The 110,344-nt window shown below is 34.5% G+C and overlaps 12 protein-coding genes and 1 long non-coding RNA gene across 15 annotated transcripts in view; 5 read left to right on the top strand and 8 right to left on the bottom strand.

The window, feature by feature from the left end:
• Positions 1–14,979: 14,979 nt before the first annotated feature.
• On the bottom strand, positions 14,980–15,378 carry LOC148765392 (uncharacterized). The gene is made up of 2 exons (XR_016029853.1): positions 15,248–15,378; positions 14,980–15,161 (listed from the first exon to the last, which is right to left on the bottom strand). It is a non-coding gene; the product is annotated as an uncharacterized LOC148765392 (long non-coding RNA).
• A 532-nt stretch (positions 15,379–15,910) lies between these two features.
• LOC105954078 (cysteine protease XCP2) lies at positions 15,911–17,063 on the bottom strand. 2 transcript variants are annotated; one of them, XM_088814212.1, is made up of 4 exons: positions 16,927–17,063; positions 16,598–16,662; positions 16,202–16,517; positions 15,911–16,099 (listed from the first exon to the last, which is right to left on the bottom strand). In XM_088814212.1, exons 2-4 carry the CDS (start codon positions 16,628–16,630, stop codon positions 16,047–16,049), a joined length of 402 nt encoding a protein of 133 aa, XP_088670338.1. In that variant the 5' UTR covers positions 16,631–16,662; positions 16,927–17,063; the 3' UTR covers positions 15,911–16,046. The 2 variants fall into 2 exon arrangements, with proteins under 2 accessions (XP_088670338.1, XP_012833202.1); XM_012977748.2 differs by having other exon boundaries at positions 16,258–16,517.
• Positions 17,064–27,366: 10,303 nt separating this feature from the next.
• LOC148765391 (uncharacterized) lies at positions 27,367–29,947 on the top strand. Its single transcript, XM_088812784.1, has 5 exons — positions 27,367–27,469; positions 27,606–27,728; positions 27,853–28,294; positions 28,889–28,968; positions 29,777–29,947. Exons 1-5 carry the CDS (start codon positions 27,440–27,442, stop codon positions 29,945–29,947), a joined length of 846 nt encoding a protein of 281 aa, XP_088668910.1. The 5' UTR covers positions 27,367–27,439.
• A 5,480-nt stretch (positions 29,948–35,427) lies between these two features.
• Positions 35,428–36,577, top strand: LOC105954079 (hypothetical protein). The gene has a single exon (XM_012977749.2). The coding sequence runs from the start codon at positions 35,791–35,793 to the stop codon at positions 36,274–36,276; it is 486 nt and encodes a 161-aa protein (XP_012833203.2). The 5' UTR covers positions 35,428–35,790; the 3' UTR covers positions 36,277–36,577.
• Positions 36,578–40,872: 4,295 nt separating this feature from the next.
• Positions 40,873–42,084, top strand: LOC105954080 (late embryogenesis abundant protein D-34). Its single transcript, XM_012977750.2, has 3 exons — positions 40,873–41,252; positions 41,346–41,639; positions 41,741–42,084. The coding sequence occupies exons 1-3, from the start codon at positions 40,938–40,940 to the stop codon at positions 41,903–41,905; spliced, it is 774 nt and encodes a 257-aa protein (XP_012833204.2). The 5' UTR covers positions 40,873–40,937; the 3' UTR covers positions 41,906–42,084.
• Positions 42,085–43,172: 1,088 nt separating this feature from the next.
• On the bottom strand, positions 43,173–44,873 carry LOC105954111 (small ribosomal subunit protein uS13z/uS13y/uS13x). The gene is made up of 4 exons (XM_012977782.2): positions 44,762–44,873; positions 44,497–44,657; positions 43,592–43,780; positions 43,173–43,489 (listed from the first exon to the last, which is right to left on the bottom strand). The coding sequence occupies exons 1-4, from the start codon at positions 44,762–44,764 to the stop codon at positions 43,384–43,386; spliced, it is 459 nt and encodes a 152-aa protein (XP_012833236.1). The 5' UTR covers positions 44,765–44,873; the 3' UTR covers positions 43,173–43,383.
• A 4,758-nt stretch (positions 44,874–49,631) lies between these two features.
• Positions 49,632–51,696, bottom strand: LOC105954114 (small ribosomal subunit protein eS24z). Its single transcript, XM_012977786.2, has 6 exons — positions 51,499–51,696; positions 51,295–51,369; positions 51,153–51,194; positions 50,713–50,883; positions 50,079–50,165; positions 49,632–49,885 (listed from the first exon to the last, which is right to left on the bottom strand). Exons 2-6 carry the CDS (start codon positions 51,364–51,366, stop codon positions 49,844–49,846), a joined length of 414 nt encoding a protein of 137 aa, XP_012833240.1. The 5' UTR covers positions 51,367–51,369; positions 51,499–51,696; the 3' UTR covers positions 49,632–49,843.
• A 1,619-nt stretch (positions 51,697–53,315) lies between these two features.
• On the top strand, positions 53,316–54,953 carry LOC105954113 (spindle pole body-associated protein). Its single transcript, XM_012977784.2, has 3 exons — positions 53,316–53,671; positions 54,481–54,622; positions 54,818–54,953. The coding sequence occupies exons 1-3, from the start codon at positions 53,394–53,396 to the stop codon at positions 54,899–54,901; spliced, it is 504 nt and encodes a 167-aa protein (XP_012833238.2). The 5' UTR covers positions 53,316–53,393; the 3' UTR covers positions 54,902–54,953.
• Positions 54,954–55,122: 169 nt separating this feature from the next.
• LOC105954112 (splicing factor Prp18 family protein) lies at positions 55,123–57,951 on the bottom strand. The gene is made up of 2 exons (XM_012977783.2): positions 56,930–57,951; positions 55,123–55,760 (listed from the first exon to the last, which is right to left on the bottom strand). The coding sequence occupies exons 1-2, from the start codon at positions 57,767–57,769 to the stop codon at positions 55,344–55,346; spliced, it is 1,257 nt and encodes a 418-aa protein (XP_012833237.1). The 5' UTR covers positions 57,770–57,951; the 3' UTR covers positions 55,123–55,343.
• Positions 57,952–69,937: 11,986 nt separating this feature from the next.
• LOC105954115 (Acyl-CoA N-acyltransferases (NAT) superfamily protein) lies at positions 69,938–74,008 on the top strand. 2 transcript variants are annotated; one of them, XM_012977787.2, is made up of 7 exons: positions 69,938–70,133; positions 70,264–70,354; positions 71,579–71,711; positions 72,658–72,727; positions 72,829–72,889; positions 73,008–73,099; positions 73,750–74,008. In XM_012977787.2, exons 1-6 carry the CDS (start codon positions 70,056–70,058, stop codon positions 73,097–73,099), a joined length of 525 nt encoding a protein of 174 aa, XP_012833241.1. In that variant the 5' UTR covers positions 69,938–70,055; the 3' UTR covers positions 73,750–74,008. The 2 variants fall into 2 exon arrangements, with proteins under 2 accessions (XP_012833241.1, XP_088668742.1); XM_088812616.1 differs by having other exon boundaries at positions 69,964–70,133; positions 73,735–74,008.
• A 274-nt stretch (positions 74,009–74,282) lies between these two features.
• Positions 74,283–78,562, bottom strand: LOC105954081 (ent-copalyl diphosphate synthase 1). The gene is made up of 12 exons (XM_012977751.2): positions 78,276–78,562; positions 77,989–78,172; positions 77,171–77,385; positions 76,678–76,798; positions 76,447–76,559; positions 75,923–76,149; positions 75,719–75,834; positions 75,523–75,621; positions 75,149–75,388; positions 74,949–75,060; positions 74,660–74,857; positions 74,283–74,552 (listed from the first exon to the last, which is right to left on the bottom strand). Exons 1-12 carry the CDS (start codon positions 78,529–78,531, stop codon positions 74,316–74,318), a joined length of 2,118 nt encoding a protein of 705 aa, XP_012833205.2. The 5' UTR covers positions 78,532–78,562; the 3' UTR covers positions 74,283–74,315.
• A 16,010-nt stretch (positions 78,563–94,572) lies between these two features.
• On the bottom strand, positions 94,573–101,515 carry LOC105954116 (ent-copalyl diphosphate synthase 1). Its single transcript, XM_012977788.2, has 13 exons — positions 101,312–101,515; positions 100,812–101,171; positions 100,532–100,715; positions 97,481–97,695; positions 96,967–97,087; positions 96,742–96,854; positions 96,239–96,465; positions 96,038–96,153; positions 95,854–95,952; positions 95,490–95,729; positions 95,292–95,403; positions 94,994–95,188; positions 94,573–94,869 (listed from the first exon to the last, which is right to left on the bottom strand). The coding sequence occupies exons 1-13, from the start codon at positions 101,424–101,426 to the stop codon at positions 94,633–94,635; spliced, it is 2,334 nt and encodes a 777-aa protein (XP_012833242.2). The 5' UTR covers positions 101,427–101,515; the 3' UTR covers positions 94,573–94,632.
• Positions 101,516–110,080: 8,565 nt separating this feature from the next.
• LOC105954117 (ent-copalyl diphosphate synthase 1) overlaps positions 110,081–110,344 on the bottom strand; it is a 4,970-nt gene continuing 4,706 nt past the window's right edge. The window contains exon 15 of the mRNA XM_012977789.2: positions 110,081–110,344. This exon is cut by the window's right edge and continues 78 nt beyond it. Within this exon, the coding sequence (XP_012833243.2) occupies positions 110,186–110,344 (159 nt within the window). The 3' untranslated portion in view covers positions 110,081–110,185.

Below are 110,344 nucleotides of genomic sequence, written 5' to 3'. Positions count from 1 at the left end.
TTGATCAATGTCCGGATGAACCATGCAAGTACAAGAGGTGCAGCAGAAACATAGTGGTATTTTTAGTATTGTACGTGGATGACATACTCCTCATATGAAATGATGTGAGAGTATTATCGTCAATTAGGATTTGGCTATCGAGTCACATCAATATGAAAGACTTGGGTGAAACTGCATATATTCTTGGGATCAAGCTATTGCGAGATCGCAAGAATAAAATGCTAGGGCTTTCACAGACAAGTTATATCGACACAGTCCGTGCCCAATTTAGCATGCAAGAATCCAAGAAAGGTTAATTGCGTTTATCTAAGGATCAAAGTCCTAAGACATCCGATCAGATAGAAAGAATGAAGAAGATTCTTTACGCTTCGATAGTGGGAAGTCTCGTGTACGCTATGCTATGCACTAGACTGGATATCTCCTATGATGTGGGCATGGTGAGCCGTTATCAGTCTAACCCGGGAGAAGAGCATCGGACCGCGGTAAAGCATATTCTCAAGTATCTTCTGAGGACTAAAGATTATATGCTAGTTTACCAAAGCGAGAACATAATGCCGATAAAATACAGCGACTCGAATTTCCAAGTCGATAGGGATTCTAGGAAATCAACATCGGACTATGTGTTTACTTTGGGAGGATGAGCCATTAGTTGGAGAAGACTGAAACAGTCTTATATTCCTGATTCAACTATGGAAGTCGAGTATGTTGCAGCTTCAGAAGCAAGGAAGGAGGCACTATGGCTTAGGGGTTTTAATAGCTTTTTTTTCCCTCTATTTTCGGTTTGGTTCGAATAATGGAGCGGGTTTTTAGCAATGGTGCATGGGTTGCATTTGTGTCAATTGATGGGGATTCAAAATGTCTTGGTGGAGAGTGATTCCCTGATCGTTCTCAATTCAATTCGAAGTAATAAGGTGAACTGGGAATTTGAGTATCTTCATCGACTTTGTATGAGAGAGTTTGATCCTTCTTAATTTTTTGTTCAAGCATGTAGTTCGAAAGAAGAATAATGTGGTGGATCTCTGAGCAAGTTAGGCTTATGGGCATAAATCGTACCAAGAATACTTTATTGTTGAAGACTTATCTAATGAGGCTCCAGTAGCATAGTTGGTGTTGGGAATCGCGCACGTGTACGCATCGAAAAATAAAAATTTTATATGAAAAACAAGTTTGATCATATAAACACGTACTCGATTATAGCAATTAATTGCGTACCTTAATGCTTCCAGCGAAAATTAAAATACAACATGCATATTATTAATTCGATAATTAAATCAATTAGCATGCTCGCAGTAAATCATGAATCATACATCAACAATTACATATAGAAGTTCATGAAAAATCATACTGCGAATATCAGAGTTCAATTTAATCTAATTAAATTAAAACCTAATTAAAACGGAATCGAAACTTACCTCTCGAAGCGTGAGACGAACTTTCGGATTAAGGCAAACTGCCACGGAAACCAATCTGTGCAGTCGGGAGAAGAGGCGACGGCGGCGCGTGAGATTCACGTGCTGCCTTCGGGCCGCGCGTGAGGGCGCGTGCGACGGCGGTTCGGCGGCGGCGTTTCGGCAGATCGACTCATTTATCTTCCTCCTCTCGGATTTTACCTCGTATACCGAATTCAACTGATACGTGGCACTAGACACGCAAAAATCGGAATAAAATGGAAGAATAATTAAAAGAAAATACTACCGAAGAGCCAAATGGCGCGTGGGCGCCGAATTTCGCCAACGGCGGCGCGGCGAAGATGGGCAGCAGATGTGAGGTCAGCGGCTAGGGTTAGGGTTGTGCCTTGTGTGTTTGTGTAAGACCTATAAATCTTATATTTATAGTGTCTTGTATAAAAGCCCTAACTGGCTTAAGTTGGACCGGGCCCAACAGCTTAAGTTCGTTAGTCTTTCTTTGCTCGTTTCTCACAACTCAATGATTGGAAAATTATAACAATTATATTTTCGGAATCATTAGAACGTCCTCGTCATTACGAATGCCAATTCTCGATTTCCAATTTCTAAAACTGGAAACCCTAATTCAGTAGACCTTCTAAATTTGGAAACTTCCCAATTTAGAAAGTTCACTAAGATGTTCGCCTAGTTCTTTCCTTTTCTTATTCTCATTCATAATTCCAAATTACCAATGTTGTACTTAATCATATTGACTTCCAATTATGCAAAGATTAAACATTTTATCTTTGACCGTTTATTCAAAAAACTCGAGGCACGAACAGTGTGACCCTCGATGGTTCAGGTGTAAGTAGCCGTGGGTCCACAACTCTTTGTGGTTTAATCACCCAACGAATCAAGATTGGCGTCTAGCAACTATATATGTGTCATTATTCCCTAGATACAAATGAAGTACCTGCAAGAACCGTGTGATATAGTTAATCGATTAATATGTCCCGATTGAACTAGAGGCATTGGTTCATCGAGACCTCCTTTGTAGTTCAATAATTTTGCAATCGTTCTAAGTGTTGTAATCGGTACGTGCATGACTTAGAAAATCAAATTCTCTAATCATCACCGAGTCATCGGCCAGAGACTTAAAGATTACAAACTATGAGAAGTACACAGAGAACATCGAAGACTATTCTAGCGATCGAATCCCCGACTACAATGCACAGACCTCCCACTAGATTTTGGATTGCACGAACACTGGCCCTTGGGGCGATCCTCGGTGGAACTCAGGGACATGTTACGATACAGTTGCTCCTCTAGTAAAGTAACAGTGATGTTTAAGTCTTGAGGACTAGTGGTGTACAACTATATAATAGAGATCTCTACTCGATTATTGAGAACCACTTAGAGATTTCTAAGGTGAGGGAGTTCAGTGAACTCGTCAACTTACGAGCACCCACTTATGCATGTCAATATCACAATACCATTTACTGACGAGACGCAGTACGAATACACTAAGTGCTAGTCTCTTAATGGAAAGGTTGATATCCTCATTGATGGCGTAACCCTTCGACTAGGAACACAGTTTAACAATTATAATACTTAAGTAAATATCTCACGATCTTAAAAGATCAATTACAAGTAATTATAATAACTGTAAGGACTATATCTATGTTTGTACAAGGGACAAAGATATAGAATGCCAAGGTGTTTTATCATTAATACGGAAAAAAATTATGTAGTACAAGAATAAATTGAAAGACCACAACCACAAGTTGGCTTGTTGGTCACCTACTCTAACAATATCCCACTTGACCTAAAGCCAACTACCCATAAATCGTAATCCCATCGACTCTCGATGTTCCTCGTGAACCGACATTGGTAAAGGCTTCCTGAAGAGGTCTGCAACGTTCTTTTCCGAGGTGACTCGTTTTACTTTGACTTCACCTCTATCAATGATCTCTCGGATCACATGATACTTTCTCAGAATATGCTTGGACTTCTGAAGAGATCTCGGCTCCTTAGCTTGCGCCACGGCTCCGGTATTTTAGCAGTACAACGGTACTGGATCATTAGCATTAAGAATAACACCCAACTCTTGGATGAATTTCCTTATCCAAGGCCCTTCTTTTGCAGCTTCTTTTGGATGAATAGTTTATTCATTTTCTACCCCAATTTGGGACTTTTTGTAATAGACTAGTTAGGGTCGTTATTTATTTTTTATTGCCATTGTAAGGGTAGTTTTTTTCCTTCTGTAGGCCCACAATTTTTTAACGCGGCCCCAAGTCTTTCCTTCAAATAATGGAATAATTAAATCTTTTTGGAAAAACAAAAAAAAAACTCTTCAATCTTAATACCATCTAGTAGCTTATGTCTTACTAGCTCTTGAAGTCCTCTTTCAGTTATGAGCAACTCTCATATGCCATAATGATGTATTATCCACAACAGCCAAATCTGTTGTATCAACAACACTACAACCATTCAGAAAGTAAAACTCATTCCTTAACATACCTTTCATAACTACCGTAGACCCTCTCAAAATTTTCATGACTCCATTCTTGATCCAATTCCAAGTATCTTGCAAGTCTTGTTATCACTCAAAAGTACCATTCTCTTTTCAATTTCCTTGAGCTCTTGAAACCAATTCTTATTAGGTATCATATGAAAAGAACATCCTGAATCTAGAAACCACTCTCCACCTGAATCATGTTTAGAGGTGACTAAGGCATCAGTTGAATCACAATATGAAGCTGTCAGCACAATCTGCTGACTCATAACCATCAGAAGCTACAAAGGCATCTCATTTGTCACCATGGTTGGTTATGTTTTCTTCTGTGTTTTTTCAGCTAAAAACTTCCTTATGTGACCTTCCTATTTACACTTGTAGCATCTTCTAGTATCCTTGTTAGTCTATCTAGATTTAGATCTAGATTTTCCTCTTCCATTTCTTTGTTATTTCTTCTTCTCCTTAGTTCTTTGCAGTAAGTTCATCACCATTAGTATTTGAACTCATTCCTTGCTTGCTCTGAAGTTCCTTTGAGTACAATACATACTTGACTTCTGTCACGGTGAGTGTCTTTTTTCCCATATAGCATTGTATCCACTATACGCTCATATGTCTATGGTAATAAGCTGAGAAGAATGATGGTTTGATCCTCTTCCTCAATTTTAACCCCCACAACATGCAAGTCAAGTATAATTCTATTGTACTCATCCAAGTGCCTCCTAATTTTTGTCCCTTCCTCCATCCGAAGAGTATAGAGCTTCTTCAAGTACAACTTTTTAGCCATAGATTTATGTATATAGATTGACTCAAGCTTCTCTCAAATGGCAAGGATTAGAGCACTATGAGCTTTAGAGAGCAATTCTTGAATCATCTTCGTATCTTCAATTGCATGGGCTTTTGGTTCTAAGGCTATAGATGTGTCTTGATGAACCATGAGTGCATTCATCTCAATCCTCCAGAGTGTGAAATCATTATCCTCTTTGAGTTTTCAAATTCAAACTCAGAAGAAGTCATCTTCTTCATATCTGACTTTGCTATAACTTCTATGAAACTATAGATCTGAGTTTCCTTCACCAATTCAGATCTAATGTTCACCACCAATCGATCCACGTTCACCCCACCACTTGTTATGAATCAACTGTGGCAACACAAGACATAATTCAACTCAAATCAAACAGAAACACACACAACAAGCTTCACAGATACACACATAGAACACACACTAAAGCTGAAATAAAGAAGATGAAGAACAAGGCAAGTTTTACGAGGTTCGAACTCAAGGTGAGTCCTACATCCTCGGACCAGTGCACTCCAATCCACTAGATTTAGAGACAACTTTACAAATACATACACAATGCAGAGAAAGATCAAGAGTTTAGAAGATAGCTCATGAATCACAGAAAACCCCGACCCCTTTACAGTTGGTTTCTCTCCCTTTCTCTCTCGTGTTTCCCATTATTTGTACTCTATCTCTAATTTATCTCACGCTACTAAGCAGCTCAGGAGCTAGGTGACTATATATAGAAAACCGAGGCACATGATCCGATGTGCTTTCCATTTGTGCCAGCCAATCAGGAGCTCTTGCTTTTCTTCCAAGACATTAGCTCCACCGAACTTTTACATGTGCTGCTCACGTGCTCCCTTGCATGTGCAATCCACATGCACGTTAGCTCTAGTAAATTTAGGTGACAATAACAGCAGATCGAACCATAGCATAACACCTTTGATCTCTCTTCTCTCACCTTGAACCAATTTTAACAAAAATGATGTTAATATTGCCGAACGAAGATTGAGTATAAATTAGTCAATAATAATGATTTGAAAATATTTATTAAAAATCAATAATAACGGAAATTCACAATCTCGTTTGATTGTCAAAGGGCCAGTTAAGTATCACAATTTTTTCATATGACTAGGCCCACATATAGAAATCAGGGGTTTTTGTGCATAAGTCCCCAACCAATCATGTTTATTATTCTAGGTTTAGGTGCTATATCTCTTTCACTAATAAGCCCATCCATTTAATATCTTATATATAAAAGAAAGAAACACTAGGGAAACCCTAAGAAACCCTAATGACATTTTTTAATTATTTTTTTAATATTTTTTTAAACTATTTTTCTAACTATATTTTTCAACAATTATTAAAATTGACACTAAACAGTCAAGAATCCTTCCGGATTCAATCTCTTATTTTTCATGTATATATCTCAAATATTAAGAGATAAAGATAGAATTTTGATTTGTTTAATCTTAACTTATTTGTTTGGATTATAACTCTTACTACATAAAAAAAACTAAGGTTACATAAAATATGAATAGTACTACTTTCTTAAATTTTACTATATTAGTGTATTATATTTTTATTATTATGTATTAAATTAATTTTTTTTTTACTTTTAAAATACGATACCGTGCATCGCACGGGAAAAAAATGCTAGTTTATTATAAATAAAAGAAACACTCATGTATATCCCAATATTACCCTTAACCATTTATTATACCCAATTCTTAATTGTAACCCCAATTTAATCAATTTTGTCCACAAAAATCCAATTTTGACCACGAAAATTCAATTTTGACTTTTTTTGGAGCATACTTTAATATGCTCCAATTTCATCCATTAACTTAATTTAATCTCAATTTGACCCCAAATTTCACAAATTATTCAATTTTGACCAAAAACCTTTTTTTTCACAAACATTTTTTTTTTCAAAAAAAAAAAATTTGCCGCCGAATTCCGGCGTTGACTTTTCTATTTTTTTTTTCTTTCGGATTTTTTCGCCTGTTTCCGGCGTTGACATTTTTTTTTTCCTTTTTTCTTTTCTTTTCTTCCGGATTTTTTCGCCGGTTTCCGGTGGTATCCGGCGTTGACTTTTTGTAGTGTTTTTTTTTTTTTTTTTTTTTACGTCCGTCGTTAAACGTTGACCGTAATTGTGCTGTCACTGACAGTAAATTAACGTAATTATACTGTCAATGACAGTAAATTAATGTAATTGTACTGCCGTTGACAATACATTTATGTAATTGTGCTGCCGTTGACAGTAAATTAATGTCATATTATTATTTTTTGTTTTGTTTTTTTTTTATTTTGTTTGATTTGTTGACAAGTCAACGTAATTATATTACTGTCGTTGACAGTAAAATAACTGTAAACACAATAATATTACTGTCAACAACATCAATATTATTATTTTTTTGGATTTTTTGTTTTGTTTAAGTTATTCACGGAGTAACGTAATAATATTACTGTCTATTATTGTAATATTACTGTAAACACAATAATATTACTGTGGTTGACGGTAATATTACTATTGTTATAGTAATATTGCTGTCAACCACATCAATATTATTATTTTATTTGGATATTTTGTTTGTTTGTGTTATTCATGGAGTAGCGTAATGATATTACTGTCTATTATTGTAATATTACTGTGGTTGACGGTAATATTATGTTGTTATAGTAATATTACTGTCACTCACAGTAATATTAATTCTTTTGGTTTTTTATTATGTTTACATTTGTTGAACGGTCAACATAGTAATATTACTCTATTACACAATAATAATGAGTTTTGTTGTGTTAATATTACTGTGCTAGAGATTAATATAGCAATATTACTATGTTAAAATGTACTTTAGTTTAATTTTACTGTGTTTAACAGTAATATAGTTAATATTTTGTCAATCACAGCAATATCTTATATATAAAAGAAAGAAACGATGGGCAACCCTAGAAAAACCCTAATGGCATATTTGTAATTAATTAAATCTTCTAATTATTAAATCTCTTTTTCGTTTTTTGTAACTTTCGCTCCTAATTTTCAGCCCTAAAATCTCTAATGCACAACTAATTAAATCTTCTAAATATTAAAATCTCTTTTTTTTGTTTTTTTGTAATTTTTTTATTTTATTTCCAGCATATTTTTTGTATTATTTTATCTCCAGCATATATTTTTTTTTATTTGTTTTCGAATTTTATCACATTTTTAATATTATTTTATCTCCAACATATTTTTTGTATTTTTTTAATTTATTTTCTATCTCAATCTTTTTTGTTGGATTCCCAAAAACTTCCAACACTTTCAACTTCTCTCTCCCACTTCAACACGTTTACGTTTTCTCTTCATATTTATATCCGACCTCTCAACTTCTCAACCCATTCATATTTAGCTATTTTTCAAAAAGAAACCAGAAGATACGGTAAGGATTCTCCCTTTCAACTTTTTTTCACTCCCTCTGTACATTTTATTTGCATCTGTGTTTTTCTCATTTTCAGCACAGACTTTCCTTTTCATAATGCTTCAATCGGTGGATTCACAAATAATAAATGAAACAGGGTGAGAAGCATCGTAAAATTAAGAATTTTAAGCTGCATGATAGATAAAGATTGTGGCTATAATGCAATTTTCGGAAGTTTCTCAGTCAGGTAGGAGTTTTTTCTCAATGATTACAGATTGACCCCGTTGTGGCTATGATGCAATTTCCGGAAGTTTCGTAAACTGGCAGGAGTTTCTTCAATAATGAATATAAAAAACATATGAATAATGTATTGCTTTCTATTTACATTGGCAAATAATAGGAAATCAGTTGTTGACGACCCTATCATGGAAATCCACTGCTATTATCAAGCAAGGTATAATAGTTTTTAACTTTATTGTTGTTAATCTTCAGTTTCCTTGCAGTTAGATATAAAACTTGCTATCTTGGCTTTATCTGAGGTGAACATAATGGATGTGCTTTAGTATTTCAAATCATAAGTTTGGTAAGAACTATAATGTCTCTTGATTGTGGTTATTAAGTATCTAAGTGTATTACTATGTATATCATGTATGCAGTTGTATAAACACTCAATGCAATACATTGTGATGATAGTCAATTGGTGTAAGTGATGCAGTACTGACTTCAAAACTTTTTTGTGTTTCATAATAGTTTCTATCGTTGGACTTGCAATCATGGCATTTTTGTTCCTGCAATCATTGGTTTTATGTGCTTCTGTGAAACTCTTATCTTCTTAGTGTAGTCACATTTTCCACGTCTTATTTTACTATGTGTGAATCGTTTCAGTTCTAAGCGTCGATGCAATCGATATGTCGGGGAAGCATGAAGTTGATCTTGACACAAATATATGGAAGGTTAGGAGAATGGCTTAGTTACGATGCAAGATGCAGAGATAGCCTTTTCCGATGATATATTGTCGATAAAATTTGCTTATATTTTATTTTTTGTTTTGTGTAGTAAGTACTTAGTTTACTATGTTCCACTGATGAATTATTAATGAATGACTGTAATAAAAAAATTCATCATACGAATACATCAAATGTTTGTGCATATACTTACAACATCAAAACATGCAATTACTAGTTTGATAGAAAAAATAGGATTTGATAATAAAAATGGTAAAATGGTGGTACGGTGGTACGGGCGTTCGTACATGCCTTGAGCGCCCACCTTGGGCGTTCCAACATGTTTTTGCGAAATTGGTTCCGTAATCGACCTACCCAATGCATATTACACATAAAAGAGTCGAAATTACCTCAAAAAATCGAAGCCCAACCCTTCTTCAAGCTTGATTTCGAATTTTCGATTTTTTTTTTTTTTGCTATTTGCAGTTTGGGGGGGGGGGGGGGGGGGTGGAGGAGGGGGTTAGGTTTTTTTGGGAGGTTTTGGGGTTTTAAAGAAATAAAGTGATTTTTGTTATGAACCATAAATAGGAATTTTCAAACGGTAAAAAACATTTCATTTTTTCAAATGTGGGAACATTTATCAAATCTAATTGAACGAAGAAATGTTCTGAATCTATTTTATCCGACATCATGTTTACAAAACTACAACTTCATTCTTCTTATTAGTTATATATTTGTCTACAAAACTACAACTTATCATGTTTATTCATTTTTCAAGTTCCATATAATTTTTTTTTCTTTTTATCGGTTACTTTTTATTTTCATCTTCTTACAAGAATAGTTAAATACATTGACCCGAGTAGTTGAAAACATGAACATAAATCAATTATTGTTCATGCATGTTGCACTAATACAATTTGTTTTTCATGAATATGATTCCGATCGTTTTTTTTTTCCTTTTTCCCCCAAGATCTGTACACTTTGTTTTACGCCTGAACTTTTATTTGCAAATGTTTCTGATATGCCTAATTGGGCCAACCCAACGGGCCCACAATTTCTTTATCTATTGGGCTACGAGCCCAATATCGAAAACTAATATCACCGAGGCCCAAACACCTTCAAGTAAGGCTTGGGCCCAACAAAGCAAACCCAACCCAATAAACGACATATAAATAGAGGTTTTACTCATTTTATTAAGGTGCGTCCTATTAACTGAGTAATACTATCAACTGTATTCTCGGGACTATTTCCACTATCAGCACGTCTGACTTGGGCGTCGGAGGGGTTTCCGCCGGATCAACCCCCGGCGTAGTTCACGTGTGCTCATTTCGCAGGTACCTCAGGATCATCAAGTTGTCAAGCTACTGATCCGCTTTGCTCTCCCAGTTCATTTTCTACACCACCCTAGGTGAGCTATATTTTAGCATCATCATTTTGGCGCCGTCTGTGGGAACGATGCAAACCAGATCACGTAGCCAACAAGATCCTCCTGAGGCGTCTGCTCGGAGAGAAAATGACACAGCTAACGACCTCCCACCTTGTGGAGGCTCTGGCTTGCCACCTCCTCCACATCCCATGGATCCGCCTCGCGAGGTTCAGGTGATCCCCCCTCGGGACCCACCACTCGCCGATCCACCACTCCCTGCTCCTCGAATGGTTCAAATAACCGAGGATGCGCTTCAACGCATGATAGAAGAAGCTTCAACTCGCGCTGCCACAGAGGCTGTGACCCAATATATCGCCACGATGGGAGCAAATGCTCCCAACGCGATACCACCACGTGCTCCACATGTGGAGCCACCTATGGCACCACCGCCATCGACTCCCTGGGGGCTTACATCTGCCCCCAAAATATTTCGCTCGCCAAGGGTTATCAACTCCCTGGGGGTATACAGTGCCCCCAAAACATTTCGCTCGCCAAGGGTTATCGACTCCCTGGGGGTATACAGTGCACCCAAAACATTTCGCTCGCCAAGGGTTATCGACTCCCTGGGGGCTCACATCTGCCCCCAAAATATTTCGCTCGCCAAGGGTTATCGACTCCCTGGGGGCTTACATCGCCCCCAAAATATTTCGTTCGCCAAGGGTTATCGACTCCCTAGGGGCTTACATCTGCCCCTAAAATATTTCGTTCGCCAAGGGTTATCGACTCCCTGTGGGTTCACAGTGCTCCCAAAACATTTCATTCGCCATGGGTCATCGACTCTCTGGGGGTCTACTTCCGCCCCCCTCGAACGGTTCAAATAACCGAAGAGGACCTTCAACATATGATCGCCGAACCTTCAACAAGATCAACTTCTACTTGCTCATCTAACGGTTCAGATAACCGATAAGGACCTTCAGCGTATAATCGCGGAAGCTTCAACTTGTGCTACCACTGAAGTAGTGGCACCATACATCGTCATAGCAGGAGCCAACGCTCCTCCTCGTGAGGCCCCACTGGGTCCTCAACATGATCAATTTCTACTTACTTCTCGAACGGTTCAGATAACCGAAGAAGACCTTCAGCGTATGATCACGGAAGATTCAACTCGTGTTGCCACTGAATCAGTGGCACCATATATCGCCAAGGTTGGGCATCTCACCCCAGTGGTTCGTGATCGCTTCATCCTAAATGGGGGGCTATCCCATCCTAAAGTTGGGTATCTCATCTCAAGGGTGGTACATCCACTTACCTTTCAACCCCAAGGGGTTTCACATCCCATCAAGTGTTTCACGTCCCTACTTCAAAAAACAGAAAAAAAAGTCTGACGCGCACGCGCGAACCAATGGCACAACCGTGCACATCCACCTCAGACCATAGGTCTCGAGCGTCTCATCCTACAATGGGCAGTTATCCCCATCCTAAGGTTGGGCATCACCCTTACCTTTCAACCCCAAGTGGGTTCACACCACATCTCAAGAGACGAGTATAATCTCCCTACTCAAAAAATAGAACACCCCCAAGGGGGCGCACATCCCATCTCAAGGAACGAGGATAATCTCCTTACTCAAAAAATAGAACATCCCCAAGAGGTGCACATCCCATCTCAAGGAACGAGGATAATCTCCCTACTCAAAAAATAGAACATCCCCAAGGGGGTTCACATCGCATCGCAAGAGACGAGGATAATCTTCCTACTCAAAAAATAGAACATCCCCAATGGGGTGAATATCAACCACCAAAAAAAAAAAAAAAAAAAAAAAAGAAGATGAAAAAATAGAAGAAAAAAAAAGAAGATGAAAAAAGAGAAGAAGAAAAAAGAAGAAGATGAAAAAATAGAAGAAGAAAAAAAAAGAAGAAAAAAAGAAGAAAAAAGATAGAAGAAAAAACAAGAAGACGAAAAAAGAGAAGAAGAAAAAAGAGAATAAAAGAAGAAGAAACAAAAGAAGAAGGAAGAAGATGAAAAACAGAAGAAGAAAGAAAAAATAAGAAGAAAAAGGGGAGCTGCAGCCGAGCCGCGCGCGCGAGCCGAGCCAAGCCCCGCGCGCGCGGCTTTATTCAAAAAAAAAAAAAAACAGGAGGCGCGCGTGCACAGCACGCGCGCGTGGCGTACACGCGCCAGATGCGCGCGCGTGCACTGCACGCGCGCCGAAAAAAAAAAAAAAAAAAGACATGGAGGCGCGCGTGCACAGCACGCGCGCCAGCAGTAAAAAAAAAAAAAAAAAAAAAAAATCTCACACGCTCGCGCGCCTCCCCATGCACGCGCGCGCGCCTCCCAAGGCCACCTTGGAGCGCGCGCTCCCACCTAATTGGGCACAACTTTTGCTACTCTCCACCAAATTGCGCGTAGATTTCACCTCGCTTCACCAAATCGCGCGAGAATTTCAACGCGCTCCACCAAATCGCGCGAACTCTTCAACGCGCCTACCAAATCGCGCTCGCTATCAAACGGATAAATAAAAAAAAAAATTCTCCATGCCATGCCAACGATTAACGCAAGACTACAGCACAGATCTACTCTCAATACGATCCGGTACTCCTTTCTACTTGGCTCCCACATCGTCTCGAGAGTGGAGGGCTTGCGAGACAACTCCCACGAGGAGCAAACTCGTTCAGTACTACCACCCGCAACGAGACAACTCCCACGAGGAGCCAACTCCCTCGGGTCTACGAAACCATAGCGAGATAACTCCCACGAGGAGACCACTCGCTCTGACCTATAATCCGTTGCGAGGTAACTCCCACGAGGAGCCAACTCCCTCGGGTCTCAAAACCACAGCGAGATAACTCCCACGAGGAGACCACTCGCTCCGTCCTATAACCCGTTGCGAGGTAACTCCCACGAGGAGCCAACTCCCTCGGGTCTCAAAACCACAGCGAGATAACTCCCACGAGGAGACCACTCGCTCCGTCCTATAACCCGTTGCGAGGTAACTCCCACGAGGAGCCAACTCCCTCGGGTCTCAAAACCACAGCGAGATAACTCCCACGAGGAGACTATTCGCTACGTCCTATATCCCGTTGCGGGACAACTCCCACAAGGAGCTAACCCCCTATAGTCTCAAAACCACAGCGAGATAACTCCCACGTGCAACCACCTCACTCGATAAATATTACTCACCGCGAGACAACTCCCATGAGGAGACAACTCGCCCGAAATTCACTATATAATCACAAGCTCAAGTTAGCACGATTACAACCCTAGAAGCATTTAGAGACATTATGAGAATCTATATAGCCTGGCCAGCTTGATTACTCAAATTTATCTACTTGTTTTCGATGGGTCCTTCATTAAAACGTGGCCACGGTCCAAACATACTTAAGACCCACCAGGTCTATCAAGGGGCACGACCCCCATAAAAAAAAAAAAAAAAAAAAAAATCTTGAGAGTCTGATCCCCTCCTCAAGTACATCACGCACAAGGCTATATGTAAACACATATAAGCAACGCGTCAAAACATTGACAATGTCGAAAAATAACAACTCCCACGAGGAGAATACTAGCTCTGTGCTACTACATTATCGTGAGACAACATCCACGAAGACGTAACTCGATCAACTTGATTACCCCATAGACAACTCCCACGAGGAGATTACTTGATCCGTGCTACTACATTATCGCGAGACAACTCCCACGAGGAGATAACTCGATCAACACTATTACCCCGCGACAAGACAACTCCCACGAGGAGATAATTCGCTACTACATCGTCGCGGGACAAAACCGACGACTCAATTAACTTACATCGCGACAACCTTGTCGCGCTATGCACCAACGCGCATTCACGCCCCTCCGACATATGTTCCAACGCGTTTTCGCATACCATTAGGCCATACACCAACGATCGACTTCTACAACTTTTACTCTCGACACGATTTGAGATCCATTACAACATGGCCCCCACATCGACTCGAGAGTGGGGGGCTTAATGATATGCCTAATTGGGCCAACCCAACGGGCCTACAATTTCTTTACCTACTGGGCTACGAGCCCAATATCGAAGACTAATATCACCGAGGCCCAAACACCTTCAAGTAAGGCTTGGGCCCAACAAAGCAAACCCAACCCAATAAACGACATATAAATAGAGGTTTTACTCATTTTATTAAGGTACGTCCTATTAACTGAGTAATACTATCAACTGTATTCTCGGGACTATTTCCACTATCAGCACGTCTGACTTGAGCGTCGGAGGGGTTTCCGCCGGATCAACCCCCGGCGTAGTTCACGTGTGCTCATTTCGCAGGTACCTCAGGATCATCAAGTTGTCAAGCTACTGATCCGGTTTGCTCTCCCAGTTCATTTTCTACACCACCCTAGGTGAGCTATATTTTAGCATCATCAGTTTCCAAATTAAGTTATTCATATCTCTCTATATGCAAGGTCGAGAAACATTTTTAAATCATATATGATCTCTCTATATGCAAGGTCGAGAAACATTTTTAAATCATATATGATACAACATGTTAGGCTATGTGTTTGTGATAATATACATTACAACATGCAAAAAAAAGTATTATATTATTCTTTCAATTGAATGCATCCGGTTAGTCTTTCTGGAGGGAGATTTGTTTTCTTATTTGCGTTGTGTAGTACAAACAATGGAAGATTTTGGGATTTCCTGCTAGGAGTGAATAGAAGGTGGCTGCACTTGAGAGTTTATACGGCGAATGATCTCACTTAAACTCATCACCCCGACATCATAAATAACCTTGCAACAGTTAACGCAGGTGAATTACTGAACATAGATCTGATCAGCATTCGGCAAAAACCATAACTATTCAAATGATAACATACCTAATTCATCTGAATTCGACATCCTTAAATCCAAAACAAGGAAGCGTTTTAACTGGAGCAAGAGTAAAAGTGTAAAACCCAAAACATCCCTCAAGTCCAATCCCCTCCCTCATTACTTCCCAACTTCAACTATAATAACGATTATGCTCGATTTCAATTTAAGATACAAAAATATTAAATACTAATGGAGTTTACCTCGATTATTATTCTAACCCCAAAATGTGCCAAAAAGACGAGAGTAAAAAAATTCAGCAAAACTTTGCCTGAAACAATAGATATAAAAATGTTTTGATTGTAGCAACAATATGCGTTTAGTTTATTCCAAATTCTGCAATACATTCAGAGTTTCCGAGAGTAGATGAACAGAACATTCAATCATATTATTTGACAATGTTAAAAGATTTGGTGAGTAGAAAATCATATAACTTGGTGCCACAAATCAGCTATCTTTTGAAAAGAACGCATTGACTTGTTGTATAACCAATAAGGTAGTCTTGACAAACTCGAAGGAGGGAAAGAAGTGGGAGAATTGAGAAAGATGCTGCAAGCAAAATAAAGACAGAAAATATGACTTGAATACCATTGAAGAAACGCGCTGCAAAATCAATGCACCTCTAATGTGTTCTCATAAAGCAGTACATTCCAGTAGATAAGCCCACGAGATAAACGAAAAGGAATTCGAATTAAAGCTCATGCAATAAACGATTTTGAAGTCATAACTTGGTCAATAAGGTGACAAACATGTCAAAGCTAAACAAAAAGTTTGTTCTAAACAACTTTCCGAATATTATATTCAAATTCAAAACACAAACAAATTAGATAATAATTGCTGATTATTCTTCTTCTGACCACCTGCAAAAACCACAAAATCCAATAAGTAATTCAGACAAAGGAATATACTGGCAGATGAAGGGGTAAACATGAAATAGAAAGCTCAAGTTTTTAAATGAAAACCAAAGGCGGAAGGGGAAGATAGAAAAAAGCTGGAGAAATGAGATGGGTGAGCTGACTTGGTCCGACGGGAGCTGAAGCCACCGGCATACTGCTTCACGAATTCATCATATGTGAGGTCTGAAAACTGGTTCAAGCCAACTCGGTATGCTAGCCCCTTTTCATTCTCTTCTAGAATATAAGAGCATTGAGTCTCGAAAATGCATCTTCGCAATGCTTCTTCGCGCTTAGACACGTAAACCTTGCCAAACATTTTGGCCCAACGATTGAATAAATTCGTTTGCAATTCCATTTTTTTATTGAAAACGCTTTTCACCTCCTATTAAAATAAAAATATCAAAATAATCAAAATAAATAAAGCCTTGGAAAAAAATAATGACTTATAAAAAAAAAATTAACCTTGTAGTGCGAAACCATTGATTTGGCTGCCATGATACAGAGAGCCGATAACTTCTTCGAAGATCCTGGCAATATTGAAAAGGGCAAAATATATAATAGGCATATATCAAGCAAAAATTAATTTTTGCAACATTCAGAAATCATGAGCAAGTGGCTGCATATAGATAGATTCAACATTGAGATTTGAGACACTATTAGGGTTGTAAATCGGACAATTGGCGCAAAATATGTTTCCGATAGTAATATAGTATCAGAGGAATCGATTCGGAGGGAGGTAGGAAAAGGAAAAGGAAAAGAGTAGCAAACGCAGTAGTAAGAGTAACACATACCGGCGTCGACTCCAGCTCCGCCCTGATTCCGCCTCTTCTGTTGGACTTGGATCGCTGGATGAATGAACAAGGGAGGACTATTTTGGGGTTTTCGTTTTTTGTTTTTTTTTTTTGGGGCCAAATTTCACGAGTTAAATGCAAAAAACCCCGTGTAATTCCTAAAGGCCAAAAAACCCCCCGGGAAAAAATAAGTCACCAAAACCCCCCTAACAAGTGTTCAATCAAGCACAATCGACCCTTTTTTTATTTTTGTCCGTTGACCGCTCGCGAAAAAACAAAAAAGCCCTCCAGATAAATATGTCCAACCTCTAGAAATTTATGACTGAAATAAAATTTTCAAAATTTTCAATTCAGTTCCTAAGACATTCAATTTAGCCCTCTTCCCCAATTGAAAAAAAATTACAGCAACGCACGCTTCGATTTTAATTTCTCAGCTCACAGCTCACATAGACACGCCTCACCCACTCAACTCTCACTCAGAAGCGGCTGCAGCGGCAGCAGAACGATTTTGAGAGGATTTTGCGACGGGCTTTGCTATTCGTCGGAGAAGTGGTGGAGCTCGCCGGACCTCGAATTGGCGGCGACTTTGGAGAAGATCTAAACTCGCGACGGCGGCGGCGGCGGTCGCTGGGCAACGTCGGAGAAGAAGATGGCAATGTCGGAAAAGAAGATGGCGTGAGTTTGACGGGAGGAAGAAATTCCAATTTTTCTTCTTCTTTTTTTTGTTTTGTTATTTTTTAATTTATTTATATATATATATATATATATATATATATATATATATATATATATACTAGTATTAGGCACCGCGCAAGGCGCGGTGGCAATGCCCAGTACATGCATAAAGTAAAAAAGAATACCAATGCATTTACACATAATCTAAATTAATCTTTGTGCACCAGAATCACTCGAACAAAAATCACAAGGGAAAATCGAACAAAAATCACAAGGGAATATCCAACGCAACAGTAGAAGCACAAAATATTACAAGGGAAAATCACAACAATCGGCAAGGACGAAATTTGCAGCAATGGACAAAACTTAGGTGGGGAGGAACGCGGAAGACTGAATAAACAAATTGAAGAACCAGAAGATCTGAAAGAAATATGTTATTTAAGCGTGTCATAGGCAAAGGCAGACACAGATGAAAGTTTAGCCTGCTGAACGAAAAATTGTGCACTAAAACCGAAAGCTGACAAGACCTACACATAAACTGCAATTTTAGCATGTTACAGAGAAATAAAACTAAAAACGAGAAGGAAAGAAGGAAGAAGGAAGCAAGATATAATTTCCAAAGAAAGTGAAGAAAGCTATCACCAATAGGAACCTGCCTAAGATTGTTAATAAACCAGCAAATGAACCTAAATGGGAAAAATCCCTTCAAAACACATGGAAAAGTTCAGGAAAAAGTGACAAGCAATGTTTTATTAAGTACCATATTTTAACTCCACCAGAAACACTCTGTGTTCTTCGAAACTCTAGAATAACTGGCCTCATTTATTCAGAGTCCAAAATATCAGACGTACTAAAATTGAATAAGGTACTCAAACAAGCTGCAGTTAATTAAAAAAAAAAAGAATATATAGAAAATTTGGTAAGGCTCATAAACCAGAAGAACTCAAATTAAACAAGTAGTAAAAGAAGCTGTAATGGAGAAGATACGTCCACAACCATGAACATACGAACATAATTTCTCTACGACATTTGTATATGCTGAAGAACTAAAACACCATCAGAAAAGAAAACGGAGAAGGAAATATTAAGCATATAGTAACTTTCGACAAATCACAAATCACGAGACCGGAATTTATTAAGTAAAAATAAATTTTCCAATTTGTAGTTTGGCATCTTAGTTGTCCTCGTTGTTGTTCTTTCCTGTGAGTTCTTTTTCATTTTAAATAAAATTTCACAAAAAAAATTCAAAAATGGCCAGTGGCCACAGTTGATCCTTTACAGGTTTGGCAACATTCGAAGTCGCATCAAGTCCTTCAAGCACCAAACATAACTCAATAAATAACATATACAAAACAAAATTATGCCTTTTTTCATCATAATACAACAAGTTCGAACACAGTTCGATTAATTACCTGTCGATATCAACAATTGTTGACCCAAACAGTGTCGAGTTGGCCCGCTAGATTGATCTTTCCAAGACAGTCAACATGCACTATAGTGTATCACTAAACATCGAAGTTCCTAAAGAACCTCGTTTTGTCATCTTCGATCATGCCGCCCTCTTTAACTTCGCTGGGGAACACCATAAGCAAGCTAGAAAGCCTAAACAATTGATAGCAGACAATCAATACCAGAATCCATGTGCATATATCGAAAAACCAAATAATAACCCATCAAAATTAATACGGTATAAATATCAGTGAAGAAAAAAAAGAGATTACAGAGCAAACAAACGGTGGAGTTGCCTCCCCCTAAGAGAATATGTATATTACACGACCACTCTTTTTGTTCGCCGCCGTCCTCCAAATCCAGAGGAATCTCAGATGAAAGAAACGTCGTAACATCGCAGTGTTGGATTCGTTGCATATTAAGCAAGACTAAAGTTATAAAAATAATCAGGTTCATCATTAAATATTTACACTTACATTCTCCTCAAATATAACAATTCCAAAGAGTCAAGGGATTTTCCAACAAATAACCCAATATTTTCACTTAATACATTAGGCCACCTTTGCAGAACAAAGGAAATTGTTCAATTTATAAAAAAACTTGGAAGAACCACGCAATAAGAAAAACGAGCAAATCAAAGCATTAAAATTACAGGAAATAATACACCATTGAAGCAGAAATGCATTTAGTAATTAACAAAAGTTGTAATAATAAACTCGTTCTGCGTTTATCACCACCCATATAAATTGGTGCGGGATGGTTGAATGTGGGCGGGGTCGGGTGTGTGTGGATTGTCCCGACCTACACCCTTTGGTTTTCTAGATTGTAGAACAGTTGGGGAAATTTAATTCGTAAAAAATGCGGGTCACGTACGCATCGGGTTGGGTAAAATCGGTTTTATGTTCATCCATAGGCGAAGTGTAGTTAAACCTAAAGTCATATATCAGTGTTCTAAAAATCGGCCAAGGCGGCCGATTAATCGGTCTTTGAAGCGGAGGCGGTTCCAAACCTTTACGATTTTGGTGTAAAGGTTTGATAAATGGGATTTTGGTCTGTGAGGCGGGTAGAGAAGGTCTGAGGCGGTCAAACCTTGGAGGCGGGTCAAACTTTAGTGCTAAAAATCGGTTTTCTTTTTAAATCCAAAATAAAAGTTGGGCTTTAAATTAAAAAAAATAAGTTTATGCTTTATTTTGTTTATGTTAATTGTTATTGTTATAGAACCTAATGATGTATACTGGTAATGTTGAAGAATAAATTAAAATTGAAAAAAATTGTGTTTTATTTATACTAGTACTTCACCCGTGCGTTGCACGGGAAATTCATCATAAAAGTAAATATTTAATTTTAAAAAGTTCTCAGAATAGTAAGATCAATGTGCAATACAAAGTTCAAAAAAAATTATTTCATGTAGATAACAAATTCAGCCAAAATAAGTGAAAAAAACTAAATATCGAAGGTTTAATTTCCGTATACAAAAGGCGAGTACATCGTTACCATTACCGTTACCATTACTATTACCATTACCATTATCATTACCAATACCAATACCAACACCAATACCAACACCGTTACCGTTACCATTACCATTACCATTATCATTGCTATTATCATTACGATGCCAATACTGATATAGATACCGATACTCATACCAATACCAATCATTACCATTACAACTACCGTCACCATTATCATTATCATTACCTACCATTGTTAATAGGCTTAATTCCACTTTGCACCCTTGAAATATACCATTTTGGCACTTTGCACCCTCGAAATAAATTAATAGCACTTTGCACCCTCGAAATACAATAAATCATTCACAATGCACCCTCAATTGAATAATAAAGGCAATTTTATTTTTCATTGGTGTTTTTCTTTTTGGGGTACAAAATAAAAAAAATTGTTGTTTTCTTGAACCTCAAACCTAATTTCGAGCGGACAAAGCGCGAAAAAATAAAAATTACACCGGATTATTTAAAAAAAACTACATTATCTTACAAAAGAAAAATAAAAAAAATAATCTTTTATCACTAAATTATTCGATTGTGGATCTTTTATGTCACTGTTTGTAAAATATTAGGTGAAAATATTTGGAAGAAAAAATAATTTTCAGATAACTTGATAACGTAATAGCTGAATGATTTTTTTTCGTAAAATATTTTATTTTGATAAAACAATATAATTTTTAAATATGTTGATGGAATGTATTTTTATTTTTGAACTTTATAGTTTCAAAATGATTGATGAATAAAAAAAAATATTTGACATTTGGCATCCTAAAAAAATATCAGTACAAATATTAAATTTATATTTTTTAGCTTTAAAAAATCATTTGGGGTGCATTATGCATGATTTAGGCTTAATTCCACTTTGCACCCTTGAAATATACCATTTTGGCACTTTGCACCCTCGAAATAAATTAATAGCACTTTGCACCCTCGAAATACAATAAATCATTCACAATGCACCCTCAATTGAATAATAAAGGCAATTTTATTTTTCATTGGTGTTTTTCTTTTTGGGGTACAAAATAAAAAAAATTGTTGTTTTCTTGAACCTCAAACCTAATTTCGAGCGGACAAAGTGCGAAAAAATAAAAATTACACCGGATTATTTAAAAAAAACTACATTATCTTACAAAAGAAAAATAAAAAAAATAATCTTTTATCACTAAATTATTCGATTGTGGATCTTTTATGTCACTGTTTGTAAAATATTAGGTGAAAATATTTGGAAGAAAAAATAATTTTCAGATAACTTGATAACGTAATAGCTGAATGATTTTTTTTCGTAAAATATTTTATTTTGATAAAACAATATAATTTTTAAATATGTTGATGGAATGTATTTTTATTTTTGAACTTTATAGTTTCAAAATGATTGATGAATAAAAAAAAATATTTGACATTTGGCATCCTAAAAAAATATCAGTACAAATATTAAATTTATATTTTTTAGCTTTAAAAAATCATTTGGGGTGCATTATGCATGATTTATTGTATTTCGAGGGTGCAAAGTGCTATTAATTTATTTCGAGGGTGCAAAGTGCCAAAATGGTATATTTCAAGGGTGCAAAGTGGAATTAAGCCCATGATTTATTGTATTTCGAGGGTGCAAAGTGCTATTAATTTATTTCGAGGGTGCAAAGTGCCAAAATGGTATATTTCAAGGGTGCAAAGTGGAATTAAGCCATTGTTAATACTAATACTAATATAGTAATATTAATACCAATCTGATAATAATACTATTATTATTAGTAATCCTAATGCTATTCTTAATCATAACGTTAACGCTAATCCTAACCATAATCCTAATCTTAGTACTACACCCAATCATTATTCTAATCAAAATTATAATCATAATCCTAATACTAATATTAATGTTAATCTTAATTTTAATTATAATTCTAATCCTAATAATAATACGAATCATAATTCTAATCCTTATAGAAATGCAAATATGCTATTGCTAACACTAATTTTAATACTATTCTTAATATGCTAATGCTAATGATAATGTTAATCCTAATTCTAATCATAATTCTAATTATAGTGCTAGTAATATTAATAGTCAAAATGCTAATATATCGCAATACTAATATTCATACTAATATGCTAATAATAATACTAATGCTCATCATAATACTAAACTAATACTTATATGCTAATGCTAATGCTAATCATAATATACTAATGCTAATGATAATCATAATTCTAATTCTACTGCTATTGCTAGTACTGATATTAGTCATAAACTAATGCTACTAATCCTAGTCCTAGTGCTAGTGCTAATATTAATCATAATCATAATCTTACGCATAATCATAATGTTAATTCAAATGTTAATGCTAATGCTAATGCTAATTTTAATTATAATTCTAATGCCAGTGCTAATTGTAATAATAATAATTATAATCTTAATCCTAAAATAATAATAATCATAATCGTAATTCAATCCAAATCCTAGTAGAAATAATCATAATACTTACTAATACAAATATTAATACTAATGTTAATACTCATGGCCGTTCCTGAGAATTCAGGGGCCCTAGGCGAGATTTAAAAAATAAATAGTATAGTCATATTAAAACTAATACTAATACTAATACTAAACTAATACTAATATACTAATCCTAATATATTAATACTAATCCTAATATATTAACGCGAATTCTAATGTTATTATTAATATTAATGCTACTCCTAATTATAATACTAATGTTAATACCAATCTTAATGCTAATGCTAATACGAAACTAATCTTAATCCTAAGACTAAACATAATCCTAATATTAATACTAATTTTAATCCTTATCATAATCATAATCCTAACACTAATTCCAAAATGGTAATGCTAATATTGATGATAATATTGATGTTGATGCTAATGCTAATGCTAATGTTAATACTAATGGTAATGCAAATGATAATCTTAATACTCATGTGAATGTTAATACTAATATTAAAATTAATCGTAACATTAAATAAAATCAGACATATTTATTCCATAATTAATTAATATTTCCTTTTAATAGTGCACAAAAAATAATTAGGAGTACAAAAAATCCGTTTACTCCAATTAAAACATATCTCTATGAAGTAATATATGGAAAAGGAATTGATGACATGTTTACTTTATAATTTATTTCCATTATAAATTGCCGTTTATCCATTTTTTTTTCAAATCTAGTAGTTAGTAATATTAACAAAATAGATATTTTATAAATAATTTATCAATATTTAAATGTGTTTAGGTTAGTTAAAATAACTAAAATCGTTGAACACATCTAATTCACTAAACAATTACTTATTGTAAATTTTTCGTTTATCCATTTTTTAAATTATTTGTCCAGTGATAATAACAAACTAGATATTTTAAATGTAATTTTATATATTTGTGGTTTTATGTTATTCAGAGAAATTAATACCGTTCAATGCACATAATTCACCAAACAATAACTTAAAATTTTAGAATAATTATTTCACAATGAAATAAATAAACAATTATTACTTTTCCAGTATGAAATGTCATTTAATCATTTTTAAAAATATTTTATCTGGTTGTGATAACAACATGGGTATTTAGAAAATTATTTACCAAAATTTGAATGGGTTTAATTTTAATTGAGGCAACTAAAATAGTTAAAAACACAAAATTCATCGAACTATAACATACAATAAAAAACATTATTTTCCCATTATAAAATATCGTTTACCATTTTCTTAAATGTTGTTTCTAGTAATGCGAACAGTATAAATATTTTAAAAATTATTTATCCATATTTAAATAAGTTTTAGATTTTGTCAAGACAATGAAAATAGTACTAACACACATATATAATTCACCAAACAATAATTAAAAATGTTACCCAGTTTTTACTTTTCTATCTAGTTGCAATAAGAAAAAAGTAATATTCTAAAACTACTTATCCCAATTTAAGTGAAATTAGGTTTATCAAAACAATTAAAATAGTACTACACATAGTTCACTAAACACAATTAAAAAGTAAAATTATTTGACAATTTTGATATATATATATATATATATATATATATATATATATATATATATATATATATATATATATATATATATATATATATTTTACCCAATTTTGAAATATTGTATTATTGTTTATGGTTTAGCGGAAAAAAGTTAAAAAAAATCATGTCGCAACTTGTATATTAGGATAATTCATTAGATAATCGAAATTATATTGCAAGAATACCTATTAGGATGTCAAAGAAAAATATATGAGATAAAGGTATTTGAGGATAAATTGTATGTGTATAAATAAAAAAGGAACTAATAAGTTAAAATTGGAAATGCGTAATTAATGGGATTGTTATTGAATGAATGAAACATAGAGTGTAAAATTTATATTTTTTAAAAAAAACTTATATTTTAAATATTGACCAAATTTGATTGGTTGTTTTCTATTAAGTTAATCCAAAGTAAGTCTTAATTAGATTTAAATTTTTACTCAAAAACAAAAATTTAGACTTAAATTTGAATGAATCAATTGAAATAAATAAATAAACAATGTAGTTATTTGTTTTATATGTATTTATCCGTTTCGAAAACTCAAAATAAAATATTAAAGATTAACCGAAGCTGAATGGTGGTTGTATCCAAATTTAGCAATAGTTTAACTATTTTGAATATTTCGATTGGAACAAATTAATAAATAAATAATTTATTTATTATTTGTTATGAATAAATGGTTAATTATAAATATGTAGATATGTAATTGATTGTCACATTCAGAGGTGAAAGTCGGATCGAATGCATTAGAATTATCCTTTTCGAGAAATTTCCATTTCTGGATGTATGAAAATCAATTGCAATTTCAATTTCAATTTTTAGTATGTAGTTTGTTTCGACGAATATTGATGAAAATAAATTAGTAATATATATATATATATATATATATATATATATATATATATATATATATATATATATATATATATATATATATATATATATATATATATATATATATAGATAGATAGATAGATAAATATATATGGAGGTTTTATATGTGTGCAGGGTGTGCAAATAAGGTAAGACAATTAATCAAATAAATTATTAATATCATTGTTTTTGAATTTTAATATCTAATTTCATGAAAATATAGAAAAACAGGTAAAATACTTTTTTTTAAACAAATCATTGTGAAATCCATTGATATAAATAGTAACCGAGGAAAGAAGTCACCAAGAAAATAAATCTGGTTTAAAATACGGTATATTAGTCTACTTATTGCTACTACTTAAAATATACATGAATACCATAAAATCGTGAAATATTTAGAAAATTAAAAAAAATTAAAAAAAATTAAAGAATGGATTTCCACTTTAATATAAATATGATTCAAAGTCGCTAAACATTTGAACAAACTTTTGAATGGAATTATTTAAAAATAGAAATAAAAATGAATAGTGAATCGAATTTTATATTGAAAATTGATGGGAACCAATAATAAAATGCTACAAAATTATTGAAATAAAATTATATGAAAATAAATAGCATTAACATTGGGAGATGATTAAAATATGATAATAAAACCAAAACTAAAAGAACATAATATACAAAAAGAATAATTCAAACTTATTAAAAAATTGTATAAAGATTTGAATGGATATATTAAAAAAATGAAATAAAATAGAATGGTAATTTAAAATGTCTTTTGAAAGAAATAGAAATAAATAAGTAAATAAAAATGATAAAGCATCGTTGAAATAAAATTGTATAAAAGTTAAAATAATAAAAACGGAAAAAATAACACTAACAAAATATCATCAGCCAACTTTTTTCTTCTTTCATTTCTTGCTTCTGGCGTTGGAGTGAGGTGAAGATGAAGATAATAAAAAGAGAAGCATTTAAATTGAATTTAACTAAATTTAAATTAAATTAATTACTATTAAATTAAATTAAAAAATAAATCTATGTACAATTTCCAATAAAGTTGATATATTTAGAGATTTTATAAATGGTATAGGATATAATTATTAATAAAATAATAAAATATATTTAATTACCTTTACTTTTGGAAATGATGACATGTTTTTTTATGATTTATTTTCACCAATCAATTTGCCACATGGAATGAAATTGAATACATGTCACCAATTGAAATTGACAAATGTCAATCAATTAGGTGTGGAATTCAACTTTTATATATTATATAGATTTTATAAGGAGGTTTATTGCATTATGATCTTATTGTTATTAAATTTTTATTATAGTATTAGGAGATATAAATGATGGATATATAACCTTGTTTAAATATATTTTTATATATGTTTTGAGTACTTATAAAATATCTAAAAATATATTTTAAAAATCGATTTATTTGCGACCGCTGCATCGATTAATCGTGGAGTTTATTGCATTTACTACCCTTGTGAAAATCGTAACTGTGTGATTCCCCCATGTGATAAAAAATTAGTAAATACCCCATTTTTTAATAGTCAAAGGCAAAAATCCATATCAGAGCAGATCGTGTGTCCCAATCAAAACTAAGCAGATCGGGCTGAAATAGCATGTTCACGGGCCTCCACGTGCTCTTTTCATCCAAACTAAGTTATTAACGCCACATCAAACAGCAGACTAAAGTGTAAAAAACTGATTATTTGAGGACCAATTTTGCGGCAGAAAATATTTAAGGACCAAAATTGAAAACAGTGTATAATATAGGTGCCAAAACTGTATATTTCCCTATTCAAGTCACATGTTGCTAAGTTAATGGACGAAAATACAACATTCCAAACAAGATGGACTAAATCTCCCAAAGGTGTACGGAAAACTTTTTTTTAGTTTTTATCCCTCCTTTGCTAAACCTAGAAAACATCTCTCTCTCAAAAGTTGTCGGTTCCCGCACACCATGGCTAACCCCTTCGTTTCCTCGTGCAAGGTCTTTTCATTTAGTCAATTTTTATTCAGATTTATACTATGTGTGTGTATGCTCGCAATTACTGATTGTTTTTTTTTTTTTTCATTTTTTTTGTTGGACTATTTATTTTGTATGGAACTGAAATTTGGATGAGAAGGCGTTGAGTAAGAATGCATGCATTCCGTTGCTAGGGAATACGGCGATGGGATTCAATCATAAAGTTACTAATAGTCGCCTTCCTTTTCTCACTCGCTACGCATCCAAGGCGATGGGATTCAAGGTCTCTAATTTATTGATTTTTATACAGATTCGGAGTTTATATGTGTATGGCAGCAAATGATTTGCTTTTTCCTTTCATTTCTTTTGATCTTTTAATTTTTTTTTAATTTTGGTAAAATTCGAAGGCTTATTGCACTTTGTATCAACGGCCTAAAGAGCTGGTGGAATTGGACAATCAGCTGGTGGAGTTGGGCGTTATACAAAAAGAACTCCACGAGCGTCAAAAGGCGTTGAGTAGGATTGCTTGCAATATGGATGACAAGGTGAATCCATCGATGGGATTTAATCATGAAGTTACTAATAGTCATCTTGATCTTTGCACTCGCGCTCTCTTTGATAGCTGGTGTAAAATACATGGAAAAGGATATTCTTCTGATGAAGAAAAGGAGTACAGATTTAATATATTTAAAGAACGCTGCAAACGTATTAATGAGCACAATGCGAGTGGTGATACTACTTACAAAATGGGTCTCAATCTGTTCTCTGATCAAACTCTTGATGAGTTGATGGCCAAATATGGTGCGGGTGGGCCAACTTGGACAAGGTTTGATCTTCCACCAGTCGATGGTACGGAGTTCTCTTACCATTTTATTAATAGGGTTTATATGTTATGTTTATTTGTGATTGGAAAAATCAAAAGCCAAAACCATACCACAGTGGATTTTTGCAATTAAAAATAACAAAAGCAGTTGTGCGATTAACTCTTTATTTAATATTGCCTATGAATCTGAAATTTTGTTTTCACCGACTGTATATTCATTGTGCTTCACAAAATTTTAGGCCCAAAATTGGAAAGTTAATTCAAAAGAAACCATTTAACTATGTTTTGGTTAGGTTTTCAAATTCTTCATACTCATTCCCCAAATTGAAATTATGTTTCTTAAGCTTTTCAATAAAACTCCCAAAAGTTGTTATCTTTTCTTAAAACAAGATTTGATTTGACTGCTATAGCTATAGTATTACCAATTTTATTTCACATTCCTCTTCAAAAAATACATCTTTTCAACACTTTTAGACGTTATTTGACTGATACATTGTAAATTCCTTATCCCAAAACTTCTTTCCCAAAAATAAAATGGAAATATGGTTTCAAAGTGTTTTGTTGAATAATATAATATCTACAATGTCGTTTACTTTGATTTTTTTCCCTACTCTCTTTAGGAGAGGGACGAGTGATCGAAGTCCACTCCGTGGATGAGTGGAAGGACCATTTCCGGAAGGGTGCCGAGTCCAAGAAACTGGTAACTAGTAGTTGCATTCTTATAACCATTTCCGGAAGGGTGTTATTACTTGCTGACTTGAGTTAATTTCCTTTTCTCTTTTTTTTTTTTTTTTGTTTGGATTTGGTTATTGAACATGGGTTGTGATTTTCAATTGCTTGTGTTTTGTTTGTTGTTAATTGATGATTGTATCTTATATCTTGTGTTTGAAAATGCCCTTCTATCTTTGAGCTTAGTCTGTAAGCACTATCCCTCCGTTAAAACCAATTGATGTTCTTCATTTTCAGAAACATATATCAGGAAAGGAGAAAGATTTTGGTGTGCTATTTCAATAAAGAAAGTTTATTTTGCTTCTACTTCAGTAATAAGCATATTGGTCTCATTTTGAATGTTTTGGCCCCAAAAGAGGAATCTTTTTTAAATGATGATGTTGAATCATGAACCTTCCATTGCTTGTGTTTTTTTTGTTTTTTTGGTTCATTTGATCATCACGTCTTCCTTGTTGCGAGTGTAAATGCCATTTTATCACTGAGCTCAGTCAGTAAGCTAATAAGCTCCCTCGATCCCTCCAGTTTGTGATGTTCTTCAGTTTAGAAACATGTATTGGGAAAGGAGAAAGGAGCAAGTTATTATCAGTTTGTCCCATTTTGCATATTTTGGCCCCAAAAAAGGTCTCTTTTTGATGATGATATTGGTTAAACTAGAAAATGGAACAAGGATATTTCCTGATTTTTGGCTAAATCTTCAATGTTTGTGTTTCGAATTAACTATCCATTCTTTTGAGTTTTGACATGGGAAACCAAATCGTTGTGATATATATACATACCAGGTGGTGATAGAGTTTACACCTTCTCTTTCAGAGCCATACCGCTCCCGTTTTGGTCCTCTGTTGGCAGGAATTGCAAAGGAAAGAGCTCATGTTATATTCCTGAGAGTTGGTGTTGATGAGCTTAAGGTTTGTGTCTCTCTGCACTTTTGCTTACTTGGACCTTCTTTCTAGTCCGTCCATTTTTAGATCAGAAAGTTAGAATGTGTAGCTATATTTGCTAATTCTTCTATGCGGAGTGTTGCTGAGGAATTCAAACTTGAGGGTTTGCCTACCTATTTGATCCTAAAACAAGGAAATGAATTGTATAGGAGAGCTGGTTCTCTTGGGTGTGATATGCCCGACGAAATTGACAAACATGCTCATTGAGGCTGTGTCAACATGTATTTATATTTTCTTTCTTACAATCTTTTTTTTTTCTTCTTTTTGATATGATGTAAATATTCCAAGTCTATCTGTATTTTATTTTTCTGCAATTTATTTAAGGGCTACTCTTTTCCGTGTTTTAGCGGACAAGCTTTTTAATGAACCCCATGTAATTATTTTCTTATGAAATAAAATCCCTTCTTTTTTTTTGTCCCAAAAAAGAGAGAATAGGATTCTAATGACGTCCGAAATTTCTCATTTTCAAATTTAGGAGGCAATTTGGAGCGGACTGTCACGGACTTGTTCCCTTAACAAAGAACCGTGCGGCCTTAGCTCCTTAAGTGATGGAAACGAAGAAAGAAGTTAAGAAGATAAGAGAGTTTGTAAGAAAGTACTTTATTGCTTGAGTACTTGTTGGATTTGTTGGATTTCTTGAATGATTACAAATGAGGTCCCTACCTCTATTTATACAAGACCACCTCCTCAATGGACGGTGGAGATCGATATGATCTAACGGTTGGGAGTGAAACAATCCCTTAAATGTCTCTACCTACCACCACCTACCTCTACCTACCAAAAATGGCTCTACCTACCACTATACAATTGGGCCAACTTGGGCCTAACCCTACTTGGGCTAATTCTTGGACTCTTTAATCTCCCCAACTCAAGGGAAATCGGCAAGGGGTTGGGTCAAAACTCGCGGGCCGTGACATCCTCCCCCGCCTAATCCGGCGACGTCCTCGTTGCCTCGAACAAGTGGAGACGATCTCAAAATTTCCACAAGTCTTCCTTCGTCTTCCACGTTGCCTCGTACTTGGGTAATCCATTTGATGAGGCTACAGTAACTCTGCCGGTTGTTTATTCTCCACCTTGTCTTGTTGGCAAACAAGACAAGTCTTCACACATGCATCGACACCGTCCCGCATGTGAGGCCAAAAGTAGGCCGTCTCGAGCAACGCCATTGTCCTCCTTTGGCCCGGATGCCCCGCCCACTTGGTGTCGTGGCATTCCTTTATGAGGTCCTTCCTCAAGCTGCCCCACTTCGGAACGAAGAGTCGCTGCCCCTTCGTGTAGAGTAGGCCGTCCTCTACCCAAAATTTTCTCGTCTTGCCCTCCTTGACGAGTCGAATTAGCTCCTTGGTCATTGGATCATGTTCGAGCCCTTCTCGGATCATGTCGGCCAAGTTCCCCCTTGTCGAGCTAATGGCTGCGAGTTCGGCCTTTCTACTCAAAGCATCGGCCACAACGTTTGCCTTCGATGGTCGGATCTCCCCCATCTCGACCAACTCGGTGGCGTGGTCCACCTCCCTACTACGTGGAAGCTTGTTGGGCAAATTCGGTGGCATCACGTCTTGGCTGCCCTCCAAGGCGGTTTGGATGATCGGTGGCACGTCCTCCTCTTTGTTGATGGGCGGGCTTTCCTTCTTTAAAGTCTCTAAGAATGTCGGCTCGCCCCGTCGAACTCCCTTGGCAACTTGCATGGCCGACAGTTGCCTTGGTTGTGTGCTTTCTTCCTTAGTGGTGCCGTTGATGGCCGGCACCATGCAAGGTTTCCCCTTCTCTAAGATACAAATCAAATTAAAACAAGGCATCGGGATAGCCATTACCTTGCGGAAGAAATCCATGCCTAGCACCACCTTGAAGTCATCCATTGGTGCTACCGAGAAATCCACTTGGCCCTTCAAAGTGCCTAAGTGCGGCTCCGCGTCTCGTGCTACACCGTTGAGCGGTTGTGCCTTAGCGTTAGCGGCCTTGAGCCAACCGTCTCGTTTGGTCCACCGTAGGCCAACCCTCTTGGCCTCTTCCTCGGTGATAAAGTTGTGGGTCGCTCCCGTGTCCATCATCACCTTTGTTGGGGTACCGTTGATGCGGGCCTCCACGTACATCAGCCCCTTGCTTGATGTTGCCGGCATCGGATTAGCCTTTAAGGCGTTCAGAAGTTGGAGCGATCCCATGTGGCCTAGCTCCTCGTTTGTGTCTTGCTCGGCCTCTTGTCGTAAGAGTGCCGACAATGACCCCATCTTGGGACATTGACTCATCGCGTGCGGCCCCTTGCACACGAAGCATCCTCCCTTAGGCACAAACGACTTCTTCTTCTCTTCAAGTTGTTGGCGTGAGGATGGCTTGTCTCCTCCCCTCGAGGTTGACGCTCGCCGTGGGTCTCGGTTATCTCGATGGTCCCGACCATGATTGTCCCGTCTCTCTCCTCCGCCTTTAGTCGGGCACCACTTCTCTTTTCGCAACGGCTCTCTCGGTTGATACTCGGTTAAAGACTCGGCGGCGGCAATAGCTTCATCGACGGATTTGATGTCTCGTCGGTGGAGTTCTTGCTTGGCCCAGCCTTGTAACCCATCGGTGAAGTGGAAAAGGAGATCCTCCTCGGAAAGGTTGGGAATTTGAAGGGTGAGGGTGGTGAACTCCGTCACGTACTCGCGGATTGAACTTTGTTGCTTGAGTTCCCTCAACTTCCTTCGAGCCTCATAGACGACGTTCTCCGGGTAGAAGTGTCGCTTGAGTTCCCTCTTGAACTCTTCCCAAGTATCGATTCGGCAAATACCTTTCTCGATATCGGCGTGCTTTCTACGCCACCACAACATTGCCGTATCGGAAAGATAAAGGGAAGAAGTTCTTACCTTAGTCGTCTCGTCGACCAGACCGATACCCTCGAAATATTGCTCAATCCTCTATAGGAAGTTCTCGACTTCCTTGGCGTCCCTTACGCCGTTGAATCCCGTTGGCTTCGGGCAGTCCACCCTTGGACTCGATGTAGCACCAACGCTACCGTTAGCGGCGGCCTTTTTGCACAAGGCCAAGTCGTCGCGCATCCCCTCGATGCTCTCTTGGAGGGATTGGATGATGGCCTCAAATCGATCCAACCGTTCCTCCCGCAACGTCTCATTGTCCCTAAACAAGTCGAGTTGCTCGGCGACGTGATTCTCCAACACCTCCGTATCGTGCTCGAGCTTCTCGAATCGTTCGCTAAGCTCCGCTATGGCGACGTTATTCTCGAGCCTCTCGAGTCTTTCGCCATGATCCGTTAGCACGGTCTCATTACCGGTACTCTCCCCACGAGCCTTGTTGTGGTCCCTCTTCTTTTTGTTGTTTACGTGGGCCTCCCTGCCACGTCCCTCGGTCACGTACGAGATATCTTCAACGTTCGCCATCGTTGAGAATTCGATCAACACAAAGCCCTTAGCCGGGCTTTGATACCACTTGTCACGGACTTGTTCCCTTAACAAAGAACCGTACGGCCTTAGCTCCTTCTCGCCCCTCGCGATAGCTAAGTCAGCCTCTCCCGAATGTGTTGCGAATACTTAAGTGATGGAAACGAAGAAAGAAGTTAAGAAGATAAGAGAGTTTGTAAGAAAGTACTTTATTGCTTGAGTACTTGTTGGATTTGTTGGATTTCTTGAATGATTACAAATGAGGTCCCTACCTCTATTTATACAAGACCACCTCCTCAATGGACGGTGGAGATCGATATGATCTAACGGTTGTGAGTGAAACAATCCCTTAAATGTCTCTACCTACCACCACCTACCTCTACCTACCAAAAATGGTTCTACCTACCACTATACAATTGGGCCAACTTGGGCCTAACCCTACTTGGGCTAATTCTTGGACTATTTAGCCTCCCCAACTCAAGGGAAATCGGCAAGGGGTTGGGTCAAAACTCGCGGGCCGTGACAGGACGCACCTTACTGCTCAGAAAGAGGATGCCATTCAATTGATGACATGTGGATAATATTTTCACAAACAAAGTATGTTTTAACTACGGATAATTGACACTTTGCACCCTCTAAATATACCTACCGGCCATATTACACCCTTAAATTATAAAGTTGGCACTTTGCACTCTGCAATTATCACTAACTTGGCAGAGTGCACCCTTTGTATGTTTTTGGCGTGGTTTTCACTGTGAATTCAAATCTCACCATTTTTGCAGCTGGCAACAATGTATATCAGTTCGGGTTTTACTTATTTACTTTTCAAGGTGACTTATAATTTAATACAAAACTAGAATTTTAGTCTAAAATTATAGAAGACAAGATAAGTCATTATTAAATAATTTTGGCGGGTCGGCCCGATAATTTATTGAGGATACCAAACACAAAATTAAGTCCAACTATTTAGTTAATCTTGGCTTATCTTGGCAACCAAACGAGGCCATAATATATTAATCATAATATCATCTATAATATATAAAATAAAATCATTACGTAAGATATCAACACACATGTTATTTTAACTAATATGTATATATTATTTAGTCATTATAATAATTGAAACTTACATTTGTACTTTATATTCTCTCTAAAATATGGAATCAATTCTTTTGTTTCATACAAACTATATCCGTCAATGAATATAAAGTTAATTTTTTTAACCAAATCACCAAAAATTATTCGACGTATATAATAGTTGATTCATTCAAAATTATAACTAATGATTTTGTTATATGTTCATAATTTATAAAATATATACTTATTGAAGCTATTCTACATAGTTATAAATATGAGGATTAACCACATTCGTTCAAATGCATCACAACATACATTACATTTCATTATGCTTGATGTAACACAAAAAACATAAGTAGGGTAAAAATCTACCACATGGTGTATTAATCTTTGATTTGACCTTACATCGCAATATGAGAATCCTTATTTTCAATTTTTTTGTGTTGATCGAGTCTTTCATCTATTGGTTATCCGAATTCTGACTATTATATTAGCAACATGTAACACACATAGCTAAAAATATTGTTCCAAAGATATTTCTATTAGTATTAGTATTATTATTAGTATAACTATTACTTTGTATTGCATATCAATCACTAGTCATACTATTTCGAGAACTTTTTCATAATCACAAATTCGTTCTCACGATGAATAACTCGTGCATCGCACGGATGAAATACTAGTTTCATACAAACCAAACTTTGGATTATTTAAATCTACACAATGAGAGTATTGGCTTCAAATCAATTGGTGGTAAGAAAAATCTTTGCCAAATTGTAGTAATTGAAACAAAGAATTGTGAAGGGAAATTGAGCTACTTGAGCAATCCCACATTACAAAAAGTAGTTAAAATGTGAGATTTTTCCCAATCGTTTATTTGTATACGTAATTAATAATAAATATTTTATGTATTGGATTTTTTTGGAATTTAAATCAAAATTCTAGTTATTAACTTATTTTATATATATTAAAATTTAATCCAAAATTGCAACTTTTGGGACCTACGTTTTTGTTCTAGTGAAACATAAAGGATTTGATTTGCACACACGAACACATACGCACACACAAGTGCACAGTTTTACACACACACAAAAAGTACATTGATGCTCTCTCTCTCTCTCTCTTCTCTCTCTCTCCTGTTGTTTCTACAATTCGTACAATTCTATCTTGCTTTTGCATATTATTAACCTCTTTCCTACAACCGCCCAATCTCTTCTTCTTTGCCTCAATTTGTTATTTAATTGAAACTTTTCTTCTTCTTTTTGCTTTGCCTCAAATCGTAATCTGGATTTTCTTCTTGATTAATTAATAATCCTAAATAATCTGGCTTACGTCACTTTTCTAGGGTTCTTTCTTCTTCTTATTCTTCTTCAAAATCAAAATCAAAATCAAAATCAAATCCACGCACAGATGAAGGTTCACCCGGTGCCCAGAAAACGCAACATCACCCTCCGATACGACGTCGCATCGGTTCTAGCTCAGGCCAACAGCTGCCGCCAGAAAAAACTGCGGCGGCTCCCCCACATCTTCGCCAAGGTTCTAGAGCTCCCCTTCCACTCCGACGCCGATGTTACGGTGGTGGAGACGCCAGACTTCCTCAGATTCACCGCCGCCACCGACGACATCACCGGCGACGTTAGGGCCGACGCAATCGAGATCTACCCTGGGGTTACCAAAATTGTAATCAGGGGAAACGGAGTCGTTGACTTGTCCGGAACCGAGTTGGAACTGGATTTGTGGCGGTTTAGGCTTCCGGCCACGATGCGGCCGGAGCTCGCCACCGCCGTATACGAAGACGGCGAATTGGTGGTCACGGTGCCGAAAGGAGCGGCGGATGTGGAGGAGGAGGCGGATGGCGGCGCAGAGGAGAGTGGGAGGCTTGTTCTTGTACAGTAAAGTAGATTAATTTATCCTCAGCTTTCGCTTATTTTTTTCCCTCCTACAAATTACTCTGTTTACGATTAACAACGCAAGTTCGATCTTTTATGATTAAGAAAACCTAAATAGAGATGTCTTGTTCTAAGTTCTCTTATGAAAGTCATGCTACTAATTAGTCCAATTAATTAGATTGATTGTTAAAGATTGGTTAGAACTAATTGCTCCCGTTTAGTGCTCTTAAACATGTGCTAAATCAACGTCTTATCGTTGGATGGTTGAGATGATTAATGCTAACACGCAGCCTCAAGTATTGCATTCTTAATTTTGTATTGATGGTATTCTAATAGCATAGCTCCATTCTATTCGGTGCATACTTATATGTTCGTTTCGTCTATGTAGAGAATTTTGGTGTCGGCATAAACTAGAGTTTTATTATCTTTGCTCTTCGTTGATGCCATGATAAGATCCAAAGACAGTAATTCAGATTAGTTATTAAAATAATTTGTTCCGTATTTGAATCCTAGGGCTTATGTTCAATAGCTGTCAAGTAGTCGCTTTCTTGCTGATAAATCGAACTTCTTTGATAATTGAAGTGTCTTGTGTCCAAAATCATGTTTGTTTTTGCTGAATAGGGCTTCTTATATATACTACCCCTTCGTCATTATTGCTTCTCCCCGTTTGTTACATTTTTTTTTGCCATGGTTTTGATGTAGTCAGTCTCCTTTAAATCTTTGCTTGCTAATAATTCTCGATTGGCTTTTCTCAACAATTTACCGTTCATTATCCAAAATCTGATCCTTGGACTATTTTACTGTCCAATTGTAAACAAGGACATAGATTTTTTTTTTTTCTTTAATCGGTGAGAACTGTAGAAATAGTCGTATCTTGCCGAGAAGTATAAATCATCTTGTATTGTGTCCATATATCGTAGAAACGTATTGCAGGCACACTCTGTCGTTTTCACTAGCTGCCCAAGAAAAGTTGCATGGTTGTGTGAAGTGGGGCTCTGTGGATCGATAAGATAAAGATTGTAAGTTAACATTATTGTATCTGTGATGGTTATCTTTACTCTAACGGTGACTTAGTCTTGGTGTAGAAGTCAGCACCACATAGTCAATAATCCAAACATCTCCACAACTGACTAGTCATTAAGCATATGTAATGCCCCTACGTTATCACTAACTCTCGATATATTCTTGAAATCATTTTCATAAGCACCGACCAAACCTCAAGAAATTCATTCGTACCGAGTCTTGATTCGTTTTGAAGTCTTTTGCGACAGAGATTTAAGTGTTGGTCCAACGAGCTTTTTCGTTTTTTGTTTTTGCATCTCACGGGTTGTTATTGATCTTTAGAGAAGTGATGCAATGGGTTGGTGGGGTCTTCAATTTTGTTCATCTTTTTTATATTTAACCTAATTTGTCTTTACATATAGTTTTTGTAATGTTGTGTTATATGGCCTGAGAAGGCCTTATCTATCCTTGTCGCGTGATGCAACTCAGAGATTTGGATCGTTGCCGCTTCGAAATTCAACCGGTCGGCTTTCTTTGTATCGTGCGCAAGGAATAGTTTCTCTCTCCTGCATTTTTGGTGACAGTAAATATCTTTCTTCAGCTCTAATGTTGAGAAAATTACACAATTTATTACATATCTTTCTCCTACATAGTTTAGGTGTAACTATAGCTTCATTCTTTGATTTTGACAAGATTACACACAACGGTAAACTCTCTATGTCTGTTTTTTTTTTTTTTTTTTTTTTTTTTTGGTAATGCAGGAACCCGCAGCCAACCATATAGGTGCACTGGGTAAACCTACACTCTCGTATAATAGCTTGCAAACCATACGAGAGATGTAAACCACACTAGGCTAACCATGTGTGACAAGCTCGACCTAGCGACCGTTGGCAAGGGGATTCGAACTTGGGTCAATTGACCCAAGCTCTCTTGCTCCAACCGCTAGGCCACCCTTGCGGGTAACTCTCTATGTCTGTTGATTACACACAACGGTAACCATTACAATAAACCCCTACCAAACAGTAACAATAACGGCTATGATTATAGTTGGAGGAGGGAAGAAGATGAAACATCTTTCTTCTTATTTTCGATAGTTTATTTATATTTACTATATATCTTTTACAAATTGGGTTTATTGAATAAAGAAATATAAAAATGTAAACGAAAAAAAATTACAAACCAAATATAAACTTTTAATGTTACTACAATATATGTTTGATTCTTTTTATATGGTTTTTAGTGTTAATAATTATAAAATGAAGAATACCTAGTATCTATATAATGAAAAACATCTATGTTTTACACCTTAAGTACATAATATATGTTTGGTCCGAAAATAGTAGTATTGGAAGAATGTTCTATGCAGTCAAAAATATTCCATCAAGATTAATGTTGTAAGGAGGAATGTATAAGACGTCAATATACCTCATTTTTCTCGTAATTACACAAACATGAGGGAGATTTTTGTAATTAGGTGTTACCTCAGGAAGTTTCTTCTAATTTGCCGTATTTATATGTGATTTCATGTCACCGTAAGCTTTATAAATATCGTTCATTGGTCAAATATTTAAGATAATAGTTTGATTTAAAGTAAAAAATTTCTAAATTCATTTTAGGGTAAATTAGGAAGACCTCTTGAGGTAATATCTAATTACAAATGTTTCCCCCCATGTTTGCGTATTTATGGAAATTCCTCTTAGGTAGGTTGCCTTCTTAAGAAGCCCCCCTATGGTATAAACTTTTGAAGAAATCTTTTTGATTCCATGGAATATTCATCTGAAAATGTCATGTTTATTCTTGACCGTGTAATTGTAAGCATATTAATAACTTAGGGGGTAAATTGAAATAAAAGTAGTTATTTTTTATTTTAAAACTATTATGCATTTTTTTCATTTTATAATTACTAAAAATAGAAAATATATAAAAAAAATTATTTACATTTATAAAAAAATTATTCAATAAAATCAATTTTACAAATTTGTAATATTCTCATATTTTTTATTAGGTTACAAATATTTTCATTATATTTTAATAAATTGTTAATAATATTTTAATTTTCAACAAATGAAATTCAAAAAAGTATATATTAAATATAAATAAATCATAAGAAAAGAAATTGCAATCTTATGTGATTAGAGAAGTCATCACTTTTTTTCCTTCCTAGGGATATAGGGTAATTTTTAATCTATTATTTTTTTCATCAAAAATAATACTGTAGGGGTATGTGTAAGGCGCAACATACCTTTAAGATCTTTTCATAATTACCCAAATATTGGAGAATTTTTGTAATTAAACTTTACCTCAGAGGATTCTTTATAATTTACTCTAAAAAATATCACATTCAATGTACACAAACATATTGTATGAGCGTGGGAAAATTACAGTTTATGTCCCTAAACTTTACCACTAAAATGATTTATGTCCTCGAATATTTCAATCCACGAAATTTGTCTTTTAACTTGCTACTTTTAATCACTTTATGTTCTGCCGTTAACGCCGGCAGCTAACTTAGACGGAAATAGCAAGTGTGGCTCACGTGACTTCTATGTGGCCGTTACATGTGACGTGGAATAATATACTGAATATTAAATGTTGATCTGGCACAAGAATATATTAATTCCCTCTAACTCACTCTCCTAAATTATCAATTCACAGTTCATGCTTCATTCCCATAAACCCTATTTTTTTCACACTGCACAATTTCAATCTCCTCAAACCACTTCCAAATTTTCAATCCAATCTGCATTCTTGGTCGAACTCGTACCAAACTTGAAGTCATAAACCCATAAAAAATCCAAACTTTCTCATATTTGAAAAGTTTTTCCCTTTTGAGACGCTGCGCTGTTGTGGGTGATTTTTGGAGAAGAAAATGTCAATGCGTAAATCCGGCCTTTAGTGGACCCCAAACTACAGTAAGTATCCTTAACTTTGTAGCTATGTTGTTAAATTATGTGAAAATGTGATTTTTGTTTGTTCATTTTGCTTTTTTTTCTTTTTTTTCTTTTTTTTTTGATTTTTTTACTTCCTCAAACACCTAAATAATACGCTTCAACTACACGGACATTCAAAAACTTGAGAAGACGATTATGCTATTTTCGAATTTCACCTCAATTGAAGGATTCGAAATACGATTTTAGAGGTTGGATATACGGGTTCATTGGGGATATGGCGAATTAGGGATTGTAGAGTTTGTATATAATATAAGGATATATCGGAAAAATTACCAAATAAAATATATTATACTTAATTAAAATATAAAATTAGGGGCTCTTGTTAAGATGGAAAAGAAAAAGGCCTTCCAAAAAGGTAAATGTATTTTGAGGGTCTTCCTAATTAACCCTTATTTCAAATGTGTAATTCTTTGTAACTCCCACTATTAAAATGAACGAAAGAAAAAGAAAAGAAAAATTAATTTGAAAATACGGGTCATGGCTAGGAGACACGTCTCAGTTGCAGCGGAAGGCATATCAAAACTGCACATGCGTATCTATCTTCCACGTTCAACACGTGTACAATGTTTATGCCATCTATGCAGCCACCGCCTCCCCCACCGTCCGCCGCCACTTATCAAATACCTCCAACCAATGAAGCCACACTATATCTATATACCAACACCCCACCAAACTTAGATAGATAGCCTATTCCAAGAAAAAAAAATAAGAAAAAATGAGTCAAGAACAGCCACGACGACCAGGGGAATTCGTCAAGTACGGCGACGTGTTCGACGTCTCCGGCCAACTAGCTTCACAACCCATAGCACCACAAGACGCCGCCGCCCTCCAAGCCGCAGAGAACATCGTACTCGGCCAGACCCCCCACGGTGGTCCGGCGTCCGTCATGCAATCCGCCGCCGATCTGAACGAGCAGCGCGGCGTGGTCGGCCACCAGGACATGACCGATGTCGTCATGGATAAGGGCGCCACCGTAGCCGAAGCAGATGTCGGCGGCTACCGCATCATAACCGAAGCAGTCGGCGGACAAGTAATTAAAAAAAAATATATATATATATATATATAACCCCCATTTAATTTTTCACACTTTAATTTATCCAATATAAATTGATATTTAATGCAGGTGGTGGGACGGTATGGTATGCCGACGACGGAAGTGAAAAGGGGTCACCCTGCATCGACCTTGGAAGCAGACGCCATTACCATCGGAGAAGCGCTGGAAGCGACGGCAATCTCCGCCGGAGACAAACCAGTTGACCAAAGTGATGCGGCGGCGATACAGGCGGCGGAAGTACGGGCCACCGGGCTGGGGCACGTGGTGCCTGGAGGGTTAGGAGCTCAAGCACAGTCTGCTGCTGCGTATAATGCTCAGACCACAAGGGATGAGGACAAGGCCAAGCTTGGAGACATTTTGACTGTAAATTCAAAATTCCGGCAAATTAAATTCATGATATATTAAATGGAACGGGTTGTTTTTTTTTTTTAATAATTTGGAGTATATATAATAATAAAATGCAGGATGCAACATTAAAACTGGCGGGGGACAAGGCTGCAACAATGGAAGATGCGGAGGGAGTAATATATGCAGAGATTAGGAATAAGGAGGAGCATGAGGTGGCCACCCAGCCTGGCGGTGTCGCCGCTTCTGTGGCGGCTGCGGCAAGGCTTAATCAAGAAAAGTGAACCTGCAATTAACTTGTTTTTGGAATGGACATATGTGTATATCTTTTGTATGTAGATATGTATATATATATGTAGGGGTTCGCGGCACCAACCTTAGATATATGTTTAAAATCGGATTGAGAATGTGGTCTCTTTTTGTTTGTGTGTAAATGTTTCGGGACTGTTCTCAAGGTATATATATGTATATATGATGTATCATATATCAGCGTTTCCCTTGTAAAATTCGAAATCGTGCAGTCGATTTCATTTCTAAGACTCCAGCATTAGATCTAGCAAGTAATCATAAATATGATCTAAGCAAATCATGTATTCGACGGGACATGTCTTTTCAGGTTCTCTTATGCAGAAGAGTATGTTTTCTCCTTGGCTTCGGTGAGTGTCCTTGGAGGGAGCGCGGAACAATTTATATGAAATGTCGTGTAAAATCATGAAAGGACTTTGAAGCTTCGTTTAAAAAGTTAAAAACGTAAATGCAAACCTTCGTGTTACCTTCGAATAATAAGTTTGTGTGTGTGGCAGAACTCGTTACTATATTTTCATTTTGTAAAGACAACGTATACGCGAAAATAAAATTCAAGATACGCTAATGGTGTACATAAAACACAAATAATTCAAAGAACTCGACGACTAAGTGCATGTTGCACAAGTCCAGAATGTTCGTGATGGTTTGACCAAATTCTTTAAATCCAAGTGGGTTTGAGAAAATTGGAAGAATAGGAGAAAATACTAAGAGAAATGGTTTTAAAATTTGGAAAAAATTAAGGGTTTTTGGTGTTTGTATTATAAGATAATTAATTGAAAGTAGGAATAGAGGGTGTTTGGTTACGAGCATAGCCTAAATGCAGGAAAAAGAATTAACAAACATTTCAGATGGAGTACATAGTTTAAGTCAATGGATGGGAACTGATTCGTATTTGAAATTTTGAGATAGGTGTCATTTGAAATCCACCACAGTTACTCCGAAAAAAAACTAAAAATGAGGAGAAATCCATCTCCAAATCCTCAATCCAAACAAATTCAAGGTTTGTTATTATTGAATTGAAATCACTCTCCCAAATCCATCCATCCACACAGCTAAGAGCAATTTACTTCCATTTCAAATCAACCTTAGTTAAATTGACAATGTGTTCAAAACCATACAAAATTGCATAAAGCTTAGTAAGATAAATTAGTACCAACTCGTAAGTTCATATTGAGTAGAATAGAACCATAAAATTTTGCCAGAAGCTAACCAAACTCAAAACACAAAAAAAAAACCACCAAACACATAAAGTTGTAAACTCATTAATCCTTTAGCAAAAGGTACTTTCTAAAAATCAAGACAACAGAATTGAACAAAATTAATATCCAAAAATTGAGCCCAAAACACGAAAGATCTCCAAACTCCGTACATATAATAATATCATAGATAAAGGGCAGCTAAAACCAAACATAAAGTTATCTCCATAGTAGTAATAATATAGAAAGATAAAAACGATCTATCTCTTCTTGGAGACACCAACAGTCTTTCCCCTGCGACCAGTGGTCTTGGTGTGCTGTCCACGCACACGAAGACCCCAGTAGTGACGAAGCCCACGGTGGTTCCTACAAAAATTAATTTAATAATAATATTGTTATTAATACATTGAAGACGAAAAATTAAGACAAAAACAAAAAAAATCTTGAAAAGGGATATTTATAGAAAACCTGATCTTCTTGAGGCGCTCGAGATCATCCCTAAGCTTCATGTCCAAAGCATTGGATGTAACTTGAGAAAACTTGCCGTCCTTGTAATCCTTCTTTCTGTTCAAGAACCAGTCTGGGATCTTGAACTGACGTGGGTTCGCCACGATAACCATCAAGCTGTCGATTTCAGCATTTGATAGCTCTCCAGCCCTGTGTCAATTATTCGTACAGAAACATCAGATTGTATCCACCAAAAAGATTAGAGTTTTTAAACATTCAGACAAGAGTTATAATTACATTAAGATAATCACAAGAAAATTTGAGTTCCCGATCAAAAATATTCAACTAGCTTTATAAAAGCTAGCACAATTTAGTTTGTATTCATTTTTAGAAGCGTAGACATAACAAAATTGGCTATTATTGTCAAATAAATGAATCTGCATATCACAACACCCTATCGGCGAAAGCAGGAAATGCAAAAATAATTTCAATCTAATAAATTAAAAAAAAATGAAACCGGGCACTCTAAAAGTTCAAGTCATGAAAGGAAAAATATTCCTCATCGACAGATACGACACAGTATCTAAATAAAAGCACCAAACAAACACTTGTTATATTATCCAATTAACAATTATTTATCACCATGTAAACCAATTTGAATATCAGTGATTTCTTCCAGAGAGCAAATACCATAACACTAATTTAAACATGAATAAAGATATTGCAAATATAAACAAGCCCCAGACAAAACCCCCAATCACAAAACCAGTCGATTCCAGTATGCCCAATTCATAGAGAAGATTTAATGAAATACCAAACAATACTTCTCATTTAACAGAGTAATTGCAGTATAATAAAATACGAAAATGGCAGCGCAAAAATTAAAAAAAAAATTAAAAAAAAAAGAGATGTAGTGAGAGAAAGACCTCTTGTTCATGTCGACATCGGCTTTCTTGCAGACGATGTTGGCAAAACGGCGGCCGATACCCTTGATGGAGGTCATGGCGAACATGATCTTCTGCTTTCCGTCTACATTTGTGTTCTGTATACGCAGAATGTGTTGAAACTCCTCATTTGCTACCAGCGACTGTAATTAAAAATAAAAATCACAACTTTCAATCGATTAGAAGAAGAAACAAATTATCAATCACAGCAATCGTAACAGAAACAAAAAGTAGAAGGAGAAGAAACCATGGCTAGGGTTTCGAATTTGGGCTGCTGAGAATGCTGCTTTCTTCACTGAGCGTTGGGGGCTCTCACTGCGTTAGATCTCGCAACCTGTTTGCTAGGGTTTTTGGTGGGTACGCAATGCTATATATATATAAATTCTTTTCATGGACATTTTCTGAGGAAGTCGGCCCGGCCCATTTATCAAAATGTTATGGCCCATTTATATTTTCAAATTCATCTTTTGATTTTGGCCCATTTTGTTCCAATACTAATTCTATTTTCTTTTTATCTAAAATATTATCAATTCAAAATTGAAAATTGAAATGTTGTTTGTAGTAAATATTTTATTTTTCTTGCAGTGCATTTTCAAATATAAGTAAAAAAAAAAAACTAAAGATTCATACTCCCTCCATTTCGTTTTAAGTGTCGTTTTTTTAGCTCTAATTTTAATTTTCATATTAAGTGTCACTTTAGAATTTCAAGATAGGACAATATTTTTTTTTTTTCAGTTTTACCCAGCAATTGAGAGATTAATGAACTAATAAATAGAGATTTGAAGCAACTAAAAGGTTGATTTTGTCAAATATGAATTATTTTCTTTAAAATCAAGAGTATTTATTAATTTTCTCAATTGTGTGCATTAACCTTAAACGACACTTATTTTGAATCGAAGGGAGTAGCTTTTAAGTTTTAACCAATTCCAAAGCAACCGACAAAGTCTCTCAACTTTCGAGGCTCATTCATCAACAAATTTAATTTGAAGTTTATACCTAATTTTGAATTACAACATATCTAATGTATAATTATATAGGTGTACCATATAACCTTCACTTTCATAGATTTTGAATTTACTCATCTGAAGCAATTTTCACCATTTTATTGTTTATGTACAATTATATAGGTATATTGGATAATCTTCAATTTTGTAAAACAACTTGCAAATCATATAAAAGAACAATACTTAGTCATAAGTCATGTACAAATTCGACCTAGAATGCACTAATAAGAGCATTCAAAATAGGGTCAAAATTCAAATATTAATCAAGCCATCATTTGCGGGACTTTAGTTCTTTTTTTTAGGGGTTAATATGCTTGAGTCCCTCACAGCAAACTTCATTAGAATTGAATGACAATCCCAAACTATATTTTTTTTTTAAATACATCACTATTTCAAAATTTAACATGTCTCACATCCTTTTTTTTTTATCCCTAACTTACTCTTGTACCCTATATATAACCTCTATATACGTCACTCCAACCCAGATATGTTTCTTTTCTTTTATTCTCTATTTTTCTCTCGTTCTCTCTACATGTCTCTCGCTCTATTGCTCTTTCTCTATCTCTATGTCTCCCTTAGGTATGGTGGATAGCTATGGTGGCGGTGGACGCGGCTGGTAACGTGGGGTTATTATGGAGACGGTCATGGTGAATGGTGACGTTTATGGAGGTGTTGCATATGGTGGGGTTGTTATGGAGGCGGTTATGATGAGTGGCGGCGGCTATGGAGGCAGTATGGTGGAGGTAGTTATGGACGCGGTTAGGGACGGTGATGGTCCCAGTTACGATGGAGGGCGGTTATGGAGATAGCGAAGGGCTGGGAGGCGATGAATATGGAGGTGGTGGCGGCTATGGTGACGGTTTTGTAGATCTACATTTTTATTTATTTATTAATTTTCATTTTGGATTTGCAAGCTATTATACGAGATTGTAGGTTTACCCAATGTACCTATATGGTTGGCTGCGGGTTCCTTCATTACCAAAAAAAAAAGGTATTTATTTTGTAGACTATGGCGACACTGGTTGTAGATCTAGGGTTTTATTTTTGGATGACTATGGATTATGTGGGGGTCTATGGTTGTCTATGGTTGGCTGACGGCTAGGGTTCAAAGAGGGAATTAAGGTTTTCGAATTGTGCAGTCCAAATGACTATGAGTTACTACGATTACTACGGATTTCTACGGGTATCTATTGATGACTACGGCAGTACAAATGACTATGAGTTGCTATGATTACTACAGATTTCTACGGGTGTTTACGTGTCTACAAGTGACTATGGCCGAAATTTTAAAAAAAAAATCATAATTTTCAATATTATGTAAAAAAAAAGGAAAATTTTAGATTTTTATAAAACTTCAAAAAACTAAAAAATGAAAAAGAAAAAAAGATCGCGTCCTACGTACAAAAAAAATATTAGATGCAAAAATAAAAATGTAAAATGCAAAATAAAAAAATAATAAATACAATTTAAATATTATTTGGTACATATTTCATTTGTTGTGTATTGAGGGCATTTTTTGAACGAAATTTCTAAAGGATATGAAGCAAAGATTTAGTTGAATTTGTCATTTAATTTTAATAAGTTTTATCATCAAGAACATATATTTTAAGACTTTTTTTTAATCAAATTGAAGATAAACCTATTTGATTTAAATTTGAACGTAAATTCATATTGGCTATCTTGATCTTTTTTACAAATTATATTTAATTTACATAATTTTTCTCATGTCATATAGTTCGGAATTCGGAATAAGGATGACAATTCAATTCAAACACGTCGAGTACCCGTCACGTTAATAAATAAGGAAGGGAGGGGTTTTAAAAATTTCGTACGCGTACAGGCTAGTATGTGTTGGTTTTTGAATAAAAATAATATTTTATTAAATATTTTCTTTGATTAATTTTATGAGGTCATTTAGAGCAATTTTTTGGAACCTCCTAAGACTTTATTTTGTCTTATAAAACCTTCATATTTATTTTAATTCTATATTAAATATAGCTTTTATAGTGGTCATATTATATACTATATAAATGGGGTATTGTTGCTTTGCAAGTAGTGAAGAGAAGAAAAAGGAAAGCGATACATATATGTTGAACTTTTGTGTGTTGAGTATAAGCTTCTGCTTCACTTGAACGTGCAGTTTCGGTGGAGTTATAGTGGATAGACGGGCTGAGTTGATGTATCCCATAGGCGACACACGAAATCTTTATGCACCTCATTAGAGAAGGGATGATGAAATTCGTCTTAAGAGAACGACCTAGTCTGCGCCTCACACTACCTATCATCATATTAAAGTGTATATTATTGCAAGTACTTATCAACTATGAAAAGAGAGACGAGCTTCAATCCGCCAATTTCGTGATCGATCGTCAAAGTGCAGCCGAAGTTCCAATAATATGTGGTTTTGTTATCATTCCCGTACACGATTTTGTATAACCTACACCTGAAGAAATACACCATGTAGTTTTATACTATTGATCTACACATAATAACACACATCCATGAATATGTGTTTAGTGGATTTTATTTATGTAGATGTACGGTTTATAAAAAAAAGAAACATAACAAACAAAAACTATTTTTCAGGAAAATAATAATTTACTTAACAAAATACATTAACGAGGATCTTTGCGGGCGGGGACGGGTTTTACAAATTTCTACCCTGATGGGTCGAGACATTGCATACTCAAGTTAGATGGTACGGGGAATGCAACACTCGTCCCATTGTCATCCACTCTTCCCTAGTTACCATCCGGGTCAAGTCCGAGTCAAAACCGGTTTTTCAATTTTTCTTTTTATTTTTTTTAATTATTATTACGCATCCAGACCCTCCATCTCAAACGGTCATATGATCTTGACCGTTGGAAAAAAAAATGAAAAATTTTGACTTCTGTCAAACCGGGTCCGGTACGGTTCCAGGTAGACCCGAGAACATAGTCATTGAAAATAAAAAAAATAAACTTGAAATTTCGGACCGGGTCTGGTTTATAGCCGATTTACATATTCAAAATTTAAAAAAAAAATTAATTTGGGGTGGACCCGACGGGTCCTCGGGTCGACCCCCGGGTGGACCTGTCGGGTCTCAGGCCTCAAAACAAGAACCGAAACTGACCCATTCAAACTCGGTTTCGGTCCTCGGGCAACGGGTCAGGTCCGGATCGGGTCGGGTCTGGATCAGACCCGACCCATGGCCGTGTCTAGCTATAACTTGTTTATAATGATGCTCATGGATTTGTTATGGCCACAAGCATCCTAAATATAGTATAGAAGAACAACAAAAACATCGTCTGATTTAACTACTTTTGCCATCAGTATATTTTTGCATTGGAATAACTTGTACAACCGGGTACCAACTAAAATTAACATTTGTAAAGCAAAAACGAAAAAAAAAAAAAGAAAATATATAGTTAGGCTTTCTTTGGATCAAGGAAATTGTGAAGTAAAAAATCAGCAGGTGATAGTGTCGGCAGTTCCAATTCATACGGCAGAAGCAGTTTTCCACAGCGGAACCCAAACAAAAGTGCCGCCACCTTAGGTTGTTCCACAGCCTTGCGCACCATTTCAATAGCACCGACAACATACACATAACCGCCTAATACTTAGTTACCCCAAAAGACTAGCCACCGAGGGAGAAGGTAAAAGCAACGGTCATCTCATACATCCACCGGTGTGTCTGTTTGCGCCACCCAATCCCCACCTATCCCGTCGGTGAGAACACGAAGTTAATGATGGGTGTCTCTCGTGAGGAGGTTCGTTGCAGAGAACAAGAGTTTAATGATGAGTCAAGTGGACAAAGAGAGGCGTCCATTCATTTTCGTGTTTATATCTTTATTTTTAATTTGTAAACATTGAACTCCAATAAATTCAATATTATTTTATTTTACCATTCTATTCTAACAACAAAACAATACCTAAGAAAATATATTTTCATAAAATCAATTTCATCACCATTCCTATTAAGACCAAACAAAGGCCTTGACAATATAAGCACCATGCTCTAGTATACTAAGAAAATCTATCAAAATCACAACACACCAGAGCATTTTCAAGCAGCCAGAAATAACATCAATAACTCGGACCTAACTTGAGAACCATCATAATTCCACAAGGATGTAAGAAAATTCTCAGCAGATAATAAATATGATTAATACAGCAATTCAAGACTTGGGTCGTAAGTCGTAACAACCAGAAAACTGTGCCCACTTTAACAATTAAGAAAATTCATGAACTACGAACTAACGCAAAGCAAAAAGTAACACTGTCATATGATAATAATCCTCGAGGATGCAAAACAAAACAAAAAAAAACAAAAAATCACGAGTCGTTTATTTCTTCTTTCCAGCCTTGGCAGCGTCACTTGCCTTTGTCTGCATAACACAGTGAAAATATGATTAGGTCATGAAGACAAAACGGGTATAGATAGAAAGATTAGTTATGTGAAATCAAAGTGGTCTATATGGCTAAAGGATTGAAACAATCTACATGAGAAAATATTTTCCAGCCAGTAAAATGGCTCGAAGCTATTTTCAATTGTGACAAGGAAGGGAAGAACAGCTATACCTTTTTAATACCACGGATCTTCATAGCTCTGTTTTTCCTTTCCTTCATTTGCTTTCGGGACTTCTCAATCTTGGTATCAAGACCATTCTGAATTACAAAATTCATCAAGTTGTCAGATATTTGAAACGATAAACAATGTACGGTGTTACATTCTAAAATACGTAATTCCAAAGGATCTCATCAAGCAATTAGTCGGTTGGATGTTGATCAGCTGATCAAAAAGAGTTGGTCAAAACATTACTGAAAGAAACTTTGCACAATTCATTACTATGTGAAGATTATACATGACAATAATAATCCATGAGATGGGGTATTAAGAAATAATTACTTGGATGCACCAAGATAAATTATTACTACAAGTACAACTTATTGACAACTAAAAGAATGGATGGACAAACCATTTCAATGAAATTATTACAAGTACAACTTATTAAAACCTAATAGGATGGATGGACAAGACATTCAATGAAAAAAGACGCTTAGTACAGCAGTAGTACATACAGTATAGGTACCAGTTAATCCAACATTCAACTACAGAAAATTTAGCATACGAGTGCAGTGAGAATACCGTATCATAAAATGTTTGCTAAACAAATACGACAAAACGAATAAGCATAAGAAATTGACAATGTACCCTGATTAGCCTGTATTTTGGCTCGAATTTCTTGGCATTCTCGACGGAGTCGTAGATCAAGCCAAAGCCAGTAGATTTGCCTCCACCAAAGTGGGTTCTGAACTTGAACACAAAGATGGCATTCGGGTCCTTAACTTCGTACATTCTAGACAATTTCTCCTTCAGCTCAGCCTACAATTAAATAACGAGGAACAAAAGCAAAATAAGAACAAAAAGTAACCACACTCCACCCACAAACAAAACCCTTAGTGACTTCTCAACATAAAATATATGAAATTCAACGGATAAAAATGTCTGAACTTTGTGGAAAACAAACAGGTCTATATTTCCTGAATCTAGTTCAGTAACTTAAAACTACTCCAGGTTAAAAATACTGTAAAAATGAAATAAAAATGGTAAAAAAAACAAAATAGAAATGTTATGAATAGTGCAGATCAAACCTTGGAAACGTTGGGTCTTCCTGGATGCAATACATCAATGACCTATAAAACAAAAACAAAATTGAAATGAAATAAGAATGATATAAAAAAAAAAAAACTAAATTAAAAAATAGAAATACAAAAAAAATGTTGAAAGACGTACGAATTGCTTCCTGGAAAGAAGACGGTTGGTCATGAACTTCCTGGTTCTGATGGTAACTGCCTTGTCCGCCATTTTCTGGAAAAAAAAAGAAGAGAGAGAGAGAGAGAAGCAAACACGATTGCCGAATAAAAATTAGTTTCGCACGCAATTAATTAACGAGATGCGTATTGAGGGAAGAGATGTAGGGGTTTGCAGCTAAATTACGGTGTGGTTTGAGCAGATTCACGCCGTGCGCCGCCGCCTAGTGTGGCTGAGTGGTTTGTTGCTGCTGCTGCTCGATTGGCGTTTCTGCGGTCTGAGAAGGGGAAAAGGACTTTAACGCTAGGGTTTTGTAATCGCAAGGGAATTTTTTATTATGGGCTGACCTAATTAATTATCTACAAAATGATGGGCTTCCTCCAAATACCGAGTGTTATAGTCGGCCCAAATTTTGCAACACAATCATTTTACACCTTTCAAATTAGGGTAAATTACAACCACCCCCTAAGGTATGGTCAATTTACGAAAAAACCCCTCTTGTTTGGATAACATCTACCCTCAACTATGAACTTTTCTTACACCTCCATCTTTATGGGTCAAATTCAACACAATCATCTAGATTTCATGAAATGTGCTCTAGTTTGTACTCGATTTGTGCAAAAATACAGTTTCTGATGCATCACAATGTGATATATACAAGCCAAAAAACACATATTATGATCATCTTGTTTCAAAATATGGAGTTCGAATGGGATAAAACGGATACAAAATTGATAATATTCCATCCAGAACATTCCACTAAATTTTGTAGTTGAGGGAGGTGGTTGTAATTACCCAAATAAGAGGGGAATTTTGTAATTTGACTATACCTCAGGGGGTGGTTGTAATTTACCCTTCAAATTATAACGTTGACACGAGAGTCACGACTCGCGAGGGGTTTATTCTATATTACGCTCGATAAATATTTGATATATGTTATTGTGTCGTATTTGATCAGATATGTATATAAATGGTTTATTTGATACTATGTTGGGTGAAATACACTGGATAATTATTAATTGTTGACATACACGTATATAAATTCATATGTTTTATATATTGAGTGGGATTGTTTGTGTAAATCAAAAACAAAAAATATTTTATGTATTTCATCGACTGAAATACCTACAAGACATTGGCTATTGACGGAAATTGAAACAAGTTTTTTTCGATTATGTTGATTCTAATTTCTGATTTTTGAATATTATTTCATTGCAAACTCAAAAAAAATTATTTTCTGATTTTCGGAACTTGGATCAGAAATGGGATATGCATGGGACTCCGATTTTCTATCTAATTTTTATTTATGATTATAATTTTGAAACTCTTAATTTAATTTAATTTAATTTAATTTAATTTTTTCTTCCCGAAAAATAGCAGACAATCCAGTAAGCACTGTAACCACCGAAACGAGATAATTCATGCCTCAACAATCAACTTTTATCTCGAAAGCTCTCGCGCTACTTAGCTTGAGTGATGACGCATCACATTTCAAACATAAAGTTTTATCTTATTTTTTAGGTAATTCAAATGTTGTTCCAACTCGAAAAAATTAGAAATTGGAATGAAAAGTCTTTTTAAATTGCTTTTTTTCTTCTTTTCTTTTGTAACGAAATTGGTGTGATAATGATGGTTTTATGAGATCATACATCTGGTGAAATGCACTATGTGGTTTTGAACTGTAGATCTACATAAATAACTACTCACTAAACACACGTACACACTGGTGTGTGTTAATATATGCGGAGTAATGATGTATTTAAGTACGTGTATGTTCAACAGAACTGAATAATGATATTATAATTTGGTGTTTTGAAAGAAGAAAAATAGAATATTTGAAAATTAAAATCGAAAACCAGACCACATGAATTTATTCCCATTTAAAAAAAATTAATGATTTAAGAATTTGAAACAAAATAAAATAAAAGCTATTTAAAATTTTAAAAAATTAAAAGAAAATAGGATTTAAATAATTTTTTTTACAGAAAATCATGTTCTGTATTCACCCATGTATCCATGATAGATAATAATGGAAAAAATAAGAAAAGAAGGTTAGCACCGAACAAAAGAAATCATAAAAGATGATGATAGGTCTTCTTCACTGCCATTCTCACTTCCCCATTCAGCTCAATTTATCTTCTTCTCCACAAATTAAACCTAAAATTCGCCCAATTCTCTGCTCAATTTCCAAACCCAGAAACCAAACAATCCTCGGGATAGTTAATTCTAGCAATAATGGGCGTGACCCAGTTAAAGACCCTTCATTTTTCGACGAAAACGGCGCCGTTGAAGATATGGATGGCTATCTCAATTATCTGTCCCTTGAGTATGACTCCGTTTGGGACACCAAACCTTCCTGGTAACCAACCCCCTATTTATCAATCAATCAATCAATCCCCTTTTTTTTATTTTTTTTTCTTAATAATTATAAATTTGTATCTCTTTTCTTATCATCCGGTGAGACCTCGTTTGGGAATGTTTATGTTGATTGATAAGATTGATTGACTTGGTTCCACAATCATGTAATGTATGACTATGTTATGTTTTGCGGTTTTTGATAGTACAATTCTTGTATCGGGTAATATGCTTAGGCATCGTTTGGTTGGAGAGATTAGTCATGATTAACTAAATATCGGACTTTGTTTAATGTTTGGTATTCTCACTAACTTGTTGGGTCGACCCGCAAATATTATGTTATCATTCCTTATGTTGCCTTCTAGGCATGTTTTTTATTGGATCATTGAAGGTCAAATAATATAATTGGGTTTCGTTAGATTATTTAAGCTTATCTTGGCAACCAAACGAGGTGTTAATGGGATTGTGCAATAATAGGGGTTGTTGAGTTTGGATTCGGTATCCCTCGTACGCTTGATTAAAACATTTGACAGACCTTGATTATCTTGTCTATCGAGTCAAGTCATATCCTACTTCCCAAACGAAGCCGAAATGGCGAAATGTATATTTTGCTTCAATCAGCTAACATGGAAGAATGAAGTGAAATTTTCTGGTTTTGCATTTCAATTAACTGGGGTTGACTGACAGTTGGGTACACGAGTTCTTTGTACGGGTTCAAATATGTGCAGCACTTGGTGAATGAAAGATTATCCTTTTATCATACTAAAAACGTAGATGAATAGTAGTTGACATTGATAATCCTCCGTTTTTCAGGTGCCAACCTTGGACAATTGCACTGACTGGAGTAGGAATAACTGGTGGTAGTTGGCTAGTTTTGAACTCCGTTCTAGTTACCTCGATAGTCGCAACTTTGATTTCCTTGTGGTGGTACATTTTCCTCTACTCTTATCCAAAGGTATGATCACCGTTTTATGCTGCAGAGTTTTCATTCCGTTCTTCCCTTCATTAATTTGCTTTCTTTGACCAATGGGTCGAACGAACGAAGAATTTGCTATTTAGTATATACAGAACATGCAAGGCTTGGACAATAATATTTTAATCGGTTAGCACGGATCCATAATCGAGAATTTTGTTTGTTTTTGTTTCTCAGGCATATTCGGATATGATTGCCGAGCGAAGAAAGAAGGTAAAAGGTGGTACGGAAGACACATACGGCAAGCAAACATGGCAATGAAATCGAGGGCCAAGATAGAAGAGCAAAAACAAGCATCGTTGTAAAAGGCTAATGCATACTCTCAGGTTAAAAATGTATTTATTTGGATCTCATGGTAATGTTCCCACGATATTATGTATTAGCAATTTCTCTTGACAAACTTAAAAAATGCATTATTACTTGCAATCCTTCCCCCAAGCTTTTCGACTCTCGAAAAAAGACCAATAAAACCTTGTACAAGGTCACAAACATATAACCCTTGCATTAATAAAAAAAACATAAATACACGAACCATAAACGTCATGCATTATCATTCCATTTACACTGAGAAACACAAAGCTAAAGTCACGAAATCATAATACAATTCATTCATTACATTTTTCCAACTTTTCGTCCTTAGTTCGACTAAGAACACGAGAATTATCAAGGCAAAATCTCGACCGTTCATTTAGACACATGTAAACTAATCATCTTTTGAAGCAGGCATAAGCATAAGCCTCTCCTCAGAATTAAGCTTCCCTCGAGTTAACTTCTCCTCCTCCGCTAACAGCGACTGCAAATCGCTACCGTTAGCCAGGCTGTTGAACTCAACAGCTTTGGACGGCATTGTTGGATAACGTCGTTGGGCGAAAGTCATCAGCCTCTTAATGGATTGGAGATACTTACGGGTCGTCTCGTCGTTCATGATGTGGGCCACACTGTTGGTGTAAATCTTTTCACGTGCAGAACGCTCGTGAATACCAACCATAGTAACACCGATTGGCCATGGAGCATTTCCTATTGCCATTCTAATGTAGTGGTCCATTGCCGCTAGGTAGTCCCGCCTCATACAGCAGTTTACAACCAACATCAACGCTTGTCGAATATCATCCGGAAGAACCTAAAATGGAAAAAGGATAGTGTAAATCATCTAAAAAATCTGAAACGATATTTAGTGGACCCATAATAACATGGGTTTTTTAAAATGAAATTGCACGTTCCTGTATGAAAATCAATATAGTGAATTACTTCGAGCAAACAAAAACATTACTTCAAATTGTTTTCAGCTCCATACGACGAATTCAACATTGACAGTTCATGTAAACAATATTAATTATTAGCATCAGCACATTATAGAATTAGTTAGTGTTGATAAAAATGCCACCGTTTTAATTCAAATTCGAAGATTTCATAGCACATTATGAAGACTTGTGATGAACGAAAGGAAGATGTGAGAGAGATGATCAGAGAGCAAATGTTGCCTCTTTGCACACCATCTTTTCTGCCTAACCCTAATGCCTCTTTATCGGTCAAACTAAACAACCAGCCAAAGGGCATTAAGTCGATATTTATTACCGCCCCTATGGGCCGTATACTTTACCTCTTTCAAAGAAAACTCATATCAATTTCATTGGTCTTGCGCATCAAACAGAGATCATATATTCTCAACTGTAACTTATGCATGATATTAGTCAAACTCGGATCATTTTATGAGTATCCTTCTTTCTAAATACTGAACAGCAAAAATGACTGAAAAATGTTATGGTTCTTATAAAAGAAAGGACTTGTAAACTGACACCATCACCCCCACCCCTAACCTCATACATATAAATAAAAGCAGAAAAGAAGAGGGTTGAAATAAATAAATAAATAATTTGTCTAGTAAACTTCAACAGCATTCAGCATGGGCAGAATATTGCATACAAGCTACACTGTAGTGTCTAAAAACTGACATATTAAAGACCTTAATCAATAAAATTTAAAGCATGCAGTGACCAACTTCAGATCCTAACAGTATACGAACGAGTGGGCAAGACCATAAATGGTGAAAACAGATGAACAAAACAGGTTCACACTGATCAAAGTCACCCCATTCACTATAATTGAAGACACACAAATATTTATGAATATCTTTATAAACATCAATCCTATGCCCTAATTGACATCTATGTTACATTCTAGGCTATTCAGTCAATCTTTCAAAAATCAAAGGAATTAATTAATTCAAAAGCATATCACTTTCACAAGAAAATTGAAAAAAGAATGATTTTTTTTCCCCAACAAACTCACCTTCTTTCTGCAGAACTTAAAGAGCGGATTCAAATACCGAGCACACTGTTTGAACGTTGCCACCATGGACTTCCCTTTGGCCGTCCTCTTCTCCGTCTCGCCCATTTCATTCAGCTCCTGATTCCACTCATTCAACAACTTCTTGAAAAACACCAAAATCTTATCCTCATCGCACAACTCCTCAAAGTTGGACTTCATCCGTTTCAAATCCTTGTCGTGATCCACGTCAGAAGACCCTCCATCTCCACTCATATCCTTGTCCCCATCTCCACCGTCGTTATCCTCCCCTCCATTGTCCCTCGACCTCCTCTTCCTATCGCTCGAAATCCCGGACTTCTGCCTCTTCTTCAACTCCACAATATCCCGCAGAAAGTCATTCGTCTGCCCTTCCGTCATATCACTATCGTCCAGCTCGAACAATCCGGTCTTGAGCACGAACTTCAAACGGTCGAGCCTCGCCTCGTCGTCCTCTCCGAAGAGAGTCACGGGCTGTTTCAGGAATCGGAGGCGGCGAATGACTTCTTGTCTGGGGAGATTGAGATTGTCGATGTTCTGATCTCCGATTAGGGCTTTGGAGGAGGAGGAGGAGTCGGGGGTGGATTTGGGGATCTCAGCCTTGGAGCTAGGGTTGGATGACGAATTAGGGTCGTTCTTCTGATGCTGGTCCTGGTGAAGCTGCTTGTGGCGGAGGGATTTGGCCTCGGCCTCGCGCTTTTCCTCTTCGCGGAGACGCTGGAGGCGTTTCTGCTCGATCTCGGAGCGCTTGAAGTATTTCTTCCCGCCGACGTCCTCCTTCAGGCTTTCCCGTTTCTTCTGCAACTCCTGCTTCAGAATATCCATTATTTGATTCCGATTTTCGCTAGGGTTTTCCCTCTGATTTCACAGTCCGGACAATAGATTGGGATTTGGGAATTTAGTAATGCTAGGGTTTTCTTATGATTTGGGTGTCCAGTAAATTTTGGGCGGATTATTGTTATTTGTGGAAATAAATAATACAGAACCGGGCCGGGCCGGGCCGGTCCGGGCCGAAGGTCTATGAATTATGAATTTATGATTATGAATCCTGAAATGCTATTCATAATGCAACTTTTACTGCCTTACAGTGCGATTTATTTCATTTGTAACTTTCCAAAAAAACTCAAATTCGCTCGGTATTTCGTGTGTTATATTACGAAATACACTCAATAATTTCGTGTATTTTTACACGAAATATAAGTGTTTATTGTTATAGAACATGAAGGACGAAACTGTTGGATTGAAAAAATTCACCTATTTCGTGAGAAAAACCACGAAAGTTTACATTATAGTTCGTGGATTTTTCCACGAAATTACAACTTATAATTCGTGGAATTTTACACGAAATTACACCTTACAATTCGTAAATTTTTCCACGAAATATAATGTAATGTTTCGTGAAAACGTAAAATCACTAATTGATTTGTTTTTTAATTTAATCAATTTATTTCAGACACTCAAATTGACCTAAAAATTCAAATACAAATACAAATTGAACTAGATTCAAATACAACTACAAGTTGATCTAAAATTCAAATACAAATACAAATTGAACTAGAATTCAAATACAACTACAAATTGAACTACCGACGAGACTTTAATTGTTCGTACAAGAGAACTCGGGGTTTGAACATTTTGAGTAAGTGCTTTAGGTTCTTAGCTCTATGGTGTACCTATGCCGGATGAATTGGTGGTAGAGGACTATGCACGACCAAATTAACAAACATGAAATGATTGTTGTGCAATGTCACAACAATCATACATGATAAGTGACCACTGCCAAACATATGAAGGTAAGTCAGACTCCCTATTTGGGTCAAAAGTACCACTAATGCGCTGTATCTGGTAGCAATGGTCAATCCCATTTCATTCATGTCCATCCAATAAGCCTGTGGACAAGTCCCTGAGGTCCAGTCACACTTGCGTATGACCTCAACGTATCCGGTACTGCCAAACGTCGCCGTGTACACATTAACAGCTCGTATAACTCAATAAGCAACTTCCCTCTCACTTGCGGCCATCTTTCTTGATCCACGTACACGGCTTGAGCAACGCACCGGTACCCACAGTTGCCATCCGCCATCACGTTAACATAATCTTGAATAAGACGGACCATAAATCTGGGCACGAAAGAATAACAGTCGATTCCTTCATGTACAGGTATTGTAGGGGCAGCAGATTCTTGTGTGGGAATACGAGAACCATGACCTTTCATCTTGGATTGAGGCGTTCCATCAGTGCTTCTCTCAACCTTTGCCTTAGGAATCTTTTCACCAAATGAGGTTTGGCGACCCTTGGAACCACAAGACGACTTAATTATCTCCTCATCAATATGATGCTGCCATTCGGAAGGGTCTCTCTTTGTCGAGTTATTCTTTGGTTGTCCTTTGGTCTTAACAAATGATGGTTCGGACAGATGCGACGTAGACGGATAAACGATGCCACGCAATGAGGCCACAACATTTATCTTACTCGTGTAATTCATCTTCTTCAAATTGCAATTCAGGTCATCAATTTGTCTATCCACAATCTCCTCGCTGTTTACTTGATACTGAGGTAGCTCCGAAGGCTCAACTGCCATGGTACTCCAGAATGGATGCAAGTCTGAAATGACGAACGTGTCATTATCTTCCATTTTCTCACAATTTTGCACGCGCATGGGAGCCCATGAGTATTCCAAAGATATTGTGTGCAAATACTCGGATCTTGCATCGCTGGAGACTCTATCTCTTGATCCAATTTCTCTAATGCCAGATGCGTAACATAACAAATCAAACCCTGGAAACACGGCCATGCTGCAGTATGCTTTATCTTGGATGATAATAAACAATCGCACTTCAGCTGACTAATTTGGGTATAAACTTGGTCCCGAACTTTGCCTTGTACGTTATCCAGACCTCCGGTCGAAGCATTTAACCAACCCTTCGCAAAAGAATGATCACTCTCCATACTATCCAATTACAACAACAATCAAAGTATACAACGACAATCAAATTCCAAAATAAATATTATTTTTATATAATATATTTTATCATTTAAATAACTAAAACATGTAATACATGTTGGTGCTCGTGTTGCCAAAATGATACACATTGCGGGTATAGGCTCGAACAAACTTCTCATTGTATATCAACCACGTATCATTCAAATACTGTATCAGTCATGGATATCCTGCATACCGTCCAACAATTTCATTGTAATTGTAATGATACTCTTCTTCGGTTTCTGATTTCACCAGCTTAGCCCACAGCCCAGGTCGGAATATTAGAACTTGGTCTTTGTTGCCTCCCACAAATTTCGTTGCATTTGCCTCAACATTTCTTTTTATATGAAATATACACAACATATGATACGAAAATGGTAAGATATTTGGCAGTGCTTTTAAAAGACCCAACTCCATGTCTGTCAGATTCCGACGGTTCATTGAATACCGAGTTCAACACCGAACACTCAAAGTTTCGTCGTGGCGTCGTCGCTCCAAGCCCTTTGAACTCACAAACAAAACTAATGCCCAAATACAAAGAAGCGGTACATAATGAAGGTGTAAGATCATCCGTTTCGAACCATCATATGGTAAAAGGGAATGGATCAACGATTGGTCCGAAGTGAATTATAGCTTCCCCATCCAACGTGCAGCCAACTCCACGAAGCAAGTGTGTGGAGTGTAATTTTCCATGTTTTCCTTGTACTCGGTTAGTTAAGTAGTTTTCCTTATGTTTCGCTTCTTAATGTATTTTTATATTTCGATGTATTTCCTTAAGTAGTTATCTTTCGATGTATTTCCTTGTAGTTTTTCTTAAGTATTTATGAAATAAGATTCAATGTAATGAAGCTAAAAGTTAATAGAATATATTCTCCACCAGAAACCTAACTGGCTTTACTTTGCATCACAAGATAAAAGTCATTTTCGTGTTGTCATTTTTATCTTCACTCGGATGACAACTCTTATACAAAAAAGTAAAAGCAATATATTCTTTAGGAGTCATATCACAATAATTTACCATTTTCAAGCCTCAATAAAATGCAAGTTCTGATTTGTGTTCACTCATCACTTCCAGATTTCTATTAAGAGAAAAATCGTATGGAAATTCCTACGCAGAATGAAATATTTTTCGAGTTAGATTGGGATGAAGGGGTTGATAATTTATTCATCAAAATGTTTGCGCTACAGCGTGGTGCTGATAATACATCGACAATTACGCTTGCGAGAGACGCCATTTCGCATTCATCATGGACTCGATTTCTCTCATAATTTTTGCATTAAAAAATTGGAGAAAGTTGAGCTTCGATACGACACGTTCAAGTGGATTTTAGGAGTTGATGTTGTTACGTACGACAAGAAAGAAAACAAGGTATATGCAACCGAAAGCGACCGAAAATGTACTCAAGGTCAGCAATTGGTGTTATATTTAAAATCATTAATAATTTTCGATGGTGTAGTTGTAACAATGTTTTAATTTGAAATTTCGAGGAAAAGGAATTTGCTTCGGCATATCGGAATGTTCGGGAGAATAAAAAAAATGTTGAAAGTGTACTACAAAAATTGAGAAGGAACTAGTCATTTCTATCATCCCTAATAAACTATCTGATAATGCCTAGAATTATTATTTTCATTTTGCTTTTTTTTTTGGGTTGTAATTTCCTTGTTTAAATTGTAACTCTTCGAATTAATATGTATTGTTGTCGGTTGTTGGTCTGATTGAGTTTTTACAAATTATTAAGCAGTTCATGACAATTTGAATAAAAGAACAAACTAGTAATTTGATTAATTTCACCACATAAAGCCGATAAAAAAATAACAAGCAGGCAAATACACCAATATACCGGAAGACCAAAAAACGTTTCACTACATAAAGCCGCAGACAAATTCACCGATACCAATAGTTCTAGTTACTAATTATACAGTACATAAACTTGCATATATGTCACATAACATATAACATGGATGAATAAAAACACAGAGTCTTCACAAATATATATATATATATATATATATATATATATATATATATATATATATATATATATATATATATATACATATACATAAAAGGCCGAATTGTCTTAATTTGTTGGAAAAAAACTTAATACGCATGCCAGCATCCATCAATTCAGAATTTACCATCCAATATCATCCTTACCATGACTTCCTTGTGCACATTTGTCAAGTTGAAGAAGATGTCCAGATTTTTTGTCGAGTTACAATTCACCTTCACAACAGTTATTTTTTCCTCGATCGTTAGACCAACGACATCAGACAGAGACATAGCATCAAACACTTTCGTCCGCATGGCCGATGCATCATACTCGAACCCAATTCGTTTCACCAACTCACCCAAACGTGATTCTGCCTTCTCAAAAAAGTGGGACATCAAGTTAACCATCTGCCCATCTGTTTTATCGTGCTTCTTTTGGCGTTTATGCATTTTCTTTTCTCCCTTGCTCGAGGTTGCTCCATCATTACGATAGCTTGACATGTACTCGGAACCGTCATCGTTGATAGTTATGTTGGTTGGAACATAATCCGCTCCGGCGGACACATGACTACGATGATCTTGAAGCACCAAGTCGTTGGCTGCATCCACACGCTTCGGCATTTTCTCCGGTTGCTCGAACCTTACCAAAGATTACAAGCCAATCCTTGTAAAAAGGCCATGCTTTGTAGCGTATAGTGCGAGCGTTCGGATCCGACAAGACATCAAGTAATGCATCATCAAAGGTTATAAACAAATTAAACGGATAGCATTAATTATTCAATTCGGTAATTCACATTACCTTCACGTACTCATCCTACACTTGGTCATTAGCAATGTCGAGCGTTGCAGAAGTATCGTTCCAACCAAAATCGGAACGAGAAAGCATAGTTGACAAGGTCCCGTAATTTTTTTTCCAGACGTGCATTTTCGAAACAATGTGCGGGTCGGCCTTCAAATCGCAACCAGGGAGGGCCTGTCTCATTTGTTGTTCCAACACATTAAGGAATCCCGTTTTGAAACCGTTGTCGCATTTTCACCCTTAACTGACAATGTCCTTAAGAGCAGAAATAAGAGCCTGGTTTTCGCGCAATGTCCAGCTACGCCTAGTGTTGAGTGAAGATATTACACTCAATACGTTTACTTTACGTTGATCTTTGTTTAGATTTAATTATATTTGTGCTTTAATTGATTGATTTTGTGTTTTATAGGTGAAAAACGAGAATTAGGTGTCCATGAAGGAAAAAAGATCAAAAACAAAGGAAAAATATGCAAATAAGGAAACAAATCAAATTGCAAGAAGGAATCTCACCACAGCTTTGACAGTGTCCACCATTTCGAGCATATATCTCTCATACAAACTCCGAATTATGTGATTTTGACGGCATTGGAAAGCTAATTTCAAGGGCTACAATTCTTATTTTTACAACATTCCAAAATTCGGACTCCAACATGGCACAAATCGACGAACAAATCGTGACGTGGAAAAGTGGCGGAAATTGATTCCTAGTAGGTTTCCACTACTTCCTTATCAAGAAAAGCCTATAAAAGCAACAAGTCTCAACACCATAAGTACGAAATTTTACACCAAAAAACGCGAAGAACGAAGATCAACGAAGACTCAAGCATAGTTTTTCTTATTTATTTTATTTATTCTATTTTGTTTATCATAAGAATTACGAGTAGCTAAGCTTTTAATCTAGGATTTTGTTGGAACCCTCTGTGGGGATGGTGAACCCGTTTTCTTGAGATTATGCAATTATGATTTTATGATTATTTCTTCTACTTGTTATGATTGTTAGTGCATGAACTTGATCAATTTATGTGCTTTATCTGTGATTATTGGGATTGACTCGACAGAGCTATTTTGATAATTAGACGGTAAGTATAAGAACCTTCGAGTAGTTTTCACCGGATGAGTGTGTCAATTGCATGTGGTGTCGTAGACATACAGATATCACCTTAGGTAGCCATTTACGAGACTTGTTAGTTAATGTTTTGTTCATAATTTGTTTGCATAGACATATAGTGAACCATTTATGAATAATAGACTCATAATACACGCGACAGCGGGTTATGAGTAAATTAGTGTCTCGGGTTAATAATCATGAATCATATATTTCATAATTGAGGGGTTTTGGGTGAGCAATTCTTGCATAGGGGGAAGATAAAATCCTAGGTCCGTTTTTATTGATATTTTCTCGTGTTTAATTGCTTTCACAATTAGTTTAATTATTTAGTTAATTAAATTTGGCAACTTTGCGTAGGCTGGATAAAAATCATAATTGTTAGAATTTGGTACTTAGGCTTAGATAATTTGAGTATTCCCTGTGGGATCGACATCCGACTCTCACGAGTCCACTTTTACTACTTGTTTGCGATACGTGCACTTGCGTGTTAGGTATTTAGCCCCAACAAGTTTTTGGCGCCGTTGCCGGGGAATACGGCTAAATTATCTATTTATTCTAATATCAAATTTGAACAATTTTTCTTACTTCAACCATTTAATTTTAATTTTAATTTTAATTTTAATTTTCAATTTTTATTTTTTGTTTTTTTTTGTTACATGTCTGGTTACAATGTTGGGGCGCCTCAAACGGGATATGAATGGCTTCCATCTGATGAATACCTCGAAAACACCTATGATATGCCTCCGTTTTGTTCAGCATGTGGTGGAAATCATTATTCCGATCAATGTTGGGGATCACCAAAAGAGACAAATTTCGTCGAAATCACCAACGGAGGTTATTGGAACACTTACACCAACAACACATACGAGCAAAGCTTTCAAGACCAAGATTTGAACGAGTTTCAACATAAAGAGCCACAATTTGATGATTTTCAAAATTATTATCCAATGCAGCAGCAGCAGACCACTGATGAACAAGTTGATTTGGTATCCCTCATTGCCGAATTCATGAAGTCCACTCAAGCATCATTTCAAAACATGGAGATACAACTGGAAGAGATGACGCTCAAATTAAAATCTGAATCTCTTGAAAATATTCCAGACGAAATCGGCAATGGGTATATCAAAGAAAATTCGGGTGAAGCCTGCGGTGAGAAAAATCTTCTATGTCCGGAAAATAGTGTCAATGTGAGAGAAATAGAAATTACGAAGACACTTGAGCATGATGAATCTGAGAAGGCAATCGAGCTAAACCACGAAGATGCCTCAGAACAAGAGAAGAATGAGATGGATGTAATGATTGAAGATATTCTAGTTGTGGGCCCTGTCGTTGATCTAAATGTGGATTTGAAGGCATCAATAGTGGTTGATGAGAAGACTAATATTTTTGAGGTGGAGGTTATACGCAGACTGGAGATTTATTTATACCGATTTGAGGGAGCGGGTGATGAAGATCCCATCTTGGCTTCGTACTGATTGATTACAACCAAAAAATACTACAAGCTAAGGTGGACCGTGACATATTGCAGTGTTATCCATGCCTTGGTTGCAATTGAAGTGATAGAGCTCATGGATGGATGCGCAATCTACAAGGCTTTGGATTGGACATAACAATTTCAAGAAGCAAAGTCTGGCTGAAGACTTAAAATTTAGCGCTTCTCGGGAGGCAACCCGAGCTTTACTGTTTTTCATATTTTTCTTTAATTTTATGTTTTATTTTTATTTTCATAGGCATGCATTCTAATTAATTTATTTGATTTCTTATTTTTAAGGTCGGAATTGCGATCGGGACAGTCATCCGAGAGACATAGAGGGCATCTTCGCAAGAGGAAAATCAGATCTATTTCCCACAAATTCTCACACCCCGAAGACAAGGATTCCGACTAAATCAGGTGTTTTCTATCCTTAAACTTTGTGCTAATTTCGTTGAGGGCAATGAAAATTTGTGGGGTGAAAAAAACATGTTTTTTCATGCTTATTTGTTTTAGTTTGCATGCATTAGGTTTTATTTATTTTTATTGCTTTTATCGTTTTTTCCGGAATAAAAAAAAAAAAAAAAAAAAAAAAAAAAAAAAAAAAAAAAAAAAAAAAAACAATTGCTTGAGTCGAATGCATCGATGAGTTATAATGATGAGAGATGATCAATGTTTGATGATGAGATTGCTTGTTTTGTGTGATATGCTTGTTTTGTGTGATAAGGATTAGATGTTTGTTTAGCTTTCGATTCAACGGAACTTAGAAACGAATTATTGCTAGGAATCACACTTTGTGCATTGTTTTGGTTGAATGTTTTGTATTTTAAATTTGGAGTTAATTTGTGTTAGATCATGCTATGTTCGGTTTTAGACCTCACCTTAGGAAATTTATGATACGAAGTATTGAGTAGTGAGTGATTTGGGATATGATTTGGGCCTTCTTTGAACCGTTTGAGCCTTTCAAGCCGACATTTTTATCGAAATTATCATTAGAACCTTGATTTGAACCTCGGAGAAAAGGTGGTCTTTCTTTTAACCAAAGTGTATAAGGTAGAAAAATGGAGATTTTTGAAAAATTAACCCTTGGAGTTCGGTCGAAATTTTTTATAAGGTTCTTCTTCTTCGAAAGAGAAAAAAAAAAGACAAATATATATTCTTATATATATATATATATATATATATATATATATATATATATATATATATATATATATATATATAAATATCTAAAAAAAAAAAAAAAAAAAGAAGAAGAAGAGACTAGAAGGGAGAAGTAAAGACTAGTTGTTGAATTGTTTTGAAAGCTCGATCCATTGTCTTAAGAGCAAAAGTGGAGACTTTTGAACTCTTAAGAATCGAGTTTATTCAAGTCCTTAGAGGTGAATTCATTGTTTCAAACGCCTATCTTTTAAATTTTGGCGTAATCACCTCAAGTCAAGAAGAATAGCCACATATGCCCAGATTTCATACCTCGAACCAAATAGCCTAACAATTGAAAACCAAAAAGCCCCAATGATCCCAATAGCTTAATGTTCGATATTAGTAGAGTAGAATATTTTGGTGAGTATTTGGAGTCAAACATATACATGTAAGCATAACTTTTTTCTATCTTTAATTTACAAATATTGGATGCTTGAAGCAATTGCATGAATTGTGGTTTTTGGCTATGGTAAGTGATTAAGTGCTTTTGAATTTTGAGCTTGCGAATGCCTAAGAATTTTCATTATAATTACAAGTTCTGAAAACGTGAAGTTGGTCATTAATCTATGTGATGAGATGCGGTAGTTGAGTTTTTTGCTTACGATTAGATTTTGCTTGAGGACAAGCAAAAGTTCAAGTTCACCCTTAACTGACAATGTCCTTAAGAGCAGAAATAAGAGCCTGGTTTTCGCGCAATGTCCAGCTACGCCTAGCAATGTTCGTTTTCTTTTTCTTTTCCAAAACTTTGAGGCATTGAAGTTGAATCCATCTTCTATATTGAAATTTTTATTTAAGTGTGGTAAATCAAAAGGGTCAGTATATAACCTTTAACAATAAGCCAGGAAGAGATTCACAAAATCTAAATATATAAATGTAAATACATAGTAAACCAATAAGACATCCGTTAAAATAAACCAACAAAAGATCCATAAAACACAACATAATATCCAAAAAAACATAACATGATATCCGTCGACCCAAATGATAAGCCTGTTTTCAGAAATTCATTCGAAAACAAGTGAGATTCATAAAGAAAATGACACAAAAAGTACCATATTGTTGATATTCATTCTATTTACAAGTATGGAAAAATGCAAGTCAATAATTTTCATAAAAAACAATAAATTAATGATAAAAACTCAGCATACATCAATCTATTTATTCACACATACATTTTGAAGATCTTTAATAGACGAGGCCAAAACTTGCATAATTTCATCCCAAAGACCCTCGAACAACTGCAATATTTTATTAATATTGCCAAAACACACAACTGCGATGTACTAGGGAAATCAAACACTAACCTTGACTGTTTTGGAACTTGAGGAAAACCAGAATTCCACCTCCACTTTGCTCGTTCTCCAACCACCGCTGAACAAATTAATACGAAAAATAAAATTTAATGAACAAATTAATTTTGATTTCCTTGTTCGATGTGCTATACTAGCTAAAAAAATAACAAAACAGAATGAAGAAGAATTTTTTTTGAACAACGATGCTTCACGAATACTGTGCGAGCTAGGGTTTTAGAAGAGAAAACAAGAAAAAAAACATGTATTTATATGTGGTTGGCGTGTAATTTTCATCGCAACCCAGGGCTATTTTGGTTTTTCGCTTATCACATGTTGGGATAGATAGGCAAATAATTACGTGGGCCACAGAAGAGACGAAAATGATTGAGCAATCTCATCTGGGAGAGATAAATAATCAAACACTTGTGGAATTTGCTAGTGGGACCCACAAATACTCGACATGTTGCAAAAATACAACCACACAAATAATACCCTGGAATTATATAACTTAGAGTAAATAGCATTAAACTACCTAAACTTTTTCAGTTTTTGCGGACCACCACCTAAACAATTTTTTTTTGCACGAGTTCACATATACTCAATTAATTGTGACACTTTGTCATTTTTTTCCCATGAGGGAATTCATTTCTTTCTAATTGAAGAAGAAAAATAACGGAGATAAGAGAGAAATGGAGAGAAAATCAAAGGAATTAAGGATTTTTAAATGGAAAGACAACAATAACCTTAGATTTCGCATGTGCAACGCACATGGGTTCATAACCGGTCATTTTAACATGAAAATGAGCAAAAAAGGGCAAAGTGACACAATTAACTGAGTACAGGTGAACTCATGCAAAAAAAAATGTTCAGGAGGTGATCCGCAAAAACTTTAAAAGTTCAAGTGGTTTAATGTTATTTACCCTATAATTTATCTCACTGGATCAGTCAAAGCAAAAGACCCTTACATTATTATGTTAGTCAAACTACCTAACGCTACCTCCTATGACCCATAAGAACTTTAGTTTACGAGCACAAGAAAGTCATCTATAAAATCTTATAACCGTCGAGGTTAAGTAAACCCTTAAGATAACTGATATGATAAGTATCGAAGGATTTATAGTAAAGGTCGAAAAAAAATTCAATTTAACTATTACTTCCACCCAATTCGTTGATCACCTCGTGAACATTTTCAATTAATTTCTGGGTAAATTCTATTTTCCCCTTTGTATTTTAGCTCGATATCACTTTAACCCCTTCTACTCTCAATTGGCCCCTTGTATTTTGGCTCGATATCACTTTATACTATTCTACTCTCAATTGCGTTGATTTTCCCCCTTGTATTTTGGCTCGATATCACTTTACCCTATTCTACTCTCAACTGCGTTGATTTTTCCCTTATATTTTGGCTTGATATCACTTTGCCCCCTTCTACTCTCAATTGCATCGATTTGTCCCCCTGTACTTGAAAAATTGCCTCAATGTTGCCATCGCCGTTAGTTTTCAGACATTTGACCTTAACACCGTTTGATCTAAGTTTGAAAATTACTAAAAGCTCACCCCTCTCAGTTTGAATAATTATTAAAAAAAAAATTAAAAAGTTAAAAAAACAAAAAATAAAATAATAAAAAAATCAAGATAACGAGAAAACATAGCCCACGACGCCAACCACAGCTTATTTTTTTTATCTTTTTGTTATTTTTTTATTAATTATTTAAACTGGAAGTAGTGGGCTTTTTATAATTTTTAAACTTATGTCAAAAAGTGTTAACGTCAAAGGTGTGAAAACTAACGGCGATGACCATATTGAGACAAATTTTAAAGTACATAGATCAAATCGATACAATTAATATCGAACCAAAGTACAAGGGAAAAAATGAAATTTACCCTTAATTTTTTTGTCCCTACAATATATCTCACATTCAAAACTTATTGCTTGTAGAATCGTTGGAAATCAAAATATAGATTATAATTAGTAGGTTTTAGAAATAAAAAATTAGGGCAAATCATCAAAATTCAAAATTATTCCATAAATTGAAATTCAAAACATGAAATAAATTGTACCGAATAAGGAAAACGATCCAAAATCCAAATAGTGAAACAGGCGGGTCGGATGATCCGGATTTCGTCCCCGGCCCTGAGGATCAAACAAAACCCCCTTTTACCCCGTAGAAACTCGAAACACACACACCCAAGAGAGAGAGAGAGAGAGAGAGAGAGAGAGCGCCAAAAAGTACTCTTTCAGTACCGAAGAGCAACAAAAGAATGACGACGATTAGAAGATTTTGCTGCAACGATCTCCTCCGATTTGCATCAGTGAATCTCGACCATCTCACCGAAACTGTTAGTTCTTTTAATTTTTAATTTTTTTTTAATTCTAATTGAAGTGATTGAAGTTTTTTTGGAGTGGAGGGTTGTATTGTAAATCTATGGAATTTAACATCAATTTTGATGCGTACTGCAAATTTTACAGTTCAACATGTCATTCTACATGACCTATTTGGCTCGGTGGCCCGATTATTTTCACGTGGCTGAAGCTCCTGGAAATCGAATTATGGGCTACAGTGAGTATCCCTCATTATTCTCATTTTCACCATTTCTAATTTCTTGATTTTGTTTCCAATTAGCGTTTGAAGTAAGATGACTGTTTATTTGATTTGTTTAATGGTGTATTACTTTGGTAGCATACTTTTGCTCGAGAGTTTGCGTTTTCTTGTAAATCTTTTTTTCCCCTTGTTATCTACCACCAATTGTTTATTTGACAGAATATTTAATTTCACTACGATGGCGATGTGTTCAAATATTGTTAATGGTAACAAAATCAATTTAAGAACGATGATTGATTTGATTCGCGAGAAAAAGAAAAAGAAAAAAAAAAGGTGTAACAAAAGAATTTTTCGTCAGGGGGATAAGTAAGTAAATAAGATATGAAATAAATAAAGATATCAATATCGAAGCAACCTAATATGTAGTGAAGATGAACCAATTTAATATCATCTCATGAATGTCAAAATAAGCATGCTAAACGATCAATTAAACTGCACTTGGCGATTTTTTGTTTTGTGTAGAGTAGAATTCTATCAAAATATTAGGTCGATTTCTATCATAATCAAGTCTAAGCATGCAAATCGTTTAATCAGTTTCTGCACATTTTTTTTCTTTCTATTCCATGTTGGGTCGATACGAGCTTGAGATGTTCTACTAGAATCATGTTATTGGTACACTAATGGAATCAAGATTCTATCTAGGCATATTAAAAGATTCTTCAGTGAAGGATTGGAGCAAATTTGATCTTCTATGTATATAGTTTCTAAATGCGATGTTGCTGTGGAACTCTGACTGTTTGCTGCTATTTATTGTGGAGCATAGTTTTCTTATAACCGTGCAGTTGGGTAAAGTTTGGAGGTCAGTATGCTAAAGGGGGAGAGCGGTAAGTTAGTAATTGGAATTAGTTCGACTAGAATTTTCCTTAGAATGTATCTTAAATTTGTTTCACACAAATTGTTATGAGCACTTGACAACTATCACACATCCTGTAAATATAAATTGAAATGAAAGGACAGAGGAATGGTTGTTTATTTATCATACCTACGTGCAGTAGCTGGTATTTATTAGTTGTCTATTCGATTGCAAAAGCTGCAAGAAATGTGAATGGATACCAAGCCTGTTATTATCCATGTCATCAGTAAAGGCAATCTACAAACTAATATATAAACGAAGAGTTTGATGATATTTATGGATGATATTTTGGTTCTTTAACATGTGAATATGTTTGTACGTGTTTACAGTAATGGGAAAGGTTGAAGGACAAGGAGAGTCGTGGCATGGTCATGTAACAGCAGTAACTGTGGCTCCTGAATATCGAAGGCAACAATTGGCCAAGAAACTGATGCACCTACTTGAGGACATTAGTGACAAGATGTAAGTGCCTATACTTTTCATATGCGCTTATTTACAATTTCTAAAATCCTTTAATTGCTCTTCTTTGTTACCTTTTCTTTATTGTTTTGCCGTTTCCCCTTTGCCTTCTCTCTATTTTGTTGGTTACCTAATCTTACTCAGTGTCACAAATACGGAAGGTACTTTCATGAGTTAAAACTATATTTCGATCAGGAATGAATCGTTCGGGCATTTTTGTCCATGTCTCTCATTTTTTAGTCCGTTGTTATTTCTGAGGGCCTAGAAGAGTGTGTCAAACAATCATTTTGAAAGTGGAGCATGCAAATTCTTGCATATTGAAGTGGTGTTTGTCTTTTCTGCTTGTCCTTAATTAGGTGTACATGTCTTTTATTTTGATTGATTTGCACATAGATAAAAATATGACCCCTATATCATTTATTTCCGACCGACTTTCTAGATAAATCTAAGGGTACTTTCGATCCACACAGACATGACAGTTGATTGATGTAACAACTCCCATTTTACTAGAATAGCTAATTGTTGATCTTTTTTTCCTTTTCACTCTAAAGTGAGTACAAGCAAGTATTGCCATTTAGGGAATCACCAAGGTTCGATGATATTTTCGTTAGTGGGATATTAACATGTAGACCTGGGCTACTCTGGTTCACAGATAGCATAGCATTGTCAGTAAAAGGAAAAGAAAGAAAATGCACCACAAATCGAGCTATCATAATTGATAATTTCCCTACAAAAATCACATTCCCTATTACTTAACTATAATAAGTTTTTCCAATAATTGTTGCTTTCTTCATCACTACTTCTATGTGATTTTCAGTTCTAAATACTTCAAATTTAGATCTGATAACAATATATATATATATATATGTATATATATATATATGTATGTATCATTTCTTAGAGTTGCTCGATGAGCTATATCTAACTGAAGCCAGCTTACTTTTTGAAGTGACAAAGCTTACTTTGTGGATCTGTTTGTGAGAGCTTCAAATATACCTGCCATCAAGATGTATGAGAAGGTACTAAAAATACTTTTTTCGTTGCTTTTGCTTCACATCTTGAGATTATGCTGGTGTTATTCATATTCAAATATAGACAAATAATTCCTTTTTTTTTTCAGCTTGGCTATATAGTTTATAGACGCGTACTTCGATATTACTCCGGAGAGGAGGATGGGTTGGGTGAGTAGCCGTATATGACTCTGAGAAAGTTGACTTTTTATTTTTTATTTTATTTTATTTTATTTGGATCTGTAGCTACATCTTTCATCCGTGTCTTATCTATATTCTTCCCTTTCAGATATGAGGAAGGCTTTATCAAGGGATGTGGAGAAGAAGTCTGTTATTCCTCTCAAACGGCCAGTTACTCCAGATGAACTGGAATATGATTAGGTTTGATTTTCTTAATCCAAACAAATATTCTGTTATCAAGCATGTTATTAGAGCGGATCAGCTATTTTAAGCGTCGGGATAATATGGAATGCATCTCTCTTTCGATAACTATCGACTCTTATTTCTGCTCCCTGATTTATAATTATCGTGCTTAAAGAAAAATCTGAGTTTCTTGTGTAAATGGATCATTAGAAACCAACCAAAAGGTTTATAAAGTCTTTATATAGAATAAAAGGATATATTATGCCCCACTTATCGAATTAGGACCATTTGTGATCATTTTAATTTTATTTAATTTTTTTCTTTTCTTTTGTGTTTTTGGTATTATGTTAGATACTGACATACTATACAATATCGACACTTGGCCCTTTGTTACCTTATAGTTTGATGAGTTTTCATATAAAGCCTGAGTAGACACTCGAAGCCATTTCAGTGTGGTAACCAGCTTATATCGTGTTTTGAGGCATCTAAATATGGGATAGATATAGCAGCTAAGTTTTGTTATAAGAATGGACCTTTTATACTTTGAAAATAAGTCAATTGTTATATCTTCCTGACAAATATGAGCGCTCGAGAGTCGAGAAAGTTAAAACATATAAATATTGTTCCTAGTGAACATATATATCTTGATACAGATTTCATGGTTGCAGATTTGCTTACTGAGGTACTGCGGCCCAAAGACTTCTGTGCTCACTGCTTGTCTGTGTGTCGTGTAATTTGAAGATATGCAATTTTTTGTTCGGGGTTTGTAATTCTTGTCTTGGAAACATATACAATTTTGGTTATTTTGTAATCTGGTGTCTTGGAAACAATGTATTTTTTGGTTATTCTGCATAAATAATGTTTCGATTTATTCGTACTCTAATTTTGGTATTAATCTCAATAAGATGGACAAGTTTGAGATTGGTATATTAAGATCACATTTGATGGGATTTTCATTCATAAACGTGATTGATGAAAAGTCTCGATTGTTGTATCAAAGGCTGCCGAGATTCCATGTTGGCGTGATAGAATTATTCGGAAAAAAAGCAACTAAAATGATCAATTAGTTCTCTTGACGAATCGACTAAACGGGCAGCAACTGTTCCTGATTATGCTCTTTGTTTTTGTCTTAATTGAAACTGTATACAAATCCAAGAGATTCTTACTAAAATCAATACTAGAGAATAAGTCCACATCGATCGATAAATAATCCGTGCTTTGTACAGTTTTTCATTTAAACGACCACTCTTTCGAACAGTACTTTAGCTATGTGGAAGTTGATAGTTCCAGGATTACAATACGCAGTATAGTAATAGCTTTTAGCAATCACAAGAAAATTCTGCTTAAGCTGAGATTCTAAATCTCCAGAAGATTTCGTAAGCACTAATTCCACAAGCTCTTGCATCTCCGACTCGATTTCGGTACTTGTAACGCCTCCCATATCAGTCATACACCCTTTGTCATCCTGCACCTGGTCACATTATAATAAATGTTCGTAAAATAACAGCTGACAAAAAATCGATGAAAATATTCTCGAAAACTTTGAAAAGATCTTTTTTTTCTTTTTTTCTAACTAACCTTTCGGCTTTGAAATAGGCGAAGATGGTGACAAACTCTGCTAGTGATCTCTAAGAGCTGTTGGTATTTCGGATGAGAAATTAATAATTCATCGAATTCTAATCCAATGCTGCTCAAATTCAATGTGGTGACGAGCAGCTCGGCGTGCCCAATATCAGCTTCTTCTTTTTCTTCCCATATCTTCAGCCACTTTAGCCACTGCACATTTATATACATATATAAATATTATTGTTTATGAATATTTAGTACTTAAACTTCAAATTAATACGTAATTATTTGGAGTAATTACCACACGATACAATTGCTGATGGATGTCGATGCCATGCGCCAATAGTGTGTCCATGGAGATTTGACTCACAGTTCTGATCAGTGTCCCTATCAGGCTCTTTCTTGTTTTATACCTGTTGATATCCATTTTTAGAATCATCTATATATATAATATTTGTTTTCGATTCTATTTTCAGAATGAAATATTTTTCGACATAATACCTTCCTCCATTTGCGAATTTGAGGATGCTCCCATGTTTGAATTCGTCAACAAACTCACGTTTTTGTTCTGTGGAAAGTTGTTGCGATTTAATTGTGTCCAATAAAATGACGGTTTTAGCCCAAGCGATGCGTTGGTTTGATTTTTCCGGCTCGAAAACACTTGCTGAGGCTATGAAGTAAGATATGAGAAGGTTTCTCTCACTCACACCAAACTCCCCAAGACTGCAATTTCTATACCATCTGCCATCCATTTATGCATGTGACACACACACACACCCCAAATAAAAAATATATCGATCGAATTATGGTACATATTTAAATGTGAAAAATAATAGGTAAAAAAGTTTAAATGTTTTTTGTGTGTAATTAATTACTTTTGAATGGTTTTCCATTCTTGCTGATGGAGAGCCTGGCAATTGTTGAAGTCTATTGTTGCTAACTCAAGGTATGTGTTGTTATTCACATATGGCATTCTGAATAGATTTTCATGCATAAACAATATTAGATTTTTCGAGAAATAGAAAAAAACAATTAATTACGAGTACGTGTGTATAAAAATTAAATAAAAACCTATATAAGGTTTTGCCGATCCAAACATCGTTTTCGCCTCCGTATTGTTCCAAGAAAAATCGGGCTTCGACTCGAGGTAGGTTCGCGTACCATGGAACATCTAGCGCATATCCCACCTGTTATTTTTTTTTATTTCTCGTTATCTTTCTATATATTTACATCAATTTAATACGTAATATTACGAATTATATATATGACGCGTACCTCTCCAGGAAGGTCTTTCGTGATAATCCATTTGTCTAGAAGCTCATTATTAGCTCTCTTTGCTTGTAAGAATTTTGCGGAAAATGTTTTAGCATTAGCAAGTATGTTTTCTGCCGGAAACATAACCTGAGAAGCCCGATAAAGGTTGTACATTCCGGTGACAGCCTGGTTCGACTGCCCCGCGAAGCAAAAGAATTCTCCCCCATTCTCGAATTGTTTGAACACATCTGTCGAGTCCCAATAAACATATGGTCACAATAACATTCGAATATACGGTTGTTTTTATTTTTAATTCTCTATTGTATATATAGCCACTAGCGGAGCCAGAATTTTAAATCTGTGCGGGCCGAATGCGTTAAATGTTTTTTGAGGGGTGGCTAATAATGCTACTGTACACAATTTAAAAAAAAATTATATACGAAATAATAAGGATTTGAGAAATGTTGGGGTCAGGGCCCCCCGTACACTATGCTCGCTCCGCCACTGTAATATAGCCCCGATTTGATTATATATATATAATGTACCTGCGGAAACGTGGTAACCATGCTGCCTCAAAAGCCGGAATCCCATTGCAGTGTCGTCGATGTCTTGAACCTCGGAATTTCTTGCCCAGCATATTCCTTTATTTGTCCAGTTTCTGAAATTATATTTTTCACAAATTTTAATAACTAATTAAATTGCCTAATGTAAATATGGGACATTTAAATTAAAAAAAAAAAAAAACCCATCCTACTAAATAATAATGGTTTGCTTACTTGTGTGCATAATCGACACAATCTTCAATTTCGGACTGAAAATATCGAGAAATTCCTAGCCTTTGCAACCGGTCTACTGCCCATAGATGTTCAAACAAGTCCACCGGGTACACATTCGGAACTATATCATCACGAGGATATGAATCAAGATGAGAACTAATTATGAGAGTTCAAATGAAATCCTAGTTAACTATAAACATGGAAAAATACACTTCTAGTACGTTCCGTTTACATAGATTTCACATATGGTCCTCCTTGTTCACAAAAAAATAAATTTAGTCCCTCATGTTTCAAAAGTTTAATGTTTTTGGTCATCTCCGTCGGTTATCAGTTAAAACTAACAGAATTAATTATGTGCACATCACTTTCTTAACTGACGAACTAGTGGTAAATTGACGGAAATGACCGAAAGTGTTAAATTGTTGAATCTTTGGACGGAAAATGTTTCCATTATTATCACGTAAAAGAATTAAGAAAACTTGATATATTTTACCTCCGCCGTTGAATCTTCGGACTTGGTTAAGCAAGTATTGAAGGCAATTTTGATCCTTCGTTTGCTGTAGAGAAAATGCAGTGGACGACAGAGAGAAAAGAAACGATCCATCGGCAGATTGTAACTTTAATAGCTTTTCCCAGTTAAGTCCTTTCATCCCTTCCAAGCTATGGAGTAATGTTGTGTGCACTTTGTGCATTATGTCCTTTGGTATCCTATTTCATTGATACCAACTCATTTTTATTTTCAAATAGCAATTATATATATATATATATATATATATATATATATATATATATATATATAATGTATTTATGTAGAAGCAATTGTAGATGGTATATGTTATATGTTTACAATATATTCTATAAGTAGAAAGCCTTTAGAAAACTAAAATATCCATCGTTTTCAAGTAGTTTAAAACTTCGATTGTCATCGTCACTTCTTTCATCAGCAAAATTTCTCTCATTACTCTTAGTTCATAAAATAATTCTTCTTCGTCAATACGCATTAGAAAATTCGGGTTTTAGAGATTTGGATCCTAACAAAGATAAAAAAACAAAGAGGAAGCGCGAATCTAGAAAATTTTGGAAATTTTACATTTTTTTTAATAAGATTTTTGATTTTGGATTTTTTTAAAGTAATAATAAGATTTTGGGTTTTTAAAAAAATATTCTAGAATAATAATTATTTTAGTAAGATTTATCTAAAAGGGGACTCAAAAAATATATTATAAATTTAGCTAATTAAAAATTTGTTTGGACCCTAAAAACCAACAAAAAAAATTGGCTGGATCTTAAGCGGCCGCCTCTTTCGTCTACCTTGTGAGCTTTAAATCTCTTTTGGCATAAATCTCTTGCAAGGCCGGGGAATCATGTGGGATATCGATGCCGAGATTTTTGGCGATCTCAATGAGTGAAGGCAATGCCATTTCGAACCCTATAGGCATGTGCTCCTCGTTTTCATCCTCAAGCTTGTATATATTCTCTTTCATAAATAAAATCCCTGCACCCAAAAAAAAAAAAAAATTAATAATAATAATGCGTGTTCAATTCAAATCAGTGTCGCGACATTAATATTTCATCGCGACAAAATTCAATTCATGAACCTCTATTGCATTTCTCCGGGTGCATTTTCCATGATGTTAAGGCAATTACACATGCTAACGTGTTAATTATCCTGTCGTGAGCCAAAAAGGTTTTGCTATCGCCCCACGACCCATCGTCCAGCTGATTATTCGAAATCCAATCGAGGCTCGCCGGAAACTGCGGCTGGCCGCTGCCGCCAATATCCTCCACCAGCGCCACCCATGCTGTGTCGTATGGCGATATGCTTATCTCTCCGTCCTCCATATTTTGCAGCATTGACCGCGTCGACTCCACTAGTTCCCTTATCTTCTCATCTGATATCGACCCCTACTTTTTTTTTTTCGGTAAATAAAAAATTAATTTAATCAATGATGAAAAATGTTTAATTACAAATTAATAATTGGATAATAATAATGTCTTTAATAGTACCGACTTTATCATCAAGAGTGTCGTTTTCCGTGTCGTCGTGCACTATGTTTCCTTGGCGCTTCAAACCGTTGTGAATTAAATCTACGTATTCTGCATTTCGCATTTATATATAGTTATAAAAAATAATAGATTTTGTCATTTATTGTTTTTTATACCTTATTTCTAAATTACCATTTGCAATAAATACTCTAATCCAATTACATGCATTTGGTATCTATCTTCGCCTATTTGAGATATGACAGATCATCATTTGACACAATAAAATTTGTCCTACACTAATGATTACTGTGTGAATTATACTTAATTAAGGAATTATACTAGAAGTTATGGATTGTGATGCTGCGCATCTATGTAGCGCGAAAACTTAAACATCTTAACTTTATTTGTGTTTTAGGCACAAACATCTGCCAGACAACTTAGGGGTTATTTTATAATTTTTGAATTGATAGAAACATATTGGGATAGCGAATTATCAAATATTTTTTTGTTTCCCTAATATTTACATGATTTAAAAACAATTACAAACCAATAATTGATAATAATATATATATTTTGAATATATTTGTCTGCAAATATATATAAAGTAATGTTGTAAAAAGCGGTAATCGGGTCGGAGGCGGTCAGGGACCGACTCACGATTAATCGGTGCGGCGGTGATTAATCGGTTTTTAAAATATAATATAATATATTTCTAGATATTATTTATAAATACTCAAAACATATATAAAAACATATTTAAACATAGTTATATCTCCATCATGTATATATCCTAATAACATAATAAAATTTTAATAATAATAAGATCATAATACATAAATATCCTTATAAAATATAAATAAAAATACAATTTGTTTGAATTTATATTTATTCTAAAATATTTCTGGCATACATCATTAGTTCTTTAACAATAACAGTTAACATAAACAAAATAAAGCATAAACTCATTTTTTTTATTAAAATCTCAACTTTTATTTTGAAGTATAAAAAAAAAAAAAAAAAAACTGATTTTTGACCGATTTTTACCACCGAAGTTTGACCCGCCTTAAAAGTTTGACCGCCTCAGACCGCCTCGGACCGCCTCAAACCGCCTCGGACCGCCTCAAACCGCCTCACATGCAAAAAATCGATTTTTCAAATCTTTACACCAAAATCGTAAAGGTTTTGGACCGCCTCCGCCTCGGAGACCGATTAATCGGCCGCCTCGGCCAATTTGTAGAACACTGATATAAAGTAAAATCCGATATATGTTTACATCGCATATTTATAAATATACCCCTATACTTTTAATAGTTACACGTTTCCCCCAAATTTTTGCACCTCATTTTTGCGTCACTTCATTTCCTGTATCACCATTTTCGTATTCGTGCTACAGGATGCTGCTCAAATGAATCACTTCTTTGATGTGTGTGTATTCTAGTAGTAAAATTATAATATTCGTTATTTTTTATCATTATATAGCATGATTTGTTACTGTATTAAAATGTAATTACTAGCACAATTGAAACCTTGATGAAAAATTGAGACACGAGTTACGTCAATTCATAATTCGCTTCAGCACAATGTAGAGAGATTGACATAAAAGCTAAAATAATAATGAGTTGGTAGAAATTAAAGAAACAAACAAAAAAGATGAGTACGAAGATTATTGATATAGTAATAGAAAGAATCGTACAAAAGCATATATATGAATTATGCTCGGAATTGTGTTTGTTTGCAAATAGTGTAATGCGGAATCTTTCTAGTTATTTGATGCTTTCAATCATTACCCTACTTGCTCATTTAAAAAAAGGTTTACTATTCATAGTGCGGTTTCTTCCAGCTACCGTACAAAATAATTCATTTGTCAAAAAACACTTTAACCTTTTACAAAATCCTCTCAACCTCCAAATATTTCGACTTTTGTAGATCGTGATTTGTTTTCGTACAAATCAGTTAAAACCCAACGATTATCAAGATGGCCAACATCGACCCCGTAAATGAGGTAAAAAAATTACGTTTTAGTGTGATTTTTTTCGATTTTCAGTCGTTTCGTGTAGAATATCACGAAATTATTCAAGTCGTTTCGTGGTGTTTTGCACGAAATTAACACCATATTCATGTTTTCCAGTCATTTCGTATACAATACTACGAAAGTATACCTCTTATTTCGTGTAAAATCACACGAAACAGCAGTAAACCGTTTTGTTTTTCATTTCGTGCATTACTACACGAAATGTATACATTAATTTCATGTACTTTTACACGAAATACCTAGTAATTATTATTAATTTTTTTTTGTGCAAGTATCTAACTTTTTTTTATTTACGCAGCCATATGAAAACAATTTGTATTTTGATCCCTCGGTTTGGATCAAAATGAATGTGAAGATTTCTCTCACTTCTTCCAAGTTGATATTGTGTTCGATAATAGGGAAGAATTAATCAAGTGGGCCAAAGCAACTGCAGTTAGTCATTGTCACCGTTTGATTTGTCAGTCTAGAAGGGAGAATGCACGGTACTTGACGTGTGACAAATACGGACATGGCCGACAAACGAATATCGATGTTGAAGATCCTAGAAACACTGGAACAAAAAAATGTAGTTGTCCGTTCAAATTGATTGGCAAAAAGTCAAGGTTTGATGAATTATGACGGTTGACTGTCAGCGATGGCAGGCATACTCATCGTCCGGCTTTGTTTCCTCACGGACAAGGTACGACTAGTCGTATAACTCCACAACAGAAAGCAAGAATTAAAGGATTGCGAAATCCTCACGTGAAGCCAATGCTAATCATGGATAGATTGAGAAAACATGATCCGACGATACAAACCTCTATGAAGCATGTTTACAATGAGTTGGTCAAGATTAAATCTGAGGAAATGGAGGGCATGACTGTTATTCAGTTTATGATGCATAACTTTCAACAAGGCGAGTATCGATATTGGCATCGCGTCGATAGTGAAACGAGCAACACGATTACAGATATTATGTTTGCATGTCCCGAATCTATTAAGTTACTACGGCTGTTCCCGTATGTTATATTGATGGACTACACATACAAAACCAATAAGTAAGTAAAAATTACGATTGTTTAAATTATGATTATTGTGTTTTAATGTATTGTATTGTTTAAATATGTAAAAACAACATTGTTGTAGGTATGCTATGCCTATTTTGGAAATAATTGGGATAACTCCAGTTGGTAGGAATTTTAATTGCTGTTGCATTTATGTCGCATGAAGATGCAGACACCTACGAGTGGACTTTAAATTGTTTGAAAGAGTTGCTAGATGGTGTCGAACCTGATGCGATCTTGACAGACAGGGAGTTGGGTCTTTTGAAAGTACTGCCAAATGTCTTCCCATTTTCGTATCATATGTTGTGTATATTCCATATAAACAGAAATGTTGAGGCAAATGCGACGAAATTTATGGGAGGCAACAAAGACCAAGGTCTAATATTTCGACGTGGGCTGTGGGCTAAGCTGGTGAAATCAGAAACCGAAGAAGAGTATCATTACAATTACAATGAAATTGTTGGACGGTATGCATGGTATCCTGGATTGATACAGTATTTGAATGATATGTGGTTGATATACAAGGAGAAGTTTGTTCGAGCCTATACTCGCAATGTGTATCATTTTGGCAACACGAGCACCAACATGTATTACATGTTTTAGTTATTTAAATGATAAAATAATTATATAAAAATAATATTTATTTTGTAATTTTCTTGTCGTTGTATGCTTTGATTGTTGTTGTAATTGGACATGGTGGAGAGTGCTCATTCTTCAGCGAATGTTTGGTTAAATTCTTCGACCGGAGGTCTGGATAACGTACAAGGCAAACTTCGGGACCAAGTTTATATCCAAATTAGTCAGCTGAAGTGCGATTTTTCATTATCATCCAAGATAAGGAAGCATACTGCAACATGGCCGTGTTTTTAGGGTTTGATTTGTTATGTTACGCATCTGGCATTAGAAAAATTGGATCAATAGATGGAGTCCCCGGCGATGCAAGATCCGAGTATTTGCACACACTGTCTTTGGAATACTCATGGGCTCCCATGGGCGTGCAAAATTGTGCAGAAAATGGAAGATAATGACACGTTCGTCATTTCAGACTTGCATCCATTCTGGAGTACCATGGCAGTTGAGCCTTCGGAGCTACCTGAGTATCAAGTAAACCGCGAGGAGATTGTGGATAGACAGATTGATGACCTGAATTGCAATTTGAAGAAGATGAATTACATGAGTAAGATAAATGTTGTGGCCTCATTGCGTGGCATCGTTTATCCGTCTACGTCGCATATGTCCGAGCCATCATTTATTAAGACCAAATGACGAACAAAGAATAACTCGACAAAGAGAGACCCTTCCTGATGGCAGTATCATATTGATGAGGAGACAATTAAGTCGTCTTGTGGTTCCAAGGGTCGCCAAACCTCATCTGGTGCAAAGATTCCTAAAGCAAAGGTTGAGAGAAGCACTGATGGAACGCCTCAATCGAAGATGAAAGGTCGTGGTTCTCGTATTCCCACACAAGAATCTGCTGCCCCTACAATACCTGCACATAAAGGAATCGACTTTTATTCTTTCGTGCCCAGATTTATGGTCCGTTTTATTCAAGATTATGTTAACGTGATGGCGGATGGTAACTGTGAGTACCGGTGCGTTGCTCAAGCCGTGTACGGGGCTCAAGAAAGATGGCCGCAGGTGAGATGAGAGTTGCTTATTGAGTTATACGAGCATGCTAATGTGTACACGACGATGTTTGGCAGTACCGGATACGTTGAGGTCATACGCAAGTGTGACTGGACCTCAGGGCCTTGTCCACAAGCTTATTGGATGGACATGAATGAAATGGGATTGGCCATTGCTATCAGTACAGTGCATTAGTGGTACTTTTGACTCAAGTAGGGAGTATGACTTACCTTCATATGTTTGGCAGTGGTCACTTATCATGTATGATTGTTGTGACATTGCACAACAATCATTTCATGTTTGTTAATTTGGTCGCGAATAGTCCTCTACCACCAATCCATCCGGCACGGGTACACCATAGAGCTAAAAACTTGAGGCACTTACTCAAAATTTACAAACCCCGACTACTCTTGTACGAACAATTAAAGTCTGGTGGGTAGTTCAATTTGTAGTTGTATTTGAATTCTAGTTCAATTTGTATTTGTATTTGAATTTTAGATCAATTTGTAGTTGTATCTGAAATCTAGTTGAATTTATATTTGTATTTGAAATTTAGATCAATTTGTAACAATTAAAGTCTGGTCGGTAGTTCAATTTGTAGTTGTATTTAAATTCTAGTTCAATTTGTATTTGTATTTGAATTTAAATCAATTTGTAGTTGTATCTGAAATCTAGTTGAATTTGTATTTGTATTTGAAATTTAGATCAATTTGTAGTTGTATTTGAATTCTAGTTGAATTTGTATTTGTATTTGAATTTTTAGGTCAATTTGAGTGTCTGAAATAAATTGGTTAATTAAAAAACAAATCAATTAGTGATTTCGTACTGAATTTCACGAAACATTACATTATATTTCGTGGAAAAATCGACGAATTGTAAGGTACAATTTCGTGGAAAACTCCACGAAATATGATGTACAATTTTGAGGGTTTTGTCACGAAATAGGCGAATTTTTTCAATCCAACAGTTTCGTCCTTCGTGTTCTATAATAATAAACACTTATATATCATGTAAAAATACACGAAATTATTGAGTGGATTTCGTGTAATAATACACGAAATAGCGGGCGAATTTGTTTTTTTAGGAAAGTTACAAATGAAATAAATCGCACTGCAAGACGGTAAAAGTTGCACTATGAATAGCATTTCAGTTTAAAAAACCAAAATCGTGACGTCTATACTTTTTCTGAAATGGCGTTGCATGCATATAGGGTTATGCATCTTTAATCTATTTTTCTTTTTTTAAATAACTAGCATTTTTTTCAGGTGGGATGCACGGGATATTATTATAAAAGTGAAAAAACAATAATCAGTTTAATACATAATAAGAAAATATATTACATTAAGACAGTAAAATTTAATAATGTAGTATTATTTATATTTTATATAACATTAGTTTTTTTTTTTAAATCTTACAAATTAAGATTTATAATCCAAATAGATTTAACAAATGAAATTTCTATCTTTATCTCTTAAGATTTGAGATATATTGATGAAAAATAGGAGATTGATAATTGTTGAAAATTATAGTTAGATTGTTTTGAAAACCGGACCGGACATCGAACCGGACAAGTAACTGGGTCATGGTTGGACCGGTTCAACCGGGGTCCAACCAGGTTTTTTACTTTTTTTTTAATCTAATTATTTTATTAATTTAATACCTAAAATATAATATTTTTTTCCCACTTTAGTGAATCATCCGAGCTTAGTCAATATTTTTTAAGAAAATAAAATAAAATAAATCAATCATTTTATCTTCTATCCCCTCTCTCTCTCTCATCTCCCCTCTCTCTTTCTTCTCTCTACCTCTCTCTTTCCTCTCTCTGCTACTTTCTAGTCTATTTTCACAGAGCCTCACATCCCATTATCTAATTCTTCCTTTCTTCTTTTCTTCTTTTTTCTTTTCTTCTTCCTTCATTCTTCTCCGGTATATTTTTTCTTCTGTATATCGCAACCACCACCTTCGATTGGGTCACATTCGACCCAGATCTGACAGATCCGTTCACCCCCAACCATCTCCGACAAGATTCAGTCACTTAAGACTACCATCTATGTAGATCCGGCCATTTCGAGCTAAAACCCGGTTCTCGGACTGGTTTCCGGGTTTCCCGGTTCTTACCAGTCGAACCGGGTTTTTGATAATTGACCCGGGTTTTTGAACTTTTTGGGTTTTTACATGTAACCGGACCGGACACGGCGGCGGTTCGCGGTTGAACCGGTCGGACCGGCCGGTCCGGTCCGGGTTTCAAAACATTGAGAAAATTAGTAGAAAAAAAATATTAAAAATAAATAATTACAGAAGTACCATTAGGCCATTAGGATTTTTTAGGGTTGCCCAACATTTGTTTCTTTTATATATAAGATAAGATGAAAGAACTATCAACCAATTTTATAGGTGCATTTGTTTGTGTTTTCAATAAATTCAATTGCAGCCATAGTCTATATGGACTCGGAGACTGTTTCCTAATTAGTAAGTTTGAAGTCCTAATGCTTAATTAATTTAAGGGCAAATGACAAATAAACCCATGACAAATGACTTAAATGTACATAGGTCAAGACAAAAAATAGTTCCGTAAATAAACCATCTATAAAAAACCCGGCATTCTTACCAGTCGAACCGGGTTTTTGATAATTGACCCGGGTTTTTGAACTTTTTGGGTTTTTACATGTAACCGGACCGGACACGGCGGCGGTTCGCGGTTGAACCGGTCGGACCGGCCGGTCCGGTCCGGGTTTCAAAACATTGAGAAAATTAGTAGAAAAAAAATATTAAAAATAAATAATTACAGAAGTACCATTAGGCCATTAGGATTTTTTAGGGTTGCCCAACATTTGTTTCTTTTATATATAAGATAAGATGAAAGAACTATCAACCAATTTTATAGGTGCATTTGTTTGTGTTTTCAATAAATTCAATTGCAGCCATAGTCTATATGGACTCGGAGACTGTTTCCTAATTAGTAAGTTTGAAGTCCTAATGCTTAATTAATTTAAGGGCAAATGACAAATAAACCCATGACAAATGACTTAAATGTACATAGGTCAAGACAAAAAATAGTTCCGTAAATAAACCCATCTATATATCTTTTATCTAAAATACCCCTCATAATATAATTTTCATTAATTCCATCCAATATACTCTAACTTCATCAATATTGCAAATTGACCCCGAATTTGAACGAATATATCACATTAACCCCCATTTTAGTAATTTTCTCAAAAAATACTTTTTTTTCTGATTTTTTTCCTGTTAGATTCAATCGTTGACTTTTTTTTTTGAAACTTTTTTTCTCTCTCTCTAAATTACTGTGTTAACAACAATATATTGCCTGTGACAATAATATTGAATGTCAAAACAACAATATTACTAATATTACTGTCCCAAAACAGTAAAATTGCTAATATTACTATCTCAAATTATAATATAACTAATATTACTATCCTAAACAGTAATATTACTATAGAAGAAAGTAAAATTACGGTCGGAGACAGCAAAATTGCAGGCAAAGACGATAAAATTAATTAAACAGTAAAATTACTGTTTTCGACAATAATATTATATATATATATATATATATATATATATATATATATATATATATATATTAAAGTTTAAAAAAAAAAAGTCAACGCCGGAGACTGGCAGTCAACAGCAGCTAACCGGTGGTTGGCGGTCAAAATTGGTTAATCGTTGAAGTTAAGCTAAATTGGGCTGTAAATCTTGAAATTAGAGTTTCAAGGAGTTGAGGGTAATTTTTGTATGTAAAAGAGTTTTCCTTATTTGCAAATAAATTTGAATAATGTGGATTTATTTGCAAGACAAAAAACTAAAATGTCATTTCTTTTAACCAAGTACTCTTGTCATGAACCTACTAGCCATTTACCCTTAATTTAAAAGTGTATTTTTTTCAAATGGACATTTTATGTAAAAGTTTATGATCACTCACATTTATTAATTAGGTTCTAGGTATTTGTTTTCTTCCGAAACTAAGTCCATTATTTCAATACGTACTATAAACAATGGCAACCCTAATATTTATCACAAAATTATCCCAAATTCAGTAAACTCAATTAATAAATGTAAATCTTAATGTAACTCTAATTTCGCCAATTTTGACCCTTAAATTCGATTTTGACTTCTTTCTTATTTTATTTTTATTTTTTTCCCGCTGCTAATCGCTGGTCTCCCCCGTTGACTTTTATTTTTATTTGTAATTCCTGAAGCGGACCAACGCTGAAAATCGGTCTTCTGCGTTGTTTTTTTTTTTTTTTAAATTAGAAACTTTTTTCCTCCACTGGCCGATCAATACTATAATATTGTTGTCGACCACAATACAGTAATATTAATATCTACCATAGTACGATAATAGTAATATCTACCACAATACAATAGTATTACTATCTAGCATAGTAATATCAATTGTTTTGATTTTTTAGCTTAGTATAGGGCATAAATCTCTTGCAAGGCCGGGGAATCACGTGGGATATCAATGCATTGATCAACGATAGTAAGTTCCGTCATGAAATTCTGTCTAGCATAGCACGTGCTGGAAGTGCGATCGAGGAACTGTACGGGTCTGCTCAGGACATTGAAGGTGTTGTGAAGGACGGCAAAATTTATGTTGTCCAAACGAGGCCTCAAATGTGATGATTCATAATCATTGGCATATGGTATCTCTCTATTATGGAAACCCAACCATCAAGCTTCTTGTATAAAAATTTGGCAGATGATTTAGGTTGTGTGGCCTATAATTAAAGAGTCGAGTCGTGGTAGTATTATCTAGAAAATAATAATAATTAATTGCGTGTACAAGTACTATTATTTATGCATTTGCATAAATACCCTCACTGCATTTATTAATCATCATTGGAAATAAAACTATATATCAACAATTTATATACATTGTTCAGTGTTGTTACATAGTGTTGGGTACCCGTTTGTACTCGTGCATACAATATATCGAATACGTTCTATACTATAACATAATGATTTAATTAGAAATGGAAACGATCCTATGATTTCTCGTCCAGATATGTACTGGCGGTGACACCAACAACCCATCATACAAAGCACCCTTCGCTGGAACCCTTTTCTCAACTCACTCACCACAACCCCAATTCAAAAAAAAAGCAAAAAACGGCCGGTTCACCCGGGCCGGTTCACCCAATTTACCGGGGCTACGGACGTCTTGTCAGAGGGCCGGTTCACCCGACCCGGTTCGGGCCGGTTCACTAGCCGTTATTTGCTTTTTTTTTTGAATATTTTTGAATATATATATTTTTTTTTAAATCCGGGTGAACCGCCGGGCCGGCCCGGCGGTTCACGGTTCACCATTTCTTAGAACCGGGCCCGTCCCGGGTAGGACGGGCCGGTTCACGGGTCCGGACCGGTTCACCCGGTCAACGGGCCGGTTCCGGGCCCAAAACCGGCCCATGGCCATGTCTATATACAACTACAAAAATCAATCACACTTCTGTCGAAAAGATGCAACTGCAACTGTAACTATAACTACTAAAAACGTACAACTCAGACATAGCGATACAAGTACATATAAAGGAAAAATACTGTATACGACGCCGTTTGATACGGAACGACGTCCGGTCTTCTTCAAACGTCCAATCAAATACATAAGACGAGCGCTAATGATGTAAATACAAAACAATTTGATACTACCTAACGACAAAGCTAGGCTTATCGTAGGGTTTGACGATGCTGCCGTAATGAGCCCAAAAGCTCGTGGACAATGCCCCAACAAAGGCTGCAAGGGCAGCAACCGTGGCTAAAATTTGTTTGTTCATTTGATCATCTTCCTATTATTGGCAAAGAAAAAAACAAAGATTAAAAAAAAACATACTAAATATATCGAAAATTAGAAAAGGGAAAAAAGAATAATTTTGTACAATTTACAAAAGAAAATATATTAACCAACCTTACTAACATCACATTCTTCACTAGAAATCAGCGGGACACCGAGAGAAACGGGCTCGACAACTAATAAAAACATCAAAAAACAACATTAGGCACTACAATAAAAAAGATACGTCCACACTGGTTCAAAAAAAAGCAAAAAATAGCCGGTTCACCCGGGTCGGTTCACCCAATTTACCGGGGCTACGGACGTCTTGTCAGAGGGCCGGTTCACCCGGCCTTGTTCGGGTCGGTTCACTAGCCGTTATTTGCTTTTTTTTTTTGAATATTTTTGAATATATATATATATATATTTATATATATATATATATATATATATATATATATATATATATATATATATATATATATATATATATATATATATATATATATATATATATATATATATATATATATATATATATATATATATATATATATATATATATATATATATATATATATATATATATATTTTAAATCCGGGTGAACCGCTGGGCCGGCCCGGCGGTTCACGGTTCACCATTTCTTAGAACCGGTTCCGTCCTGGGTAGGACGGGCCGGTTCACGGGTTCGGACCGGTTCACCCGGTCAACGGGCCGGTTCCGGGCTCAAAACCGGCCCATGGCCATGTCTATATACAACTACAGAAATCAATCACACTTTTGTCGAAAAGCTGCATCTGTAACTATAACTACTAAAAACGTACAACTCAGACATAGCGATACAAGTACATATAAAGGAAAAATACTGTATCCGACGCCGTTTGATACGGAACGACGTCCGGTCTTCTTCGAACGTCCAATCAAATACATAAGACGAGCGCTAATGATGTAAATACAAAACAATTTGATACTACCTAACGACAAAGCTAGGCTTATTGTAGGGTTTGACGATGTTGCCGTAATGAGCCCAAAAGCTCGTGGACAATGCCCCAACAAAGGCCGCAAGGGCAGCAACCGTGGCTAAAATTTGTTTGTTCGTTTGATCATCTTCTTATTATTGGCAAAGAAAAAAACAAAGATTTAAAAAAAAACATACTAAATATATCGAAAATTAGAAAGGGAAAAAAGAATAATTTTGTACAATTTACAAAAGAAAATATATTAACCAACCTTACTAACATCATATTCTTCACTAGCAATCAGCGGGGCACCGGGAGAAACGGGCTCGACAACTAATAAAAACATCAAAAAACAACATTAGGCACTACAATAAAAAAGATACGTCCACACTGGTTCAAAAAAAAGCAAAAAACAACCGGTTCACCCAATTTACCGGGGCTATGGACGTCGTGTCAGAGGGCCGGTTCAGGCCGGTTCACTAGCCGTTATTTGTTTTTTTTTGAATATTTTTGAATATATATATATATATATATATATATATATATATATATATATATATATATATATATATATATATATATATATATATATATATATATTTTTTTTTTAAATCCGGGTGAACTGCCGGGCCGGCCTGGCGGTTCACGGTTCACCATTTCTTAGAACCGGTTCCGTCCCGGGTAGGACGGGCCGGTTCACGGGTCCGGACCGGTTCACCCGGTCAACGGGCCGGTTCGGGCCGTCAACGGGCCGGTTTGGGCCGGTTCCGGGCCCAAAACCGGCCCATGGCCATGTCTATATACAACTACAAAAATCAATCACACTTCTGTCGAAAAGCTGCAACTGTAACTATAACTACTAAAAACGTACAACTCAGACATAGCGATACAAGTACATATAAAGGAAAAATACTGTATCCGACGCCGTTTGATACGGAACGACGTCCGGTCTTCTTCAAACGTCCAATCAAATACATAAGACGAACGCTAATGATGTAAATACAAAACAATTTGATACTACCTAACGACAAAGCTAGGCTTATCGTAGGGTTTGACGATGTTGCCGTAATGAGCCCAAAAGCTCGTGGACAATGCCCCAACAAAGGCCGCAAGGGCAGCAACCGTGGCTAAAATTTGTTTGTTCGTTTGATCATCTTCCTATTATTGGCAAAGAAAAAAACAAAGATTTAAAAAAAACATACTAAATATATCGAAAATTAGAAAGGGAAAAAAGAATAATTTTGTACAATTTACAAAAGAAAATATATTAACCAACCTTACTAACATCATATTCTTCACTAGCAATCAGCGGGGCACCGGGAGAAACGGGCTCGACAACTAATAAAAACATCAAAAAACAGGCACTACAATAAAAAAGATACGTCCTCACTAAACATCATAAATGGCACAACGTATATCTAATTGTTCGTTTCTTAGATCAAAAAAAAAAAAAAAAAACAAAAATCGAATTGTTCATTTCGTTGAGTTGGTTATTTGTGGCTAGATTTAAGCGAACCTTCACATACTTAGTAGTGGGTGGTCGGATCTAATCATGAGTGGTCGAAGGATTGTCATATATGATCATGGGTAATCGAATAGGGGTGACCGATTGTCGAATTTGAAGAATAAAAAATGGAAAAAGATAGAATATAAGCAATAAAATATAGTAAAACGTGAGGTGAAGTAGATAAAAGCGAAAATAATAACTCGGAGATTAAAAATATAAAGAAAATAATATTTTTAAAACATTAAAATTAATAAAATAATAGCATATTAAAAAAAAATCAAAAACCCGGTTGAACCAGTTCGACCCTATAAACCCATGACCCAAATGGTCGTCCGGTTCTATAGACGGTTCGGTTCTGATAACATTGCCTAATACTGCCTAATACTGATCCCAATTTAATGTCGTATTTTTAGCTGCTATATATGGTTAAAGAACTTGGATATCCCACAACTTTTGTGTTAGGTACAAACTAAAAAGAAATCAATTAGCACATCCAATAATTTTCGATACGGATTATTGGTAGTCCAAGATGTTCGAACCGTGGCGCTCGGATTGCATCGACAAATGGTTCAGAAAAAAAAAGGAATTTAGTGTTTGGACCTAAAACATGAATTTTGAGAATTTGAACTATCGGAAGATATTTTTAAATTGATTAATTATTAATTTAAAAAGAAATAAAAAATAATTTATAAAATATGAAAATTTTGTTTAGGATTTTTGGGTAAAGAAAAAGGGTGGGAACAAAAAATAGGAAGAAATTGAGTACAATGCGTGAAGATGATTTACACCTTTTATACACAATAGATCTGAAAAAATCCAACGACTAATGCAACGGAGAGTAAGGAATTGAAAGTGACAGTTTTTTTAACAAAGATGGATGGGAGGGGCTGTTTTGTCCCATTTCATAGTTAAGGGAGGTAAATGCGACAGTGGTGAGTACAGGTTGCAAACTGTATTTAACTCTAGTATTTATTTGTAACATCAAATTTCATTTAACTTGGCTTTTTTCATTTAGGATTAATTGTACGAATACAAATAAATATTAATTTTTAATTTACATGTTTGATGAATTAAATAATTTCATCCAATAATTATACTATCTAAATATTAATATTCAATTTAAATGTTTAACGATTAGATAATTTTTATTCCAAGATTTGAAAAGTAATACTATCTTAAATATGTATTTAATTTTATCATAGTACATGCATTTTTTTAAATGAAAATAAGTTTTCATTTATTAATGATTATTAAAAATATATTTTACTAACATCGTTAAGAGTCAAATAAGTTGACCATTAAATTAAGAGGAGGTAAGTGTATATTTTAGAGTACGAGGGCTAGGTATTACATAGGACATAGTACAAGGAGGTAAAGTGTATTTTACCCTAATTTTTAATCTATGATTAAATTCCGCATCTTAGAACATACGCATGCTATAAAATTTTAAACGCAAATCTAAAATCAAATCCCGATTCGAATTTATCAATGGCTTATGGAACTCAGTATTCCAACAATAAAATGTAGGGCAAAGTACAGTTTACACCCCTAAATTATAAGGGTTGTACCAGTTTACTCCCCTGAACTACAAAATGTCTCAAATACCCCTCTCGAGTTTATGGTCAACCATTAAATTATTAACACCTTTAATTTAAATGTGCAATTACTTCTCTGCCCTTGGGTGCCCTTGGGGTTTGTTGTAAGAAACTTAATAATTATATGATTAATACCTGTTGTATTTGTCGATTTTGTTACGAATTTGTGATTGAAGTGAATTTATGGTTTACACGGTTTTTTTAATTGTGTTTAATTTTTGGATTCAATATGTTTGCTAATCGTCATTTTGTTCAATTTTGTGCATTTTTTGTTTATGCCCTTAATTAAATGCATAAGTTTTGGGGTAGTTTTCGTGCATTATAAGATATCTTGTACCACGAAGTATAAGAATTTTGTATTTGAGCTGTTACTCAACATTTTAATAAATTTTAGAAGAAAAAATTAGTGGCCTTTTAGTGGTTAAATAAGGAAAAGAAAAGCGAAAATACAAGAAAAGAAACCAAAAAATATAGAGAAAAAGACTTGACAAAAGAAGCGAAAAAAATCAGTGAAAAAGCTTTAATATATATATATATAATTGAATAGAGGGGCAAAGTAGTTAGAAAATGTCCAAAGGTGGAAAAAATAGCTACAAATCATAAAGTCAAAGTGCGACATCAGCATTTACAAACAAAATTTAAATAGAGGGGGATATTTGAGACGTTTTATAATTCAAGGGGGCAAACTGGTACAATCCCATAGTTCAGGAGTGTAAACTGTACTTTGCCCTAAAATGTATGAATACTGAAAGGGTTAATAATATATTTAAAATTGATTATATGATTTATTTGAATTAGAAGTTATTTGATCATATTGGTTAGCAAGATTGGCCATGTCTTTACTATGGTAGTAAGTACAATTTGGATCCATTATATTAAGGATTGCCCAAGACAAGAAAGCAAAGGGAAATGATCAAAATCATTGGTTTGAAACACTTGAATAACATAGGGATGGAAATGTGTATCTTGAAAAAAAAAAAAAAAAAAGCATGCAAAGTGCAAGCAATGGGCATCGTCAGATCGAAAAAGTTTGATGGAGTGGAAAAATCTCGACTGAAGTAAGATTTGTTCCTGAATTGAAGAGAAATGGTGTTCTTGATCAACAAGGACACACTTTTCAAGGAGGGTATGGAATTCTTGAAGTATTCATTAATTGTGTTCACTAAACTTGAGGTGCATAGGATATGGATACTCCTGTATCAACAAGTACATTTTTTGTCCCACAAAGTAAGTATCTTCTGCATATACTAAAAGGAAAATGTCGAAGCATAATTTGTATTGGTCTATTTAACACTTATCTAGTATATTTCATGATCCATGATAATATTATACATTTAGAATCAATCAGAGATTTTTAATAAAATCAGTACTATGTGATAAATAACATCACATCTTAATTTACAAATTTGTATTCAAACGACGACTCTTTCGAACAGTACTTTAGCTATGTGGAAGTTGATAGTTCCAGGATTACAGTATGCCATATAGTAATAGCTTTTAGCAATCAGAAGAAAATTCTGCTTAAGCTGAGATTCTAAATCTCTAGAAGATTTCGTAAGCACTAATTCCACAAGCTCTTGCATCTCCGACTCGATTTCGACACTTGTAACGCCTCCCATATCAGTCATACACCCTTTGTCATCCTGCACCTGGTCACATTATAATAAATGTTCGTAAAATAACAACTGACAAAAAATCGATGAAAATATTCATCAACACTTTGAAGAGAATTTGTTTTTTTTTTTTTTTTTTTTTTTCTTTTTTCTAACTAACCTTTCGGCTTTGAAATAGGCGAAGATGGTGACAAACTCTGTTAGTGATCTCTAAGAGCTGTTGGTATTTCGGATGAGAAATTATTAATTTATCGAATTCTAATCCAATGCTGCTCAGATTCAATGTAGTGACGAGCAGCTCGGCGTGCCCAATATCAGCTCCTTCATCTTCCCATATCTTTAGCCACTTTAGCCACTGCACATTTATATATATTTACAATCAAATAATAAGTCCTCTGATTTTTGGAATATTTAGTACTTAAACTTCAAATTAATACATAATTATTTGGAGTAATTACCGCACGATATAATTGCTGATGGATGTCGATGCCATGCGCCAATAGTGTGTCCATCGAGATTTGACTCACAGTTCTGATCAGTGTCCCTATCAGGCTCTTTCCTGTTTTATACCTGTTGATATCCATTTTTAGAATCATCTATATATAATATTAGTTTTCGATTCTATTTTCAGAATGAAATATTTTTCGACAATATACCTTCCTCCATTTGCGAATTTGAGGATGCTCCCATGTTCGAATTCGTCAGCAAACTCCCGTTTTTGTTCTGTGGAGAGTTGTTGCGATTTAATTGTGTCCAATAAAATGACGGTTTTAGCCCAAGCGATGCGTTGGTTTGATTTTTCCGGCTCAAAAACACTTGCTGAGGCTATGAAGTAAGATAGGAGAAGGTTTCTCTCACTCAAACCAAACTCCCCAAGATTGCAATTTCTATACCATCTGCAATCCATATACGTGACGACACGCACAAAAAAAGAATATGTCGAATTATGGTACTTATTTAAATGTGAAAAATAATAGTTAAAAAAATTTAAATGTTTTTTGTGTGTAATTAATTAATTACTTTTGAATGGTTTTCCACTCTTGCTGATGGAGAGCCTGGCAATTGTTGAAGTCTATTGTTGCTAACTCAAGGTATGTGTTGTTATTCACATATGGCATTCTGAATAAATTTTCATGCATAAACAATATTAGATTTTTCGAGAAATAGAAAAAACAATTAATTACGAGTACGTGTGTATATAAACCTATATAAGGTTTTGCCGATCCAGACGTCGTTTTCGCCTCCGTATTGTTCCAAGAAAAATCGGGCTTCGACTCGAGGTAGATTCGCGTACCATGGAACATCTAGCGCATATCCCACCTGTTATTTTTAATTTCTCGTTATCTTTCTATATATTTACATCAACTTAATACGTAATATTACGAATTATATATATTACGCGTACCTCTCCAGGAAGGTCTTTCGCAATAATCCATTTGTCTAGAAGCTCATTATTAGCTCTCTTTTCTTGTAAGAATTTTGCGGAAAATGTTTTAGCATTAGCAAGTATGTTTTCTGCCGGAAACATAACCTGGGAAGCCCGATAAAGGTTGTACATTCCGGTGACAGCCTGGTTCGACTGCCCCGCGAAGCAAAAGAATTCTCCCCCATTCTCGAATTGTTTGAACACATCTGTCGAGTCCCAAAAAACATATGGTCACAATAACATTCGAATATACGGTTGTTTTTATTTTTAATTATCTATTGGAGCCAGAATTTTAAATTTGTGGGGGCCGAATGCGTTAAAATTTTCCTCAGGGAGGGCCAATAATGCTACTGTACACAATTTAAGAAAAAAAATCTATATACGAAATAATAAGGATTTGAGGAATGTTGGGGTCATGGCCCCCGTACACTATGCTGGCTCCGTCACTGTAATATAGCTTAGATTTGATTATATATATGTACCTGCGGAAACGTGGTAACCATGCTGCCTCAAAAGCCGGAATCCCATTGCGGTGTCGTCGATGTCTTGAACCTCGGAATTTCTTGCCCAGCATATTCCTTTATTTGTCCAGTTTCTGAAATTAAATTTTTCGCAAATTCTAATAACTAAAATTGCATAATGTAAATATGGTATATATAACAAAGAATAAATAAATCCATCCTACTAAATAATAATGGTTTACTTACTTGTGAACATAATCAACACAATCTTCAATTTCGGGTTGAAAATATCGCGAAATTCCTAGCCTTTGCAACCGGTCTACTGCCCATAGATGCTCGAACAAGTCCACCGGGTAAACATTCGGAACTATATCATCACGAGGATATGAATCAAGATGATAATTAATTATGAGAGTTAATATTAAATCCTAGTTAATGATAAACAGGAAAAACACACACTTTAAGTATCTTAAGTTTGCATAGATTTCACATTTGTTCACAAAAAAAAAAAAAACAATTTAGTCCTCATGTTTCAAAAGTTTAACATTTTTGGTCTTCTCCTTCAGTTTTTCGTTAAAACTAACGGAATCAATCATGTGCACATCACTTTCTTAACTGACAGACTAGTGGTAAATTCACGGAAATGACCGAAAGTGTTAAATTTTTGAAACATGAGGTACTAAATCTGTTTTTTTTTTACTGGAGGAAAAAAAATGTATTTTACATGTAAAAGAATTAAGAAAACTTAATTAAATTTTACCTCCGCCGTTGAATCTTCGGACTTGGTTAAGCAAATATTGAAGGCAATTTTGATCCTTCGTTTGCTGTAGAGAAAATACAGTGGACGACGGAGAGAAAAGAAACGATCCATCGGCAGATTGTAACTTTAATAGCTTTTCCCAGTTTAGTCCTTTCATCCCTTCCAAGCTATGGAGTAGTGTTGTGGGTACTTTGTGCATTATGTCCTTTGGTATCCTATTTCATTACCAACTCATTTTATTTTAAAATAAGAATTATATATAAATATATATATATATATAATGTATTTATGTAGAAGCAATTGTAGTCCATATCTTCACAATATATTCTATAAATAGAAAGCCTTTAGAAAACTAAAATACCCATCGTTTTCAAGTAGTTTAAAACTTTGATTGTCATGGTCACTTCTCTCAGCAAAATTTATCTCAGTACTCTTAGTTCATTAAATAATTCTTCTTCGTCAGTACACACTTGAAATTTCGGGCTTTAGGGATTTGGATCCTAACAAAAGGATAAAAAAAAAACGAAGAGGAAGCGCGAATCTAGAAAATTTTGGAAATTTTATATTTTTTTTAATAAGATTTTGGATTTTGGATTTTTTTGAAAAGTAATAATAAGATTTTGGGTTTTTTAAAAATTATTTCTAGAATAATAATTATTTCAGTAAGATTCATCTAAAAGGGGACTCAAAAAATATATTATAAATTAGGGTGTTTCTACCATGAGATCATGTGTTCTAAACTTTTATGAGATACCCCTTTCAAATTGCGACACGTGTTCCAGCAAAAAAACCTATTTTTTCTCCATTTATGTATTGTCGCAATTACCCTTTTTACAATTATTATTTAAAAAAATCAGCAATTATAAATTATTAATGAAATGTCAATTTAACCCTCTCTATTTTAATGCAATTTTAAATATATATTTATTGCTGAATTAAATCAATTATATCATTATTCGTAAAAATCATTAAATCACCCATCGAAAATTGCATCAACCTGAATTTGAACTTGTGACCATCTAAAAATATACAAGAATACTTACCATTAAGACACAACACATAATTGACAATAAACTAACAATACGGATATATAACAAAAGGCTACAATTTATAATGGTCATAAAACTTATGTAAATAATGTTAAATAAATTATTAATTCTCATATAATTATTTTTATTATATATTAAAAATATCCCATACTAACAAATCTTTATATAATATAATTTAAAAATCTAAGGAAATGTTGTTCAACTCGTGTAATTTAAAAATGAATTTCGAAAGAATTTGAAGTTTGAACTGAATCGTAATTTGTAAGATTTAATTAATTCGTAATATTTGAATCAATTAAACTCATGTGTTTTCAATTCAAAAACAATATTCAAAGATTTGATCGATTAAGTTCAACTCATTTCAATTCGTAGACAATATTCAAATATTTGAATCGGTTAAACTCAATAATTTACAATAGCGTATTAATCAATCTGTGTATAGTTAAAGTTTAGTAACCTTTTTTATTGACTTTTATCATAAAAAATAATAAAATTTAATTCGTAAAAATCGTAAGATTTAATCGGCTCATGGTTAGATTAAATCTTACGATTTACGATCTGATTCTTACGATTTTACCAATTAAATTATTATTTTGTTGTTAACATTGAATTAAAAGGATAGTAGACTTTAATTATAAATAGTTAACTCGATTAATACGTTCTTGTCAGTGGTTGAACTTAATCGATTCAAATTTTTGAATAATATTTACAAATTAAAAGGATTTGCGCTTAATTGGTTCAAATCATACGCTTTAATTAATCTTATGATTTGATTCTTGCGTAATTTAAGAATTATTTTTTTATGATAAAATGGAATTAAAAATGTATTACACTTGAATTAATAATAGTTAATTTGATTAAGACGTTCTTGTCAATAGTTGAGCGCGCTAATGAATCGATTCAAATATTTGAATAATGTTTACGAATTGAAAGGACTTGAGCTTAATCGGTTCAAATATTACGCTTTGATAAAATATTATGATTTACGATTAGGTTCTTACATGTGTTAGGAATTAAATTTATTATTTTTTATGACAAAATTGAATTAAAAAGATATTAGACATTACTTATAAATAGTTAAATCAATTATGTAACATGTTATGTCAATAGTTAAGCAACCGATTCAAATATTTGAATAATGTTTACTAATTGAAAGGATTTGTACTTCATCGATTCAAATCTTACTAGTTGATTAAATTAAATATTAAAAGAAAATTCACAATATAGTATTTGTAGTATATAATTTTATTTTAAAGTAAGAAAACTACTAATTGGAATGAGTTATAATTTTTTCTTTTCTAAATAAACATATTATTTTATTTTTTATTTGGATTTGCCACACTATCGATTAAATAACATAAGTGAGTTTGAATTAAGTTATGCATTTTTTTATATTTAATTGAGCATTCTTTACATTTTTAAATGGTGGAGTTTATTAATACTTCTAATACTATATAATTAATGATAGATATTTGGCGTATTGAATTGCAATTCTTTATATTTTCCAAACTTTATTTTATTAACTTTATTAATATTTGCATTAACAATATTTATACAATTATGATTAAATATATCATAATAAGTTAATGTGATTGCATGGTTAGGAGTGATAAATGTATTAAGAGGTCACAAGTTCTATTTCTAATGAACGCATTTTTTTCGATTATTTATCAAATAAAACTCGATCACAATGAATTTAAATTAATTATTTAATTAAAATATAGTAGGGGGTAAATTAGACAATTCAATGTTAATCAATTTTATATTAATTTAATAAAAGAAATAATCGAAGGATAATTTGGTAAAATACTTCATTTTTTAGAACATAAGCCATTTTATTTTCCTACGTTCCAGATTTAATCTTAGAAAATTAATGGTGATTAATGCATATCTCAAATAAGTTTAGAACATGGGTGGTCTCACCCTAGAAAGACCCTATAAATTAATTAGTTAAATAAAAATTTGTTTGGACCCTAAAAACCAAAAAACCTCTTTCGTCTACCTTGTGAGCTTTAAATCTCTTTTGGCATAAATCTCTGCCAAGGTCGGGGAATCATGTGGGATATCGATGCCGAGATTTTTAGCTATCTCAACGAGTGAAGGCAATGCCATTTCGAACCCTATAGGCATGTGCTCCTCATTTTCATCCTCAAGCTTGTATATATTCTCTTTCATAAATGAAATCCCTGCACTCAAAAAAAAAAAAATCAATTATTGCGTGGTCAAGTCAAATCAGTGTCGCGACATTAATATTTCGTCGCGACAAAATTCAATTCATGAACCTCTATTGCATTTCTCCGGGTGCATTTTCCATGATGTTAAGGCAATTACACATGCTAACGTGTTAATTATCCTGTCGTGAGCCAAAAAGGTTTTGCTATCGCCCCACGACCCATCGTCCAGCTGATTATTCGAAATCCAATCGAGGCTCGCCGGAAACTGCGGCTGGCCGCTGCCGCCAATATCCTCCACCATCGCCACCCAAGCTGTGTCGTATGGAGATATGCTTATTTCTCCGTCGTCCATGTTTTGCAGCATAGATCTTGTCGACTCCACCAGTTCTCCGGAAGTTGCATTGCATTGTTGCACAGGGGAGCTGCTGAAAGTAGATGGTAACTGCCATTTCCAAGGAGGGTATGCAACTGGAATAATTCATATATATTAGTTTCAACTGTAAAACAATTTTCGTATATGAACTTCAAACAAGATAAATAAATCAGAAAGCTTGTTTGTGTATGTAGCTAGGTGTATTTAATTTATGTGAGACTTAGTTGGGATTCACCGGCGCTGGACGGATTTGAAAGATGGCTTGTTGCCGGAATACGCAACGCCGCTTGATGGCCGCCCCAGGTGGAACATAATGGGAGGAGGGAGGTGTGGCCGGAAACATATGACATTTCTTCTCGATTTTTTTTTTCTTTTTTTTTCTTTTTCTTTTTTGGCGTTAGATGGGCGTTAATGAGAAGATCGAATAGTTGAAATATATATAAGTCGGAGTTAGATACTATAATGGTTATTTATATCAACACATATACACATGAGTGTGTGATTATGTAGATCTATTATTCAAATCCACCAAGAGTAATTAATCCACCAAGTAGTTTTAATCAAGGGAAATCGATGCAATTAAGTGTAGAAGTGAGTAAAATGATATCGAGCCAAAGTATAAAGGGGCAAATCGATGCAATTAAAAGTAGGAGAGAGTAAAGTGATATTGAACCAAGTACAATGGAAAAAGTGGAATTTACCCATAAAATATGATCCTTAGTATCATTAATATAAGGGTTAAATACAAAAACACCCCTGTACTATGGACTTTGTATCATTTACCCCTGTACTATACATAAATACAAAAACCCCCCTCACATTGCATTTTTTCCAAAATATGACAAAAATATCCCTACTCAAGCATGTATAAATATATAAATATATATATAGTTTGAGCCATTTTCCATTATATATTTTACCATTTTCAGTCAACTTTACGTTGATTATTTTGGTATTTATATTTTTTCTCCAAAACATCTAATTGCTTACATTTTTTTATTTTTAAATAAAACCTTTTATTTTTGTCATTTTGAGTTTCTTCAAAAAAAAATTCTTAAATGTTTTCCGGTAGTTCAAACATCCTAAGATTACAAACATCTTTACAATCCTATTATTGTTGAGAATTTGAACTACCGGAAGACATTTAAGAAAAAAATGAAGAAATTCAAAATTACAAAAATAAAAGGTTTTTATTCGGAAAATTTAAAAAAAAATCTAAGTAATTAAATGTTTTGAAGGAAAAAAATAAAAAAATAAAAATTTCCCAAGTAAAATTGACCGAAAATGTTAAAAAATATAGTGGAAAATGGCTCAAACAAACCCTTATATTTATAGGTTAAGCAGGGGTATTTTCGTCAGATTTTGGAAAAAATATAATAGGAGGGGGGTTTTTGTATTGAGTTAATTGCACAGAACCCCCTGTGTAATCTCGAATTGTTGAAAAACCCCTCATGTTAAAAAATTTAGCAAGTAACCCCCTATGTTATAATTTATAAAGCACACTGCCTCATTCTTCGAAATTGGTCTTTGACTTACGTGAATTGACTAAATTATCCTTAATATATTTTAATAATATTTCGATTTTAAATGAAAAAATAAAAATAAAATATAAAAGATTAAAATAAAAAAATAATAAATTATCACTCATACCCATCATCTTCTCCACCTTATCCCCACCCTCTTTTCATCCAGACCTCCGCCGCCGCAGTCCGCACCAACACCACATCCACCTCCCCACACCCAATAAACTTCTTCATTTAGAAAAGTAATTCAAAGTGTTTTTGAGTTATTCAGAGCTACAAAAAGTGGGACACCCAAGTGGGTTGTGCTAAATTCAGGCAAAACACAGTTGAAATTTTACAAAATGTCGAGGGAGAAATTCAGTGCGGTGAGTTGTGATTCCTGATAATATGGATAATTCTATAGCTACGGATGTGGGGCTGAGAGGTTTATGGTCCAAAATCCAAATCTTCTGAATTAATGGTGTGGCAGACGATTTTTTGGGGCCAGTGAGGAAAGGCGGAATCTTGAGGTTGAAGATGGCAATTCTGAAAACACTAGGGACTGAATTAAACTTTTTGAAAACTTCATTCTGGGCATATGAAAACTTTGGGGTGATTTCGTAATTTTAAAAATTTCTAATTTAAAGGAATTTAAAGGTTATTTGGGTCATTTCGTCCAAAAACGCACGCCCACTCGCACAGACCTCGAGTGTATTGCACGTCGAGCTCGTAGGGTCTTTATTGCCTTTGACTAATTTTCATAGGGGGTTTTGTGCTAATTTTTTTAACACAGGTGTTTTTTCGGCAATTCGAGAGCACACAAGGGTGGTTCTTGCAAAAAACCCTTTTTGTATTTATGTATAGTACAGGGGGGTAAATAATACAAAGTCTATAGTACAGAGGTGTTTTTGTATTTAACCCTTAATATAACGGTAAAGCTGAGCAGCCAGAATCTGGCTGGCGAGAATGGTCGATTTTGTAAATATAAGTTATTATGTCTAATTACTAATATGCCCTTCAACTATAATACTAACTAATTACTAGGATTCACAGTTTCAAAGTATTCAATTAGATTATAATGTCCAATAATCTATAACGTCTATTCAATTCTACCATCCATTTATTTTGTCTTCTTCAAGAAGTCCAGAGTCTAAAAACTGAAAAAAAAATAGAGGCTTCTACTTCTTTTTCTAAGAGTTCTTTTTTTGGTGGATTTTGTTGGAATAAAGACACAAAATTGGTGGAAAATCATCATAATAAAGTTTCACAAATAATAATAATAATAATAATAATAATAATAATAATAATAATAATAATAATAATAATAATAATAATAATAATAATAATAATAATAATAATAATAATAATAATAATAATAATAATTAGGAAGGAAATTAGTGAGATAGAATTAATGGAACCAAAATTATTATTAAGGGCATAAATGGTATAAAATGTAAATAAATAAAAGAATAAGTAAAAACATTCAATTCTGGCTACTATGGCCATTTAGCAAGGTCCTTAATATTAAAATATACTCCTTCGTTTCTAAATAAGTGTCTCTTTTCAATTTTCACAAAGATTAAGAAACTCAATAAATATATCTTGATTTTAGAAAAATTATATAGAAATGACTAAAACAACCTTTATTATTTAATGATTTATAAGAGAAAAATAATAATTAGAGTTTCATTAATAAGGTTAAAACATGAAAAATGCATTTAATGCAGTATTGAAAATCTAAAGTGACAGATAATATAGAACAAAAATATTTTAAAAAAGAGACAATTATTATACAACAAAGGGAGTAAAAGATTTGTGAGTAATGAACTTCGGTCAAACTCAAAACATCGAGAAAAGTGTAGTTTGAAAAAGAAAATGTAGTATGTAATGAATAAAAAATTTGAATAATTATTACAATAATGAAGAATAACAAGCATGTAATAAATGATTGTATAATGCGTCGTTATAACAAGCAAATTGTAATTTTCAACGCGATGTAACGGCTGAGCAAGAGAAAACCATAATAAAAATATCTAAGAACCTTTCCTGAGAATTTGGGCGATCTAACTGAGATTGAAAAATAAGTAACAATCGTTAATTTGTATATACTTATGAATTAGCGTTCTCAATAATTATGTATATAATATAACCTTTTTGATACATGCCAATATACAAAGGGTATAAAAATATTTGGGGCCCTAAAATTTTCAAAAAATTCGGGGGCCATAGACGACCGCCTACTTCGCCTCCCCTTAGAATCGACCTGGTTGGAGTAAGTAAAATTGTGTCAATGAATCCAGGTACGAATTCACTTGCCAACGGTTGTTTAGTCGAGCTTATCACACATAGTTAACCTATTATAGTTTACGCCTCTCGTATAATATGCAAGCTATTATACGAGAGTATAAATTAATCGGTGCATCTACGTGATTGGATGTAGGCTCTTTCATCATGAATTTTTATTTTATATATGTAAGCGTTCAATAGTGAATGTAAGTGCTTAATTTTATTAAATTATAAGTTGCAGTAACTTATATAATATAAAATTTGGGTTCATATAGAAAGAAACAACATAAGTTAACCTTTCACTTTCTAGATAACAGGGCACAAATTATTAAATTCAAAATGAGGGGCATGCTTAGGGGTGAAAGTCGGATGGATCGGATCGGAATTAGCCTTTTCGGAAAATTTCCAAACAATTTCGGAAGTACAAAATCAATTCCAATTCCAATTCCAAAAATTTCGGAATCAAAAAATTCATTCCAATTCCAAAAGACCCGGAAAATTCGGAATTTCGGAAAAAAATCGGAAATCACATAAGCTTTAAAATTTCAAAACTTAGCCGAAAATTTCTGTAATGTTCATAATTTTTTAAAAATAAAAACATCCACGTCGATAAAAGTAAAACTAATAACTACTAAATTTCAGTTCAAAAAAATAAATAAAAATAAACACAACATAATATCCAATAAAACTTCTAATAACAATTCATTATGTCAAAATCCTAAAACAAAACTTATAGGTGTATTTTTCGGAAAATAAGTATTATATAATATATATTATTTATAGGTGTATTTTTCGGAAAAAAATCGGATTTTTTCGGAATTAAATCGGATCGGAAATCGGAAATTCCAAATTTATTTTATATAATTCCAATTCCAATCCAAAAAAATCGGAAAAATTCGGAAATCGGAATTTCGGAAGTCGGAATGAAAAAAGTTGTTCCAAAATCGGAACTTTTCGGATCGGAATCGGCGGAAATTGGAAATTCCGTTCCAACTTGCACCCCTAGGCATGCTCTATAGAAAAATAAGGAGGAATAAGTCAATTCCTAACCTTTCATCTTTGAAAGCGGCAAGTCTCCGCCAACAATTAAATTCTTGAGATGATTAGTCAAAATCTCTAAATGATGAAAGCGGCAAGTCGGCCGCCAACAGTTAAATTCTTGAGATCACTAGTCAAAATCCCTATAGAGCATCGCTAGCCATATGTATGTTATCTCTATTTTTTAATTAATTGATGCAAATACTAAATAGATGTTATAATAAAGTTTTTTCATTATAAATAAACAACTATTGTACCTTAGTTGGAAGGATGTTCCAAGAATCTTTGTCAAATTTATTATAATTCATATTGTACTTGTGTTAAATTTATGTTATTCGTGTTTATGTAAATAATGTAATACTTTCGTACTGACATAAATATTTATGATTAGAAAAAAATAATGCATCTTACAATATGATAAAATTATTAATGACTCAGATAATATTGTATTTAAATTTAAATTGATAAAGTAAATATTATAATTAAATATTAAAAAAGTATTAAAAAATATTATATTTAATAAATGAATATTTTATTATAATTTTAATATATGAGGATAATTTTTAGGGAATACTAATATGCACTAGACATGGCCACGGGGCGGGTCGAGTCCGGGTCCGACTTTTAGGGGACTCGAAACCGACCCGGGGGGAGGCGGGTCCAGGTCCGGTGCGGGTCCACCCGATTTTTCAATTTCCCTTTTTTTTTTTACAAGAAAGAAAAAAAATACTTATATTGATCAAACTTGAAAAAACATGAGATTAACATTAAATTCAAAATTAAAAAAATAATTGAATTGAAACACTAAACAATTTTAGAAAAAAAATGAAACGGTTAAGACTTTGAGACATAAACTAAATAAAATGAAAGTTGTAAAGATTGAATTACGGGTATTTATAAGTGAAAAGTAATAATTGAGAAAATTTTCAAAATTTCAAAATTCGAAAAATATCAAAATTCAATTTTTCTTTTAAATTAAATCGTATTTTTTTATATTTTTTAAAATTAAATATATATGCATTTTTTATTAGTCGAGATTTTTTGATATTAATAATAGTCAACATGACAATTGATAATTTATAAAACATTAGTTATACAATTATTATAATCATTTTACAGTGTTATTTATATTTATATATTTATAATTATGATTATTATAACAAGGAATATATATAACATAAACAAAAGTTGTAAAATGATTATAATAAATAATGTTAAATAGATTATTAATTAACATATTCATTATTATTAAATAATTTTAATTAAATTATTAACAAATATAATATAATATAATTAAAAAATAAAAGAAATTGAAAGGACTTGAGCTTAATTCATTTAAAACTTACGATTCGATTCTAATATTTGAATAAAATGAAAATGTAAAAAAATGATTAAATCATATGACCTACGATTTAATTCTTACACTTTTTTTACAAATTAAACCAATTATTAAAAGAGAAATCACAACATAATATTTTGATTATACTCGTCATATATAGTTTTTAAAGTAAAAAATTAATTAGAATGAGATATAATCTATTTTTGTTAAAATAAACATCATCTATATTATTAAATAATTATCTTATGATAAAATAATCAATAATTTTAATAAGTTCTAGAACTGTCAACAATTGAGGTTAATCAATTTAAATTAATTGCAATGAGTTATAATCTATTTTTTTTTAAATAAACATCTTATTGTATTTTTCATTCGAATTTTTCACACTATCGATTTTGATAACATAAGTGAGTTTGTATTAAGTCAACGCGTTTGTTTATATATTGAATTGATTCAATTTTGTATATTTTTCAATAGTGGAGATTATATTGATATTGTAATTAATAACTGATGTTTTGAAGTATTGAACCGTGATTCTATATATATTTCTAAAAGTTTCTTATATTGCATTTGTTACTAATTTATTTAAAATTATTTAATTAATAATTAATATGAAAATTAATAATTTATTTAACATATTTATCTTTTTACACTAGCGTTTTATATTATATATATTTATTGTTTACATTTAACCAAATGTGTTCGTTGCCCCAGTTGTTAGAGTTGCCCAATTCTGCCCATTTACCCGAGATCGAATTCCCCAATGTCCAATTTTTGGACACAAAAAAACCCGAAATCCGGGTTGACCCGACGGGTCCTCGGGCCCCCCGCCGGGTAGACCCGTCGGGTCTCGGGTTCGAAATATTTGGACCCGAAACCGACCCGTGATGGGGCGGGGCAGTCAACGGGGCGGGTCCGGGTCAAACCCGACCCGTGGTCGTGTCTAATATGCACCACTAGAGTACCTTTTATTTTAGGGGGATAAAGTGAATTATTTTTTTGGGGATTTGATAAATTGATGATGTGTCATATGGTTAAAGAACTTGGATATCCCACAACTTCTGTGTTAGGTACAAACTAAAAAGAAATCAATTAGCACATCCAACAATTTTCGACACGGATTATTGGTAGTCCAAGATGTTCGAACCGTGGTGCTCCGATTGCATCGACACGTGGTTCCAGAAAAAATGAAATGTAGTGTTTGGACCTAAAACATGAATTTTGAGAATTTGAATTACCGAAAAATATTTTTAAATCGAGTAATTATAAATTTTAAAATAAATTAAAAATAATTTATAGAATATAAAAATTTTGTTTAGGATTTTTGGGTAAAGAAAAGGACTGGGAATAAAAAATAGGAAGAAATTAAAAAGAAATTGAATACAATGCGTGAGGATGATTTACACCTTTTATACACAATAGAGGGGTATTTTGATATGAAAAAATCCAACGACTAATGCAACGGAGAGTAAAGAATTGAAAGTGACAATTTTTTTAACAGAGATGGACGGGAGGGGCTATTTTGTCCCATTTTATAATTAAGAAGGGTAAATGCGACAGTTGTGATAGTACAGGGGTGCAAACTGTATTTAACCCTTGTATTTATTTGTAACATCAAATTTCGTTTAACTTGGCTTTTTTTTTTTTATTTAGGATTAATTGTACGAAATTTGATGTTACAAATAAATATTAATTTTTAACATGTTTGATGAATTAAGTAATTTCATCCAATAATTATACTATCTAAATATTAATTTTCAATTTAAATTTTTAATGACTCGATAATTTTTATTCCAAAATTTGAAAAAAAATACTATCTTAAATATTTATTTAATTTTATCTTAGTACATGTATTTTTTTAAAATGAAAATAAGTTTTCATTCATTAATGATTATTAAAAGTATATTAAATATATTTTACTACTAACACCGTTAATAGTCAAATAAGTTGACCATTAAAATAAGAGGAGGTAAGTGTATAGTTTAGAATACTCTGTATAGTTTAGAATACGAGGGTAAGTATTACATAAGACATAGTAAAGGGGTAAAGTGTATTTTACCCTAATTTTTAATCTATGATTAAATTCCGCATCTTAGAACTTATGCATGCTATTAAATTTTAAACACAAATCTAAAATCAAATCCCAATTCGAATTTATCAATGGCTTATGGAACTCAGAGTTCCAACAATAAAATGTATGAATACTGAAACGGTTAATAATATATTTAAAATTGATTATATGATTAAATTTGAATTCGATGTTATTTGATCGTATTAGTAGTAAGTACGATTTCGATCCATTATATTAAGGATTGCCCAGACAAGAAAGCAAAAGGAAATGATCAAAATCATTGGTTTGAAACACTTGAATAACATAGGGATGGAAATGTGTATCTTGAAAAAAAAAAAAAAAAAAAGCATGCAAAGTGCAAGCAATGGGCATCGTCAGATCGAAAAAGTTTGATGGAGTGGAAAAATCTCGACTGAAGTAAGATTTGTTCCTGAATTGAAGAGAAATGGTGTTCTTGATCAACAAGGACACACTTTTCAAGGAGGGTATGGAATTCTTGAAGTATTTATAGGAATTTTAAAAACTACTAATATGAGTTCAAATGGAGAAAATAAGAGGAATTCGAAAAATATAAGTAAAATCCGAACCTGGTCTGGTCTTAATTGTGGCCAGCATCGACACCTTGCACGGAATTTGTCATAACGTCTTCCCGAAAACCATATAAGATTCATCCCCTAATTCCTTCGGATCGAGTCGGTATATAATTAAATATAAAGTTGACTGAGAATTAAAACTGATTCAACAAGCTCTTCATCTTCAGCATCTTCATTAATTATAAATTTAGAATCAATAAGAGATTTTTAATAAAATCAGTACTAAGGAATAACTCCTATGTGATAAATAATCATCACATCTTAATTTACAATTTTGTATTCAAACGACCACTCTGTCGAACAGTACTTTAGCTATGTGGAAGTTGATAGTTCCAGGATTACAATATGCAGTATAGTAATAACTTTTAGCAATCAGAAGAAAATTCTGCTTAAGCTGATATTCTAAATCTCCAGAAGATTTCGTAAGCACTAATTCCAC

The sequence above is a fragment of the Erythranthe guttata genome, chromosome 14, assembly GCF_056151865.1.
Source record: "Erythranthe guttata isolate IM_541 chromosome 14, IM_541, whole genome shotgun sequence".
NCBI classification, from domain to species: domain Eukaryota; kingdom Viridiplantae; phylum Streptophyta; class Magnoliopsida; order Lamiales; family Phrymaceae; genus Erythranthe; species Erythranthe guttata.
This window is presented reverse-complemented; position numbering and strand designations above follow the sequence as displayed.

Excerpts from the sequence above, each read along its gene's own strand:
- LOC105954113 (XM_012977784.2), top strand. The coding sequence starts at position 53,394 with ATGATGATAGGTCTTCTTCACTGCCATTCTCACTTCCCCATTCAGCTC. Across the intron at positions 53,672-54,480 it reads TGGGACACCAAACCTTCCTG|GTGCCAACCTTGGACAATTG; the intron begins GTAACCAACCCC and ends TCCGTTTTTCAG. Across the intron at positions 54,623-54,817 it reads TCCTCTACTCTTATCCAAAG|GCATATTCGGATATGATTGC; the intron begins GTATGATCACCG and ends TTTGTTTCTCAG.
- LOC105954079 (XM_012977749.2), top strand. The coding sequence starts at position 35,791 with ATGAAGGTTCACCCGGTGCCCAGAAAACGCAACATCACCCTCCGATAC.
- LOC105954114 (XM_012977786.2), bottom strand. The coding sequence starts at position 51,366 with ATGGCGGACAAGGCAGTTACCATCAGAACCAGGAAGTTCATGACCAAC. Across the intron at positions 50,166-50,712 it reads CAAAATACAGGCTAATCAGG|AATGGTCTTGATACCAAGAT; the intron begins GTACATTGTCAA and ends TTTGTAATTCAG. Across the intron at positions 49,886-50,078 it reads AGATCCGTGGTATTAAAAAG|ACAAAGGCAAGTGACGCTGC; the intron begins GTATAGCTGTTC and ends TGTGTTATGCAG.
- LOC105954112 (XM_012977783.2), bottom strand. The coding sequence starts at position 57,769 with ATGGATATTCTGAAGCAGGAGTTGCAGAAGAAACGGGAAAGCCTGAAG. Across the intron at positions 55,761-56,929 it reads TTAAGTTCTGCAGAAAGAAG|GTTCTTCCGGATGATATTCG; the intron begins GTGAGTTTGTTG and ends TTTCCATTTTAG.
- LOC105954078 (XM_088814212.1), bottom strand. The coding sequence starts at position 16,630 with ATGGCAGCCAAATCAATGGTTTCGCACTACAAG. Across the intron at positions 16,518-16,597 it reads CAATGGTTTCGCACTACAAG|GAGGTGAAAAGCGTTTTCAA; the intron begins GTTAATTTTTTT and ends TTATTTTAATAG. Across the intron at positions 16,100-16,201 it reads ATCTTCCCCTTCCGCCTTTG|GTGGTCAGAAGAAGAATAAT; the intron begins GTTTTCATTTAA and ends TGGTTTTTGCAG.
- LOC105954116 (XM_012977788.2), bottom strand. The coding sequence starts at position 101,426 with ATGTCATATGTTTCCGGCCACACCTCCCTCCTCCCATTATGTTCCACC. Across the intron at positions 96,154-96,238 it reads CGAAAGACCTTCCTGGAGAG|GTGGGATATGCGCTAGATGT; the intron begins GTACGCGTAATA and ends TAAAAATAACAG. Across the intron at positions 94,870-94,993 it reads GCCTATTTCAAAGCCGAAAG|GTGCAGGATGACAAAGGGTG; the intron begins GTTAGTTAGAAA and ends TAATGTGACCAG.
- LOC105954111 (XM_012977782.2), bottom strand. Across the intron at positions 43,781-44,496 it reads GATGTCGACATGAACAAGAG|GGCTGGAGAGCTATCAAATG; the intron begins GTCTTTCTCTCA and ends TAATTGACACAG. Across the intron at positions 43,490-43,591 it reads GAGCGCCTCAAGAAGATCAG|GAACCACCGTGGGCTTCGTC; the intron begins GTTTTCTATAAA and ends TAATTTTTGTAG.
- LOC105954115 (XM_012977787.2), top strand. The coding sequence starts at position 70,056 with ATGACGACGATTAGAAGATTTTGCTGCAACGATCTCCTCCGATTTGCA. Across the intron at positions 72,728-72,828 it reads CCATCAAGATGTATGAGAAG|CTTGGCTATATAGTTTATAG; the intron begins GTACTAAAAATA and ends TTTTTTTTTCAG. Across the intron at positions 72,890-73,007 it reads CGGAGAGGAGGATGGGTTGG|ATATGAGGAAGGCTTTATCA; the intron begins GTGAGTAGCCGT and ends CTTCCCTTTCAG.
- LOC105954080 (XM_012977750.2), top strand. The coding sequence starts at position 40,938 with ATGAGTCAAGAACAGCCACGACGACCAGGGGAATTCGTCAAGTACGGC. Across the intron at positions 41,253-41,345 it reads CCGAAGCAGTCGGCGGACAA|GTGGTGGGACGGTATGGTAT; the intron begins GTAATTAAAAAA and ends TATTTAATGCAG. Across the intron at positions 41,640-41,740 it reads AGCTTGGAGACATTTTGACT|GATGCAACATTAAAACTGGC; the intron begins GTAAATTCAAAA and ends AATAAAATGCAG.
- LOC148765391 (XM_088812784.1), top strand. The coding sequence starts at position 27,440 with ATGGCTAACCCCTTCGTTTCCTCGTGCAAG. Across the intron at positions 27,470-27,605 it reads CCTTCGTTTCCTCGTGCAAG|GCGTTGAGTAAGAATGCATG; the intron begins GTCTTTTCATTT and ends TTGGATGAGAAG. Across the intron at positions 28,295-28,888 it reads TGATCTTCCACCAGTCGATG|GAGAGGGACGAGTGATCGAA; the intron begins GTACGGAGTTCT and ends TACTCTCTTTAG.
- LOC105954081 (XM_012977751.2), bottom strand. The coding sequence starts at position 78,531 with ATGCTGCAAAATATGGAGGACGGAGAGATAAGCATATCGCCATACGAC. Across the intron at positions 78,173-78,275 it reads CCCGGAGAAATGCAATAGAG|GGATTTTATTTATGAAAGAG; the intron begins GTTCATGAATTG and ends TTTTGGGTGCAG. Across the intron at positions 76,150-76,446 it reads TGGTTACCACGTTTCCGCAG|ATGTGTTCAAACAATTCGAG; the intron begins GTACATTATATA and ends GGGACTCGACAG.